The following is a 144,179-nucleotide window of genomic DNA, read 5'->3' on the forward strand; positions in this document are numbered from 1 at the left end:
TTTTTGCGCGTTTCGCACTTTTGCCTATAGGCTGGAGGTTTTTGACGCAGTTGCGTCCGTCTGTTGGTATCTCCTGCCTCAATAAAGTGTGCCCCTGTTCACAACTCTCTACCTGACAGTAACTGACGCAAGCAATAAAGTTAGAATAAAAACAGATTTAAAAAAAAAACACACCTTATGGAACAGTTGGCACTGTGGAGCAACAAACATTGGCACAGACACATGCATACACACACACACACGATAACATACTCACTATACATACACATGGATTTAGTACTGTAGATATGTGGTAGTGGTGGAGTAGGGGCCTGAGGGCACACAGTGTGTTGTGAAATCTGTGAATGTATTGAAATGTTTTAAAATTGTATAAACTGCCTTAATTTTGCTGGATCCCAGGAAGAATAGCTGCTGCTTTGGGGATCCATAAAAAAATACAAAAACAACCACAAATCGGTTCAACATGTCTCAGAACACATCATTGACCAAGGCCTGGAACACTGCAGGAGCGTTTGTCAATCCGAATGGCATCACCAGGTACTTGTAGTGCCCGTTAACCATGTTAAAGGCATTCTTCCACTCATCTCCTTCCCGTATCCAAACCAGATGTTAGGCGTTCCGAAGGTTTAACTTGGAGAAGATGATCGCCCCCTGGAGAGCCTCAAATGCTGAGGAGGTGAGTGGTAGCAGGAAACTTTAGACTTAAACAGACAAGACATCCTAACCTCTAATACAGGACATATTCCATGAAATAGAGGGGTAAACACCTGACAGGTGTTTCTGATCGATAAAAAAAAGAAGAGTTTATCTGTCACATCACTGGCAACAGAGTGAGGGTTTGTTTGCTTGACCTCTCTTGCCGTTGCATGTGGATCAAAATCAACATTTGTTTGCAAGTAAAGGCAGAGCAAACTACCACAATCTCTGGCCACTTTTGAGTGAGCAGCACAGCAAGAAGCAGACCACCTATATGAAGGGGCTGTCTGCACATGAGTTGACTGAACTAAGTCATGGAATGATGAGATCAAAATACAGTGAAGTGTATCAAGTAAACCCAAAATGAATGAAAATACCCGCACATTAAAAGCTGACAGTCTGCACTTTAGCCTCACAGTCATTGTATCATTTCATATCCAAAGTGCTGGAGTACAAAGCCAAAACAACAAAAAATGTCAATGTCCCAATACTTTCGGACTTCACTGTATTGTGATCTCATCATTCCATGACTTAGTTCAAAGTCAACTCATGTGCAGACAGCCACTTCATATAGGTGGTCTGCTTTTTGCGGTGCTGCCTACTCAAATGTGTCCGGAGATAGTGGTGGAATTAAATTGTAATAGGATGGGGTGCTACAGTGGGAAAAATAGGGGTGCTCATATATAAGAGTGAGGCATACAATAATCTGCCAGGTCATGTGACCCCAACATGACACAGCAAAAGCCTTACTACTGAACATAGACACCTCAGCCAGCTGACAACAGCAGCCCACTTGTGGGATCAGGTCAGATGTTTTTAGCTCTTCAATAGGGCCAGGTCAATTCTTTACCCCTCTGACTTAACCATAAATAGATCAAAATAGATGAGGGATGCCAACCGTGACCACACAACACAAAAGTAACTGCTGAGTGTGAGGTTTGTGTCCTGTACACCCCACACAATGAGACTAAGCAGCCAACTTGTTACTTGTGGTCAAAGAGGTAACCAAGTGTTTGACCATAAATACCTTATATTGAATACCTGAAGCTTGCTGAAAAAAAGTGTTAATGTTTCTCATGTTACTAAATTTGATTAAACCAAGTATGTTATTATGCATAGTATGGAAAGAGAGATAGAGGTCATCTTTTGTTGAGAGGACGATATAGAATGCTGTGTCATTATGGGATCACATTACCCGGAGGTAAGCCTCACAGAGCACTTCTCCCAGGCTAGCAGTGGAACAACATCTCGTTTACACCTAAATGTACACCCCTAGTAAGAACATGCACAAAGGATGACTTGTCAAAAAGTCTTCAATCATTCTGCTTCGTGCTTCACAATATACTCAGAGCAGATTATTATTGGAGTAACTTTTATTGTATATAAGTGTAGAATATGTCTCTAAACACTTCTACATTCATGTGGATACTACACCATGATAACGGATTGAATCGTGAATAATGAAGATTAGCATTTGTTTGGAGGGGTGGTATGATATTTATGCCTCTAACTCTCTCGCTCTCATTATTCACGATTCATGTAAATGAATTTGTCCCATTACTTTTGGTCCCCTAAAATGTGGGGACTATGTACACATTTTTTTGTAATTTCTAAACGGTTCACCCGATATGGATGAAAATGACATCAAATTAAAGCTGACAGTCTGCACTTTAACCTCTGTCAGCAAATTCCTTGCCTTTTCTGGCCATGATGAGTACATGTTCCCAAAGTAGCCATACAACAAATTACCATGTGCATCTGTAATTTACTTGGGGTTATTATATAGGCTATTATTGCTTTTGTATTGAATTCAAACGATCAGTTTACAGATCCACAACAATTTGCAAATGTTTTTGTCTTTCAGAAACCGTCAGATGCAGCAAATGTCACTGCAAGAGAAAACATTCTGCCAACAACTCCAAAGACATTTGATCAAGTTCGCCATTTATATTTCCTTTAGACACCGTCTTGGCATAATTCCAATATTTCCAAAGCATAGAGTAAATAAAAGCATTGTTATCACGTGCGCACCGTTTTACAACAGGTCTGATTTATAATGAGAAATGTGTATATATGGCGTGCGCCAAGTGTATAAATATTAATATTTTTGTGCATGCAGTCTTTTCAGAAATGGTGCACGCAGATATTTATTGCAAAATTTACGCAACGGTTATAAATGGAGGCCCCAGCTGACAGACGGCAATGGCATATGGTTTACATCATTGTCATGCTCATCAAACCATTCCGGTCACTCGTGCCCTGTGGATGGGGGCATTGCCATCCTATGGGGGCATAGCCATGGTAGCCAAAATAATGGCCTGCCCAGCATTTTTATACGTGATCGTAAGCATGATTGGATGTTAATTGCATAATTAAATCAGGAACTACACCTGTGTGGAGATACCTGCTTTCAATACACTTTGTATCCCTCCTTTACTCAAGTGTTTCCATTATTTTGGCAGTTACCCGTATTTAATTGATGACATATCAGCGGCCTTTGTTCCAAATATCTTTGTGGTGATGCATTGTCACACCAAAACAACAATATGACCAAGAATTATTCCACATTTTTGGACATTGTATGTCAGTGATATTACACAATGGCTTGACAGATACAATGTTTCTGCTTTTGCCAACTCTCTTGTTGCTGTCTTGACAAAAGGTTTGGCAAATTAAAAGTGATGCGTTGTTGAATGCCGAAGCAGTCCACCCAATCATGCAGAAATGTGCAGTAATTACACTAGTAGTACATACTTTTACAGTATGCCTGTTACAACTGTTCAATCAGATTATAATGGTATTCGGATTTAGGTGGAGATAAACCGTTTTGAGATGACTTATTTTCTAAGTAGTAAAACGATCATAAATCAGAAGTCTGTGGTGCAACAGGTCTGCCACAGGTCTGCGTATTTCTGAACTCTACGCTGTGATTGGTTAGTGCTTATCACGATTGCAGTTTCCATGAAATCTTTGAAAATATAATTTGTTTGACCACAGACTGCAGAATAACCCCACAGAATATGCAATCTTGACTATAATCATCAATTTGTGACTGAGGTTGCCTGAACAAAACGTGATAGTGTTATTGGTGTTAATGTGGGTTCTGTTTAGGCCACTCAGGGCATTTGTCAGCAGAACAAATGGTGAAACGCATAAGAAATACAGTATCTTGCTGAGTTTTGTAAACACAGCTCTACAGTGCATTCAAAAAGTATTCAGACCCCTTGACCATTTCCACATGTTGCTATATTACAGCCTTATCCTAAAATTGATTCAATTGTTTTTTCCCCCTCATCAATATACACATAATACCCCATAATGACAAAGCAAAAACAGGGTGTTAGGCATTTTTGCAAAAAATAATAATACTGAAATAGCACATTTCAATAAGTATTCAGACCCTTTACTCTGTACTTTTTGAAACACATTTGGTAGCGATTGCAGCCTCAAGTCTTCTTGGGTATGACACTGCAAGCTTGGCACACCTGTATTTGGGGAGTTTCTCCCATTCTTCTTTGCAGATCTTCTCAAGCTCTGTCAGGTGAGATGGGGATTGTCGGTGCACAGCTATTTTCAGGTCTCTCCAGAGATGTTCGAGCAGGTTCAAGTACAGGCTCTGGCTGGGCCACTCAAGGACATTCAGAGACTTGTCCCGAAACCACTCCTAAGATGTCTTGGCTGTGTGTTTAAGTTTGTTGTCCTGTTAGACTGGGGCAAAGGTTCACCTTCTGAGGTCCTGGAGATAGGTTTCCATCAAGGATATTTCTGTACGTTGCTCTGTTCATCTTTCCCTCGATCCTGACTAGTCTCCCAGTCCCTGCCGCTGAAAAACATCCCCACAACATAATGCTGCCACCACCATGCTTCACCGTAGGGATGGTGCCAGGTTTCCTCCAGACGTGATGCTTTTCATTCATACCAAAGAGTTAAATCTTGGTTTCATCAGACCAGAGAATCTTGCTTCTTATGGTCTGAGATTCCTTTAGTTGCCAAAAGGCAGACTCCAAGCGGGCTGTCATGTGCCTTTTACTGAAGAGTGGCTTCCGTCTGGCCACTACCATAAAGGCCTGATTGGTGGAGTGCTGCAGAGATGGTTGTCCTTCTGGAAGGTTGTCCCATTTCCACAGAGGAACTCTAGAGCTCTGTCAGAGTGACCATTAGGCTCTTGGTCACCTCCCCGACAAAGGCCCTTCTTCCCCAATTGCTCAGTTTGGCCGGGCGGCAAGCTCTAGGAGCTCTAGAGTCGTGGTGGTTCCAAACTTCTTCCATTTAAGAATGTTAGAGGCCATTGTGTTCTTGGGGACCTTCAATGCAGCAGAATGTTTTTCTACCCTTCTCCAGATCTGCACCTCGACACAATCCTGTCTTGGACCTCTACCGACATTTCATTCGATCTCATGGCTTGGTTTTTTCTCTGACATGCACTGTCAACTATGGGACTTTATTTACACATGTATGCCTTTCGAAATCATGTCCAATTAATTTAATTTACCACATGTGGACTCCAATCAAGTTGTAGAAACATCTCAAGGATGACCAATGGAAAAAGAATGCATCTGAGCTCAATTTTGAGTCTCATAGCAAAGGGTCTGAATACTTATGTAAATAAGGTATTTGTTATTTTTTCTTAAAATCCTGTTTTCGCTTTCTCATTATGGGGTATTATGTGTAGATTGATGAGGAAAACAATTAATTTAATACATTTTATAATAAGGCTGTAACTAAAAAAAATGTGGAAAAAGTGAAGGGGTCTGAATACTTCCCGAATGTGCTGTATAATGCTTCTTAATGTAATTTCTGCTTGGCATCAGACTAATTTTGTGCTTCAGTTGCACTTCTCCACTTTGGATGAAAATTCATGAAAAGGCATTCTATCAACAGACAGTGCTCTGACTGATGTGTAGCTACTTTTCTCTGGTACTTTTCTCAGTGTAGCCAGCCTCTGGTAAAATGCAAGGTTAACTTCAAGCAAAACATTAGGAAATGTAGCTGGCACCATTCTTTCTATCATAAACATATGTTGGACCATTCATAGTTATTTGCAAAAAAGGCCTTGCTTTTTCACTCTAAGAATTGGCTTGTGTTGCACTTCTGTTGTCAGCTGATGAAAATGAAGCTATTTTCTTCCGAATATGTTGCACTAATGTATTTTCTGTGAAGGAAAACTATAGTTGCATGCCCCTGATCACTCTAGTTAAGCAACAAAAAAAAATACGGTTGACATTCTATATAAAACACAGGTGAAATGGTTTAAAAACGCAGATTTTTTGATGATCTGCGTTTTGAAAATACGACCCCTGCGATATAGCCAACTGATAGGGGAAGCTGGTTTAATGACTGATATTAGATTATGTAACAGAGACAGTAATATTATTATCTCCTATCCCCCTTCCTTGCGCATATACATTTGTAGGTTTAGACCCAAATAGACTGACCAACTTTATGCACACATGCACAGAAAATAAACACGCAGTGCTGCTTCAAGCATTGCCCTCCATATAGCCTGCTTGCATATGCTACACAAAATGATAATTTGTGTTAGTTATGCCACAAGCAATGGATTATCCATCATTTATTATCTTAGTGTTTTTATATGTATTTTTCACTTTTCTTCCTGACAGGTAAGCAAATAGATAGGCTACTGTGCATTTATTTATCTGGGGTAGTCCACATCTGTAACACTTGCCACTGTTTTCTAGTGAGTCCTGGGATACATAAAAGCAATAAAAAATAGTCACTATATATGTCACTAACTATCTGCAACTATATATATATATATTTCTTTATCCCTCTCCCAATATATGCAGTTATTATAAGCTGGGTGGTTTGAGCCCTGAATTCTGATTGGCTGAAAGCCATGGTATATCAGACCGTATACCACCGGGTATGACAAAACATTTAGTTGTACTGTTCTAATTACATTGGGGTTTGTGATATATGGCCGATATACCACGGCTACGGGCTTTGTCCAGGCACTCCGAGTTGCGTGTTATGAACAGCCCTTGGCCAATATACCACGGCTATATACCAAACCTCCTCCGGCCTTATTGCTTAATTATATAATTCATATTGTTGTAACAACCACCTAAATCATGGAACCTGTCAGATCTTTTGCAACAATGTATCAATAAGGCCTTTGTTTTGAATGCATTTACATTTATTATTTATATATGCATCATCACGCTGTGCTCGAGTCGTCGACTGGACTGTGCCCTGTGCTTCTGGTTGCTCACTGTCTGCAGAGATACTTTTGAGGAGATGGTAAACTCCATTGGAATCGTATTACCGCCTATAGTGTACGTTGCCCAACTATGGCAATGCGCGATGCATTCTGGACGCTATCTCCAAAAAAATCTAGCATTTCATGAATTTCGTCAACAAGAATTACAACATTACAAGTATTTTCCAAGACGTTAGATACGTTACTTGGTATCTGTAATATTGTATAGCTTTGGAATCGTGACATTGCGTACTTCCGCGGAAAATAGGCACGTTTCTCGTCTCATACCCCGACTTTGAGAAGGAATGTGTGCCGATTAGTTTAGCAACCATGTGACGCAACATGACAACGTGAACACGATTGGTCGGCAGTCTGCTGGGGTCCATTCATTCCCAAATGGTATTCATATCTCCACCTTTCTGTAATATCTCTGCTGTAGATATATTGACAGGGGACCGCGGGGACAAAAACACTGTTGGCAGTGCAGAAAGGACGAGAGAAGGCTGCTGGAGCCGTCCAGGAGATTTTATTGTTTTGCATTTTAACTAACAAGGCTTTTCGGCAAATATATATCTTTCCAACTTCAGCTACAGTGATAGCTAAGTTTGGAAAGGAGAAAGGGGAGCTTTGGAGTGCGTTTATCGAAAATTCAATGAACCGAGTATCGCCTGCATCGAAAGCCTGTACAAAGGGAAATAAATATTGACTAAATTATTTTGAGAAAAAAAATTACAAATGGATAACGCGGGACCTAAGAAACGTTATTGTGGTAGGTCAATTTGATATTTTCAGTGCTTTTAAAAGGACTCATTCAAATGGAATATTTGATTAAGTATTGATAACTGCCGATCTATTGACCACAGTTGTTCCGTTATCAACAAAGAATCTCAAACATAATTTCCCTTGCAGAATCTGTCCAATCTTTCTTCACATCGCCAAAGTTCCTTATTTACCTTGGACATGCCCTCTCCACATGGGTAAGTGAATCAAACGTAGCTAATACAAAATGTCACAACCATTGTAAACCATTAATTTAAAATAATATTTAGGTAGGCTATCACCCTAATTACTCATCATAGGTGGAGGGTCATTTGACAAAATCTTATAGCTTATTTATGTTTTAGAATAGGTACATACGTAGGGAATATATATAGGCTATTTCCCATCTCTTTGGGTACATTTTGCTTGAAAAAACAAAAACCATTGATCAAGTCCAATGGCACATCAGTAGACACATGGATGTTTCCTTATAATGTGCGATGGTCTATACAATATTTATTATGTCATGGTATTTCTAAATTGGGTAATTGCATTATTAAGGTCATGTTTATTTTGTGTACAGCCCTTGACAGTAGACCATTATTAATTTATATAGGAAAGCTTTATATAGGCTCGATAGTAGGCTAGGATCATGTTTCTGCAAGCATTATCCATATACTGTAGCCCTACTGTGCAGTACATTTTAACAGCTGGTTGCAACCTGGTCTCAGAGCATTTCTTGTTATTCTGTACATAAATCCAAGACACTCCATTTAGTATAATATGTTACGTTTCGTATGGTGTGTATTAATTTCTGGCGGTCCAGCACCCATTTCATATGATATGTTGCAAATTACAATTCGTATTATATGTTACGGATTAGAAAAATGTACAATGTTACAAATTTGCCAAACATACTATATGGTATGAATTTGGAAAACGTATGATATGTTACGTATTCTAGATAGATGGCTAACGTTAGCTAGGCTAGGGGTTAAGGTTAGAGTTAAGTTTAGGAGTTAGGTTAAAGGGTTATCTAAAAGTGTTAGGGTTAGCTAACATGGTAAGTAGTTACAAAGTAACAAAAAAAGTAGTAGGTAGTTGAAAAGTTGCCTGTGATGAGATTCTAACTCACAACCTTTGGGTTGCTAAACGTTCACATTATACACCCACCCATCCAACTTTTTGGGGGGCCTTAAGTAACCATCTGTCTGATGTAACCATACCAAACATAACATATCATAATAACTTTAGTGTGCCAGATTTTCATTTTCTATGTTACGTCTAAGCTATGAAACCAGGTTGCTGGTTGAAACAACAATGTAACATGCATGTATTTGTAGGGAGATCGTATGTGGAATTTCGCTGTAGCTGTATTTCTGGTGGGGCTGTATGGCAATAGCCTCCTGCTCACGGCTGTGTACGGACTGGTGGTGGCAGGGTCAGTCCTGCTGCTCGGAGCCATTATCGGTGACTGGGTGGATAAAAACCCCAGACTCAAAGGTATGCAGCCATAAGTAGGCCTACTCTACAGTCAGTGTTTCTGAACAGAACTGAATACACAAAACATGAATAAGCAATATACAGTCTCAAAGCATTAGTAAATCGTTAATTTTGTTTTGGATTAGAACTTTTGGGGAATGTGTTGATTTAGATGGAAATTGGAATAATTCTCTATTCGAGACCATTAAAATAACTTGATGCGTCTTGGTGATTTCTTCAGAAATCAATTGTTTATGACCAACCCTACATCTCTAATGCTTGTCCTCTAATTTGATAGTGGCCCAGACTTCACTGGTTGTCCAGAACTGTGCCGTCATACTGTGTGGGATCCTCTTGATGGTGGTTTTCCAGTTCAAAGAACAGCTCTCAGAGTTATATAATGGATGGGTTCTGGTAAGATTCCATTGCCTCAACTCTCTCATACTGTCATTTTAAACTTAGAATTGAATGGTTATTTGCAGCAGAAGCATTTACCCATTTGATAAGTACAACGTGACCTTCGTCTAATATGATCTGTAATTTAAAACAACCTTTACACATCAGTTCAGCCTCTGGACAGTAGCCTAGGCTACACATTGAATAATGTCTGAAAGCTTTCTTCACTATGCCTTTGAAATGAGCTACATCAGTATTTTACACTCAGACCTCGAGTTCACTCAATTACCTCCCATTTGAAACAGAAAGCCATGTCTTGCCTGAGTTGCGATCAAGAGAAAATTGTTTGATTCTTAAGATTACACAAAGATTTGCCAGGAAACATGTTTGGCTTCTTGAAGGGGCTCGTTCTTTTGGTTGAATGTGTAGATCGGGTCCAAATGAGAAGATTTCATTTACATTGTTCAGCAAGACTTTGTCCCAAGGAAGAAATGCTGTGCCTTGTTTTTTGTTAATAAAATAAGACTGTTGCAATAGCGAATTTTACAATCTGCTGGCTGCTACACTATCAGGATCATGAAAGTGTCTCTCACGTGGTGCATTGTGGGACAAATCGTGTTTTTGTGAAGGGGCCCTTGGTTTTTGAGAGAGGGGGTTGCTGTAAGTTCTCTGGTATGTGTGTTTCTGGAGATGGGGGAGAAACAGGAGATTGAGTGTCTTGTTCATGACTGTGTAGTCAGCGGGTTCTTCTAGGGCTGTCATGTGAAGTCTAGAAATGCTGCCTAACCAGTTGAGCCAATCCATCTGTATTCCTCTGGCCAGAACAGCTGCAACCATAATATACACAACAAAAAACAGCAGGCCTGTTTGTTTCACTCTTACACTGGCTGATAATATGCTAAGCTGAACAATAGTAGTTTTTTCTCGTTGTTGTCGTGTAAGTGCTAGCTATAGAGGTCGACCGATGATTATTTTAATTTAATATAATATAATACATATGGGCTTTTGGATGGGTGTTCTTAAGGTGATTCCACAGGTTGGTGGTATTTTTTTATTTCGCCGTTGCTGACCCCATGCTTACATCTTTATCACAAATAAGACACCTTGCTTTCCCTGGTGCCAATTCCATGTAATAGTCCCACACTGGTGCTCTGCTTTTCTCTGCCATCTGTAAAACACACACACAGCTCTGAAGTGACAATGATACTGAAGAGTCTGCTTAGGAGACAAATACTCTCAACTGTTTGAATAAAAATAGAGTTTAAGTTACCTGTGATGAATGTTGAAATCAAAAACTGTAATTTCTATATGCAGGAAATCCTATTTTAACAATGGTCATGGTAAGAATTGACTACCAAAGTGCGAGTCATAATTCCCATGACACCTTCTAGCAAAATCTGAAAAGCGTTTTCTTCATTCATTTATTCCACAGGATATTTTTAGATTCACTTAAAATAAAGTCTGTGTTTCGTGTAGGCTTACACCACCTTGCCAATGTTATAACTGTAGATATCCATAGGACAAGGTAACTGATCAATATTGGCTAAATATAAGCGAAGATCATTTTTTTTGTAGAGTGGATTTATGAAAATACTTTGACAAACGTTACCTTATCCTAGTGAGATTTACACGGGTATCAAAACGCCGAGGCGGTTTAAGCCTGCACGAAACACAGACCTTACTCGAAGTAGATCAAGACATTCAAGACATGAACGGTAAAATAACGAAGCAACCCCTTTCAAGTTCAGCCGCAAGTTACTACAGGAATTATAACGCGTTGACTATTTCTCTCTAAACCATATACAGTACCTTTGACTATTACAAGCCTGCTGCTGCCTACCATCCCTCAGTCAGACTGCTCTATCAAATCATAGACTTAATTATAATAAACACACAGAAATACGAGCCTTAGGTCAAATCCGGAAACTATTACCTCGAAAACAAAACGTTTATTCCGTTCTGTATTTTATCTAACGGATGGCATCCATGAGTCTAAATATTTCTGTTACATTGCACAACCTTCAATGTTATGTCATAATTACGTAAAATTCTGGCAAATTAGTTCGCAATGAGCCAGGCGGCCTATACCCTGTTGCATATACCCTGATTCTGCGTGCAATGAATGCAAGAGAAGTGACAATTTCACCCGGTTAATATTGCCTGCTAACCTGGATTTCTTTTAGCTAAATATGCAGGTTTAAAAATATATACTTGTGTATTGATTTTAAGAAAGGCATCGATGTTTATGGTTCAGTACACAATTGGAGCAACGGTCGTTGATTGATTGTTTTTTATAAGATAAGTTTAATACTAGTTAGCAACTTACCTTGGCTTACTGCATTCGCGTAACAGGCAGGCTCCAGGTGGTTAGAACGTTGGACTATTTAACAGCAAGACTGGATCCCCCGAGCTGACAAGGTAAAAACCTGTCATTCTGCCCCTGAACAGGCAGTTAACCCACCGTTCCTAGGCAGTCATTGAAAATAAGAATGGGTTCTTAACTGACTTGCCTAGTTAAATAAAGATTAAATAAAAGGTGTAAAAAATAAATAAATAAATAGGCAAAATCGACGCCCAAAAATACAGATTTCCGATTGTTATGAAAACTTGAAATCAGCCCCAATTACTAGAGGTCGACCTCTAGTTCGAAACCATGCTGTATCACATCCTGCCGTGATTGGGAGTCCCATAGGGTGGCGCACAATTGGCTCAGCGTTGTCCGGGGTAGGCCGTCATTGTAAATAAGAATTTGTTCTTAACGGACTTGCCTAGTTAAATAAAAAAAGAGAAATAGAGCATGTGTAGTCTTTTGATAATAGAAAGGAAGTTGTCTAGGCCATTTACTGTATGTCTGTTTTAGATTACGGTGATATAATCTACATGCACGCAGCAGCTTCCACACTTTAACCTCTAGATGCTGTTTTCTATTGGGGCGGCAGTGTAGTGGTTAGAGCATTGGACTAGTAACCGAAAGGTTGCAAGTTCAAATCCCCGAGCTGACAAGGTACAAAATCTGTCGTTCTGCCCTTGAACAGGCAGTTAACCCACTGTTCCTAGGCCGTCATTGAAAATAAGAATTTGTTCTTAACTGACTTGCCTAGTAAAATAAAGGTAAAATAAAATAAAAAATTGTACCCTTGGAGTCATCAAAAGGTGGGTTGGGCCTTTGTATGTAAGAGAGCAGCATTCTCTTTCTGTTTATTTGCAAAGTGCTCCTGTAGAAACTTTTGATGTATCTGACACTCGTACTGCATTTTATTGTTTTGACCTTGACAAGAGCACAGGATTGCATAGTGCTAGAGGGTCCAAAGGTGGCTTCTGATTTAGGTAGAGAGCCCTGCACAATACAAAATACACACTTGAATACAAAATATGATAATTAAAAAAAAATATATATATATAAAACTAGCTTGTAGTTTTTATGCTCCACAGATGTGGAATATGTTGCAAGGGAGGCTTGAATGCCCTTTAGGGACTTTAGAGTAATAGTGGGGGATTATATATATATTTTTTTTTATTATCATATTTTGTATTCAAGTGTGTGTTTTGTACTGTGCAGGGCTCATTTGAAAGAGACTTGGTCTCCATGACACCCTGTTAAAATAAAGATGAACACATTTAAAAAAAGAAAGTAAGATCACATGTTGAGGCCAAAAATATCACACTGGAAACTTTATTCATGTTTCGATTTTTCAAAAGTAAATTTATAAAGTTAACTTGTTTTGATTTTTACCTAAGCGATCAATAATGGTTTTGTTTTCATGGTTTTCAGACATGCTGCTATATCTTGGTCATCTCCATAGCCAACATTGCTAACTTGGCCAGTACTGCCATGTCCATTACCATCCAGAGAGACTGGGTGGTGGTTGTGGCTGGACAGGACAGCAGCAAGCTGGCAGGTCAGGGAAACCATCACCAATCGATTGGCCTCGTGACCGGGCATTTATCTCCTTGCAGTGGCGTGACTTTGAACCCAACCAAAGCAAATCACTAATTGTTATTTTATAACTTCCCCAGTTTCACCTTGGTTTACAAACGCTATCAAACAGATTAACACAGTAAAAATGCAACACTTCCGAACATCTAATCTCAAAGGAATTTTTTCACAAGCCATAAAGACCCACAGTTCACAAATAACCAGAGCTATGTGCTACAGTTTGCTTATCTGCACCATTGAAGTAAATTGACCTTCAGGAAATCTATAAAAATCCCTGTCATACGAATTTGCTTTTCCTGTGGTTAATGGACAATAAAATAATTCTGCGCTTCTTCAATAGACATGAATGCCACAGTACGGATCATCGACCAGCTAACAAACATCCTGGCGCCTATGTTGGTGGGCCAGATCATGGCTTTCTGCTCCAACTTTATTGGCTGCGGCTTCATCGCCGGCTGGAACCTGTGCTCTATGTGCTTGGAGTACTGTCTGCTGTGGAAAGTCTACCAGAAAACTCCAGCACTGGCCATGAAGGCTGTCAAGAAAGAAGACTACCAGGAACTGAAACGACTGAACTCCCCAAAAGGTATGTTCTAGCCCTCCAGTTCTCTGAAACATCACTGATAGATATCATGTCTTAACATCAGTGTTCTTGTGAAATATTGTAACAAGAAAATGTAAACCAAATAGAAATCTGTTTTTGAAAGAAAGACTAAATGCTGAGATCTGGGCCCGTATCAACAAAGTGTCTCAGTGTAGGAGTGCTGAGCTAGGATCAGTTTTGCCTTATAGATCACAATGAATTAGTCTTGATTAAAGCTCAATATTAAATTAAAATCTCCCTACGATCATATCTAAGCCAATGTAATACCAATGTCTATGAAACTTTGCAAATCAACTTGGCAATACAAAACAACCCCCACCTCATCATAAGCAGTCCGGCCGTTACCGAGAATCACATAGCAGATAACAGGGTCGTTAGCATTAGGAAAAAAAAAAACATTTCTTGCCCCGACCTAGCTCAATATCTATTTAGGCATCAGATAAGAACGAGATTAGTGTCCATAAAGTGATCATTAGACTTGATCATGATCATCACCTTCTGGACTGAATATGTTTGTAGGGGTAACAGTTTTGATTACATTTATAATTTAAAAATTGCTCTCACATGCTCATTTCTGTCCATTAAGTCATAGGTTAACAGGTTAAGTCAGTTCCACATTAAATGCTTGATTTGTTCGATAATGCCCATTAATTATGTCCAAAGAGCTACTTTTGTTAGCACGTTTGGTAAACAAATCCAAAGTCATGAAGCGCGTTCCCTAGTTAAAGACGACATGTCAAGAAGTTCCGTTACTGTCCATAGAAACATGTCAAACAATATATGGAATCAATCTTTAGGATGTGTTTAATATACAACTTCAATAATATTCCAACTGGAGAACTCCTTTGTCTTCAGAAAAGCAATTGAACGCAGCTACCTCATGTGAAATGCGCATGACCAGCGCGTGACTGCTGGCAGACCTCTGACTCATTTCTCTCTCATTCGGTCCCATTTCACAGTAGAATCCTCAAACAAGTTTCTAAAGAAGCCTTAGGAAGTGCAACATAACCAATATCCCACGGTGTATTCAATAGGGGCTGGGTTGAAAATCGACCAACCTCAGATTTCCCACTTCCGGTTTGGATTTCTTCTCAGCTTTTTGCCTGCCATATGAGTTCTGTTATACTCACAGACATCATTCAAACAGTTTTAGAAACTGCAGAGTGTCTTCTATCCAATACTAATAATAATATGCATATTTTAGCAACTGGGACTGAGGAGCAGGCAGTTTACGCTGGGCACCTTTCATCCAAGCTACTCAATACTGCTCCTGCAGTCATAAGAAGTTTTTAAACCACTCAAGTGTTGCTTTAGCAGTATGCGTCGGGTCATTGTCCTGCTGGAAGGTGAACCTCCGTCCCAGTCTCAAATCGCAGGAAGACTAAAACAGGTTTCCCTCAAGAATTTCCCTGTATTTAGCGCCATCCATCATTCCTTCAATTCTGGCCTGTTTCCCAGTCCCTGCCGATGGAAAACCATCCCCAGAGCATGATGCTGCCACCACCATTCTTCACTGTGGGGATGGTATTCTCGGGGTGATGGGAGGTGTTGGGTTTGCACCAGACATAGCACCTCTCTGATTAATGCCCTCCTTGCCTGGTCTGTGAGTTTTGGTGGGTGGCCCTCTCTTGGCAGGTTTGTTCTGGTGTCATATTCTTTAAATTTTTTAAGAATGGATTTAACGGTACCCTATGGGATGTTCAAAGTTTCAGATATTTTTTAATAACCCAACCCTGATCTGTACTTCTCCACAACGTTGTCCCTGACCGGTTTGGAGAGCTCCTGTCTTCATGGTGCCACTTGCTTGGTGATGCCCCTTGCTTAGTGGTGTTGCAGACATCGCGTCAAGTGGTCACATGAGTTTTGCTTGCACAACAGAATTGACAGCCATTGTTTTCCCCTCTCCTACTGTGAGACGTTTGCGGTTGATATATTATCGATGATATATTTTAAAAACAACCTGAGAATTGATTATAAAAAACATTTGACATGTTTCTGTGGACATAATGGAAACTATTTGGAATTTTCGCCTGCGTTGTCGTGACTGCTCTTTTCTGAACATAACGCGACAAACAAAGAGGTATTTTGGATATAAAAATCATCTTTATGGAACAAACGGAACATTTGTTGTAACTGGGAGTCTCGTGAGTGAAAACATCCGAAGATCAAAGGTAAACGATTAATTTTTATTGCTTTTCTGATTTTCGTGACCGAGCTACCTGATGCTGTGTGTACTTAATGTTTTATCATGCGATCGATAAACTTACACAAACGCTTGGATTGCTTTCGCTGTAAAGCATCATTTCAAAATCTGACACGACAGGTGGATTAACAAAAGGCTAAGCTGTGTTTTCCTATATTGCACTTGTGATTTCATAAATATTACCATAAATATTTACATTTATTGTATGTAGTGCTATGCTATTCAGCGGTATTTGATGACTCTTATCCCGTTAGGGGGATTGCAGCCATAACAGGTTAAATGGAGTGTTTTCAACAAATCAACTGTTTTAAACTGTCTTTTTACAAAGCAAGATAAATAAACTTTCAATCAGTCCTGAATGAATTAACAAAATAATTTTGGAACAAACGATTCCCGACTGTCCATTTTTAAAATGGTCTGTCGATGTCAATATGTTAAGACTAGGGTTCATAGTGTAATGGTTAGAGCTACCACCTGTGGATCAACTTTTTCGTAGCAGTAGGTTAGGATAATTAGGTTAAGGGTTAGCGAAAAATGCTCTCCTAACCTGCTATAAAAAGTAACTTGTATCGAAGTGCCGTGTTTTTAGGGAGTCCTGTCCGTGGACGATGAAATCAAGGCCAGTGCAGACCGCACCAAAAAAAGACGTTGGTGTAGGTTCCCTTTGTGGGAAGTAGCCTTCAACAAGTAAAACAACTGGAGGGGGGTCTGGAAGGCTCTCCTTCAGTCATCCAATTTATTCAGTACTTTGAGAGTGACTTACAGGTACTTGTATGTGCTTATAATGTAAAGCAGCTGTCGATATTCACCACCCTCCCTTTTTAAAAGGGAGAATCCATGTGTTTTGCATAAATGCAAATAGACAATAGCCAGGGCCTGGTTTCCCGATATTGATGGAACTTAAGCTTAAGAGTGTTATAACAATCCATCGTTTCTATAAACGGCCAAAGAACTTGCATGCGTTTCCCAAAACACCACGTAGGGAGAACTTTCAATACGTGTTAGAGCATGTCAATATCCTAATAGGATCGAAAGAAAGGCTGTGCTGCTCTCGGATCAGCGTTCTCCATTCAAATCGTACCTTATAAATTAGGTACTGACAATAGATCAGCTCCTAGAGAGAAATGATCATCTAAGGCTGCAAATAATTAGGTGGCTTATTCCTAAATATTTAGGCTATGCACATGAATGACACATTGTGCACGTTAAGCCTGCAAATCCATGAAATTGAGACAAAAAGTAGACGGCTTACAATTAGCAAAATAGAACTCAATTGAACATGAAATTGATTTAAATATATAGGCCTATACTCTACTTACTTACTTACTCTACTCATTTTAAGGCAGTCATGGATTATTTTATATGCTTTGCTGGTTTATAACAATTGCAAAGACATTGGCAACTTTGTACTGTAGTAAGCTTCGTTCAGAAGTTATTGTGGTCATAGAGATAGAATCAATGTGTTTATCTATGTTTAGCTGAGAATCTTGTGTGTATAAAGTGACACAAGGGCAAAAAAAAGCATCCAACAACCCAGTTAGCTGTTCAATGAGTGGTCAGAGGCCATCTGTAAATAAGTGTTTAAGTGCAATTTCAGTAACGATTTGAGATTTAACGATGCACCTACATTCTGATGATGAACTTAGCCTTAAGATGCTTTTGGGAAACCGGGCCCTTTTTTAACCTTTATTTAACTAGGCAAGTCAGTTAAGAACAAATTCTTATTTTCAATGACGGCCTAGGAACAGTGGGTTAACTGCCTGTTCGGGGGCAGAACGACAGATTTGTACCTTGTCAGCTCGGGGATTTAAACTTGCAACCTTCCGGTTACTAGTCCAACGCTCTACCCTGCCGCCCTAAATTGAGACACATTTGATTTGACATTTTAAGCACAAATGAACCATGGGAAAAAGAGTTAAGTGAGAGAAGTAGGGATTGGTCTGAAAGAAATTCATGAGCAGCACAATGCCTACTCCACCTGTGCTCTACCAAGGTTTTCCAGCCCGCAGCTTTGACCTATTACAGTAGCTATGCTGCTCTATTGTACTTTAAATAATGCGTATGCAGGTTGCTTAAGATTCAAATGGACAGATCCTAGGTCAGCACTCCTGCTGAGACACTGTGGATACGGGCCTTGATCTGTGTACAGTTGTGTGGCCCAAAACTCATGTCTATCTGCTCTTCTTCCTGTGGTCTGCAGAGCTAGAGAACGGCCAGGGCCCAGTGGAGGGCTCCCAGCTCATGAACGAGACTGCTGTCGTCAAGGCCGACTCTCCCAGGAAGACTGGCTGCTGCTACCAGATGGCGGAGCCCCTGCGCACCATCCGCGATGGCTGGGTGGCCTACTACAACCAGTCCATCTTCTTCGCTGGCATGTCCCTGGCTTTCCTCTACATGACAGTGCTGGGCTTTGACTGCATTACCACAGGCTATGCCTACATGCAGGGCCTCAACGGCTCTGTGCTCAGCCTGCTGATGGGCGCCTCAGCCGTGTCGGGCATCTGTGGCACGGTGGCCTTTACCTGGGTTCGCAAGAGCTGTGGCCTGATCCGCACAGGCTTCATCTCGGGTGTGGTGCAGCTCTCCTGCCTAATGCTGTGCGTGGCGTCCGTCTTCGCACCGGGCAGCCCCTTTGACCTCAGTGTCTCGCCTTTCCAGGACATCTATAGCCACCTGACTGGGAAGAGCAGCGCCCTCCCGGAGGCCGCCTACCCAACTAGCGTGCTAACCATCGATGGTCAGGGTCTGCTGGTTAATAGTTCGACCGTGCCGCCCACCGAGGAACTGCCGCCTCTGCAGTCCTACATCTCAGTCAGCCTGCTGTTTTCTGGGGTCATTGCTGCTAGAATTGGTGAGTTACTCGAAAGTCCACATTGGGAAAAGCGCTCAATGAGTGCTACTATGTTAAGTTACGCTGGCACAGAAGTCTAAAACAATGCGTCACATCATTCCGTAGCGCATGAACTTTGTTGTATAAGGCAGGGGTTCCCAAACGTTATGGAGGCGGGGACCCCTTTTGTGATAGAAAATTCATCAGGGACCCCCTCAAAATCAGAACACAACTCCCAACTTTAGAATGCGATAAAAATAGCATACAAAGAGTTTTACTATGACTGCTGCAGTGCATGCATGGCTAGACTAACCAAGTCTCGGGCCCTGGGAAATAACATTTGAAAGACTCCCTCTTCCCAGCGGAGAAAATGGTGCAATTTAGCAGCTAATTTCCTCTCCGTCTCATTCGTAGCCAATTTTGAGGCTAATTTCCTGCAACTCTACACATTTTGCCATGGGGTAGAAAGAACATTTTGCAGTTTTAAAGCTTAAAATTAGGAAGGAAATACAGGAAGTACTGAGTTGAAAATGGAGTGACTGGATCCCTGTGAGCCTCCCAGACCATCCCTCTAAGGGTAAATTGTAGATTAATATGACATTGTATTGCACCCTCTAAACTTTTTCCACAGACCCCACATTTGGTTATTCTGTTTTGGCTAGAAATATTTATTTATTTAAAAATAAAAATATTGAGATCAGACCTCTCCAGTTTAGGAACCACTGGTATAAGGCAGCAGCCACCACTTCGCGGGAAGTCGGCTCCAGTCGGTGTTAATGTCACCATAGAGAAATATTGCCAGCCTTTGATGCCAATATAGTAGATAGATTATTAAATCATTCTGATTATTTTTCTATTGCTTTTATGTGGCCGTAAAAATGCCATTCTGAATGACTGCTGTGCCGTCATCCCCTCTGCAGGTCTATGGTCTTTTGACTTAACCGTGACCCAGCTCATCCAAGAGAATGTGATCGAGTCGGAGAGGGGACTGATCAACGGCGTCCAGAACTCCATGAACTACCTCCTAGACCTTCTGCATTTCATCATGGTGATTCTGGCGCCCAACCCAGAGGCCTTCGGCCTGCTCGTCATCCTCTCCGTCTCATTCGTGGCTATGGGCCACATAATGTACTTCAGGTTTGCCTTTAAGAGCCTCGGGCAGCGCCTCTTCCTCTGCTGCTCCCCAGAGCAGCAGACTCAGGCCCTCCCCGGCTCTCCCTCCTTGCTTCCCACCACGGTGTAACCCATTAAAGAGACTCTTTCCCTGCTTACAGCTCTGCCTGCAGTACAAATACCCCCTTCTCCTCCAGCCCCCTAGTCATCAACCTAAACATGCTTGTAGCCCCGGCAGAACTAATGTATTTACTTTTGCGCCTTACCCTAGCAGGTGCTGTCCTTTGTCATTGTAGATAGCATTTACCGTTCGCTGAGGGAGGGTAGTGCGGCCGCAGACAGAGAAGGAGTCTCTCTCAGACAAACAACCCAGATCATGAGGTCATAAGTGTAACAAAATACCACTTCCCTACTTCCAATATTTAACATGTAGCAGTCTTGTCATGCATTCAGCTTAAAAGCTAAATTCAAATGTGGAAAATTGCAGGTATTGCCACTTGCAGTTACTACGGTTACAGCTGGGTACTGCTCAAGTATGTGCTAGTGCTGTTTGCATCTCATTACAGCTCTGCATCAGCCGTGGGATTCCCATTCCCACTTGTTTCTCAGTAGTTTATTGGTGCTATAAATAATTTGTGTTAGCATTTGTTATTTCAGCTTTAGTAATTAATGCTTTAGATGATCAGTTCTTGCTCATTTCTCTTTAATACATGGTTATAAGGGTTATGCAAATGTATTTATTCAAGGAGCGCAAATACTTATGTTTATCTATACATGGAGTGTACAAAATATTAGGAACACCTGCTCTTTCTATGACGGACTGACCAGGTGAACGTTACAATCCTTATTGGTGATACCTAAATCCACTTCAAAGACAGGTTAAAGAAGGATTTTAAGCCATGAGATAGACATGGATTGTGTGTGCGCCATGGAGGGTGAATAGGCAAGACAAAATATTGAAGTTCCTTTGAATGGGGTATTATAGTAGATGCCAGGTGCACCGGTTTGAGTGTGTCAAGAACTGCAATGCTGCTGGGTTTTTCACGCTCAACAATTTCCCGTGTGTATCAAGAATAGTCCACCACCCAAAGGACAGCCAGCCAACTTGACAACTGTGGGAAGCACTGGAGGAGCAGCATCCCTGTGGAACGCTTGACACATTGTAGAGTCCATGCACCAACTGATTGAGGCTGTTCTGAGGGCAAAAGGGGGTGCGACTCAATATTAGGCAGGTATTCCTAATGTTTTGTACACTCAGGTGTATATTCTCAATGTGTCACCACTATTGTCTTTCTCACCCAACATTGGTGCTAATGTACTAGCTATAGCAAACAGCTGGAAAACTGTGCAAAAAAACATTAAAAAAAACATTAACAACGAACTCAATGACCAAAGTGGACCTTCTTATATAGCTTAAAGGAAGTGAGGGGAAAACCGGTTTGTTACATTTTGTTTGAGCATTCCAAATATTTTTTGATGTGAAGTGACAGTGAAACTTGTATAAGCTCATTAACGCTATTGTAGACACTTGTGTACACTTAAGATCTCGACCCCCTCCCCGCAATTCTCTTAACTATAGTATAACAATGTAAACTACTATTTATTTGTCATAATTGATTTCTACACAGGTATTCACACGCCTTGTCTTTTTCCACATTGTGTGTTACAGCCTGATTTCAAATTGAGATTGTGTTTCTAGCCTACACACAATACCCCATATTGTCAGTGGAATTGTTTCACATTTTCAAATTAAAAATGAAAAGCTGAAATGTCGAGTCAATAAGAATTCAACCCCTTTGTTATGGCAAGCCTAAATAAGTTCAGGAGTAAAAATGTGTTTAACAAGTCACATGGACTCACTGTGTACAATGAGTTTAACATTATTTTTTAAATGACTAACTCACCTCTGTACCCCACACATCCAAATAATTTTAAGGTCCCTCAGTCGAGCAGTGAATATCAAACAGATTCAATCACAAAGACCAGCAAAGTTTTCCAATGCCTCACAAAGAAGGGCACCTACTGGTAGATGGGCGCAGATGTTGAATATCCCTTTGAGCATGGTGAAGTTATTAATACACGCAGTCACTACAAAGATACAGGCATCCTTCCTAACTCAGTTGCCGGAATGGAAGGAAACCGCTCTGGGATTTCAGCATGAGGCCAATGGTGACTTTAAAACCACTAGTTTAAAGGCTGTGAAAGGATAAAACTGAGGATGGATCAACAGCAATACGAACAAAATTTACAAAGTGAAAAGGAAGCCTGTACTGAATAAAACATAGTTGTGTTGTTTGTGGTAAATCCAATACATTAAAGTACCAATCTCCATATTTTCAAGCATAGTAGTGGCTGCATCATGTGCTTGTAATGTGCTTGTATGCTTGTAATAGTTAAGCACTGGACAGTACAACAACAAAAAAGAAACAGAATGAAGACAAACAGGCAAAATCAGTGGAAAACCTGGTTGTCCGCTTTCCAACATACACTGGGAGATTAATTCACCTTTCAGCAGGACAATAACCAAAAACACAAGGCCAAATCTACAATGTAATTGCTTACCAAGAAGAGGGTGAATGTGACCGAGTTACAGTTGACATATCTAATTGAAAATCAAATAGCAAGACCTGAAAATGGTTGTCTTGCAATGATCAACAACCAATTTGTAAAAGCTTGAAGAATTTTGAAAATAATAAAAATGGGCAAATGTTGCACAATCCAGACGTGGAAAGCTTAGACTTACCAAGAAAAGCTCACAGCTGTAATCATTGGCAAAAGGTACAGGGGTATGAATACTTACGGAAACTATATATATATATATTTTTTTTTAAAAGGTTTTCATTTTGTCATTGTGGGGTATTGTGTAGATGGCGAAGAGAAAATAAGTAATACATTTTGAATTCAGGCTGTAACAATGTGGAATAAGTCAAGGGGTATGAATACTTTAAGTGATTGTACTATGTCCATAATAATGGCTGAGCTCCTGCCTCCCCACTTTGAGGTTAACTGAAGGACTTTTTGTTTCCTGGCGGGCCCATGATACCGAGCCATCATTACGCGAAGCTCTGCCACAAATGCGTACACAGCGCAATCGTAAACCCAGACACAAGGTGAGCATGAAAAACCGTACCACCTTTTTCCTGTGGGCGGCTTTCAAAATCCCTCCCAAGTGTACCTGTGATTTTCCTCTCTTCCCCCCCTAAGTCAAGCAGACCTCCCCACCTCGTGTTCACTTGCCAGAGTAGAATGTCAGCATCTTCAGGTTGTCTCAGCTGGCCAAGGACTGCCATTACACCAACCAGGTGGTTGCCAGGCAGAACTGTACGTTTGTAGCTCTTGGAGCTCTCCAACACCACTAAAATGTTTTCAGAAGCCTTTTTTTAAACATTTTTTAAAATGTGGTTTGACTCACTAATACTCACATGTTCACAATAGACTATGGTTATTACCTCTGCCCATGAAAACCATGGCTGAGATTTTGTAATGAAAATATTAGGATTGGTGCAGAGAATAGCCACAGCACTTTAAGAGAACAGTGAGGCCTTTCTTTACATCTGCCTACAAGAGCCTTTTAATACACTGCCCAGAGCTAGAGTCAGACAGGACTGCAGGTTTGTGGAACTGCAGCTGGTGTTCTGTAGAGAAATGGCAGTCAGCTCTATGTTTATGTTTGACATGGGTTACCCCTCAAATGTAAAGTAAGCACATTCTCCAGAAAATAACAGCGCATTTGTTCTTAACATTTATTCAGGAATACTTCATACAAGGCAATTTTATATTTTTCATATAACAATTGCCGTCAATTGATAGACTATTTGATACACTGTACTGGATGTAATTTTTTTTGTAGTTGAATTGTCAGATTGTCGTCTTTAAATGTTGGTCTGGTTTTTAAATGTTTTTATATAAGTGTTAACTTCTCAATTAGCAAATGTTTTCTGAACGATTTGTGAAATTTCTCTGCCTCGTGTTTACAAAGCAATGCTCTCATGCATAATAGTAATGGGATTTTGTTGTTGATTGTTACAGATCAATATTTTTTATTTTTTTGCTACTGTATGTAGTGTACACTAATGCTGGTCGGCTGTACCTGCATCAAAACCCCGGTATTTTTCATCCTATAGCATCTTTTTAAAACAGCGAGCCAACATATTTTCAGGACTTATTAACCTGACAGATCAAAACTAGTTGTTTTCTCATGCTCTCGTCTCTCTGCAGCAGACATAGTGAGCTAACTGTTTGGAACATCAAATCGCAATACATATAGAATCATGAGAACCGCAATACATATCGTATCGGCACATCGTAAGTTCCCTAGCAATTCCCAGCCCTAAATGCATAAACCAAGAAAATCACGAGTACACTGTTCCAATGGACCATAATGTACTGTCCATAATCTCCCATCATTGTTAAATACAGAAAAAGCATTGTTAGATAATCTGTTTAAAACAAAATATTGAATCATTGTGAAATCATTATGTAATCACGGCTTGCAACATAAATTGAGTTGTTTGAATGCAAGAACTACATTCACTTCAAATGAGTGGAGGACAGTTATACAGCTTGTATTGCATGAGCTCTGAAATAAATAAAAAGTCTTCACACTGTCTCGTTGGTGTTTTATGTTATCACAGGAACCAAATCATTGTACTGTATAAGAAGACTGCAGCCATTTTAAGAGGCCCTCTCAGTCAGTTCCTAGTCCCCAGTTCTCTAGCTCTGGCCAGGCCGCCACTGTGCAGGTTCAAATTCCACAGGGGTTAGTCCCTAATTTGCCCCAGAAGCCCCTTTGACAGCCCGTGTTAAATGGACTGACTGGCTAAGCTGAGCTGTATGATCTAGACCTGTGTGCTTGCAGGCGAAAGACAAAGAGTGACCTGGTTTCCCACAACATGAGTGACAGATTGGGCAGAACAGACCCGTGTGACCAGTAGGTCGACTGGCTTTTCTGGATTTGCATCAGCGCCGCCTGTCCCCCAATTGCTCACAAGCTCTCTAAGAGGCCCAGTGCATTATATTGACACACTACCCAACAGTTACAAACGCTCCTCCTGGCCTTGAGGGTTTAAGGGGAAAAGTGCACTTTAAGAAGTCCAATGTCTACTTAAATTAACTAAGACTCCAGATAAAACAAACACGCAGAATATTTGAGTTTGTTTCCTCAGATAATGTCACACGGATCTTAAGAAACATCAACATACAAAATAGAATCTTAATAGTTCTGATTTTTTTCATATTTCCTGCTAAATTAATCCCTTCTTTAAAAATTAGGAGCACAGTGACCTATGGCCGGCCTGACATTGCCGATAGCACCTTAAGAACACAACTGGCTTTCTACCCTCAGTGATTTCTATTCTGGTTAAATGGGATCAGGTTTACAGTCCTAGGTGATATTGGGTCACTAACAGGCTAAACATACCTCACTGACTAAACATATCCTTTTGGGCCAATAGGGAAACCAACTGAGCGTGACCCAGTTTCTGCTGAGGCAGACCTACGCACGCTTTGTCAACTTGAGGAACAGAAAAATGTGACTTGGTCAGTTTTAAGTGCCTTGTCAGGGCTTGGAGCTCATTCTACCTCTAGGAACTACAATTACAACCATGATGCCAGCAACCTTGACACATATAGTGTATGAATAACATTGATTGCATTAGCTGGACTTTGATAAGTGAGTCAATCTGCATAATAAACAATACTGCATGGTAGGCATGGGCAGTATACTGGGGTATTTGGAAATAGCCAGGGGATGGTTTTTCCAATACCATTTAAAATAATTTGAAGTTTTTTGCTACATTTTTATTTTTGTAGCTACTTTAGGCAAATTACCTGCAGTCAACTTGTGCAATTACGTTAGGAGATAAAGCAGGTCGCGTTCTTTATTCCACCTGTCGCATTATGAAGCATACAGTAGTTCCCCAGAACAGTTGAGCCTGTTTGTTTGTAAATAGCGCAACCGTAGAAAGCGGGAGCAGGTGAGTCCAGCTGTGGTATTGACAGGGATCGCATTTTCTATTGAAAGTCAAGAGTTTTTTTGCTTCACAGAAAATACATTAGTGCCACACATTTGTCTGAAAATAAATAAACTTTCAGATGACAACACAAGCGCAATGCTATTTGGCAGGCAGCCATACAAGTAAATGAGCTTACAATGACAAAGCATTTTGTATAAAAACAACAACAATGCATGACCATCATATTTCTAAATGTTAATCATAGAAAGAATGTAGCCAGCTACATTTCCTAATGTTTTGCTTAAAGTTAATCTTTCATTTTACCAGAGAAAAGTAGGCTGGCTACACTGAGAAAAGTACCAGAGAAAGTAGCTACACTGTCAGAGCGTTGACTATCAGTGTTAGAATTCATGAATGGGCATTTTGAATGGAGAAGTGCAACTGAAGCACAAAATGTCTGACACTGAGCAGAAATTACAATAAGAAGCATTTTAGATCTGACTTTAGAAAACACGGCAATATTTGACTTTTTCCTGTGTGAAGAACGCAGAATCTCACGACCCCTACATTTAATTAGCTAGTTATCTAAGTTAAGTGGCTGAATTAATAAGGTGAGGGTGAATCATAGTGTTTGCTTTCTGCGGTGTTTGAGAAGTCAAAGCCCTTTGGATGACTTATCTGTAGGCTAGAGGGCCAGTGCTGTCTAGATTTCCTTGTGTTTTTCTCTTCTCATTTCTCAGCCTGTCTGCTCCTCCTCCCCCACTCTTTTTCGAGCAGGCAGGCTCGTTGCCGTAGCGACCAGTACTGTTCTTGCTTCAGACAAGTAATGTCTTTCGTTTACATTCGCTTGTAAAAGTCCAAACTCACAAAAGGACATTAAGTAAGTCCTACCTATACACGTATAACTTTATGAGCTGGATTGCCTGTCTTTGCTATTTCATTTATTATTTTTTGTTTGCGCTTGTTAGCATATTTAGTTAGCAGCCCCTATGGAAATGCACTATTACTTGTGCTAATTGTCTTTTTTGGCGCCAACCCTACTGCATGGAGACAGACATACTACACATATATATGTATATATATACACACACACACACACACACACACACACACACATATATATATATACACACATACATACATATATATACACACACACACACACATATATATATACACACATACATACATATATATACACACACACACACACACACACACACACATACACACACACACATTTTTTTAAGTATAGCAAAACTATTGATCTTGGGAGGGTGATGCCAAAAATGATAAGCATGATACGGCACATTTGAAAATTGAAATATTTTATTACATCAAAATACAGCCATAGGAAAACTATGACTGGTTAAAGTGTGTGTGTATGTGTGTTTGGGCTTGGTAAAAGGTTAACATTCCAGGACGCTACTGAGCCAGCTGTGGTCAAAATGTTTCACTCTCCTCAGTTCCCGCTCCTGGGCTTTCGTGAGAGCTGGTGCCCCCAACTCCTCACCTGGGCCCCATGCTGCCGACCCCCCCAGATCCTGCCTGGCGTCTCGGAGCTCTGCTTCCCCTTCAGAGTCCTCTTCCTCACTCTCCATTTCCTCTTCTACAGGTTCCTTTTCCTCACTTCAGCAATTATAAAAACAACAAAACACTTGTATAAGGGAGTTGAAAGTCCCGGTCGTGAGGCCAACTAAGCAACTATTCCTAACAGTCAGCATAAAATGAAACTTGACAATGCTATGGAAAATTATCTGCTGAACCGAGGTGTGTCAGCCCGTTTTCATGTCAAATAGTCAAGTAGCCATGTAACCTTATGTTTACGATCATTTAAAAACAACCACCTGGAGGAATCCAAGAACTAGCCTGAATACAAATCATGGGACATTATTTTGGATCTTTTCGGTCAGCATTTTAAAAGTTCTGATAGTGTTTTCAGTCTCACTGCCAAGACTGGAGCCATCTCTCTGATCTCCCAGGCCTTTAGCAGAGTGACCCTGAGCAATGTCAACACAGACATCATGCCAAGTCGGAGTGCTGCAGACAACAACCATCCAAATAATGACTTTGAAGTATGCACATGCCTCTTCATGTCATTTTTCAGTCCACATCGACCTCTCAATGAAAACAGACAGTTAACACTTCACAACCTTCCAAAGGAAGTCAATGGCAGTGTCCGAATACCCATACTTGCTTTCTAAATAGTAGACAGTTTTCAATTTCAAGTTTAATAGTATGTGACATTTCGAAAAATCAACTATACTTTAAATGCCCGGATGGCATACTCATTTCGGCTTTGACAACAGCTGATCAATAAGATATGGGGATGTGCTACAGAAGTGAACAAATAGCGGGAAACAATGAAAATCAAGTATGATCTAAATGCTAGGATGTTATACTAATTTCAGATCTAGTAGAATTTGATGCAGACGTTTCCACAATGCATTGGAAGAGGTGGGCTGCAAGTGACAGGCCCTAGTTCTCTTCAAGTAGCCAAACTACAAAACGGGAAGATGCCAAAAGCTTCTGCGGTGGAGTAAAAAAAAAAGTAGGCTAAGTAGTTTTTGTTCTCCTAAAAATTAGTATTGCATCATAGGCTGCATATTTGAAAACAGAAGTATTTTTATTTCACCCATAGTGAATCTATTTTCTCACTGAAAAGTCTGTTCTCTTGGCCTTCGTCAGAGCTTTTAAACTAAATACTAAACCATCTTGATTTCTGAATGTGTCGATACTGCATTATTGATGGCATGTTACTCAAGCCTTTTGATTTGAACATATGTATTGTTTAAGTTTTGTAGGCTACCTATTTAATTAATGGATCAAGCCTGAGCAGTCATTCTGATCTCGTTCCCAATGATCAGTGGTTTGGTTTATCACGTTGCTGTCCAGCAGTTCTGAATATGCGATGCACCTGACCGTCCATGTTTTTCTGTGCAATAGCATTTTGATTTGAACATCTGAAAAGTTTGTGTACTAGGCTATTTGATTGAATTTATATTACACCGTTAAAAAGTCGAGTCACTTAGAAATATCCTTGTTTTTGAAAGAAAGGCAAATTTTTTGTCCATTAAAATAACATGAAATTGAACAGAAACACAGTGTAGACATTGTTATAGTTGTAAATTACTATTGTAGCTGGAAACGGCTGATTGTTTAATGTAATATCTACATATGCATTATCAGCAACCATCACTCCTGTGTTTCAAATGGCATGTTGTGTTAGCTAATCCAAGTTTATCATTTTAAAAAGGATAATTGATCATTATAAAACCATTTTGCAATTATGTAAGCACAGCTGAAAACTGTTGATTAACTGCTGATTAAAGAAGCAATACAACTGGCCTTCTTTAGAGTAGTTGAGTATCTGGAGCATCAGAATTTGTGGGTTCGATTACAGGCTCAAAAATCGCTAGAAACAAAGACCTTTTTTCTGAAACTCGTCAGTCTATTCTTGTTCTGAGAAATGAAGGCTATTCCATGCGAGAAATTGCCAAGAAACTGAAGATCTCATACAACGCTGTGTACTACTCCCTTCACAGAACAGTGCAAACAGGCTCTAACCAGAATAGAAAGAGGAGTGGGAGGCCCCGGTGTACAACTGAGCAAGAGGACAAGTACATTAGTGTCTAGTTTGAGAAACAGACACCTCACAAGTCCTCAACTGGCAGCTTCATTAAATAGTACCCGCAAAACACCAGTCTCAATGTCAAAAGTGAAGAGGCGACTCTGGGATGCTGGCCTTCTAGGCAGAGTTGCAAAGGAAAAGCCATATCTCAGACCGGCCAATAAAAAGAAAAGATTGAGATGGGCAAAAGAACAGACACTGGACAGAGGAAGAGAATTATTATTATTTTTTACAAAGTGTTATGGACAGACAAATCTAAGTTTGAGATGTTCGGATCACAAAGAAGAACATTCGTGAGATGCAGAAAAAAATGAGAATGCTGGAGGAGTGCTTGACGCCATCTGTCAAGCATGATGGAGGCAGCGTGATGGTCTGGGGATGCTTTGGTGGTGGTAAAGTGGGAAATTTGTACAGGGTAAAAGGTATCTTAAAGGCTATCACCTCATTTTGGAGTGGTCAGCACAGTCACCGGATCTCAACCCTATTGAGCTGTTGTGGGAGTAGCTTGACTATATGGTACACAAGAAGTGCCCATCAAGCCAATCCAACTTGTGGTAGGTGCTTTAGGAAGCATAGGGTGAAATCTTCAGATTACCTCAACAAATTGACAACTAGAATGCCAAAGGTCTGCAAGGCTGTAATTGCTGCAAATGGAGGGTTCCTTGACAAAAACCAATTTTGAAGGACACAATAATTGAATTAAAAATCATTATTTATAACCTTATCAACGTCTTGACTATATTTCCTATTAATTTTGCAACTAATTTCATGGAAAACAAGGACATTTCTAAGTGACCCCAAACTTTTGAATGGTAGTGTATGTTACAGCACTTTGGTTTCGCTAATAAATATGTTGAAATGGAATCAAAATAATATTTTTCTGTCTTCAGTCCTAGGATAGATCTAATTATAAGCAGCCTGAGTAGGCCTATAACGCAATTCCTATACTATTCAGAGTTTAAAGAAATTAATCAAGTTGGAAATGAGCTATTTTCATGCTGGTTAATGCGATGCATGTCTGTCCCACCCCACCTACTCAACCAATCAGGAGCCGCTACTGTGTTGCACCCGGGGCATACTTTTTACTAACCGGTACGTGCTAAATAGTATGTTTGCGAAGAGCAAATGGTGCAGTCTGTAGTACACTAGTATGGGTATTCGGACACGGCCAGTGTGTGGTGGCCTGCACAACTCCAGTTCTTGAACCGGATGCGCTGGATTCAATTCTGGCCTTGTAGTTGGGATTAAGACAAACCAGGTGGTCAAATTTCATTTGATGTGGCTTCCTCGCCTTGTCTCCATCTGCACTGATGTGTCAGAGCAAGACTGGTGAAAGAGTCCTAGGGTGCAAGGCCATCATCACAATACTGCTTTGACCTTAATCGTTTTCAGGCCAATATAGCTTAACCTATTTATTGTGAGTCTATGTCAATTGTAATGTATAATTTAATAAAATATCAGAATTCAGACCTCAATAGTAGAGGCATAGACAGAGGGTGGCCAAAATCTATATGTGGTCCTGAGTCGGAAGCCACGACCACTACACCAGACTGGCACAATGTCTTTTTTCATTTTCTTGTCTGGGACAATTAAGTAACTACTAGTTACTGGACTCACCTGGCAGAAGAGCTGGAGATGAGCAGGGAGCGTACGAACATAGAGCAGAGGAACGAGGCTGAAGGCAGGACGTGGGCTGGGGTGTATAGCAGCTGAGGGGGAGAGAGGAATGAGTTATGAGGAGCTCCTGATGCTTATTTCACCCCCCTCCCCTAGGAACCTGGTCTAACTTTCTAATACAATCTAGAAATATTTGTAGACCAATGTCTTAGCTAGCATCTAAAGTGAACTCAGTATATTTAGTAGTTCACAACATGGAAGTATACAAGTACTTGGCATATGCACTATTTAAGCTAAACATGAACTTTGAGGGCCAACACTACAGAACGTAGAAACACTAGCTTATTTACAAGTCCACAAATAAATGGTCAGTGGCCCTTGCATGAATGCGCGTGCGCACATACACACCTCCTTGATGGCAATGGAACCCTGTGGTAGTTGAATCCTTTCTGCCATGGGATTGGTCAGCGCTTCTTGCTGCTGCCTGTGTTTCCCTAGCAACAGATAGAACGGCGTCACGGCAACACTGTCGTCCACCATGAGCTGAAAAACACCCCAAAAACAAATACAGTCAGGACTTCAATAGAGAATGCTATAGATGTAATCTATTCCTGTAACACTTTGGCAACTGCTTTGTAACAAAGTGAGATGGTACCCGTTTACTAGACGCCAACAGTCTGTCCTCCTCAGTCTTCGTGCTAAACGTCATCAAATCCTACAATGGAGAGAGGATGTCAGACAGAACTCTGTGGTTAGTTACCTGCCAGTGGAATAAGAAGTAAAACCCACACATGCGCCATCACCTCAGATGAACAGGTTCTTTACTTTCAATGTAATTTAGTAGTTTGGGGGATCTTGTATTCAAGGTTTGAATTGGAACAGAACATGTGGTGTGTCCAGTCCTTTAACCTATTAGGGGTGACAAAGGAAAGGAGACGAGGAAGCCATGAGTCTGGAGACAGTCTGTGTATTATATATTCACCATGTGTTGGGTGAAGAAGTAGAGCTGGGATCTGTTGAGCCACTGAGCGTGCTCCTCACAGCTCTCCAGCATCTGGTCGCGCGGGGCAAAGACGGCACGCTGTACCTTGCCCGTGCACAAGGCCTTCTGGGAGTAGAGGGGCCGCGGCTCGCCGGGCTTGAACACAAACACTGGTGGGAGGAGAGGGCATTGATGAGTGAAGCCCATATTACCTATTTTATGTTTAGTTGGTGTTGCCATACCACACAGCCCAAGGACCCAAAGTTTAGCTAGTTGCACACATGTAACATGGCAGGTTCCCCTAGGTATTCTATAATATGTACTTTAGTCTTGTCATATGGTAGACCCAGCCAAGTCTAAATCTAAATGAGCAAAGACAAAGAGTCCTGTTGGAGCTAGGAGCTAGAACCAGGAAGCACTCACAGTCGGAGCAGCCAGACTGACTGCAGAAGGCAGCCATGTTCTCAGACAGTGGGTCAGCCTGGAGCAGGCTCACATCCACGGGGGTACTCCACTCCACTGATTGAGAGAAGGGAAGAGAGAGAGAAACGAAAGTAGGAAAACAAACGTCAGGGCTATGGATTGAACAGATTATATTTTAGGTTGTGGTCATGTTGCTTATAGGACAATTGCACATAGGCCCACGCACGTCAGAGACGTCTGTCTTACGTGAGCAGGTGAGGAGGTTCCAGCAACAGAGTTGGTTCTTGGTGCTGGTCCCCAACAGGTACTTGGAACAGCTTAACCTTCCAAAACAAAGGTCCCTGGTGGATCATAAAAAGTCTCATTTTTCAAACCCATTCACCATTCATGACCATACCACAACCCACTCACAGGATTAGTGGCAAGGACCTTTTCCACACCAGAGCTACAACAACAAATACAGTCATCTGAAATCATTTCTGTTCAGAGCACAAGCAGACGTCAAAGAGAAAATCTATAGGAGGCGGTTACATAAGGGGGTGTGGGCAGCTGGAATAACAGTGCGGAGGCCCAGTGCTCGACTTCCAAAGCCATTTCTGTACCAGCAAGTGTCTACATTACTCAGAACACATATGAGGCAGAGCTAGCCCTATACATTACATCCTCATTTAGGTGGAGGAAGTAAAGGGATGAAGAGTTGACTCTTGGGACCATTTTGAATAACAGCACTAAAAACAGGGCATGCAAATGGAAGTAAAAAGGAACACATTTAAATTGGGAATCGTAAATGACACAGCACTGCAACAGTTAACATTGATCACGAGATCATAGGCAGCAGCTAGGCAGCTCTGGCATGCAATTGAGTAAGACTCAACACCAAATACTAGTTCTCTGCACCCGCTGACCTAAGGAAGGGGGGAGTTGACTTCGCAAATATTGTTGTAGAGGCTCCCTCAATGTTGCGGAGCAGGTTCTGTCTCCCAAGTTGATGTGGCTGGCCAATATCACTTGTTTTTTTTGTATGTTCCCAATCTGTTGCCATAAAGTACACTCGCTTTGTGCCAGTGAAGTTAAATATTACAGACTTATCTACCACGGAGGGTTTTACACACAAGTAAACAATGTCAAGTGTGAATCTAAGTTCATATTATGAGTCATAGCTGCTAGTTTAAAAAGCCATCTTGTTTGTTGATAGACAGCCATATCTGCTAACATACACTTTTTTTGTTAGGAAAGTTGTTGAAATGTCTGCTCGTTTGAATGGTCATGCATGTTTGTGTATACTTGTATAAGTGTGTGAAGTTGTTTAAGTGTGTCTGTCTGTTTATAGGTGTGTGCGAGTGAGCTCTAACCTGATGGCCCCTGGGGGCTGGGACAGGGTGGTAAGCAGCTCCCAGGAAGGGCTCCATACAGTCACCACTTCCTGGAAACCGACAGCCAATAGGGAGCCGTCGGCCGAGAAGCAGCAGCAGCCAGGCTTAAGGTGGTGGTACCCGCCCACAAAGTCACATGACCAGCAGGCGCCCTCTGCTGGTAGTCAGCGGCATAGAGAGAAAGGAAAAGCCGAGGAAAATATTAGAGTGTCAATGTGATTAAGCTCATCATCAATACCTTGATTAGCCGAATCATGTGTCAGTGAACAATAACTAGCAGGTCTCCAGGACCAAAATGGAAGGCCCTCAGGCTCAGTGCTAGAAAATAACCATTTACCCTTGGTGTCCGAGTGGTCTGCCAGCAGCCAGGCTTTGAAGTGGCCGTCGAAGCTGATGGTCACCAGCATGGTGGTCTCTGGTGAGGGGCTGAAGCACATGGCTGTAATCTGGTCCTCGTGGGGGGCTGTGACTGTAGTGTTCAGCATAAAACTACAGAGGGGGGAGGAGGAAGGGTGGAGATTGGACAAAAGATGGAAACCACATTTGTGTATATATAGTGTATGCTTAAGTATGTGGACACCCCTTCAAATTAGTGGATTTGGCCATTTCAGCCACACCCGTTGCTGACAGGTGAATACAATCGAGATATGAAGACATGTACAACAACATGGAACCAGGCTGGCTATGGTGTGCAAACAAATAGTACCTCTGAGTTTGCTCATCGTACGCCCACAGCTTCAAATTGATTTCTAACTCAGAGCCTTTTTGCGTCCTCTCCTCCACCGTAGCAAGCCAGTTGCCTCGGGTGTCAAACGCCGCCTTGACCACTTCAAACTGGTCCAGACCCTCTTCGTGGATGTACTCCTGCTGTACTATGTCCAACTGAAGGTAGAAGATAAATTGTCAATCCATTTTCATCAGCTTGATTGGTCAATAAGAGTTCATTCAGTTATCAAACAGTTTATTGACAAAAGAGCAAAGCCAGACCTCCAAGACTCAGGCCATCCATTCTAGTCATTCTATGTCTAATAGTCACATGACATCAAAGTTCAAGAACCTTCCTCGGTAGCTCCCTGGGCCAAGTTAACAAGGACAGTGTTTGGTGTTCTTCATTGTCAGCTCCAGGCAATAAAAGCTGTGCTTACATTGTAGAGCAGCTTGTCGCGATGGAGAGAGTAGAACTGCAAGTGGCCTGGTTTCCCGTTGAGCACCAAGGCTTTACTACGCGGGTCGATCGTCAGGTCTGTCCGCACACCCTCGCCCTTGACCAGCCCCTGGATGATGGCCGACACTTTAACACAGCTCTGGATGATAGTGATTTCTTGACAGGGAAAATAGGGAGAAAAAAAGATGGATCAGGCCTACAGATTAAACTCTGTGACAACGTCCAAAAGCCCTTAGTTGTTTGACACAACATACAGTGTGGTCCAAAATGATTGGATCCCTTGATAAAGATTAGCAAAAAAAATAGAAAAATAAATAATACAAATACTGAGCTATATTGTATGTGCAAATTTTTGTTGTTGAAATTATATTATTTAATACTAACACAATTGCTCAGAGAAAGATTTTGTTTAACAAGTAATTTAATTTATTTTTTATTATTCTTTACCCCAGCACTCTCCCCTGACGAAGACAACGAGACAGATTTGTTCAAAAACACATTGGGGGGGATCTTAGACCAATCTGCCATTCAGAATCCTTCCAGATCCTCGATATGTTTTGTCTGCTCTTATAAACTTCCCTTGTGAATTCAAACCACAGGTTTTCAATGAGGTTCTGTCTGAGACTGAGATGGCCATTGCAAAATGTTGATTTTGTGGTCAATTAACCATTTCTTTGTGGATTTTGGGATGTGCTCGTGGTTATTGTCTTGCTGAAAGATCCACGTCTGGCCAAGTTTCAGCCTTCTGGACAAAATGTTCTGGTACTTGGTAAAGTTCATGATGCTGTTTGACCTTAACTCATTTGATACCAGAAATCCTCCAGTGAAAAAGCTGAAATTCTGATGATTCACCATCATATTTTACAGTAGGTATGTGGTTCTTCTCTGATTATGCATCTTTCTTTCAATGCAAAACCCACCAGAGGTGTGCGTGGCCAAAGAGCTCTATTTTCATGTCATCTGACCATAGCACTGGTTCCAAATCCAAGTACCAATGCTGTTTACAATGTGTTCTTCTCATAAAACGTTTTAGAAAAAGTCTGGGTCGTTATCCTTGCAAGGGGAATATTGAACAGGGGATCCAATCATTTTGACCCTTATCTTTGAGATGTATTTATTCATTACTTGTTAAACAAAATCTCTTTCTCTGAGCAATTGTATTGGTATAAAATAATAAAAACAATGGTGCATACAATATAGCTCAGAATTACTTTGGAACACAAGCATTTTGCTACACCCGCAATAATAAGTTGTGACCAATACAATACGATTTGATTTATATACAGTATTTTTTTTGTTGGACCCCACTGTACATGGTGATGTCAGCACCAGCCATTGCTAAGATAAAATACTATATGCTACTTGGGAATCTGCTGTCCCTTTCAAGAGTGATACTGAGGACCCTGAACAGTTTTAAGCATCTTTCCTTAAAGTAATCACTGAAATCCGCTACATAGCAGTTACCATTCCAGTCATGTCAGATCAATGATTACTTCAAGGGAGGGAGGCAAGATGGAGGAACGAACCATGAAATTATTGTAACAGGTTGCAACAGTCCTTACTGTTGTCAGAGTGGGAGGTGCAGAACAATGAACCGTCAGGTGACACGGCAATGTGTGTGATTGCGCCGCCCAGGCGCGGCAGGAAGTCCTTCTGGTTCTCTTGTGTGTAATGCCACTGGACCAGCACCGATTCTATCCCCCCGCTTAGCAGGTTGGTGCCTACAGAAAAGAAGCGGAGACAAAGGCCTGGTCAGAATGCTTCTATCATGAACCAGGAAAACAGTTGGCATAGAGCAGGGGTGGCATTAGCTTTTAGAAATGTGTATTTTCACAACGCAGACAATCAGAAAATCAGAGTTTCAAACCATTTCACCTGCATTTTATATTGAAAGTCAACTGTGTTTATTTGCCTAAATAGAATGATCAGTGGCATGCAATTATAGTTTCTCTTCACATTAATGCAACACATTCTGCAAAAAATAGCTGGGTTTTCATCAGATAACAGAAGTGCAAAATTATTTGGCCAAGTAAATTAGCTTATAATGAAAAAACAAGGTATTTTTTCCAAAAATACTGCATTGCCATCAGATTTCTCATGTTTATCATAGAAAGAATGTAGCCAGCTAAATGTCCTAATGTTTTTCTTGAAGTTCATCGAGGATCATTTTGATAAAGAAGGACTGAGAAGCTCAGTTCTGGTGACTTTTATAAAAAGGACATTTTACTCCAAAATGAAAAAAAATAAAGTTATGCTGACAACATCTAAAATATAATTTCCACTTTCAGAAATGAGCCCAATAACATATTGGCAAAAATGTTTAAATAATTTTGACATATTGGACCATGCATGGTCTATCAGATGTGCCATTAGCAATAAGCATTACCACCTGTAGCCCAATTGATGCAGCATAATGGCTATAACATTTACATAGGCTGAAGCATGGGGTTTGTCCATCTGCATTTACCCCATTGGACACAACATCCTGATTGTTGTTGTTATTCATAATTAATATTTTATTATAAATAATTGTTCACTTTCAGGCATTTCTATTACAAAGTTCATCATTGCCCTTTAAGATGCCATTGTCCACTTTGAGCTGTTGCGCAGCTGCTCCTAAACCATGATTGAAAACTTCAGTTGTAACTGCATCTGTAAAACGATGTCACTCGTGCCACCGGAGTAAAGAAATAAAATGGTAGCAATTGAATGTATTTATTTTTTATTTTTAACAAAGGTCAAATACGCTTTCACAATACATTTACCAAAACGGCTTCGCATCAACAATTTATGTGAACTGATTCCTTGTCAGAACACATGTTTCCCTCCCCATGGCTCTCGCAACTTGAATGCGCCTCAAGAGGAATATTTATCTTACAGAACACATGGCAAGCCGACTAGGTAAATAGGTAAAACTATTCTGATTTTGTTTTAATAAGATTACATGGCAAAAATAATAGCACTGGAAAGTTGCATCCCGACCCGAGTGACAAAGTAGAGGCTTTGAATTACTTTGTCAGCAGTAGGCTACCACTGCTTGAGTTGAGTGCCACAGTAGTGCGCATTATAGCCTATTTAATTCCCTTCATCTGGACAATCAGTGTCAGCAACAATCAGTGTCAGTTCAGTGCACACAGCTTAACAGAGAAAATAATAAAATATTTGGGAATATATTTCATATAACAGACATGCTTCTCTACACGATAAATGTAGTGTGATCAAAGATTATTTGTATAGGTATAATTCAAAAGTTATAGGGTCAGGGGTTATAGGTTACCTTCAGGGGTGAATTGCAGTGTGTTGACTGCCCCGTGGTGCCAGTGTAGGGTGGAGTATGTGTACTCCTTCTTCTGGTTGAAGTTTCTCCTATGAAGACAGAGAAAGAACATTGATTGAGTGATGCCAATCCAGTGTTTCCCCTAAATGTGGTCTTAACTTCTTATGGCTGGGGGGTAGTATTGAGTAGCTTGGATGAATAAGTTGCCCAAAGTAAACGGCCTGCTCCTCAGTCTCAGTTACTAATATATGCATATTATTATTCATATTGGATAGAAAACTCTCTAAAGTTTCTAAAACTGTTTGAATGACATCTGTGAGTATAACAGAAGTCATATGGCAGGCAAAATCCTGAGGAGAAATCAAAACAGGAAGTGAGAAATCTGAGCTTTGTATGTATTCAGAGTCTCCAATGAAATCCCCTTGAGATATTAATGATGTTGCTTCTATGATGACACTTCTACGGTGTTGTGGGAGTGAATGAGTACAGAATCTGTCAGGTGTCTAGCAGTCAGCCATTTTCTGATCACACTTATTTTTCATGGTATCCACTTGCGTTCCATTGCTCATGAAGACACAAATTAATACTCCGGTTGGAACTGTATTGAAGCTATATGTTAAAAACATCCTAATGACTGATTCTGTACTTAGTTTGAAATGTTTCTTTGACCTGTAATATAACTTTGAAGTTTTTGTCCGATGTATCACTGACCAGAATGAGCGTTTGGATATGTATACCAAACGCACTAACAAAATAAGGTATTTGGACATAAATAACGGACATTATCGAACAAAACAAACATTTATTGTGGACCTGGGATTCCTGAAGTGCTTTCTGTTGTAGATCAAAGGTAAGGGAATATTTATCATGTCATTTCTTGTTTATGTTGACCCCATCATTGCGGCTATTGTGACTTTTACTTCTGAGCGCCGTCTCAGATTATTGCATGGGTTTCTTTTTCTGTAAGGTTTTTTTGAAATCTGACACAGCGGTTGCATTAAGGAGATGTATATCTATAATTCCATGTGTATAACTTGTATTATCATCGACATTTATGATGAGTATTTCTGTTGAATGATGTGGCTATGCAAAATCACTGGATGTTTTTGGAACTAGTGAATGTAACCCGCCAATGTAAACTCATATTTTGATAAATATGAACTTTATCAAACAAAACATACATGTATTGTGTAACATGAAGTCCTATGAGTGTCATCTGAAGATGATCAAAGGTTAGTGATTAATTGTATCTCTATTTGTGGTTTTTGTGACTCTGGCTGGAAAATCTTTTGCTGGAAAAATGGCTGTGTTTTTCTGTGGCTATGTGGTGACCTAACATCGTTTGTGGTGCTTTTGCTGTAAAGCATATTTGAAATCGGACACTGGGGTGGGATTAACAACAAGATTAGCTTTAAAATGGTATGAGATATTTGTTTGAGGAATTTTAATTATGACAATATTGATGTTTTGAAATTGGCGCCCTGCACTTTCACTGGCAGTTGTCATATCGATCCCGTTAACAGGATTGCAGCCATAAGAAGTTTTAAGTGAGGCCATGTATGGTCATGGCTGCAATGTTCTTCCGGCATCACTCACCACAGGCGAATTTTGCCATCCTCGTGACCTGTGGCGATACAGTCCTCTTTAGGGTGGCACGAGACACAGGTGAAGGCATTCTTAGCCCCTTTCTTATTCCCCGACTTGAGGAAAAACCTGTGAGGCACAGAAACAGACAATACAGTTGAATGAGTGCTATGACTGGTGATGACCAATGTTTAGTTGGGCAATGTCAAATCCCCATAAAATACTGTAATGTAATCAACCCTGTTTCCAGATGAGGGTGTTGCTCAAAACAATCGAGAGGGCTGGCTGGCTGAACTCCCCCACTCCTGACCACAGACAAGCAGAAAGGCCACTCATCCAACAGACAGGACCTCCGTTCATCGTGTTTGGACTTGTATTGCACAAACACTAGCCAGAAAGACATTAACATTCATGCTTACAGTCCTTGAAGGGGACAGCCTCCTGACAGAAAAGAATGTTGTTTACCTGTGAGACTTCTGCTTCTTGAAGAAAAACACCTCAAGCTGTAAACCTTTGACGGCAGCAATGTATTCACCCTGTTAGATTGGAGGAATAAACAAGCTTTTCACGAAGAGCTGGCGTCCATATTGGAGGTGGCAATAAATTTAAAAAACTCAAACCTCTCGCTAAACAATGCAATGGCAAACTATGACAAGTGACCCAAGAGTAAGTTGTTTGCTGCCAGAGACTTGTTTGCTACTGAAGTTCCAGGTAGGCCTACTACACGTACCTTTCTGCCAAAGGAGGCAGCCCCAGAGGGGCTGACATCACACAGGACGGCCGAGAGCTCTCGCGCCTCCACTTCCTGGTCCCCACTTAAGGGCAGATGAACAGCCACCAGCTGGAACAGCTCTAAAGACACACACACACACACCACATCAGAGATCACCCTCCTCCACATTCTGCACTATTATGTTGACCAATTACAAAATAAATCACTTGTGACTTGAAAGAACACTGACTGACTGCAAAAAGGCCCTATATAGGCATTTAAGGACAATTGATGTGCAAATGCCAACCTCTGATTTGTACTTACCAGAGCTTTTGTCATTTGCCATTGGGACGACGACAAACACAACTCCTCCATGATTTTCAGAGATGTATATGGAGTAGATGGGGTACCCAATAATGAAGGTCTGAAAAGTATTATAGTAAAGTGATTTATAAATACAGAACCAATCAAAAGTTGACAAACCTACTCATTCCGGGGTTTCTTTAATTGTACTATTTTCTACATTGTAGAAAAATGGTGAAGATATCAAAACTAGGAAATAAACACATGGAATCTTGTAGTAAACAAGTGTTAAATTCAAATATATTTTTACATTTGATTCTTCAAAGTAGCCACCCTTTGCCTTGACAGCTTTGCACACTTGGCATTCTCGCAAACATTCTAGTCAACTGGAATGCATTTAAAATTACAGGTGTGCCTTGTTAAAAGTTGATTTGTGGAATTTCTTTCCTTCTTAATGTGTTTGACCCAATCAGTTGTGTTGTGACATGGTAGGGGTGGTATACAGATATTGGCCCTATTTGGTAAAAGACCAAGTCCATATTATGACAAGAACAGCTCAAATAAGCAAAGAGTTCAACGTCAAACGACAGTCCGTCATTACTTTAAAGACATGAAGGTCAGTCAATCCGGAAAATTAAGAACTTTGAACGTTTCTTCAACTGCAGTCGCAAAAAACATCAATTGCCACGATGAAACTGGCTCTCATGAGGACGGCCACAGGAAAGGAAGACCAAGAGTTACCTCTGCTGCAGAGGATAAGTTCATTAGTTACCAGCCTCAGAAATCACAGCCCAAATAAATGCTTCAGAGTTCAAGCAACAGACACATCAACATCAACTGTTCAGAGGAGACTGCGTAAATCAGGCCTTCATGGTCAAATTGCTACAAAGAAACCACTACTGAAGGACACCAATAAGAAGATACTTTATTGGGCAAAGAAATGTGAGCAATGCACATTAGACTGGTGGAAATCTGTCCTTTGGTCTGGTGTCCAAATTGGAGATTTTTGGTTCCATCCGCCTTATCTTTGTGAGACGAAGAGTACGTGAACGGATGATCTCCGTATATGTGGTTCTCATCGTGAATCATGGAGGTGTGATGTGTGGGGGTGCTTTGCTGATGATACGGTCTGTGATTTATTTAGAATTCAAGGCACACTTAACCAGCATGGCTACCACAGCATACTGCAACAATACACCATCCCATCTGATTTGCGCTTAGTGGGACTATCATTTATTTTTCAACAGGACAATGACGCAACACACATCCAGGCTGTGTAAGGGCTATTTGATGGAGTGCTGCATCAGATGACCTGACCTCCATAATCACCCGAGCTCAACCCAATTGAGATGTTTTGGGATGAATTACACCTTTCCAGGGAAGCTGGTTGAGAGAATGCCAAGTCTGTGCAAAGCCGTCACCAAGGCAGCTTATTGGTTATTACATGATTCCATGTGTGTTATTTCATAGTTTTGATATCTTTACTCTTATTTTTCAAAGTAGAAAATAGTGAAAATGAAGAAAAAGTGTGCTTTGACGAGTACTGTACATAAAGCAAAAAAGGAAGCAGCGATCGCAAATGATCTTGGCAAAGAGTGCGGCTGTACCTTGATGAGGATGCCATCTGTGAAGTCCCACAATCGGACAGTGCCATCTGCTGAGCACGAGTATACCTGCAGGAGAGTGCAACAATGTCACGTCTACACACAAAACACTGCAATGAACAAACATTCCTCAGAGACACCAAACCATAGGAGCAACAACAAACCATTATTTCGACAAACATGCTGATTGCAGACGCGTATGTAGCTACTGTATTTATGGCTACCAGATATCTGATAACTATGTCTCCATACTGGGCAGTACAGGAAAGCCCTATACAAGATGTTGCCATACATTTGTCAACTTAACTATTCTTGGTGATACTTTTTTGACCGAATCGAGAACAAAGAAAGTATCTTAGAAGTGTGTGTGTCAGTTGCAGGTCATTCTACAAAAACAAAGAAAGATATTAAATCTAAGGTTTGCACCAAGTGAGGTGTTCTCTTGCCATTTTAGCTGCCAGACATCTTGCATTTTCCAACATCTTTGCAAGAACTGTAGAAGTAGATGAGTGTCACACTGCGCAGCCAAAACAAAGATCTACACACATGCTAGAGGGACTTCTCACTCGGTAAAAAAAACAAGATGACATTGCAAAAATAGTAGCACTGCTTTTGCCATGCGTTTTCGCTGTTTTTTTGTAGAACCACCTGCAACTGGACACAGACATTAAAAGATACTTTCTTCGTTCTTGAGTCAGTGAAAAAAGTATTGCCAAGGACGGCTAGTTAAAGTCTATGGCTTTCCTGTAACGCCCAGTATGGAAAGTTCACACATACTGGTAGCTACTGCATTTACAAACCTGCAGGTGGTTTGAAGGGTTGCGGACAATGCCTGACACCAGGTCTGTGTGTCCCTGCAAATCATGGACGCATTCCTCGGAGCTGGAACTGTACACTTTAACTGACTCCCCCGAGGCACACAAGAGGAACCTGGTGAAAAGGACCGGAAAGACATCAGTTTACAGACTACGGTTATTCCCGATTCAACGTAGACACCCGACTGTTTATTATGATTAGCTAACTAGCTAGCTAAATACCAAAAACAGGTCTAGCTAGCTTACGATACCGGTTAGGTGCTTTTAGCAACTCAGGTGTATTTACATACAATTGTAGCAACGCTAGTGTATTGGGTTGCACAAAAACAGAAATACAATTCTGGGAAGCCAGAAGTTAAAAACAGTTCCATTTCAACCTACTATGTCCGGTGGCATGGCGGGTTGGTCATTATGACGGGAGGGAATTTGAGACACATTATCTAAAAGATCGTATTATTAAACAGACTTTCCAAACGTGGGTCTGTTGTAGACCCACTTGCTCTCTGCTCATGTGCAGGACTTTTATTTTGACGTGTGCCATATGTAGACAAAAAGGGATAACTTTTGGGGAACTTTTATTTTGACATGAGGTAAGCAGAGAGGAAGTGGGTCCCTTAAGTGTTTTCAAACGCGGGCCCTTTCAGACAATTTTTGTGAACTCAGTGAGGTTAGCTAAATTTTTGTGCAGTGTGAACACTCCAAGGGAACCCAGACCCCTCAAAAGAGCCCCGAAGCGAACCAAAACAATCAAGAGGTGGTCTAAGTTCGAGTCGCTTGAAATCTGTGTTCGGTTCCCTTTTTTAGGGCAATGTGAACCCAAATCTCGCCATGTTTGCTTGTCATTATTCCCGCACCATACACTAGACTACTGCAATACAGTTTCCCCTTCCATAACCTCAAACATTGGTGCCACAAAAAAGATAAGATGATGTTCAGGTTCACGGAAAAAACATGTGCTGTTTTTGGACACTGGCTAGAGATTGTCAAGGATGCACATACAAAACTAAATACTTATATTTGCATGTATTGACACGATGTTCAGATGATTTGTTTGCAATATGATCTATAAGCTAAGAGCTTCATAAGCCATTTATTCGATTGTGGGGTTTGAATAGTGTAAGATGACAACATATTTGGTAAATCTTAAAAGGGGCAGTAGCCTTCATCGGGTGTATAATTTACAATTACATTATGTATTCTAGTTATCCTTTTGCCATTTATTCTGTTACCAATAATATTTACATGTTAATATTATCTTCAGATTATAATTATTATGTCTCATAGTTTAACAAAATGCAAATGTATTAGCTTCCAAAATGTGATTAGGTATATCTAGCTGTCCGAAAATACATTCTGATAAAATGTCTCGTCCTGCACTTTGTAAAAACCCAGACTGTGGGCCAGCCAGAGTGCATTGAGTGAATGTTGCAAAAATACCTTGGTTCCTTTCTAAACATAGCAATGTGAATGCAGAAGGGTTTCGGACCACAAAATAGGTAGAGTGAACTGGCAAAAAAATTAATTAAATAAACAGAGTGTAGTCCCCATTCAAAGGGAACAGTTATTCTCCTTTCTTTTCTTCACCGGAGCTCACTTTAAAGAGGACTGAGATGACTGAAAACACCATAAGTTGAAATGGAATTGTATTTCAATTCTGGCTTCCCATGGACTGTTTTTGTGCAACCCAATACAATTGAAAGCAATGCCAGTGTATTTAAATAAACGTTAACGTTGCACCCTTGTTGCTTAAAGCACCTAGCTAGTTACCGGTATGTGTAACATTACATTTTGGATCAGTGGACTGCCTAGTTAGTTAATATATACTGAACAAAAACATAAGAACGCACCATGTAAAGTGTTGGTCCCATGTTTCATGAGCTGAAATAAAAGAACCCAGCAATTTTCCCATACGCACAAAAAGCTTCTCATTTTGTGCACAAATTTGCTTCCATCCCTTTTAGTGATAATTTCTCCTTTGCCAAGATAATCAATCCACCTGACAGGTGTGGCATATCAAAAAGCGGATTAAACAGCATAATCATTAATTACACAGGTGCACCTTGTGCTGGGGACAATAAAATGCCACTAAAATTTGCAGTTGTCACAACACAATGACACATATTTCTGAAGTTGAGGGAGTGTGCAATTGGCATGCTGACTGCAGGAATGTCCACCAGAGCTTTTGCCAGAGAATTGAATGTTCCTTTCTCTACCATAAGCTGCCTACAACGTTGTTTTAGAGAATTTGGCAGTACGTCCAATCAGTCTCACAACCGCAGACCAAGTATAACCATGCCAGCCCAGGAACTCCACATCCGGCTTCTTCACCTGCGGGATCGTTTGAGACCAGCCATCCGGACAGCTGATGAAACTGTGGGTTTGCACAACCAAATAATTTCTGCAGAAACTGTCAGAAACCGTCTCAAGGAAGCTTCTCTGTGTGCCTGTCGTCCTCACCAGGGTCTTGACCTGACTGCAGTTCGGCATCCTAAACGACTTCAGTGGGCCAATGCTTACCTTCGATGGCACTGGCATTCTGGAGAAGTGTGCTCTTCAAAGATGAATCCGAGTTTGAACTGAACTGGGCAAATGGCAGACAGCGTGTAATGGAATCGTGTGGGCGAGTGGTTCGCCCAATGTGGGAAGTGGGCTTATGGTATGGGCAGGCATAAGCTATGGACAATGAATACTATTGCATTTTATTGATGGCAATTTGAATGCAGAAATAACGTGACGAGATCCTGAGGCCCACTGTCGTGCCACTCATCCTCCACCATCACCTCATGTTTTAGCATGATAATGCACTGCCCCATGTCGCAAGGATCTGTACACAATTCCTGGAAGCTGAAAATGTCCCAGTTCTTCCATGGCCTGGAAACTTATCAGACATGTCACCCATTGAGCACAATTGGGATGCTCTGGATCAATGTGTATGACAGCGTGTTCCAGTTCCTGACAATATTCAGCAACTTCACACAGCCATTGAAGAGGGGGACAACAATCCACAACCAAGAGCCTGATCAACTCTATGCAAAGGCGATGTGGGGTGCTGCATAAGGCAAATAGTGGTCACACCAGAAACGGACTGGTTTTGTGATCCGTGCCCCTACCAGGTAAGGTATCTGTGACCAACAGATGCATATCTGTATTCCCAGTTATGTGAAATCCATAGATTAGGGCCTAATGTATTTATTTAAGTATATTTTATCCAATTACATTTTTGATACTTAAGTATATTTAAAACCAAATACTTTTAGACTATTACTCTAGTATTTTACTGGGTGACTTTAACTTGAGTAAAAGTAAAGATACCTTAATAGAAAATGACTCAGTCATGTATGACAATTGGGTACTTTTCCCACCACTGCACTGGTTCTGTGTATAAGCCATTTAGTAATAACTTTTACCCAAAGCGACTTTGCTAAGATCATGCTTGCTTCGTCCCGCAAAGTATTGTTCCTAGAGACACTGAATATGTCGCTGTTAAGTGGAAACGTTATTTTCGTTTGAGTTGGTTGATCAAGGACACGTACGGAAGCTTCTGCAAAGAGTCGTCTGTATCAACAATAGTTCGTTGCGGGACAAAGCAATGGCCATGCACGTATACATTTTACGTATGGGTGCTCCCGGGAATCGAACCCATAATTCTTGCAGGACCACAGACAACAATAGTCAACGTTACGTTTCTCTCAAGATTAGAATACTTGTGTTGTAGCTACACAGTAACACGTTAGCTAACGTGCTAGCCACAGTAGCTAGCCAGGGCTACAGTTTGCATCCATGACATACTTGTGTCATACAGTTAATTCAGGTTTAGCTGATGTCAGCTACAATGTAGTTGGAATCATTTGTAATAACTGTCTCTCTGAAGTTTATTTTGTTGCCACCACGGTGAACCACGTGTATTTCTCCGTGCGCCACCATTTTTTCTCATTTCAACTATGACCCTTCGCCTCTGACCCAACAACACATGGCATGTTTCTGTCCTCGTTTATTCAAAACTGGTTCGTAGTCGCCCTCAAGCGTTCTTCTCAAATTACTGCATTTTATTTTTATTTTTATTTTTTAAATGATTTAACCTTATTTAACGAGGCAAGTCAGTTAAGAACGCATTCTTATTTACAATGTTATGTATTGCTCATCATTGGTGACGGCTGTTGTTTACTTATTTATTTGTTGTCTCATCACATTATTGTACAAAAAAACGGAAACGTAGCTAATACACCAGTATTTATTGTTTCGAGTGGTCTTTTTAGTGGTATGGGGATCCAGTATTGCGTCGCTGATTGCATTGATTGACAGATCATCCCTGAAGTTGTTTTATTACGTCAAAGTGCATTCACATTATGACGTTGGCTGAGTTACCGTATAAAATGCGATAGTTTATCTCTTTGGTAATCACTTGGTAAAGTTTTACATGATGGGAACATAGGCTCCAGCCATAGACTTTAACCATGGAGGATAATAAGGTAAGCCTATGAATTGCTAACAGAGAAGCCCTATGCAAGTGGTGCAGGAACCGCTCCACCGTCTTTTTTTTATGCTGCGTCAGGAACCACAGGGTTTACAGGACATGACGGTAGGGGTGCCGCAAGTAGTGGCAGCTGGGTGGCGGTGTGGGCTAACGTTAATGTGCCGCTAATATTATCATTTTTAATATTGTAAAAAAATGTATGCATTATAATAACCTATGGGACTTGTTATACATCAAATATGATCCTTGCAAAGATAACAGTAGTAGGCTATCATAATTCTACCTAAATTATAATAATAATAGGTGACTCCAGAACGCATTAATTACGAATCTTGAAATCAGGCAATAGAATCTATGTGTATTTATAGCGAAAACCTGTTCTGTTAAAAAGTATATATTGGCCATTATAAACTATATATTGGCCATTATAAACTGGGTGTTTTGAGCCCTGAATGCTGATTGGCTGAAAATGGTATATCAGAGCGTAAAACATTTATTTGTCCTCTTCTAATTAAGTTGGTAACCAGTTTATAATAACTGTGCGTTGTGTCACGTGTAAGAACAGCTCTTAGCTGTGGTATATTGTCCATATCCATGAGCATTTAAAGAATGGTCTAATTTCTTCCAATCAGAGTTTAAATGAAGATGATCCACATGATCATCAAAGTTTGGAAGGTCAAGTCCAGAAAATGAAGAATGATATCCTGGGTTTCAACTATCCAGAAGATAGTGAAGTGAAGGATCCCCTGCCTCAGATCGAGCTGAAGGCTGTGACAAGGAGAAAAGTTAAGGTGAGAGAATAGACTGAGGAGAGAAAGGGAAATCTGGGGTCTTACATGTCCACACTTTAAACCTGTCCAATATGCCATATAACATGTTGTTGTGAGGTTGGAGGGTAAATTGTCCTTACAACAGACTTCCATCTCTTAATATTCAATCACCAATTGTTTACTGTAGCTCTCTCTCAAAGCCTGTATGCGTTCTTGGGCTCAAAGGCCTGTAGCAGCAACGGCAACATACAGTATGTCATTGACTGTATTGTCTTTTTAGACCAGAGGAGGACCAGTGCCAACAGGTCCACAGTTGAACAGAGCACTGATAGTGATGCGGCTGAGAGAGATTTTGTTGATAATCAGAATGATGAAGATGAGGAAAAGGTGAAGAAGGATCCCCTGCCTCAGATGCAGCAGGATGCCGTGAAAAGAAATAAAGTCAAGGTAAGGGAATAGATTGAGCAGAGATGTGGATATTTGTGATATCTTTCATATCTATAACCTGCCCCTACAGCAAGTTGTTCCGAGGAAGGTAAATTGCCCATGCAATACCCTTTTATCTCCTAATAGTAAATCTAGGGCTGACCCCATTTGGTCGACAGTTTGGTCGATAGGCTGTTGGTTGACTGGGATTTCTTAAGTCGAGCAGCCGCAAAAGTTTGTTTTCTTCATGGTGCACATGGACACCTGATCTGCCTGCCTGTCCAGTTGACTAATCCATTGCCGAGGCCACTAAGTCCATTCACGAACAGTCCATCACGCTAAGACGTGATACTGACATTGTATATGGTTATATTATGTAAAAATAATGGTGCAACACTAATAAATCAAATATTATTTTATAACAAATGCGCTTTCTCCTGCATTGGATACGGTCGCTGTCCATGGTTCTGAAACATAATCTTCAGTGCTCCGTAGAATTGCCGCCCTTTCCTATGTTGCTATGTGCATAATAACAAAGTTAACCAGCATATTGGGATTGAGAACAATGCTGCAGAGGCAGCAGCAGTAGCAGAGATGGGGAAACAGCCCTGGCCTTAGCCTAATTGTCTAAGAAAATTGAGGAGAGAGGAAAACCCAACTAAATTAGGTCTATAATCAAAAGCCTAATTGTTAAATGTGCCTGGCTTTGTAAATCATCCATATACACTGCTCAAATAAAGGGAACACTTAAACAACACAATGTAACTCCAAGTCAATCACACTTCTGTGAAATCAAACTGTCCACTTAGGAAGCAACACTGATTGACAATAAATTTCACATGCTGTTGTGCAAATGGAATAGACAACAGGCAATTAGCAAGAAACCCCCTGTTCACCATGCTATCCAAAAAGTGAAACCCTCAATAAAGAGTGGTTCTGCAGGTGGGGACCACAGACCACTTCTCAGTTCCTATGCTTCCTGGCTGATGTTTTGGTCACTTTTGAATGCTGGCGGTGGTGCTTTCACTCTAGTGGTAGCATGAGACGGAGTCTACAACCCACACAAGTGGCTCAGGTAGTGCAGCTCATCCAGGATGGCACATCAATGCGAGCTGTGGCAAGAAGGTTTGCTGTGTCTGTCAGCGTAGTGTCCAGAGCATGGAGGCGCTACCAGGAGACAGGCCAGTACATCAGGAGACGTGGAGGAGGCCGTAGGAGGGCAACAACCCAGCAGCAGGACCGCTACCTCCGCCTTTGTGCAAGGAGTAGCAGGAGGAGCACTGCCAGAGCACTGCAAAATGACCACCAGCAGGCCACAAATGTGCATGTGTCTGCTCAAACGGTCAGAAACAGACTCCATGAGGGTGGTATGAGGGCCCGACGTCCACAGGTGGGGGTTGTGCTTACAGCCCAACACCGTGCAGGACATTTTTCATTTGCCAGAGAACACCAAGATTGGCAAATTCGCCACTGGCGCCCTGTGCTCTTCACAGATGAAAGCAGGTTCACACTGAGCACATGTGACAGACGTGACAGTCTGGAGACGCCGTGGAGAACGTTCTGCTGCTGCTGCAACACAGTGACGCTTCAGGTGGGGGTTGTTGCAACATGAGAACACCAGCATGCCGGTTTGGCGGAGGGTCAGTTATGGTGTGGGGTGGCATTTCTTTGGGGGCACATGTGACAGCCCTCCATGTGCTGGAGCCAGAGGTAGCCTGACTGCCATTAGGTACTGAGATGAGATCCTCAGACCCCTTGTGAGACCATATGCTGGTGCGGTTGGCCCTGGGTTCCTCCTAATGGACAATGCTAGACCTCATGTGGCTGGGGGTGTGTCAGCAGTTCCTGCAAGCCAGGCATTGCTGCTATGGACTGGCCGCCCGTTCCCCAGACCTGAATCCAATTGAGCCCCTTCTGGGACATCATGCTGGTGCGGTCCATCCACCAACGCCACGTTGCACCACAGACTGTCCAGGAGTTGGAGGATGCTTTAGTCAAGGTCTGGGAGAGATCCCTCAGCAGTTCCGCCATCAGGAAGCATGCCCAGGCGTTGTATGGTAGGTCATACAGGCACGTGGAGGCCACACACACTACTGAGCCTCATTTTGACTTGTTTTAAGGACATGACATCAAAGTTGGATCAGCCTGTTGTGTGGTTTTCAGACTTTAATAGACGGTGAGCCTCATTTTGACTTGTTTTAAGGGACATCAGTTGGATCAGCCTGTTGTGTGGTCCATCCAGTGTGACTCCAAATCCAGACCTCCATGGGTTGATAAATTTGATTTCCATTGATAATTTTTGTGTGATTTTGTTGTCAGCACATTCAACTATGTAAAGAAAAAAGTATTTAATAAGAATATTTCATTCATTCAGATCTAGGAGCCTGTTTTTAGTGTTCCCTTTTTTTTTTTGAGCAGTGTATATATTGGACCAGCCTGAAAGGGTTTTCTTTATTTTTACTATTTTCTCCACATTGTAGAATAATCCAGTGTTGACATCAAAACTATGATTTAACACATATGGAATTTGTAGGTATCAAAAAAATGTTAAACAAATCAAAAATATTTTACATTTGAGATATTTTCAAAGTAGCCCTTTGCCTTGATGACAGCTTTGCACACGCTAGTGGCATTCTCTCAACCAGCTTCATGAGGTAGTCACCTGGAATGCATTTCCAATTAACATGTGTGCCTTGTTAAAAATTAAGTAAAGGAATTTTCTTTCCTTCTTAATGCATTTGAGCCAATCAGTTGTGTTGTGACAAGGTAGGTTATTTTACATTTGATGAATAAGTAGCCCTTTGCCTTGGTGACACATAATGATAGCCCTATTTAATGCATTTGAGCCAATCAGTTGTGTTGTAAAAGACCAAGTCCATATTATGACAAGAACAGCTCAAATAAGCAAAGAGAAACAGCAGTCCGTCATTACTTTTAGACATGAAGTTCAGTCAATCCGGAAAATTTAAAGAACTTTGAACTTTTCATCAAGTGCAAAAACCATCAAGCACAATGATGAAACTGGCTCTCATGAGGACCGCCACAGGAAAGGAAGACAGAGTTAACTCGGCTGCAGAGGATACGTTCTTTAGAGTTAACTGCACCTCACATTGCAGCCCAAATAAATGCTTCACAGAGTTCAAGTCACAGACACATCTCAACATCAACTGTTCAGTGGAGACTGCGTGAATCAGGCCTTCGTGGTCAAATTTCTGCGACGAAAGCACTACTAAAGGACACCAATAAGAAGAGACTTGCTTGGTTAAAAACTGCAATGGACATTCAATGGAAATCTGTCATTTCTGATAACAAATTCAACAATGTCTTTTGACTGGTGTAAATGATCGAAACATAATCTTCAGGGCCTTTAGCAAGTTTTCCCTTTAGACTTATCTGTCCTTTGGTCATGATACAGCCAAATTCCAACAATGTCTTTGTGGAGTAGGCGTACAGATGATCTCCGCATGTGTGGTTCCGACCATGAAGCATGGAGAGGGTGAAATGTGGGGGCACTTTGTTGGTGACACTGTCTGTGATTTATTTAGAATTCAAGGCACACTTAACCAGCATGGCTATCATAGTATTCTGCAGTGATACGCCATCCCATCTGGTTTGCGTTTCCAGGCTGTGTAAGGGCTATTTGACAACGAAGGAGAGTGATGGAGGGCTGCATCAGATGACCTGACATCTACAATCACCCAACCTCAACCCAATTGAGATGTTTTGGGATGAATTGGACCACAGAGTGAAGGAACAACAACCAATAAGTTCTCAGCATATGTGGGAACTCCTTCAAGACTGTTGGAAAAGCATTCCAGGTGAAGCTGGTTGAGAGAATGCCAAGAGTGTGCAAAGCTGCCATCAAGGCAAAGGATGGCTACTTTGAAGAATCTCAAATATAAAATATATTTTGATTTGTTTAACACTTTTTGGTACCTAAATGATTCCATATGTGTTATTTCATAGTTTTGATGTCTTCACTACTATTCTACAATGTAGAAAATAGTACAAATAAAGAAAAGCCTTGAATGAGTAGGTGTGTCCAAACTTTTGACTGGTACTGTATACATATATACAGGAGTAAGACAGATATAGCTTCTATTGCCTGTTTGAGTATTTGTTTAATAGCCTACTGATTCTGTGAGCACCAAGCCTCATGCATCGGCAAAATGTTGAATTAAGCAATTTCACAGATTCGGCTGTTTTTAATATTTGCTATGCTGTAATAATGGCTTTATAATTTTTAGTCGTTAGAACAGACTGGTATTGCTTAACATTTGCTTAACCTTTTGCGCGTAGGGGGCAGTATTTTCATTTTTGGCTAAAAAACATACCCATTTGTAAAAACTAATGAATTAAGCAATTTCACAGATTCATCAGCCCCAGAAACTAGAATATGCATATAATTTTAATTCTCAGCCCCAGAAACTAGAATATGCATATAATTGTCAGATTAGGATAGAAAACACTCTAAAGTTTCCAGAACTGTAAAGAAGAAGTTTCCAGAACTGTAAGGAAGAAACTAAATGGCTGAAATGATATTGCGTCTTCAGCATGGACAGCACAATAAACAGTTGCTGTTATGTGGTGCCTTTTCGCTGCAGTAGGGAGGAGAGCGAGACAACGTGCACCTGTCACACAGGCACTCGCTGTCATTTCTTTTAATACAGTGTCACCATCGGGCTCTTTCTTGAGTCATTTGTGTGTCTTAATTATTTAATTAAACAGTGTTCTTAAAGCATCAGCCAAGCTCAGTGCCTATGTAGGTGATTGTATTCAAACACAGGCTGTGTCTGATATGGAAAAATACATTTTAACATTAGAACAGGATGACTCTCGGTCGACAAATTTTTTTTTTTGTCGGGGACAGCCCTGCAATCAGTCTTACCCTTGCTCTACTCAAAGGGCTGTATTGGAATGGCTTCATACAGTATCTACGTGTATATCATTGACTGTATTGTATTTTTAGGCCAAGAGGACCAAGAGAAACAAAGTGGAGCAGATCACTGATGCAGGTCATAAATGAAACTCTAATTTCACTGAATGTAATCCTTTTGCATGTAAATGTAATTTAGTATGGACATCTATTGAGCAGAGGACTAATAGCAGAGTGCACATGTTATACTTTCTTGGCTACTTAACTTCACAAAGTACACAAAGTTGGCTAATACATATTTGCCTCAGAAGGTTACATGTTTTCTGACTTCTTTACCTTGGTGAATGCTGCTTTGCACACAGGTCCCTCTACATCTGTGGAATTCTCTGGGATGGCAGTTCAGGGGACATCTCACCAGGGACAATCTAATGAGAAGATCCTAAGTGAGTGTGTCTCCAGGGCCTGTCAGACCAGGGCTCTTGACCTCCCGCCAATCGATCCGGATGCTTTCAACCCGATTATCATCCGGTTTCTGGAAAAACTTACTGAGGAGTATGTCCAAACTTCTATTGTAGTATTTGAATGCAATGTCATCTGGAGGATTTTATAAATTGTATGTGTGTTGGTGTGCTTTTTGGTGCTAAAAACATCTAATTATCTCCTATAGGCAATGGAGGCAGTTAAGCATTGGCAGGATGGACCCTGTAAGTCCCTTAACCCTGAAAATTATTCATAGATATATTAATAGATGTTTCGAGAATATTAGATACAAACCTTTTATCTATCTACAGTATCATCCACATTATCACAAACAGTTTCATTCAAAGAGCTTTTTAGTAGCCTACTGCTTTTCATGCTTTCCAATGTATGCCACTTTCATGATTCTCATGAACATATGTGAGATTGTTGGTATCTCTTCGAGGAGCTTGGTTTCAGAGCCCGGCTATGAGTAATCTACCTACACTGTTTCGGTCCTACAGGTGATGAGGGCATTGCTTGCAGAGATGTGCCTGGAGATTGTGCGGTTTGTATCTGAGGCCATCCTGGAGGTCATCATCCCTGCAATTTTCCGTTTTGTACGGATATACAGCCATGTGTCTCCAGTATCCAGCAAGTCTCTGACAGAATCAGAGAGATCCTCTAGCACAAACCTGAAGGTTCGCAAGAGAGGCAGCAGCAAATCCTCAAGGTCTTGCACGGCCAAATCAAGCTCCTCTCGTAATGGGTATGTTCAGTCATTCCTAAAGAAACCGGTTTCACCTAACTATTCATAACCCATTTTGTGAAAATATGTTTTGTTATCTGTATAACAGTTTACTCTTAATGACCAGTTTAACTGATTGATTACTGATGTATTAATGTGACTACAGTGTCTACTATTGAATATGGAATGCTGTATTGTTTGCTTTGTATTCTCAAAGGTCTCAGACAGTGTTGCCAAATACTCAGGGAGATGGTGAGTCTATATCATCTGAGCCACTCAGGGACTTTTTTGGGATCACTGAGGACAGTCTCCTCACTGGTGTCCAGGATTCCTTCAAAGAGTCGCTGAACAATGTCCTCTGTATCCAAAGAGAGGACCAGGTAGACACTCAAAGTCTATCCCGGGTTATTGTTGGAGAAGTGTCAAAGAAGGTCAATTCCATAATCTCTGTGGCCATCCAAACTCCCATCTCTGGCCGAATGTCCCCTGTTATTTTTGCCAGTGGTGGTGTCTCCAGAACCAAGGTTGTTGAGGAGATGGTGTCTGGCGTTTCCAACATACTTCAGATGTATATTAATGGGAAGAGTGTTGAGCAGATTGTTGTTCTCAGAGAGGATGGTGTTGAGGTGGATATGACACATTTAACAGGACAGGTCATGACAGCCCTCAGTGGCACTGTTTTGAACTTCAGCAATAAGGAAGAAAATGACCCCGACAAGAGGGAACTGCTTTGTGTTGTTGCTGACCATATGAAGATGCTTGAAGCTTGTAAAAGTCCTGAGGAGATGCTAAAACAAGGAGAGAGCAACCTCAATATCAAAGGTGCCAAATCTAGTCTTCGTCTGTCAACACAAAGTATGGATAGACTACTCACTGAGGAGTTTCAGACCAAGGCCACTGAATCGATCCGGGAGATTGTTAAAAGATTCAGGGGTTGTACATCATGTTGTTCTGGCACTACATCATCTTGTCCAACTCCTAGGATAGGTGAGATCAGAGACCTTATGATTGACCCTGAGGCCTCTGAGTTGGTAAGTACCTTTGTTTCAGACATGGACAATCTTACCCAGTCTATCAGGGCATCCTGCTCTCCTGCACAGAGTGAGCAGATCCTTCTTGAAAACCATCAGAGTAAGATCTGGTCTTACACTGTTGGCTGTTACTACGACATGAAAAATACGCTGAAGAGGATTCTTACCTGTCCAGAAAAAGGGTATCTCGCAAGTACATTTGTGGAGAGCACAAAAGATTATTTCACAATGGTTCCAACTTTGTGCCTAGACATCGGTCATTCCAGTAATGGTGAGGCTGACACATCGGACTCCATTTCTTGTAAACCACTTTTAATAACCCCCTCATCTATGAATGAACAAAAAGGACAAAGTGAGACCCCAAAACCTCTCTTGGCTCTCAAAAGTATTTGCAAGACCAAGTCCTCCTTGACACCACAAAAGCGATTGCCAGCCAGGTTCTTGTCTTGTATAAGACTGAGGTGATGGAGAAGTTCTCATATTCTGTTGGAGAGTGTGATTCTGAAGAGTCTCTGGAGGCCATTCTATTTGTGGATGGCATCATGTCTGACTTGAATGATTTCACCAGTTCGTGTTCCCCCTCACCATCTGAGTTGTTAGACAGTGAACAATGTCTCTCCCATCTCACTTTTCCACTTGGTCTGCAGGACAGCACCACCAACAGTGAATCTACCCTGAGTCTTCCAGTTATAAATATGAAGAAACTCTCCAGTGTGTCTTTCCAGACAAAGGCTAGAAAGGCAGTGAGCGAAGCTCTGAGATCTGTCAACCCCTTTACAAACAGCTTACTGGGAGACTCTGAAGCATCTAAATTGCTGGACACTTTTGTAACAGATGTGGAGACTGTTGTTCAGTCCATGCAGGCACATGACTCTGAAAATGTCAGAATTTCAAAAGTGAGCACCCTTCATGCTGCTCGTATTATATATCATAGATTTAGAGAAATGCTGAGGCGTTTTCTCACTCCCTGCCAAGACTCTGTAAAGGTCATCGATGGTGTTACACCAATACATGATGAGACTCTCAAACAGGCTCCTAGTGAAAGTTTAGATTCTCAGGTGACTTGTAATAGTGATTCTCTTGAAATCCAAGCAGACCTTCAAACCTGTACCAAGGAGGTCATTAGTCAGATCCTCACTGTGTATCACTCTGAGGAATCCATGGAGGAATGCCTCTCTAGCCTAAAAGGAGATACAGAAGACCTGTCCAAGCTTTTGGATGCCGTTGTTTCTCAGATTGACGTCCTTGCCCCTTCCAAATCATATTTATCTGTTGATGACTATGCTGTCAATACACAGGACAATTTGCATGGTGAGATCAACAATGATGAGGAGGAGGCATCCTCTAGAAGTCTTAAATCCACAGCCTTTGTCAAACTATGTACTGAGGAGTTTCAAACTAAAGCCTCACATATGGCTGGTGGGATCCTTCAATCAGGGTTGATTGGCATTGTAAATACCAGCCTTGATGGTAGAAGTGCAGACATTTGTGCAGAGTCCAGTAATGATGGTGATGATAGAGATGTCAAAATCCTTCAGAAGAGTGGAACTCCACCTTTGTTCACCTCTTCTCTGCACACCAATTCTGCAGCATCCAACATCGTCATAAGCATCACTAAAGACCTTAATAGCTTCACCCAGATGACTAAAATGTCTGATGCTTCAGTGTCTGGCCAGTTAGAGAGATCCCTGTCAGCTTCAACCCTTCCTGTCAGTGTTCACAACGGGGCCAATGTGAAAGGAAAGATCATTTGGCCAGGCACTGTTAACCTGTTCAACAATGTGTTCACCAAGGTCAAGGATTTTTTTGCCCAGCAACAACCGGTCCTCCTAGACAATGTGGTTGAGGCCCCCAAACATGCCGAATCCATATGCAGAACAGCTACTTCTACACAAATGACTTACAGTGAACATGAAGGCAGCCAGACCAGCATGGTAAATTATTCCAAAGCCTTAATTAGTCAGACTCTGATGACAATCCAGAGGAGAGTGTCTATGTCAGAGAGGATGAGCACCTCAGAGAAAGGCCTCTTGACTCGTTCCATCGTGGGCTCCATGTTGGAGGATGTTGACATGGTGAGAACTGATGGACACGAGATACACCGGCCATCCTCCTCAAAGTCCTCCCTGTCCATCACCTCTGCCATGACCAGAGGGTCCCAGAGTGATTTTACAAATTCTCTTCCAGGCACTCCAGTCCCCAATGAGTGGCCTGTTGAAATCTATTGTCCTATCATTAGGAGTTCAGTCATTGATATGAGTGACTCCTCAACTCATTCACAAGGGTCAACAAATTACACAAGGCAAACCATCTCTGCCGTAGTTGACACTGTTATGGAGGTCATTCCAAGAGAAGATACGGAACACATAGCCACTGCAGATGATGTCACTTCTTTTACAAGAAGACTTGCGAGACTCAGCCCCAGGGACGGTGTTCAGAACTTCTCACATGAGCTCACTGACAAAGTTTATGAGCTCATAAAAAGTCACAACACCCCCCAGGCTCTTTTTGTGCCAGCTGGCAAGAGCGTGTCTGACTCTATTCTTTTGAAGCTGAAGACAGGATTGAATGCTTCTGAAGAATCCAGGGAGTTTCCATCTGACCTTGTATACTCCTTTGCTACGGAGTCAATAAAACGTCTGCTACAGCAGATTGTCTTCTGGCTTCCTCCACCATCACAAGGATCCGATTTCTGCCAAACTATCATCTCTGATGATTCTCTGCAGGAAACAAGTTGGCTTATGCCGAGCTCTTCTGCCATCTCCGTTAGTTCCTCACAGGTTTACTGGGACACAAAGAGCCTTTTCACCAATATAATGGTCAATTAGGTCATGGATACCTGTTCTGTGGCCTCCAATTCATCAGAAGAATTATCAGAGTTGATGAACATAATCAATGGGTTGTCCCCAACTGATGCTGGAACACTTGACTCTGACAGACCGGCTCTCATGAACACTAACCGTCAGTCTAGTTCCAAATCATTGCCTAGACCCTCTCTGTCTGGCAGCAGCACACACAACGGTGGAACTGTGGATATTCAAGTTTTAGGAGAGGTGGAATCCAAGATGGACAACAAAGATCTGGAGATGTCTAGTGTCTCTGTGCATCCATCAACTCCATCAGCCATGGACTCTGATACACATGCATCATTTGACTCCACTAGCAATGACTACACCTCTTTGGTACTTTTACTGATTGTTAGATTGCTGTCAATGATCACCCCTTTCACATTACTGGAATCCTCTGACATTGGTGAAACATCAAGAGTTCTCACAAAGAGGATTCTGTCTGAGTTCTGTGGCACCTCAGGCCTTGAACCAACTCAAGCCTACCCCCAGAATCTGAAAATCAAAAAGATTTTCAAGGCTGTCTACACGGGGCTTCTTCAAGAATTCAGGTCAGAGAAGATGCTCCAGGTTGCAATGAAGTCAACGGATTATGCATTTGACGATGCCCTGGTCAAATCATTAACTAGGGAACTACTAGCTAAATGCAATGAGGCTAGCTTTTCACCTCCCTCCATGACCCAGTTGTCATCACACAATGTACTTGGCAGTGACGAGGTAGGTAATTCTGGGCTTCCAACAACTGGTAGAAAGGAAAACAAGAGAGGAAGATTCAGCACTCTCTGTGGACTCAACCCAAAGGTACATATGTCATCAAAATACAAATTGTAAAGAATTTTTTTATTCATAACATACAGTATGATGGTAAACACTGATACCCTTTGTGTGCAATTTCTCCTACTGTATAAATGACTGTTTGTTACCCAGTGTACAAAGAAGGTCAACAAGAAGAACCACTGCACTCCAACACCTTCCCAGAACCAGACCCCTGCCGTCAGTGAAACAGGTAAGTCAATACACTCAAATGTGTACTGAACAAAAATATGCAACATGCAACAATTTCAAAGATTTTATTGAGTTACAGTTCATATATGGAAATCAGTCAATTGAAATACGTTCATTAGGCCCTTATCTATGGATTTCACATGACTGGGAATACAGATATGCATCTGTTTGTCACAGATACCTTAAAAAAAGGTAGGGGCGTGGATCAGAAAACCAGTCAGTATCTGGTGTGACCACCATTTTCCTCATGCAGCGTGACACTTCTCCTTCGCATAGAGTTGATCAGGCTGTTGATTGTGGCCTATGGAATGTTGTCCCACTCCTCTTCAATAGCTGTGCGAAGTTGTTGAATATTGGTGGGAACTGGAACACGCTGTTGTACACGTCAATCCAGAGCATCACAAACATGCTAAATGGGTGACATGTCTGGTGAGTATGCAGGCCTTTTTACCATGCACATGAGGTGATGGCGGCGGATGAATGGAACGACAATGGGCCTAAGGATCTCATGACTGTATCTCTGTGCATTCAAATTGCCATTGATAAAATGCAATTGTCTTCATTGTCCGTAGATTATGCCTGCCCACACCATAACCCTACAGCCAACACGACGCCATATACTTGGTCTGTGGTTGTGAGGCCGGTTGGACATACTGCCAAATTCTCTAAAACGACATTGAAGGCAGCTTATGGTAAAGAAATAAACATTCAATTCTCTGGCCACAGCTCTGGTGGACATTCCTGCAGTCAGCATGCCAATTGCACGCTCCCTCAAAAGAAGTCAACCAGCGTTTTTCCTTGCTCCTATTTTTCTCAGTCTCTGTCTCTGAGACATCTGTGGTGTTGTGTGGTGTGACAAAACTGCACATTTTAGCGTGGCCTTTTATTGTCTCCAGCACGAGTTGCACCTTTGTAATGATCATGCTTTTTAATCCACAAGAGTCTAAGCCCTGTCTAGGCCGAGGGGTTTGTATCGGCCTTACTGCTATTTGCCCAGACAAACGCATTGAATAACAGATTCAGTACATTGAACTGAAGTGTCTGTCCTAAATCTGAGAGATATAATAAGAAAGTTGACGAAATATATATATATATATTTATTTATATGTATTTATATTTTTTCATGTTTTTATCCCCTTCTTTTTGGCACTCAACAGTCTAAGCCCTGGGGGGGCCTATGTAACACTTCTGCGTTAAATAGGCGGATTGAGACTGCTAGGCTACCTGCCGCCCTACATTTGTAAATTATGTAGAATATTACAATTGAAATAATAATAATGCAATACTAATTCTTCACACTAACTAGGGTCAGTTAAAGAAAATGTTATGTTTACATTTTTTCCCCCAGCAATTGTCAATGATCAACAATCCTGCCGAACAGAGAGTGTATGCTCCACCAAGAAGAAACCAAGGAAGCGTTCGCTCATTTCCAGGATGTTTTCAGCTATAGGCAAAGCCTTGTCCAGTCCCTTTACTTCCTGCTATAAAAAGAAGAGCACCTAATCTATATTTCAAAATAAATATTTGAAATTAACATAATTGCATTAATTCTTCATGTTGAGTGTTTTTCATTATATATTATTGGATGATATAAAGTGTAGTAGTAGTAGAAGTTGTATAGTTGACTATATTACTTTTACTTTTAAGATACATTAAACAAAATAATAAGAATAGTGTGCACTTCTAGGTACAGTTAAAGTCTGATGTTTACATAAACCTTAGCCAAATACATTTAAACTCAGTTTTTCACAATTCCTGACATTTAATCCTAGTAAAAATTCCCTGTCTTAGGTCAGTTAGAATCATCACTTTATTTTAAGAATGTGAAATGTCAGAATAATAGTAGAGAGAATGATTTATATCAGCTTTTATTTCTTTCATCACTTTCCCAGTGGGTCAGAAGTTTACATATACTAATTGAGTGTATGGCAGCATTGCCTTTAAATTGTTTAACTTGGGTCAAACGTTTCGGTTGGTCTTCCACAAGCTTCTCACAATAATTTGACTGAATTTTGGCCCATTCCTCCTAACAGAGTTGGTGGAACTGAGTCAGGTTTGTAGGCCTCCTTGCTCGCACACACTTTTTCAGTTCTATAGGATTGAGGTCAGGGCTTTGTGATAGCCACTCCAATACCTTGACTTTGTTGTCCTTAAGTCATTTTGCCACAACTTTGGAAGTATACTTGGGGTTATTGTCCATTTAGAATACCCACTTGCGACCAAGCTTTAACTTCCTGACTGATGTCTTGAGCTGTTGCTTCAATATATATACACTGCTAAAAAAATCACAATGTAACTCCAAGTCAATCACACTTCTGTGAAATCAAACTGTCCACTTACGAAGCAACACCGATTGACAATAAATTTCACATGCTGTTGTGTAAATGGAAAAGACAACAGGTGAAAATTATAGGCAATTAGCAAGACACCCCCAATAAAGGAGTGGTTCTGCAGGTGGTGACCACAGACCACTTCTCAGTTCCTATGCTTCCTGGCTGATGTTCTGGTCACTTTTGAATGCTGGCGGTGCTTTCACTCTAGTGGTAGCATGAGACGGAGTCTACTACAACCCACACAAGTGGCTCAGTTAGTGCAGCTCATCCAGGATGGAACATCAATGCGAGCTGTGGCAAGAAGGTTTGCTGTGTTTGTCAGCGTAGTGTCCAGAGCATGGAAGCGCTACCAGGAGACAGACCAGTACATCAGGAGACGTGGAGGAGGCCAACAACACAGCAGCAGGAATGCTACCTCCGCCTTTGTGCAAGGAGGAGCAGGAGGAGCACTGCCAGAGCCCTGCAAAATGACCTCCAGTAGGCCATTTTGTGCATGTGTCTGCTCAAACGGTCAGAAACGGACTCCATGAGGGTGGTATGAGGGCCCGACGTCCACAGGTGGGGGTTGTGCTTACAGCCCAACACCGTGCAGGACGTTTGGCATTTGCCAGAGAACACCAAGATTGGCAAATTCGCCACTGGCGCCCTGTGCTCTTCACAGATGAAAGCAGGTTCACACTGAGCACATGTGACAGACGTGACAGAGTCTGGAGACGCGGTGGAGAACGTTCTGCTGCCTGCAACATCCTCCAGCATGACCGGTTTGGCGGTGGGTCAGTCATGGTGTGGGGTGGCATTTCTTTGGGGGGCTGCACAGCCCTCCATGTGCTCGCCAGAGGTAGCCTGACTGCCATTAGGTACCGAGATGAGATCCTCAGACCCCTTGTGAGACCATATGCTGGTGCGGTTGGCCCTGGGTTCCTCCTAATGCAAGACAATGCTAGACCTCATGTGGCTGGAGTGTGTCAGCAATTCCTGCAAGAGGAAGGCATTGATGCTATGGACTGTCCCGCCCGTTCCCCAGACCTGAATCCAATTGAGCACATCTGGAACATCATGTCTCGCTCCATCCACCAACGCCACGTTACACTACAGACTGTCCAGGAGTTGGCAGATGCTTTAGTCCAGGTCTGGGAGGAGAACCCTCAGGAGACCATCCGCCACCTCATCAGGAGCATGCCCAGGCATTGTAGGGAGGTCATACAGGCACGTGGAGGCCACACACACTACCGAACCTCATTTTGACTTGTTTTAAGGACATTACATCAAAGTTGATCAGCCTGTAGTGTGGTTTTCCACTTTCATTTTGAGTGTGACTCCATAATCCAGACCTCCATGGGTTGATACATTTGATTTCCATTGATAATTTTTGTGTGATTTTGTTGTCAGCACATTCAACTATGTAAAAAAGTAAAAAAGTATTAATTAAGAATATTTAATTCATTCAGATCTAGGATGTGTTATTTTAGTGTTCCCTTTATTTTTTTGAGCAGTGTATATTCAATCGATCACTGCCCGCACCTGCTCGCCCGTCCAGCATCACTCCTCTGGACGGCTCTGACAACTACAAATACCTGGGGGTCTGGTTAGACTGTAAACTCTCCTTCCAGACTCACATTAAGCATCTCCAATCCAAAATTAAATCTAGAATCGGCTTCCTATATCGCAACAAAGCATCCTTCACTCATGCTGCCAAACATACCCTCGTAAAACTGACCATCCTACCGATCCTCGACTTCGGTGATGTCATCTATAAAATAGCCTCCAACACTCTACTCAACAAACTGGATGCATTCTATCACAGTGCCATCCGTTTTGTCACCAAAGCCCCATACACTACCCACCATTGCGACCTGTACGCTCTCGTTGACTGGCCCTCGCTTCATACTCGTCGCCAAACCCACTGGCTACAGGTTATCTACAAGTCTCTGCTAGGTAAAGCCCCGCCTTATCTCAGCTCACTGGTCACCATAGCAGCACCCACTCGTAGCACGCGCTCCAGCAGGTATATCTCACTGGTCACCCCCAAAGCCAATTCCTCCTTTGGTCGTCTTTCCTTCCAGTTCTCTGCTGCCCATGACTGGAATGAATTGCAAAAATCTCTGAAGCTGGAGACTCATATCTCCCTCACTATCTTTAAGCACCAGCTGTCAGAGCAGCTTACAGATCACTGCACCTGTACATAGCCCATCTGTAAACAGCCCATCTACCTACCTCATCCCCATACTGGTATTTATTTATTTATTTTGCTCCTTTGCACCCCAGTATCTCTACCTGCATATTCATCTTCTGCTGATCTACCTTTCCAGTGTTTAATTGCTATATTGTAATTACTTCGCCACCATGGCCTATTTATTTCCTTAACTCACCTCATTTGCACTCACTGTATATAGACTTTTTGTTTTCTTTTGTTCTACTGTATTATTGACTGTATGTTTTGTTTATTCCATGTGTAACTCTGTGTTGTTGTATGTGTCGAATTGCTACGCTTTATCTTGGCCAGGTCGCAGTTGCAAATGAGAACTTGTTCTCAACTAGCCTACCTGGTTAAATAAAGGTGAAATAAATCAAATTAAAATAAAACATATCCACATCATTTTCTCATTTCCTCATGATGCCATCTATTTTGTGAAGTGAACCAGTCCCTCCTGCAGCAAAGCACCCCCACAACATGATGCTGCCACCCCTGTGCTTCACGGTTGGGATGGTGTTCTTCGACTTGCAAGCCATTACGGCCAAACAACTCTATTTTTGTTTCATCAGACCAGAGGATATTTCTCCAAAAAGTATGATCTTTGTCCCCATGTGCAGTTGCAAACCGTAGTCTCTCTTTTTTATGGCAGTTTTGGAGCAGTGGCTTCTTCCTTGCTGAGCGGCCTTTCAGGTTATGTCGATATAGGACTTGTTTAACTGTGGATATAGATACTTTTGTACCTGTTTCCTCCAGCATCTTCACAAGGTCCTTTGCTGTTGTTCTGGGATTGATTTTCACTTTTCGCACCAAAGTACGTTCATCTCTAGGAGACAGAACGTGTCTCCTTCCTGAGCAGTATGACGGCTGCGTGGTCCAATGGTGTTTATACTTGTGTACTATTGTTTGTACAAATGAACGTGGTACCTTCAGGCATTTAGAAATTGCTCCCAAGGATGAACCAGTCTTACAAAAAAAATTCTGAGGTCCTGGCTGATTTCCCCATGATGTCAAGCAAAGAGGCACTGAGTTTGAAGGTAGGCCTTGAAATACATCCACAGGTACACCTCCAATTGACTCAAATGATGTCAATTAGCCTATATCAGAAGCTTTTAATGCCATGACATTTTCTGGAATTTTCCAAGCTGTTTAAAGGCACAGTCAACTTAGTGTATGTAAACTTCTGACCCACCTGAATTGTGATACAGTGAATTAATCTGTCTGTAAACAATTGTTGGGAAAATTAGAAAAAGAGATTACATACAGCCAGAAATAACTTTTGGATGTCAGAGCGGCGGTAACTCAACAGCATTACGACCAGGAATTTAATTTATTCCCGAGGCTGCTCCAAAACACAACTGGCGGGGAAGAGGTATTCAGAGTGGACTTCTAGTCCGAGTCAGGAGGCGTGCACACCATCCACCGCTTCCAAGTATATTATTCGCAAATGTTCAGTGTCTGGATAATAAAGTAGACGAGCTCAGGGCGAGGATCTCCTAGAGAGACATCAGGGATTGTAACATACTCTGTTTCACGGAAACATGGCTCTCTTGGGATATACTGTCCCCGTCCATACAGCCAGCTGAGTTCTCACTACCAGGGTTGGGTAGGTTACTTTCTAAATGTAATCCGTTAGTTACTAGTTTCCTGTCCAAATTTGTAATCAATAACGTATCTCTTGGATTACCCAAACTCAGGCAGGCAGGGGTCAATAATCCTGAGTAGTGGCAACGTATGGTATGGCAGGCAGGGGCGGGCAGAATGGTCTAGCAGGCAGGCTCAAAGTCCGGACAGGCAAGGGTCAAATCTTGGAGGTTCGGAAAAGAGAGAATGGGGAAAAGCAGGAGCACAGACAAAACGCTTGTTGACTTGACAAACAAGACGAAATGGCAACACACAAACAGAGAACACGGGTATAAGTACCCAGGGGAAAATGGGGAAGATGGGCGACACCTGGAAGGGGGTGGAGACAAGCACAAGGACAGGTGAAACAGATCAGGGCATGACAGATGGTCATATATGGATGTTAGTTATGTAGGCTTCTTGTAACCCATTGCTTTCTACTACATATAATAATACAATTAAATTATATCTTTACATTAAAAAACAAAGTCTATCAGAATTCCAGTCATTACAATAAATGTTATACCCCTTGACATTCAAGAATAGACTTGGAAATATGGAAGTATGGATTATCCAAATTGTTTTACCTGAGCATAACCCCAAAACGAAGGACTTATTAGCCAGCTATACTCTGTTGTTTATGATTTTGTTGTCATAGAGGACTGATTGGGCTCATTGATTCGAGTTGAAAAATCAATGCTGTGCTCATTTAATTGCATGCTTTGAGCACTACTGAAAAGTGCAATTTACATATGAAAAATGAATACCATATGCTGCATTTGCTACAGGGTTATTGTTTACCTTTCTGTTGGTGACACTTGCGTCAGAGGCATCCAGGCAACACAGAATGGCACTTGATCCAGACAAACTCAGCTACTGTTCTGTTCAATCGTTAGGCATCTTTTTAGTACAATATACACTACCGGTCAAAAGTTTTAAAACACCTACTCATTAATGGGTTTTTCTTTATTTGTATTATTTTATACATAGTACAATATTAATGAGCACATCAAAACTATGAAATAACACATGGAATCATGTATAGTAACCAAAAAAGTGTTAAACAAATCAAAATATATTTTATATTTGAGATTCTTCTACACTCTTGGCATTCTCTCAACCAGCTTCATGAGGTAGTCACCTGGGTCCTCAGATCCTCAAAAGGTTCTACAGCTGCAACATTGAGAGCATCCTGACTGGTTTTATCACTGCCTGGTACGGCAACTGTTCGGCCTCCGACCGCAAGGTACCAGAGGGTAGTCTGTACGGCCCAGTACATCACTGGGGTGAAACTGCCTGCCACACAGGACCTCTTCACCAGGTGGTGTCAGAGGAAGGCCTGAAAATTTACGAAAGACTCTAGCCACCCAAACCATAGACTGTTCACTCTGAATTTGGCAGTACATCCAAGCAGCCTCACAATCGCAGACCATGTGTAACCACGCCAGCCAAGGACATCCACATCCAGCTTTTTTACCTGCAGGATGGGCTGAGACAGCTGATGAAACTGTGGGTTTGCATAACCGAAGAAATTCTGTGACCAACAGATGCATATCTGAATTCATGTAAAATATATATATTAGGGCATTATGTATTTATTTCAATTGACTGATTTGCAATTGACTGATTTGCAATTGACTGATTTTCAATTGACTGATTTACTTTTATGAACTGAAACTCAGTTTTATCTTTGAAATTGTTGTGTAAATATTTTTGTTCAGTGTAACTTTTCATTTATTCTTTAAATGTATTTTATTTTATTTGTATTATTTTTTTTTTAACTCTGCGTCATTGGGAAGGGCTCATAAGCAAACATTTCACAGTTGTATTTAGAGCATTTCTGTATACTTCTGGCCCTTCTTTGGACACTGCGTTAACTAACCTCCAAACGAGCTTCAATGCCATATCACACTCATTCCGTGGCCTCCAACTGCTCTTAAACGCTAGTAAAACCAAATGCATGCTTTTCAAACGTTCACTGCCCGCACCCGCCAGCCCACCAGACTAGCATCACTACTCTGGATGGTTTTGACTTAGAATATGTGGACAACTACAAATACCTAGGTGTCTGGCTAGACTGTAAACTCTCCTTCCAGACTCATATTAAACATCTCCAATCCAAAATTAAATCTAGAATTTGCTTCCTGTTTCGTGACAAAGCCTCCTTCACTCACGCTGCCAAACATACCCTCGTAAAACTGACTATCCTACCAATCCTCAACTTCGGCGATGTCATTTATAAAATAACTTCCAATAATCTATTCAGCAAACTGGATGCAGTCTATCACAGTGCCATCCGTTTTGTCACCAAAGCCCCTTAAACCACCCACCACTGTGAACGGTATGCTCTAGTTTGCTGGCCCTCGCTACATATTCGTCGCCAGACCCACTGGCTCCAGGTCATCTATAAGTCTATGCTAGGTAAAGCTCCGCCTTATGTCAGCACAATGGTCACAATAACAACACCCACCCATAGCACGCGCTCCAGCAGGTATATCTCACTGGTCATCCCCCAAGTCAACACCTCCTTTGGCCGCCTTTCCTTCCTGTTCTCTGCTGCCAATGACTGGAAAAAATTGCAAAAATCGCTGAAGCTGGAGACTTATATTTTCCTCACTAACTTTAAACATCAGCTATCTGAGCAGCTAACCGATCTCTGCAGCTGTACATATCCCATCTGTAAATAGCCCATCCAATCTACCTACCTCATCCCCATAGTGTTTTTATTTACTTTTCTGCTCTTTTGCACACCAGTATTTCTACTTGCACATCACTATCTGCTCATCTATCACTCCAGTGTTCATTTGGTACATTTGAATTACTTCGCTACTATGGCCTATTTATTGCCTTACCTTCTCACGTCATTTGCTCCTTAATAACAGAGTGGTTAGATCTCAGGTCTGGAAAACAATTCCAGGAATCTCTGTCAGCATGTTGTCCAAGGAAGCAATGTTCTTTAACTCTATTGACTCCTGACCTGGGCTTGGCTTCAGCACATCACATGTACGCCCCTGTTTGTGTGGGATCGAATCCCAGTCCCTCTGCTATTCTGGTACACACTTTCTGTCTGTCTCACTCTCTGTGTCTCTGACCCACTCTTTCCCTCTATTTCTCTCTGTATCCCTCCCTCCGTTTGACGAAATGCCTTTCTCATTCTATGCGTTTCAGGACCTGGTGTCTCTCTTTAACTTCCACAACTCCGACAAACTGAGGCACTTTGCCAAGAAGCACTGGGAACGTGATGAAAGAAATAAAAGCTGAAAGAAATCATTCTCTCTACTATTATTCTGACATTTCACATTCTTAAAATAAAGTGATGATCCTAACTGACCTAAGACAGGGCATTTTTACTAGGATTAAAAGTCAGAAATTGTGAAAAACTGAGTTTAAATGTATTTGGCTAAGGTGTATGTAAACATCAGACTTCAACTGTACCTATTATTATTATTTTTTATGTATCTTGAAGGTAAATGTAATATAGTCAACTATAGTACAACTTCTACTACTACTACTACTACACTTTATATCATCCAATAATATATAATGAAAAACACTCAACATGAAGATTATTGCAAATATGTTTATTTAAAATATTTATTTTGAAATATAGATTAGGTGCTCTTCCTTTTATAGCAGGAAGTAAAGGGACTGGACAAGGCTTTGCCTATAGCTGAAAACATCCTGGAAATGAGCGAACGCTTCCTTGGTTTCTTCTTGATGGAGCATACACTCTGTTCGGCAGGATTCTTGATCATTGACAATTGCTGGAAAATTAAAAATGTAAACATAACATTTTCTTTAACTGACCCTAGTTAGTTGTTAAGAATTAGTATTGCATTATTATTATTTAAATTGTAATATTCTACATAATTTACAAATGTAGGGCAGCAGGTAGCCTAGCAGTCTCAATCCGCCTATTTAACGCAGAAGTGTTACATAGGCCCCCCCCAGGGCTTAGACTGTTTAGTGCCAAAAAGAAGGGGATAAAAACATGCAAAAAATATATATACATATAAATATATATATTTATTCGTCAACTTTCTTATATCTCTCAGATTTAGGACAGACACTTCAGTTCCATGTAGTGAAACTGTTATTCAATGTGTTTGTATGGGCTAATAGCAGTAAGGCCGATACAAACCCCTCGGCCTAGACAGGGCTTAGACTCTTGTGGGTTAAAAATCATGATCATTACAAAGGTACAACTCGTCCTGGAGACAGTAAAAGGCCACGCTAAAATGTGCTGTTTTGTCACACAACACAATGCCACAGATGTCTCAGAGACAGAGACTGGGAAAAATAGGAGTAAGGAAAAACGCTGGTTGACTAGTTTTGAGGGAGTGTGCATTTGGCATGCTGACTGCAGGAATGTCCACCAAAGCTGTGGCCAGAGAATTGAACGTTTATTTCTTTACCATAAGCCGCCTTCAATGTTGTTTTAGAGAATTTGGCAGTATGTCCAACCGGCCTCACAACCACAGACCACGTATATGGCGTTGTGTTGGCTGTAGGGTTATGGTGTGGGCAGGCATAAGCTACGGACAACGAACACAATTGCATTTTATCAATGGCAATTTGAATGCACAGAGATACCGTCATGAGATCCTTAGGCCCATTGTCGTGCCATTCATCCGCCGCCATCACCTCATGTCTCAGCATGATAATGCATGGCCCCATGTCGAAGGCTTGCATACTCACCAGACATGTCACCCATTTAGCATGTTTGTGATGCTCAGGATTGACGTGTACAACAGCGTGTTCCAGTTCCAACCAATATCAACAACTTCACACAGCTATTGAAGAGCAGTGCGACAACATTCCATAGGCCACAATCAACAGCCTAATCAACTCTATGCGAAGGAGAATTATCACGCTGCATGAGGCAAATGGTCATCACACCAGATACTGACTGGTTTTCTGATCCACGCCCCTACCTTTTTTTAAGGTATCTGTGATGAACAGACGCATATCTGTATTCCCAGTCATGTGAAATCCACAGATAAGGGCCTAATGAACGTATTTCAGTACACATTTGAGTGTATTGACTTACCTGTTTCACTGATAGCAGGGGTCTGGTTCTGGGAAGGTGTTGGAGTGCAGTGGGTCTTCTTGTTGACCTTCTGTGTACACTGGAAAACAAACAGTCATTTGTACAGTAGGAGAAATAGCACACAAAAGTTATCAGTGTTTACCATCATACTGTACGTAAATGAATAAAAATAATCTTTATAATTTGTATTTTGATGACATATGTACCTTTGGGTTGGATCGATTCAGTGGCCTTGGTCTGAAACTCCTCAGTGAGTAGTCTGTCCATACTTTGTGTTGACAGACGAAGACTAGATTTGGCACCTTTGATATTGAGGTTGCTCTCTCCTTGTTTTAGCATCTCCTCAGAACTTTTACAAGATTCAAACATCTTCATATGGTCAGCAACAACACAAAGCAGTTCCCTCTTGTTGGGATCATTTTCCTCCTTATTGCTGAAGTTCAAAACAGTGCCACTGAGGGCTGTCATGACCTGTCCTGTTAAATGTGTCATATCCACCTCAACACCATCCTCTCTGAGAACAACACTCTGCTCAACACTCTTCCCATTAATGTACATCTGAAGTATGTTGGAAACGCCAGACACCATCTCCTCAACCACCTTGGTGCTGGAGACACCACCACTGGCAAAAATGACAGGGGACATTCGCCCAGAGATGGGAGTTTGGATGGCCACAGAGATTATGGAATTGACCTTCTTTGACACTTCTCCAACAATAACCCGGGATAGACTTTGAGTGTCTACCTGGTCCTCTCTTTGGATACAGAGGACATTGTTCAGCGACTCTTTGAAGGAATCCTGGACACTAGTGAGGAGACTGTCCTCAGTGATCCCAAAAAAGTCACTGAGTGGCTCAGATGATATAGACTCACCATCTCCCTGAGTATTTGGCAACACTGTCTGAGACCTTTGAGAATACAAAGCAAACAATACAGCATTCCATATTCAATAGTAGACACTGTAGTCACATTAATACATCATTCAGTAATCAGTTAAACTGGTCATTAAGAGTAAACTGTTATACAGATAACAAAACATATTTTCACAAAATGGGTTATGAATAGTTAGGTGAAACCGGTTTCTTTAGGAATGACTGAACATACCCATTACGAGAGGAGCTTGATTTGGCCGTGCAAGACCTTGAGGATTTGCTGCTGCCTCTCTTGCGAACCTTCAGGTTTGTGCTAGAGGATCTCTCTGATTCTGTCAGAGACTTGCTGGATACTGGAGACACATGGCTGTATATCCGTACAAAACGGAAAATTGCAGGGATGATGACCTCCAGGATGGCCTCAGATACAAACCGCACAATCTCCAGGCACATCTCTGCAAGCAATGCCCTCATCACCTGTAGGACCGAAACAGTGTAGGTAGATTACTCATAGCCGGGCTCTGAAACCAAGCTCCTCGAAGAGATACCAACAATCTCACATATGTTCATGAGAATCATGAAAGTGGCATTACATGAAAATTAGGCTACTAAAAAAATGAAATGATAAATGCTGTAGATAGATAAAACTCACGAAACATCTATTAATATATCTTGAATCATTTTCAGGGTTAGGGACTTGTCCATCCTGCCAATGCTTAACTGCCTCCATTGATGTCCCCTGATACTGCCATCCCAGAGAATTCCACAGATGTAGAGGGAGCCCCTGTGTCCAAAGCAGCATTCACCAAGGTAAGAAGTCAGAAAACATGTAACCTCCTGAGGCAAGTCTATGTATTAGCCAACTTTGTGTACAGAGAATTTGTGAGGGAGTTAAGCAGCACACCAAGAAAGGATACCTCCTGACAAATATGTGCACTCTGCAAGAAAGTATTAGTCCTCTGCTCAATAGATGTCCATACTAAATTACATTTACATGCAAAAGGATTACATTCAGTGAAATTAGAGTTCATTTATGACCTGCATCAGTGATCTGCTCCACTTTGTTTCTCTTGGTCCTCTTGGCCTAAAACGACAATACAGTCAATGATATACACGTAGATACTGTATGAAGCCATTCCAATACAGCCCTTTGAGTAGAGCAAGGGTAAGACTGATTGCAGGGCTGTCCCCGACAAAAAAAAATCTTTGTCGACCGAGAGTCATCCTGTTCTAATGTTAAAATGTATTTTTCCATATCAGACACAGCCTATGTGTTTGAATACAATCACCTACATAGGCACTGAGCTTGGCTGATGCTTTAAGCACACTGTTTAATTAAATAATTAAGACACACAAATGACTCAAGAAAGAGCCCGATGGTGACACTGTATTAAAAGAAATGACAGTGAGTGCCTGTGTAACAGGTGCACGTTGTCTCGCTCTCCTCCCTACTGCAGCGAAAAGGCACCACATAACAGCAACTGTTTATTGTGCTGTCCATGCTGAAGACGCAATATCATTTCAGCCATTTAGTTTCTTCCTTACAGTTCTGGAAACGTCTTCTTTACAGTTCTGGAAACTTCTTCTTTACAGTTCTGGAAACTTTAGAGTGTTTTCTATCCTAATCTGAGAATTATATGCATATTCTAGTTTCTGGGGCTGAGAAATAGGCCGTTTCAAATGGGTATGTTTTTTAGCCAAAAATGAAAATACTGCCCCCTACGCGCAAAAGGTTAAGCAAATGTTAAGCAATACCAGTCTGTTCTAACGACTAAAAATTATAAAGCCATTATTACAGCATAGCAAATATTAAAAACAGCCGAATCTGTGAAATTGCTTAATTCAACATTTTGCCGATGCATGAGGCTTGGTGCTCACAGAATCAGTAGGCTATTAAACAAATACTCAAACAGGCAAAAATATATGTCTTACTCCTGTATATATGTATACAGTACCAGTCAAAAGTTTGGACACAAGCATTCAAGGCTTTTCTTTATTTGGTTTGATTGGGAAAGTAGGGAAGTCAAATCTATGAAATAAGACATTTGAACATTTAGTTGTTGGAAACTATTTGAGTGATCAAAGTAAAAAGCCTTGAGCAGTATTGAAGCAAGCATTCGTCAACCATTCATGGAATGCTTTTCAAACACTTATGTGTGCCAAACACATTCACTCTGCACTCTGTGGTCCAATTCATCCCAAAACATCTCAATTGGGTTGAGGTTGGGTGATTGTGGATGTCAGGTCATCTGATGCAGCCCTCCATCACTCTTCTTCTTGGTCAAATAGCCCTTACACAGCCTGGAGCAATTCTTTTGGCGTATCATTGTCCTACTTGAAAATGCTGGTTAAGTGTGATATTCTAAATAAATCACAGACCAGATGGGCTGGCCCCCACATTATCACACCTCCTCCATGGCTTCATGCTGGAACCACACATGCGGAGACATCTGGGTACTGCCTACTTCATTTTTGGAAAAAACTTATCAGACCAAAACAGATGGGATTTTGTCACACAAGATCTAATGTCCATTGCTTGTGTTTCTTGACAAGCTTCTAAATAGAAAACTTTAGTAGTGTTTCCAAAACAGGCAAAGATATTGTCTGTGAACAGTTGATGTGAGATGTCAGAACTGATGTTGAAGCATTGAAACTATCAGACCAAAAAATCCAGGTCAGGAAGTGCCAAATATTTTGTTTCTTGTGGCGCTGCAAGCCAATCTCATCTTATTTGTGCTTTCTGTGAATGGGATACGAATGAGCCTTACACATTTCTTGACGTATTCTGAACATTTGATGGTGTCTTACACATTGTAAAAGTATTTTTTACTGCATTGAGGAATGATTGAAGAACTTATGCCGAAAGGGACTAACTCTGTGAGGACTGTGGTCCTCATGATGGCTTATTTCAGAAAATCTTGCCATAATATGGTTTTTGGTCTTATGAAAATTCAAATGTTTAAATAATTGTCCAACTGATTGGCTATAACATTAGTAGTGAAAAGACATTCCTTGACTTAATTTTAAACAAGTTCTTGCCACATGTTAATTGGTGAAATGCATTAGGGAGCTAATTTGTATAAAACCCTGTTGAGTGACAACACAACGATTGTCAGCCAAATGTCATGAAAACAAAGGGCTATTTCCTTTAGAATCTAAAATAAAATATATTTTAAAAGGAACATGTTTTTTGCTATACATATTCCATATGTGGATCTCATGAAGTTTTGAAAACTTCCTAATTCTTCAAAGGTAAAAATAAATTGAATTTAAAATGAAAATGAAATATTTGCTTTTTTTTATTTTCGTGAAAATGTTGCCTGCAACAAAATCATAATTCCTTCAATGCTAGAAATGATAAAATACTCAAATGCTTGTCTAGGTTGGGTGGATACATTTTGAAAATCTAACAGGGTCACTAACAAAACAGGCTAATCAACTTTGATTTCCTTAAAATTTTCAAATAGGAATATTTTCTTATTTAGCCCGACGTGCCTGTATGACAAACCAAAAATGTCATGGCGCATGCTCCCTGATGGCGGGATGGGGATCACTCCCAGACCTTGACTAAAGCATCCTCCAACTCCTGGACAGTGTGCCTTGGTGGATTCTAAAACAAATCACAGACAGTGTCACCAGCAAACCGGGCCCCACACCATCACACCTCCTCCATGCTTCATGGTGGGAACACACTCCAGCCACGGAGATCATCTGTGCAGGAGGAACCCAGGGCCAACACCAGACATTGTTGGAACCAAAAATCTGAAATTTGGACTCATCAGACCAAAGGACAGATTTCCACGGGTCTAATGTCCATTGCTCGTGTTTCTTGGCCCAAGCAAGTATCTTCTTATTATTGGTGTCCTTTAGTAGTGCTTTCTTTGCAGCAATTTGACCATGAAGGCCTGATTCACGCAGTCTTCTCTGAACAGTTGATGTTGAGATGTGTCTGTTACTAGAACTCTGTGAAGCATTTATTTGGGCTGCAATGTGAGGTGCAGTTAACTCTAATGAACTTATCCTCTGCAGCCGAGGTAACTCTGGGTCTTCCTTTCCTGTGGCGGTCACATGTGCTCAGTGTGAACCAGTTTCATCTGTGAAGAGCACAGGGCTTGATGGGTTTGCCAATCTTGGTGTTCTCTGGCAAATGAAACGTTCACGGTGTTGGGCTTAAGCACAACCCCCACCTTTTCCGGGCCCTTGACTGACCCTTCATGGAGTCTTGAAAGTTTGAGCAATGATGGACTTTGTTTGCTGGTGGTCATTTTGCAGTGCTTTATTTGCTCCTCCTGTTCTTGCACAAATATGGACTTGGCTGGGTTTTACCAAATACGGCCTCCTCCATCTTCTGATGTACTGGCAACTGTCTACCTTGTCACAACACAATGCTCTGACACTCAAACGCATTAAGAAGGAAAGAAAATCCATCCTTATGACAGACACACTGCACTTTTATCCAAGGCACACCTGTTGGGTTGTAGAAATGCCGTCTCATGCTACCACTAGATGAAGCACCGCCAGCATTCAAAAGTGACCAAAACATCAGCCAGGAAGCATAGGAACTGAGAAGTGGTCTGTGGTCCCCACCTGCAGAACCACTCCTTTATTGGGGGTTTCTTGCTAATTGCCTATAATTTCCAACTGTTGTCTATTCCATTTGCACAACAGCATGTGAAATTTATTGTCAATCAGTGTTGCTTCCTAAGTGGACAGTTTGATTTCACAGAAGTGTGATTGACTTGGAGTTACATTGTGTTGTTTAAGTGTTCCCTTTATTTGAGCAGTGTATATGGATGATTTACAAAGCCAGGCACATTTAACAATTAGGCTTTTGATTATAGACCTAATTTAGTTGGGTTTTCCTCTCTCCTCAATTTTCTTAGACAATTAGGCTAAGGCCAGGGCTGTTTCCCTGTCTCTGCTACTGCTGCTGCCTCTGCAGCATTGTTCTCAATCCCAATATGCTGGTTAACTTTGTTATTATGCACATAGCAACATAGGAAAGGGCGGCAATTCTACGGAGCACTGAAGATTATGTTTCAGAACCATGGACAGCGACCGTATCCAATGCAGGAGAAAGCGCATTTGTTATAAAATAATATTTGATTTATTAGTGTTGCACCATTATTTTTACATAATATAACCATATACAATTTCAGTATCACGTCTTAGCGTGATGGACTGTGCCATCCCTGTGGCCTCGGCAATGGATTAGTCAACTGAGACAGGCGCGAATCAGACAGGTGTCCATGTGCACCATGAAGAAAAAAAACTTTTGCGACTGCTCGACTTAAGAAATCCCAGTCAACCAACAGCCTATCGACCAAACAATAGACCAGTCGGCCAAATGGGGTCAGCCCTAGATTTACTATTAGGAGATGAAAGGGTATTGTATGGGCAATTTACCTTTCTCAGAACAACATGCTGTAGGGGCAGGTTATAGACATGAAAGATATCACAAATATCCACATCTCTGCTCAATCTATTCCCTTACCTTGACTTTATTTCTCTTCATGGCATCCTGCTCCATCTGAGGCAGGGGATCCTTCTTCACCTCTTCCTCATCTTCATCATTCTGATTATCAACAAAATCTCTCTCAGCTGCATCAGTATCAGTGCTCTGTTCAACTGTGGACCTGTTGGCACTGGTCCTCCTCTTGGTCTAAAAAGACAATACAGTCAATGACATACTGTATGTTGCCGTTGCTATACAGGCCTTTGAGAAGAGCTACAGTAAACAATTGGTGATTGAATATTAAGAGATGGAAGTCTGTTGTAAGGACAATTTACCCTCCAACCTCACAACATGTTATATGGCATATTGGACAGGTTTGGAGTACCTATTTCTTTGTTAACTGCTAAACACAGAATAGCCACATGTGCGCACTCCCTCAAATCGTTTGGAGAAAACATTTTATTTTATTCAGCTATGTTCAATTGTATTCTTCATACTATAAAATAATATAAAATAATGCGATGGAATTCTAACGAAGTATCGTCTGCTAAATGAACTAGCGTAGCTAGCGTATGTTATTCTGTTCTTCTGAAATAGACTACATTTTAGACTGAATTTATTGTGATGGTGTAGGCTATGTTACATGGATTTATTAGACTTTTTAATATGTAGATGTTCCAAAGGTCTGCATCAGTGGTTTGTAGGCTATGCCGTGGAGGCCAGGATATGCTAAATGTGTTTATGTTAATTAACGGTCAATTACTGTGAGACCAGCAGTTATTTTCTTGACAATCACTTGCTGACAAAATTTCATGACTGCCACAGCCCTAGGCATGGGTCCTCAAATCCTCAAAAAGTTTTACAGCTGTACAATTAGGAGCATCTTGACTGGCTGCATCATTGGTTGGTATGGTAATAGCACCGCCCACGATTGCATGGTGCTACAGAGGGTTGTGCGGACAGCCTAGTAAATCAGGCCAACCAACGCATCACCGGGGGCAAACTACCTGCCCTCCAGGACACCTACACCACCCGATGTCACAGGAAGGCCAAAAAGATCATCAAGGGCAACAACCACCCGAGCCACTGGCTGTTCACACCGCTACCATCCAGAAGGCGGTGGTCAGTACAGGTGCATCAAAGCTGGGACTGAGAGAATGAAACAATGCTATCTCAAGGCCATCAGACTGTTAAACAGCCATCACTAGCACAGAGAGGCTACTGCCTCCATACAGACCCAAAATCATTGGCCACTTTAATTAATGTATCACTAGTCACTTTAATAATGCCACTTTAATAATGTTTATATATCTTGCATTACTCATCTCATATGTATATACTGTATTTTATACCATCTATTGCATCTTGCTTATGCTGCTCTATCATTATTCATCCATTTATTTATATGTATATATTCTTATTCCATTCCTTTACTTACATTTGTGTGTATTAGGTAGTTGTTGTGGAACTGTTAGATTCCATGTTAGATATTGCTGCACTGTCGGAACTAGAAGCACAAGCATTTCGCTACACTCGCAATAAAATGTGCTAACCATGTGTATGTGACCAATTTTTTTGTCTTTGATTTGAACTCCCTGACCCCGTGTGAACAAAGTGTTTCAGATATTCTCAGCCCCACATTGGGTGTGTTTGCATGTGTTTTATCCTAACTAGCCTACATAGCCCATGTATGTTTATGACTGTGTGTCTGTGGGTTGATAAAGGTTGCTCCCTTTTTGTTTTGCTTTAGTTTCTCTGCCCTTAGGCTGTACCACACCATGTGGACTCACTCTCTTTGAGAAGCAGTCGCTACCTCTCTCTGTCAATACCTCTCTCTGTCACTACCTTTCTCAGTCAGTACCTCTCTCAGTCAATACCTCTCTGTCACTACCTCTCTCAGTCACTACCTCTCTCAGTCAATACCTCTCTGTCACTACCTCTCTCAGTCAATACCTCTCTCAGTCAATACCTCTCTCAGTCGCTACCTCTCTCTGTCAATACCTCTCTCTGTCAATACCTCTCAGTCACTACCTCTCTCAGTCAATACCTCTCTGTCACTACCTCTCTCAGTCAATACCTCTCTCAGTCAATACAGCTCTCTGTCACTACCTCTCTCAGTCACTACCTCTCTCAGTCACTACCTCTCAATCAGTCAATACCTCTCTGTCACTACCTCTCTGTCAATACCTCTCCCAGTCACTACCTCTCTCAGTCACTACCTCTCTCAGTCAATACCTCTCTCTGTCTCTCTTCTCTCCTAGTCTTTTTTTAAAGATGGGGATTGGGGATGAGGATTCAGGAGATAGCAGAAAGGAGACACACAGTGGGGGCTTAATCCACAGCAAAAATCTCGGAGATGGAACTGGGTGTGAGATTCACTGCAGTATTACTCAATGCTCTTTCATCCAGAACGGTTCGATCCAAATCGGACTGGTATATTATACAACATCCCCTCATCTTACACCAACATGTATCTAGACGTGAAGATGTGAGCACAACACCACTGTGTTAATTTGATCACAGATGTGGAAAGATTATTTAAAGACATCATGACAACATTGGTATATAGAGCAGAGCCATTTTCTGTAGGAACAGAGCTGACATGATTTCTTACATGTCAGAGTGGCATATTTGTTCTACACAATATATTCCTACCTGAACATTTCACAATGTTGTGCCCTGCTGAATGCAGCCCAGTGATGGTTAAGAGCTGTAGGTGAGTGTTTCATGTGGTGCTCCCGGACCTCTCTGCTCTACTGCTATCTCCTTTCGTATATGTTATTTTCTGATCTAGCTAGTTCTGTCCTGCTCCCGAGTTGTGTGCAACTGATCTGCTAAATGCCTGTGCTCTACTCTATTCTACTGTGTTCAGTTCTGCTCTATGCAACTTAGGTCTATGCTGAGTTTTGCCCTGCTTCATTCTGTTCTGATTGGTGTTCTACTGTGATGTGGAGCTCCTTTATTTTCTATTCTGGGCAGTTGTGTCTCTGCATTGGAAAGCATTGTGCAGCCTCATCAAAATGCATCAGATATGTTATACTGCAGAACTGTTCTTCCCCAAGTAAAACATTTCTCAACTGGTAATAACTCCATATTGTCATTAATTGAGAAATGTATTAATTGATTCGTTTTTACTGGTTTGTTGTGAATGTGAAGCAAGGGTTTTATGCTTTTGATTCCACAGCACTGTTTACTGTTTTTGTTTTTAATTCACTATTTTCATTAGCTCCAGTACAGTTGATATATAAAGCATCTAATTCCAGTCCAACCAGAGGTTCACATAACAATGTCTTTGAAGCTTTTGAGCTCTACCCACAATAGCACCACCAACACCCAATTGGAAAAACAGAGAATTTACTCAAGGCAATGTCACTATCCCTTCAGTAATGTTTCAGCACCCCCTAGTGGTTAATTGTCAGATTAGATTGGAGAAGGTTACTGCAGACCAATAACTTTGCAATAGTATTTGGTAGTATTTGGTCTGTAATCGATACTGGTAGCTCCTCAAACATGACTGTGCGCACTTTAAAATAGAAAACATTGGCTAACGAAACTGGCAATATCCCCTGCTTAGACATTATAAAGGGGTAATAAGAACTTCTGGGAAGTTTTACAATGCACTACAACTGCATTCTTAGCATTATTCCTTTCGGCTCTAGTTAGGGATGCCAATATTTTTTTAACTGTCGTTTTCTTACTTTTTCTCATTTAGTTTCCTAGTTATTGCTGACTTCATGAGTGGCTCGCGGTAGCATTTTACTTCAAGTCATTACAGTAAACGAGAAATCCCACAATATGCCGTATATTTTTCAGATTCACATAATTAAAGTAATACTGCCATTGCCTAGGGGTTTTGCTAGGAATTTATTGGTATCCAGAAGTCCTGATTTGACAGGTTTGACTCTGCTTCTCCTTTAGCTGGCACATGTCCCCCCACACACCCCCTGGCTGCCTGTGTGTGTTGCCTGGTTCCACAAACGGCTTTCTTTTTTCACTCCAGGTCAAGTCTGTCATCAACCTCCTGTTTGCTGCCTACACCGGAGACGTCTCAGCACTAAGGAGGTCAAGTATGCAACTCTTACACACTCTCTTCCTTAACACACACGCACATACACGCACACACAAATTCACAGAAACTCACCAAACATAATGACTGTCCCTCAGTGTGTACAACGGCACTAAAGTCCTGCTGTCCATGATATGCAAATTATAACATTTTTTAATCATGTTAATTTCATGACAATGGAATGATTAGATCTTCATTCATAGTGATAAATCATCTTTTGCATCTCTGACTTACTTCCGTCTTCTTTCTTTGGCCGTTATCGTCCATCTCGTGACACTGCTGACCTGTTTCTGTATGTCTGCAGATTTGCTCTGTCCTCCATGGACATGGAGCAGAGGGACTATGACTCCAGGACGGCTTTACATGTGGCAGCAGCAGAAGGTACTTCTCACAGCCTCCTTTTCCTGTCACACGCAGGGACAGATTGCGTGTGTGTGTCAGGGTCATCTGGGAGTGTTTGGCAGACCCCCTCTGTGTCGTAGGGTTCATTTGTTGTCCCTCGGTTACTGCACCGTGTAGTGTTTGACGTCTTTGCTGCAGTGTGTGAGAGAGAAAGTGCGTAGGAGTGTGTGTTTGTTTCTTGGTGCGCTTCCTCTTGGAGGCGTGCAAAGTGAACCCTGTTCCCATTGATAGGTATGGCCACTTTGTCTGTCCGCCTGTCTGTCTTATCTGTGTTTGTGTTTTGGGTGGGAAGGTAGGTGTGGGTGGGTGGATGAGAGACTGTATCATATACTTGTGTGAGAGTCCACAATGTAGTCCCACTCAAAAGAACACTTATGGTCGACCATGAGGGATTTATTTGAACTGTACCCTTTAGCATTTTCACACCTGAAGAGTCGTGTTAGTTCCCAAAAGGAATACCTTTGTAGGCCAGTCCAACCTCAGTCAGTCACACTGCTCATTATCTTTCCAGTAGGTGGGATAAGACCCCAATGGAAGAGGTCTTGCATTTTGGCCATCACGACATGGTCACCATCCTCCAGGACTATCAAAACAAGTACAACCCACAAGAGGCCCCCAAGAAGGACAAGGAGACAGCAGAGAACAACCTGGGCGGCCTGCTGTAGTGTAGACATCCAAGCCAGTTGATGGCGCCACGCTGCTTTTGTATCCTCTCTAATAGACTGCTGTTTCTTTGGTGGGATAAACACTTTTTGGAGTGACTTTTGTCAACTATGTATGATGACTTTATTTCTGAACTGTGTGTTTGATTAAATGTGTTTTACATTTTTTATACTCCTTTGTATTGCTTTACCTTTTGTTGTGCGCTTTGGTGACGGTGTTGCTTATTTTTGCTGTATCTTTCCTCTTTCGTCCTCTAACCTTTCCCTCACCAAGTGTGTGTGTGTGTGTGTGTGTGTGTGTGTGTGTGTGTGTGTGTGTGGTGAGAGTGAGTCCCATATCGAAGTGCAGAATCTGATTGAATCTTTGCGACATTGGTGTGCAATATAAAGTGATATTATTATACATATGCTGCTACATGTAAATTGTATATTTATGTACTGTATAAAGTAAATATATTTCATGATATCAAGTATGAATACTTAATATAATTCAATGTAATAGTTTAGCAGTTTGGTATTTTTCCTGGAGGGCCACAATGTGTAGTAATCTTTGGCCAAACCAGGCACACTAGAGTCTATGGTGAATCTGAAATTCAGTTTATGTTGGCACTAATATCACTCCATAACATTCTAGCTATATGTATTGGTTAATGCCTGGTTGGAAAAAATGAAAAAGACTGTTGCTCCTAAAGACATGATGGGCCACCACTTGGGTAGAAGCACTATATGGTCCTGTAGCCTACTTTGTCAAATGTAAACAAGTTTAGGATGTCAAATGTTACCAAACATCCTATGCTTCCACGAGTCCCAGTCAAACTTATCTTGACCTTTATCAACCCTACTGCATATGCCCTTTAGCTTTCATTTCAATTTCATTTTATTGTACTTTGTTTGGGATGGCACAAGACACTTAAAAAAAAAGTATGTATATTTCTGGTCTAGTGTTCTTTTTTTGTATTATGATTTTCTCATAACAATGGAATTTTCCTTCTCTATTGCTCAATACTGTATGCTATGTGCACACAGTTGTCTGTTGTAGATCTGGAACCACTGACAGAATAGGGGAGTATCTGTGGCCACATGATAAAACACTAGTCTGGCATCAGTAGTCTGAAAATAGGAGGAAACCAGTTGGACATGTACATAAACATATGGCAGTTGACATTAATATTGTCAAAAACTCATCCTAGATGCCTCACACTTTTTGAATGAACTTGTGCCTTTGGCCAGGATCCAATTTTCCCATGGAGCTGGTGTGTAAAGTACCAATACTGATCAAATTAGAAATCAAAGCAGTTGTAGGTTTTATGGGGAAAACATGAAATCAAATCAAATTTTATTGGTCACATACACATGGTTAGTAGATGTTAACCTTTCTAGCGCCGGGAACACGCTAGCGGAACCCCTTGACAACATTCCGCTGAAAAGGCAGCGAGCAAAATTCAAAAATATTTTCATTCACAACAGTGTCTCACAAATGAATTTGAGCGTAGCGAAATGCTTGTGCTTCTAGTTCCGACCGTGCAGTAATATCTAACAAGTAATCTAACAATTTCACAACAACTACCTTAAACACAGAAGTGTAAAGGAATGAATAAGAATATGTACACATAAATATATGGATGAGCGATGGCCAAACGACATAGGCAAGATGCAGTAGATGGTATAGAGTATGAGATGAGTAATGTAGGGTATGTAAAGATTATATAAAGTAGCATGGTTTAAAGTGACTAGTGATACATTTATTACATCCAATTTTTTATTATTAAAGTGGCTAGAGATTGAGTCAGTATGTTGGCAGCAGCCACTCAATGTTAGTGATGGCTGTTTAACAGTCTGATGGCCTTGAGATAGAAGCTGTTTTTCAGTCTCTCGGCCCCAGCTTTGACCATCACGACATGGTCACCATCCTGTACTGACCTCGCCTTCTGGATGATAGCAGGGTGAATAGGCAGTGGCTCGGGTGGTTGTTGTCCTTGATCTTTTTTTGCCTTCCCGTGACATCGGGTGGTGTAAGTGTCCTGGAGGGCAGGTAGTTTTCCCCCGGTGTGCAGTTGCAGTAACAGGCGGTGATACAGCGAGATAGGATGCTCTCGATTTTGCATCTGTAAAAGTTTGTGAGCGTTTTTGGTGACAAGCCAAATTTCTTCAGCCTCCTGAGGTTGAAGAGGCGCTGTTGTGCCTTCTTCACCAGGTGGTCTGTGTGGGTGGACCATTTCAGTTGGTCCGTGATGTGTACGCCGAGGAACTTAAAACTTTCCACTTCTCCACTACTGTCCCGTCGATGTGGATAGGGGGGTGATCCCTCTGCTGTTTCCGGAAGTCCACGATCATCTCCTTTGTTTTGTTGACGTTGAGTGTGAGGTTATTTTCCTGACACCACACTCCGAGGGTGTAGCATAAGAACAGCTTCATTGGCACAATGGACAATAACATTGCACAATGTTCAAATCTAACATTCTAATCTATATCTGGAGAACCCTGTCCTCTCTGTACATTCCATTTCTATCTCTACCATTACTTTTTCATTTGTGTAATGCACTGTTACCGTTTTGCAGCAACACTGAGATGGTGACATTGTGTATAGAGATATAGAACATGTTAAAATGATATCCAAAGAATGAGAAAGATAATGGAACATGTTGCCACAGACATTTAACCTCATTCACCACTCCTCTAAAAGTCAGGGAAACACCTGACTTGAACCCTCCAACCAATCACCACCCTAACACATAGATAGAGGAACAGGTCTCAAAATCTCACATTGCTTTTGTCCTTGTTATAACATGTCTGTTGTATTGGAGGTGGTTCGAAGAAGGGTAACCTTGCCTGAGCCCTGATAACTTGTGTTAGCTGCCTAGGCTTTAGCTCAGAGGAGTTAGAATCCCTGGCGGTCATATGGACAGATGGTTTAAGTCAGATGTCACCAATAGTCGCAGACCAATCTGACATTACAACTAAAGACAGTTCTGAGTGTATTGCTGTACAATACATGGATGTCCTTTTCTGCTATTTTAAGACATACATGATCAAGTTCATTTGTTTAGAGGTGTGCAAGAGTGTGATTGCTCCTTGCAGTGGAATATGTACACATATATAAATATATTTGAATAAACAAGTTAAACAAAGCAAAGCTTTTCAGGCATGTGAGAGAGCTCTGATTTTTAATGAATTGAAACAATGAAGTCCAGGCAGTCGTGAGTACAGTTTAGAAGTACTTTCCATATAAGGGTCATTCCACAAATTCTGTATAACTTGTTACAACCTGGCTCAAGATTGTAACAAACAATGGGAAACCACACACTGAGTAAAGGAATAACAAAATTAATTTATACCATAAATAAACACTCACAAAAATAATCAGATGAGACATGAAGGTCAGTAAATTAGGTGTCAACTGCCAAAGCCACAACACCACAACCAAAGGTATGCACGGAGAGAGGAATCTCTTGCTGAATGGTGGGGGTAAACAGTGGCTTTATGCCACAGCTGAGCTTTCACAGGTGTGCCCCAATCAGCACTGACAACCCTCCCAGCTCCGCCCACCTCTCCTACTCCACCCACCAATCTCCTGCAGAAAGTAAGCACAGCAAAACCCATAAACCAGAGCAGGGAGGGGCCGTCACACTTGGTCAAAGAAAACATTTGATATCACCAAATTTTCACATTCTGTCATAAAGAGCACATGTTCAACTTCATAAACATGTTTTCCCATCTCAAAACTATCAGTGCCAAATAAAGTATCAGGGTTGACCGTAACAGGGTTGATGATTTCTTAAATCAGCCATAAATCCCCTTGTGACAGGGGAAATGACAGCTTGTTGTGTGCTACAGGGAGTGGCAATTGCATGCAAGCTTCACCCCAAAAATGTCATTGTTAAAACGAGAGCTCAGTTTACGTAACAGGGTTGACCTTAAAATGAGGGACTGATGCAAATGAATCACTACTCACATGAAATAAAAAAATATTCTTCAGAAATGACTTTGTCAAAGCAACAAAATAACTAGGGCTTGGAGAAACTTGGAGAAATGTTGGGACGTGATGTCCTTGTCCCATCGCGCTCTAGCGACTCCTGTGGTGGTCGCCAGTTGTGCGGTGTTTCCTTCGACACATTGGTGCAGCTGGCTTCTGGGTAAATCGAGCAATGTGTCAAGAATGTGTCAAGAAGCAGGGTCATGTTTCGGCGGACGCATGGCTCTTGACCTTCGCCTCTCCCGAGTTCGAACAGGAGTTGCAGCGATGGGACAAGACTACCAATTGGACATCACTAAATTGGGCAGAAAAATGGGTAAAAAGTACACAAAACAATATAGATATATTTGATGAATTTTGGCACTTTAGCAAGCCTTTATCCATATTAAACATCTGATTTATTGAAGTCTCCATGTGGTCTATATAAAAGGCCACTTAATTTAATATAACAGCCTTTTAAAATTCAATATTGGTGCAACATTTCTGACTAAAATATCAAAGGGCACTCATTTTGTGGAATGATCTGAACCATTTTCCTTATTATAAGTTGCTACAAAATCGTATCTATTTACAAAGTGAAGAGCAGCTTTCTGCATCCCTTTTTTGTTGTTCACATTACATATGCATACACAAAATATTACACTGTCCCACAAGTAGCGTAGAGTAACATTCCTTATTACAAACAGCTGGACTCAAAGCCCCAAAACCTCATGCGTGTATATAAAACGATAACGTAGGACTACACATATATATATATATATATATATATATATACAGTTTCAGTTGTGCTTTCAAATCTATTGCAAACGTCATCCTTTTTGTGTGGTGTCTTTGGTACTCGGCTCGGGAGCTTACACAAATTTTTCCTGGGCACCACCTGAAGAGGGCAGATTAGTTTGGGAAGGGAGTGCACATCTGAAGGGAGAGGGACAACATAGGATCAGTCACATAGTAAATAAAAAAATGCATGAATTATCCCGACCCTCGCATGAAAGATTTGGAAATTAATGCTTCAGTTATGACAGCGGTACAGCTGATTTGCCAGGACCATACATTCTAATTTTACCCCAGGGCTGTCTTGTCTTCTCAAATGTTCACATCTTTTCCACATTTTGTGTTTTATGATGATTAGATATGTGTTGTCTCATCTCTGTGTGCGGCTGGCGCTGTCTGTCTCTAACCTACCACACTGTGGGTTACGTTCCTCTGCCCAGTTTTTGCTGATGCATGCCAGATCTTACTACACCCGGATAATTATTTTACGTATCAGCTAACCACATATGTTATAGGAATCTGGTGCCGGGCGGCACAGTTAATGATGTTGCACGCAACCATTGGTTGATGCATGGAACGGCAGGGGAACACGACACCACTGTGTGTGGCTACTGCTGGCTGACTAACATACAACAGTGTCTCTACTCTGTGTGCGGCTGGTGCTGTCTGGCTAAAACCTACCACAGTGTCTCTAATCTGTGTGTGTGGCAGGTGCTGTCTGGCTGTAACCTACCACATTTTCAATCTCATCAGGGTTAATAATCCTGGTCAGCACTCCATACACTTCGGGACTCATGGGCAGCATGGCGTCCTGTAGTCTGGAGGGGTGGCTGAGGAGAAACAGAAACCAACAAACAGTTACATAACCAGGAGAAAATAAATGTTTGCAGTATTTAATATGAGAGTGACAATCAATCAATGGGGGCCCCCCCGGTCAGTAATTCAACCGTGTTTACTACCAGTGAAATATTTAGCTAGACTAATTTACCAAACATGTTAGCTGACATGGGTGAGTGACTGTCAGTGACTGCCATAACAAGAGACGTACACTTTTCATTTGACCTTTTCTTGTACTTTGGGCTGTGTGTGTTGTCTGTTGTGTGTATCTTAAACCAATGAAAATGATTTAAAAACAGTAAAAGGTGTTTCATAACAAGTATCACACTTACACTTCAGACACAGAGATGAGCTCCGTCTTAATGTAGCCAGCCTCAGAGGCACTCTCCAACTCCATTGGCTCAGCAGCTGAGAAGGTCAAAGGTTATAGACGTCTAGAGGTTATCATTAGAACAAAACACAGGTGGCTGGTGGCCCCTAAATTGGGGAGGACGGATTCATAGTAATGGCTGGAATGGAGTAAATGGAATGGTATCAAACACATCACACACTCCATTCCAGACATTATTTTGAGCCTTCCTCCCCTCACCAACCTCCTGTAGCAAGGCATTACCAGTGGTCAATATTTCAATGGGGGAAAAGGGTGTGGCACAACAAAATATGAAAAGTATGCTATGCAGTGAATATTGTGTATAATAGCTTAGACTGGAATTGAATTCAACACCATTTGTACTGTTTTCAACTACTCAATCTTTCCTCAACATACATACATTTCTAACAGCTTGTTAGTTACCTTCTGTGGGGCGGCTGTAGTAGCGTGTGAAGGCGCTCTCTTTGGGGATGTTGGGGTAGAGGTAGAGCAGAGGGTTCTCAGGGATGTTCTCGGCAGCCATCACCTTGTAGTTGCGGAGGATGTCAGGAAAAGTGACGGCGGCCAGCTCCTTCTTAGTGTAGGGCTCCACCGTGTGGAAATGGACATCTATACAGTGGGGGCAAAAAAGTATTTAGTCAGCCACCAATTGTGCAAGTTCTCCCACTTAAAAAGATGAGAGAGGCCTGTAATTTTCATCACAGGTACACTTCTACTATGACAGACAAAATGAGGGGGAAAAAAATCCAGAAAATCACATTGTAGGATTTTTTATAAATTATGGTGGAAAAAACTGGCTAGGCCACTCCAGGACCTTGAAATGCTTCTTACGAAGCCACTCCTTCGTTGCCCAGGCGGTGTGTTTGGGATCATTGTCATGCTAAAAGACCCAGCCACGTTTCATCTTCAATGCCCTTGCTGATGAAGGAGGTTTTCACTCAAAATCTCACGATACATGGCGCCATTCATTCTTTCCTTTACATGGATCAGTCGTCCTGGTCCCTTTGCAGAAAAACAGCCCCAAAGCTTGATGTTTCCACCCCCATGCTTCACAGTAGGTATGGTGTTCTTTGGATGCAACTCAGCATTCTTTGTCCTCCAAACACGACGAGTTGAGTTTTTACCAAAAAGTTATATTTTGGTTTCATCTGACCATATGACATTCTCCCAATCTTCTTCTGGATCATCCAAATGCTCTCTAGCAAACTTCAGACGGCCCTGGACATGTACTGGCTTAAGCAGGGGGACACGTCTGACACTGCAGGATTTGAGTCCCTGGCGGCGTAGTGTGTTACTGATGGTAGGCTTTGTTACTTTGGTCCCAGCTCTCTTCAGGTCCTTCACTAGGTCCCCCCGTGTGGTTCTGGGATTTTTGCTCACCGTTCTTGTGATCATTTTGACCCCACGGGGTGAGATCTTGCGTGGAGCCCCAGATCGAGGGAGATTATCAGTGGTCTTGTATGTCTTCCATTTCCTAATAATTGCTCCCACAGTTGATGTCTTCAAACCAAGCTGCTTAGCTATTGCAGATTCAGTCTTCCCAGCCTGGTGCAGGTCTACAATTTTGATTCTGGTGTCCTTTGGCAGCTCTTTGGTCTTGGCCATAGTGGAGTTTGGAGTGTGACTGTTTGAGGTTGTGGACAGGTGTCTTTTATACTGATAACAAGTTCAAACAGGTTCCATTAATACAGGTAATGAGTGGAGGACAGAGGAGCCTCTTAAAGAAGAAGTTACAGGTCTGTGAGAGCCAGAAATCTTGCTTGTTTGTAGGTGACCAAATACTTATTTGTATGTTCATAGATATACAGTTGTCGGAAAAGTCGGAAGTTTACATATACCTTAGCCAAATACATTTAAACTACAGTTTTTCAAAATTCCTGACATTTAATCCCAGTAAAAATTCCCTGTCTTAGGTCAGTTAGGATCACCACTTTATTTTAAGAATGTGAAATGTCAGAATAATAGTAGAGAGAATGATTTATTTCAGCTTTTATTTTTTTTTCATCACATTTCCAGTGGGTCAGAAGTTCACATACACTCAATTAGTATTTGATAGCATTGCCTTTAAATTGTTTAACTTGGGTCAAACGTTTCGAGTGGCCTTCCACATGCTTCCCACAACAAGTTGGGTGAATTTTGGCCCATTCCTCCTGACAGAGCTGGTGTAACTGAGTCAGGTTTGTAGGCCTCCTTGCTCGCACATGCTTTTTCAATTCTGCCCACAAAATTTCTATAGGATTGAGGTGAGGGCTTTGTGACGGCCACTCCAATACCTTGACTTTGTTGTCCTTAAGCCATTTTGCCACAACTTTGGAAGTATGCTTGGGGTTATTGTCCATTTGGAAGACCCATTTGCGACCAAGCTTTAACTTCCAGACTGATGTCTTGAGATGTTGCTTCAATATATCCACCAAATTGTCCTTCTCATGATGTCATCTATTTTGTGAAGTGCACCAGTCCCTCCTGCAGCAAAGCACACCCACAACATGATGCTGCCACCCCGTGCTTCACGGTTGGGATGGTGTTCTTCGGCTTGCAAGCCTCCCCCTTCTTCCTCCAAACAAAATGATGGTCATTATGGCCAAACAGTTCTATTTTTGTTTCCTCAGACCAGAGGAAGAAAAAAAAGTACGATCTTTGTCCCCATGTGCAGTTGCAAACCGTAGTCTGACTTTTTTATGGCGGTTTTGGAGCAGTGGCTTCTTCCTTGCTGAGCGGCCTTTCAGGTTATGTTGATATAGGACTCGTTTTACTGTGGATATAGATACTTTTGTACCTGTTTCCTCCAGCATCTTCACATGGTCCTTTGCTGTTGTTCTGGGATTGATTTGCACTTTTCACATCAAAGTATGTTCATATCTAGGAGACAGAACGTGTCTCCTTCCTGAGCGGCATGATGGCTGCGTGGTCCCATGGTGTTTATACTTGCGTACTATTGTTTGTACAGATGAACGTGGTACCTTCAGGCGTTTGGAAATTGCTCCCAAGGATGAAACAGACTTGTGGAGGTCCACCATTTCTTTGGCTGATTTCTTTTGATTTTCCCATGATGTCAAGCAAAGAGGCACTTGGTTTGAAGGTTGGCCTTGAAATAGATCCACAGGTACACCTCCAATTGACTCAAATGATGTCAATTAGACTATCAGAAGCTTCTAAAGACATGACATTTTCTTGGTGTATGTAAACTTCTGACCCACTGGAATTGTGATACAGTGAATTAAAAGTGAAATAATCTGTCGGTAAACAATTGTTGGAAAAATTACTTGTGTCATGCACAAAACTATAGTTTGTTAAAACAAGGAATTTGTGCAGTGGTTGAAAAACGAGTTTTAATGACTCCAACCTAAGTGTATGTAAACTTCTGACTTCAACTGTACATAAATGCACACACACAATGTGATATGAGAATGTGTTCTCAGTCAGTTTACCTGGTAAAATAATACAAACAGAAACACATATACCTGATACAAATGTACAGACACATACTCATAATGTGTAAAAACAATTAAAATACATATATTTTTGTCTGTCCATAGGTATGTACACGGAGTAAATATACCACATATTAGGAACACCTTCCTAATATTGAGTTACACCCTCCCCCCCACAGCCTCAATTTGTCAGGGCATGGACTCTACAAGGTGTTGAAAGTGTTCCACAAGGATGCTGGCCCATGTTGACTCCAATGCTTCCCACAGTTGTGTCAAGTTGGCTGGATATCCTTTGGGTGATGGACCATTCTTGATACACACGGGAAACTGTTGAGCATGAAAATCCCAGCAGTGTTGCAGTTCTTGACTCAATCCGATGCACCTGGCACCTACTACTATATCCCATTCAAAGGCACTTAAATCTTTTGTCTTGCCCATTCACCCTCTGAATGGCACACATACACAATCCACGTCCCAATTGTCTCAAGGCTTAAAAATCCTTCTTTAACCCATCTCCTCCCCTTCATCTACAGCTACAAAGCTACAAAAACACATGCACACAAAAAGACACACACACCATTATTGGAGCCCTCCACCCAGGTGAAGGTAATGGCTCCCTCTCGGCTGCTCTCACTGAAGCGCAGCAGGAAAGTTCCAGGCTCCTTGTCCTTCAGCAGGGCCTTCTCTCTCTCCTTGCTAACAAAGCCCATGATACACCTATAGACCATAGATATGTAGTTGATTATAGCACAATAAAGTAACTTTTCAAAAACGTAATGTAGACCTAGTCTTCAGAAAGGCATACTGAAGTAATGTGAGTTGGAGAGATGTTTTACCCATCATTCCACAGACACAGCAGGTGTCTCTTGATCAGGTCCAGTATTCCCTCGATCCACAGCCAGAAGGGAAAGCTCTTCTCATTCACATTCTGCTCAGGCAAAGACACAATCAATACACAGCCCATAGTAAACACACAGGGGTTGGCTAAAACACTGAACTTCCAGTGAGATGCTCACCTTGCAGAACTTGGTCCAGGGGATGAGCCCATTAGGGTTTCCGGCTGCTTCTCCACCTGTCACAGGAGTTTGGTATTATTATTGGTTCACTTTAATGGAACGACCTTAGCTGACACCGTTATAAGCAACACATAACAGAGGTCATAAGCTTTTTATGCACCTTTTTATACGGTGAATAGATTTTAAGCAACATTTGCATTGTTAGCCTTTATCTGGGATTAGTTGGCCAAATTAGTTGGTCACCTTGACTCTCTTGCCAGATATCTGTGTTGAGAAAAACTAATAGCCACCTCACACACTGGATGTATGGCCACCTTTTATGGCCAACTAGCGCACCTTAATATCACAGATGGGTTTGCTGTGGCTGTGCCGTTTCACAAAACCACGCCAAGTCACAATAAGACTCACCCAGGAGCTTGTCTCCCAGCATGCTCAGCTGCTCGTCATTGAGGCCTCGCTTGGTTATGGAGGAGAACTGCCAGCTCAGCACGTTTGACAACTGGTTCCAGGTGGCCTGAGGAGGGCTCAGGAAGAACGACAGATTCTGAGGAGGAAGAGAGAGAGGGATGGAGATGATAAGCTGATCGTTTGGAAGAGGAGTGTTAGTGCCGGGGTGGAACAAAAGCCTGCACACCACCTGGCTCTTCAGGACCAGGAGTTCGACCCCCTAGATTAAACCTGTCCAGTCTGGATCACATGACATGGCAGTTAAGAGAACAAAAGTTACTGTAGTTCTCAGAGGGTAAAATCTCAGTAAGTAGATAGATAGATAGATAGATAGATAGATAGATAGATAGATAGATAGATAGATAGATAGATAGATAGATAGATAGATAGATAGATAGATAGATAGATAGATAGATAGATAGATAGATAGATAGATAGATAGATAGATAGATAGATAGATAGATAGATAGATAGATAGATACTGTAGCTATGAGGATTTAGTCTTGAATGAGAAGGGTAGGTGAGAGGGGTTGTACCTTGGACTCACAGGTCAGCATGTTGTACCACATGACAGAGGCCCAGGCACTGGGCAGCTGGCTAATGTTGGAGATGACCACAATGGGCAGGGACATTGTCTGGATACATGCATGCACACACACACACACACACACACACACACACACGAGAAGTCAGATAGGAACATCAGTACAGAGAGTCAGGCTCCTTGGTGTGTATTACTAACAAATATTTCAGTCATGACAATAGTGTATTCCATGTCTTTTTAAAAGCTCTACAGATTGGTTACTGTTGTTCTGACCTCTAGTTCGACCTGGAGTCCTGGCTGACAGAGTTGAGTCTCAAAGCTAATAGAGTGGAGCTCCTCCGTCACTATGAGAGGACCCTGAGTTGACACACAGACATACATCATTAAAAAAATATATATGTATAACTATGACATTGCATAGTAATAGTTTTATACATCACAATCACCCTCACACTTGAGGTGCTTTGTTTACCTCATTTGATCTGTTGCCTGTAATTTTCTGTTCCTTTAGTTGCTGGGGAAGAAAATAGTTGTAAATAATTTAAAGTAACCAAAAGAAGAAGAACAATATCAACAAAACATAAAAACATGGTTCTGAACAGCACACATGATATACTGTTACAGCAATCGGCAGGAGACTTGAACCCTGGTCGCCTGACCTAAGGCAAGAATGCTAACATCAAACCACTTTTGTAATGCTCTTATGAAGGCTAGGGTCATTACTAGGGTTACAAAGGGACAGTATATTACAGAAAACCATGGGTTGGAACCTAAATTATTTTCCAATGGCCATTTAGAAGCAGAATCCATATTTATTTTAGTTCTGAACCTGTTAGAACCAAAAAAAAGTAAAGGTTCATATAGTTCCTTTTTGTTCCTTTATTCTTTCTGTGAAGTCAACATTGTTTTTACATTTAGTTCATTAATTTAATTATCGCCAATAGAGCAGCTTGTTGTGGAATATTTGTTTACATGTTTAATTGGTCAGATAAGTGCAGGCATGAGATACGACTGAAATTACATGGGTGGGTCGAGAGCAAGAGAGGGGTGGACATGGAGGAAGCTTGGCTTGAAGCGCTGAACATCATGACATGATGTGAATTGGAATGTGTTTATAGGCTATTACTAGCATTATAACTTAACTGAATTACAGAACTATACAGTATAATAGACATTAGGAATATTTTTCTAACTTAAAAATAACATTTTTAAACGATTCTCAAGACTTGAAAATAACTATTCTGTTCCAGAAAACTAGAGATCACTTTCGTTCCAGGTTCTTTTTCCGTTCCTCAGAAAATTTGGAACTTATTCGGTTTATGGGATTTATACCCTGAACCGGTTCCAACCCCAGCTGGAAACTTTTGAAGTTTACCAGTAATTACCAGAATTTGGTAACTTTCAAGGTTTTATTTTCTAAGATGACATTTATTTGTCATGTTTAAAAAATATATACATGATTTTTTTTGTCGGGTGGCTCTCTGGAATGGTTTTAGCCATTTAGCAATTTTAGGAAGCTAGCTTTCGCTAGCCCAGATAGGTTCCCAATCTCCAAACCTCATTGCTAGCTACCAAGAAGCCAGTTCAGGCAATCAATCAAGTTTGAGTAACTAGCTTGTCTAACTATCTTAGCTGGCATGCCTGCTGGCAAGGTTGGTCGACTTTAGAAAAGCAAGCCATAACTAGATGAATAGAAGCATATTGTTTATTTAAAAAAATAGTCATCAGTCAGGAGGATACAGACAGCTCAAGAGTTATGCTTAGATATGCAGAAAACCTTTTACATAGAATTAAGCATATTGATTATGATTCAGGAAAAAGCTGTTTAAGGGGTTTGAAAAATGATCTAACTTACAGACAGGGGGCATAATTTGTGGTGCTTGATGCCCATGTAAGTCAATATGTCATTGTTGTAAATGTTTTGGCGCCAAACAGGTGGCAGTTGTGAAAAAGTAAATAACTGAGAAAGTTGCAGAGTTAATTGAAAATACTGAAAAATATGGGGGCGCCTATTGGGGAACTCTGATGTACAGTACAGTATATCATATGTACAATGTACAGTATAACATCTGAATGTGCCAGTTCATACCAGGTGTCTGAATTCTGCTGCCAAGCTTCCATTGGACTCCTCCATGTTCATAACCTTAGTGTTGGTTCCCAAGATGTTGAATTTCCGGACCCTGGAAATGACGTAAAATCAGAGGAAATGTAATGACTATTAAGTAGGCTTCTTCAGGTTTAAGTAGGATAACAGAGACCAAAACATTTCCTACCCTCTCACTGTGCTCTTCTCAGTGACGTTCCTAAAGAAATACAATACATCAGTGACTGAAGCTTTGACTCCTGCCATTGATAAAATATAACAATGTAATACAATTGATTAAATATAACATCAAGCAGTTCCCAAAGACATATGTGTACACATGTGTGTATGTATATGGCTATGGTACGTACTTCTCATTCACTTACTTGTCAAACACAGCTTTGACTTTGAGCTGGTAGTTGAACTCCTGGAGCTTCACCAGGAGTCTGGGGATATTATCGGGTGCAAGAGCATTATGATACCAATTAAGTAAATCACAATGCAAGTCAAATGACAACCAGGAACTAAAGTGGCTAGAAGAGTGTAGTGTTAAGGTGTGGGTCTTAATTGAGGAGTTACAGCATGGATGGCTAAACAACCCTCCTCTGGGTTTGCAGGCTTCTTCTAGCTACTAGTCAACAGAGTATTGCACATTGTGTTTGGAGTGTGTAGCACTGGCACAATCACCTGATTTTGACAGTGAACTGCACCCCAGTCTTCAGCACCATGGGTCTTTGAGGGTGAGTGGGCATACAGGGCTGTCTCTCCACCACGATAGAACTAAAAGACAGACGCCACAAAAACATCAAACATCCGGTAATGACACTCCTAGGGCACTCCACTAAAGCCTAGAGCAGGGATCATCAACTTCAGCTCCATTTTTTTCTTGAGTGGACAGTCGGGGGGCCCGTAACATAATTACAAATAATTTGTACACTGCTAATTGACAGCAAGAAGCCCAAAGGGATATAATATTTGACCAAAAGTATAATGTGGAAGGACCACCAGAGGGCAGGCTGCTCCCACAGACAGTAGCCCAGCCCGGCATGTGAGTCAAGTTGGTCAGAGGCAATTAAGCACAGCTGATGGTACTAATGAGCTATTCTCTTTCCCCTACAATAGAGAGGAGGGAACCGGCAGAGAGGGGAGAAAGAAAAGAGTGTTTGATTCTACAGAGGAGAGGACGTACCTTTTGAAAAGGTGAAGAATGGTCACCACCTGAAGGGAGCTCTCCACGGAAGGATCGTGAAGGCTGTGACACACCCGTGATTTATGTTAGAATTTAAAGATACTCACCTTGTGTTTCTTATTCTTGTGAAGAAGAAGATGTGTGTTTCCTTGGGATATCATCATTGATTGTGTTGGAGTGTTTGAGAAGGAAAAATTACCTCAATAGAGAACTTTGTACAATTAATAAAACCTGCTCCTGACTCGTTTATTCCACTTTGTTTATTCTGCTTTACAGCAACCTCCAAGTACTTGGTCCGCTCATTGGTGGAGAATGCGGGCACTTGGAGGACGGGTGACACAAGGATAAGTGAGGAAAACTAAAATCTACCTGTAGACACAGGGGAACCATTCAAGAAGGATGGATAACACTCTACTACAACAGTTGATCACAGCCCAGCAGGCAACCATAGAACTCATGCAACAACAGCTGAGCCGGCGAGAAGAACCAAGAGTGAAGCCGAGAGCGGCTGCTCACGCCATCTTACCTCGCCTCTCAAAGGAGGACGATATTGAGGCTTTCATCATGACGTTCGAAGGATGGCCACCTTGGAAGAGTGCCCCCCAACAGAATGAGTAAGTGCGTTAACTCCCCTTTTGACTGGGATAGCCCAGGAAGTCTACTATGACCTGGACCCCCGTGAAGCTGCTGACTATGGGCGACTAAAAAATTTGATTCTGTCCCGGTACCAGCTGACCGCCCGAGATAGAGCCGTAAAGTTCCATCAATGGACATATATGGCCGTCCAACGAAACAGTGGCTGGAGCCCGGGAAGGGAGTAGGACATGTCGTAGAGACGCTCATAGTGGACAAGATTGTGAGGGAATTACCCAGGGTCATGGGGCAAGCAAACCCATCGTCAGCCGATGACATAGCCCAGGCTGTGGAAACGTCCGATCTACATGGGAGTTGTTAAAAGGGGAAAAGGAGGACTGAAAGGACTCTGCCAAGCCTGTTCCCCGACTAACCCCAGGACGTCCGCCACCGAAACAACCGAACCCACTCTGGACGTGGAAGAAGTCATCACCCACACAACAGAGTCGGTGCTATAAATGCAAGTTTCCGGACCATTACACCCCACAATGTCCCAGAAAGGACGAATCCATTTCCACCGAGTCATTGCTGCCCGTCCCCACGCATCCCGGTCCGAGAGGGCAGGATCACCTGTTGGTTAGCAGGAATGGCCCCAGAGATTCCGGTTCGAATAGAAGGACGAGATGTGGTAGCCATTCTCGACTCGGGAAGTATGGTTACGTCAGTGGGGGAGCAGATGGTGACCTCCGCAACACTGCTACCAGACAAAGTAGCCGTGTCCTGTGTCCATGGAGGCACCCACTATTATACACTGTGAGTCTGTCCATTCTCAACCCGAAAGGAAGGTGTACAGTCAGGGCGGGGAAAGTACCCCAGCTGAAGGTGCCATTATTGATCGGGAGAGACTGTCCTCTATATAAGGACTTCGGCAGATGACGTTACGCACTGGACAAAGGGGATCAGATCTCTCTATCACACGCCAAGAGCCGGGCCACCGTAGGGGGGCTGAAAAGCAGAGGGAAAAAAAGACCAAGTCCGAGGCCGAGGTAGTAGCCCTACAAGGAAACAAAGCCTCAGCCTCTGGAGCAACCTCCGTTGAAGACACCTGCGAAGGGTTAGACACGACGGAAGAAGGAAGGAGCCACCAGAGGCTAAGGGCTATATTTGAAGCCCCATCAGAGGAGGGAACATGGAAGGGATTCTCCTCGGGCACCCCAGACGGGGATGGCGAACAACCTCCACACCCCTCTATCGAGGTCGACCTGCCCCAAGAATTAAAGGGACAGTTCGGTACCTCTCAGCATAGAGCCGCAGGCCTATGCGATGCCATGTGGACGGGAGGAATGTTGACGGTTCAGGTGAGCCCTCTCTTCCCTACTGTGCAATCAGGCGGGGCCTCTTGTATTGGGTTGTGCAACGAAGGGGTGAAAAACAGGAATTACTAATGGTGCCTAGACCATACAGGGATACTGTTCTACAACTAGCCCATTCCCACGTCCTAGGAGGACACCTGGCACGGGACAAAACGATCGACAGAATCATGCAGAGATTCCATTGGACCCGTGTCACCCGAGATGTAGCCAGGTATTGTAGGACGTGTGATCAATGTCAGCGTACGGCCCCACAACCACACCTGCGTAATCCTTTGATTCCTCTCCCCATTATAGAGACTCCCTTCGAACGCATAGCTATGGACCTCATGGGACCTTCTTCTCTAGGATAGGGGGCAGCATTCGGAATTTTGGATGAAAAGCGTGCCCAAATTAAACTGCCTGCTACTCATGCCCAGAAGCTAAGCTATGCATATTATTAGTTGATTTGGATAGAAAACACTCTGATGTTTCTAAAACGTTTTGAATCATGTCTGTGACTATAACAGAACTTATTTGGCAGGTGAAACCCCGAGGACAAACGTTCAGATTTTTTTTGTTGAGGTCACTCTCTTTTCAATGGGTTTTAATTGGGAATCCAGATTTCTAAGGGACCTTCTTGCAGTTCCTATCGCTTCCACTGGATGTCAACCATCTTTAGAAGTTGGTTGAGGTTTTTCCTTTGATAAATGAAGAAGTAGCCATGCTCAGAATGAGGCTCGAGGGAAGTGTACTCTTTGTTAGAGGCGCATGATCTGAAAGCATGCTACACATTGTTTTCCTCCTGTATTGAACGCTGATCATCCCATCTTCAATTTTATCGATTATTTATGTTAAAAAATACCTAAAGTTGTATTACAAAAGTAGTTTGAAATGTTTGGACAAAGCTTACAGGTAACTTTTGTAGTCATTTTGTTTTTCTGGATCAAACGCGCCAAATAAATGGACATTTTGGATATATATCGACGGAATTAATCGAACAAAAGGACCATTTGTGATGTTTATGGGACATATTGGAGTTCCAACAGAAGCTCGTCAAAGGTAAGGCATGAATTATATCTTTATTTCTGCATTTTGTGTTGCGCCTGGAGGGTTGAAATATGATGGTCTGTGTTTGTTTGCTTGGGTGCTATCCTCAGATAATAGCATTGTTTGCTTTCGCCGTAAAGCATTTTAAAAAATCTGACACGTTGGCTGGATTCACAACAAGTGTAGCTTTAATTTGGTATATTGAATGTGTGACTTCATGAAAGTTGAATTTTTAAAGTAATTTATTTGAATTTGGCGCTCTGCATTGTCACTGGATGTTGGCCAGTTGGGACGCTACCGTCCCACATATCCCAGAGAGGTTAAAAGCATGTTGAGAAGAGTGGTGTCCGGAGATGGGAAAAACTGGGACATGCTTCTGCCCCACTTAATGTTTGTCCTGTGAGAAGTACCCCAGGCGTCCACTGGGTTCTCCCCCTTGGAATTGCTCTACGGCAGGTATGTGGAGGGATCCTTGACTTAGCCATGTTATCCTGATGAGGGACCGCCTGTCCACAGTTTGGCCCTACGAGGAAATGGAAAGTGTCTCACCAGTCAATTACCTCATCAAGCAACCAGACAGGAAGAAGAAGGTCCAACTCTATCATATCAACCTGCTGAAGAAGTACCATGGAAGAGAGGAGGGTGTGGCTTTGATGGCGGTGGAGGACAAGGAACAAGAGGAGGCCCTGCTACAGGTGCGCAGTGGTCGAACTCTCCTGCCGGAGCAGTCGAGACAACTAGACAAGGTGATTATGCAATTTGGCAGGGTATTCTCGCCCTTCCCAGGACAGATAGATGTCCTGTTTCATCATATCCACACTCAACCCGGCAAGAAGGTGCATACCCGTCCTTACAGGATTCCTGAGGCCTGCCAAGTCATCGCAAAGAACAAGTTAAGGGAGATGCTGAGGATGAGGGTGAACGAGCCATCTACGAGTGAGTGGTCCATAGTCCTGGTCCACAAACGTGACGGTAGTATGAGGCTCTGCAAGAACTTTAGGGGTGAAAACGTCATCTCTACATTCGATGCGTATCCCATGCCCCACGTGGATGAACTCCTGGAGCACTTAGGAAAGGCCAAGTTCATCACCACCCTGGATTTGACAAAGGGATATTGGCAAGTGCCGGTGGCTCTGGAGGACCGTCCAAATACTGCCTTCGTCACACCGGAAGGGCTTTTTCAGTATGTGAGGATGCCCTTTGGACTGCATGGGGCTTTAGAAACTTTCCAACGCCTCATGGATGCCATTCTACGCCCCCATCAAGAGTATGCAGCGGCGTACATAGACGATGTGGTTATCCACAGCGAGGACTGGGATAGCCACCTCTTGCGACTATGGCCGGTGCTCGTGAGCCTGGAAGCTACAGGGCTGACTACCAATCCAAAAAATGCTGCCTGGATCTCTCCAACGCGGAATACCTGGGATACACCGTTGGGAACGGAAAAATACGTCAACAGGCAGAAAAGACCAGGGCTATTCAGGACTGGCCCCGGCCTCAGTCAAAGCGGGACGTCTGAGCCTTCTTGGGGACAACGGGATATTATCATCGTTTCATCCCTGGGTATGCAACCATTGCCAACTCCCTCACAAACCTCATCAAAAAAAACGTGCCAAACCGTGTAGTGTGGAAGGACAAGATCGAAGACGCCTCCCAGTTGCTAAAAGAGCCTGTGCTCTGATCCCATCCTGCAGGCTCCTGACCTCTCCCAAGAGCTCCTTGTGCAGGTAGACGCCTCAGATACGGGGCTCGGAGACGTCCTAGCTCAGGGTGAAGGCGAAGCGGAGAGGCCTATTCTCTTTATAATTAGGAAGCTCAGTGATCGGGAACAGAGATATGCTACCACAGAGAAAGAGGCCTTAGCCCTTAAGTGGGCCCTCGATTATCTCCGGTACTACCTACCGGACATAGGTAGTACCGGTACTACCTCGTTACTGACCATGCTCCCCACATGTGGATGGCCGGTAAGAGAAACAATAACAACAGAATAGCTAAATAGTTTCTTGCTTTACAACCATTCTCGCTCCATGTCATCTACAGGGCTGGATCGATCGAGGAACGGGAATGTGGATGCACTGTCCCGATGTGACCAAGACGGCACGTCTGGCGCCCGGCTCTCCGGTCCGGTCCCAAGGGGGAGGTATGTGGAAGGACCACCAGGGGGCAGGCTGCTCCCACGGTCAGTAGCCCAGCCCGGTATGTGAGTCGAGATGGTCAGAGGCAATTTAGCACATAAGCTATTCTAATGAGCTATTCTCTTTCCCCTCAAGAGAGAGGAGGGAACCGGAAAAGAGGGGAGAAAGAAGAGTGTTTGCTTCTACAGAGGAGAGGACGTACCTTTCGGAAGGGAGAAGAAGGGGACACTCCACCTCTTGGGAATGGTCACCACGGATCCGGACAACCGCCTGAAGGGAGCTCTCCACGGGAGGATCATGAAGGCAGTGACATACCCGTGATTTATGTTATAGTTTAAAGATACTCACCTTGTGTTCCTTGTTCTTGTGAAGATGAAGATTCAATTAAGAAAACCTGCTCCTGACTCATTTGTTCCACCTTGACTTTTTAGAGCAACCTCTAAGTACTTGGTCCGCTCACAATAATCATTTCAAACCTTGCTTACATTTGTATATGATCACGTGTCTCTCTATTATGTGTGGGAATACTTGGGAACAGATGAACAAAATAAAAATCAGTTGGAGCTGATTTCATGGTGTTTTTACAGTCTTCTGTATGTCCAACAATGACAATTTTGTATTTTTTTTAAAACCGAATAATAATACTTTTTTTGCTTAGAAAACTTGCAGGAGCAAAAAAAAAACACCTGCGGCTGCCATTTGGGGAACAGAGGCTAGAGTCGAGACATTAACACTGGGAGCTGACTCAAGTCTTCAGGTCTCAGGCAAGGTTACCTACCATTCAGTGAGTGAATACATGTTTAGCATGTGTATGTGATCCCTACAGGAAACATAGACACATAGTAGGTGTCATAGAGCGGGTCTCACTTGACAATGAGGTACTTGAATAGGGCGAGAGCGCGTTCCTCCAGAGCGCTTTTGCCCTGAGTGACGGGGTCATTCTCGTACGTGTACTTCTGTTCTAGCTCCTGGAGCATCTTCAGCTGCTGACGCACCTGCTGTAAGCCCTCTGCCACAGCAGTGAACCTGCATACAGACAAACACACACACACACACACAAACACACACAGTGAATGCGGGTTGAAAATATTTCTTCTGAAATTATTTGAACAAGGTTTAATATAAGGGTTAGGATATGAACTGGGCCTAGGGGCTAAAGCTAACATGGACTAGAGGCAGGGCTGACCAGATTTGTAGCTGGTCCAAACAGGCGTTAGGCGGACCACCGATGCAAGCTATCTGCTGTCTGTGCTTCCACTCAGGTACCTCCACTGTCACCAGGTTGAACTGGATCTGCTCGGCCAAGCACAAGATGTCAGAAATCTGATTCACCACCACCTATAGGTTGGGAGAAACAAACATCAGTCTAACCATACAGCGTACAGACTCATGCAAGAACACACGCACACACACACACACATTCCTACCTCTCTGGTTATGTTGAGTTTGATGAACATCTTTCTGATTACAATCTCCTCTTCGCGGAGCTCTTTCCATACTGCCTGTGACTGTGCCATCCCATTCACCTCTTGTTCCACTGACAATGACAGAATCAACATTTACATAGCGGTAAGCATTCACAATACGATAGTAGAAGAAACACCTGGAATTTCACAGCACAGTTGTTTCAGCCTGGAAATTAGTTTTAGTACAGTAGGAGTGAGATATGTTTTACAGTGCCTTCACATTGGCTAAAGCATATACAGATATGGCACCAATCTAGTTTTGTGTCCCAGACCCAGGCTATTGAAAGAGACTAGGACCAGGCTAACCCCTACAGTACCTCGGCTCTGCAGTGTCTTCTTCTTGAAGTCATGTTCATCCTGTTGGTCCTCCAGTGACTTAATCTCATGCTCTGAAACCTGAAGAGGGCAGAAGTCACACATTTTAATGGTCATGACTCATGATGGTGTTTGTGAAAAACATTTTCTACCCCTTTCATAGGCTGTTCAACTGGTTATTGTTCATGTAGAATGACAAGACAATGGGCAGTGTTGTGGTAGGGTGCATGATAATATATCCACATAACCAATGACACATGGTATTGTCCAAATGACCGCACCTGAACTCGGTTCCTCAGGTCTTTAACGTTGTTGTCCAGCTCCTTCTGTTTCTCCAACACCATGTTGTTTGGTGTGGACCCCACATTATCCTGACAAAAAAATTCACAAACATTTGGTCTGGTTTCACACTCAGGTCACACTGAAATGCTCCTTCTGTTGCAGCAATAATTTAACTTCTTGGTGACAGGGGGCAGTATTTTCACGTCCGGATGAAATGCATGCCCAAATTCAACTGCCTGCTACTCATCCCCAGAAGATAAGATATGCACATTATTATTATAGAAAACACTCTGAAGTTTCTAAAACTCTTTGAATCATGTCTGTGAGTATAACATAACTTATTTAGCAGACAAAACCCCGAGGACAAACCATTCAGATTTTTTTTTTAGGTCACTCTTTTCTCAATGTGTTTTGACACAAATCTGACATGTTGGCTGGATTAACAACAAGTGCAACTTTAATTTGCTATCTTGCATGTGTGATTTAATGAAAGTTGGATTTTATAGTAATTTATTTGAATTTGGCACTCTGCATTTTCCCTGGCTTTTGGCCAGGTGGGATTCTAGCATCCCATATATCCCAGAGAGGTTAACATACAAATACAATATCAAAGGCAGTTTAACCCATTTTTCATATCTATGTTGCTAAGAAATGTGCTGAAATATTAATTCTCCATGCAATAGCAACGTTTCTAAGAAAATGCATCATAATCACAATTCAGAACATGCACACACACACTACAACAGAAATACTCACAGAGTTCTATTAAGCAGTATGCAAAAGACAAGATCGGTGTCTCACCTCTTTTTTGATGATGGAGGCCAGGATCTTCTTCTCCTCTTTGAGACAGTTACAGATTATCATGGCCATCTGCAAAGGGTCTTCCTGGAAGTGGTCCTGGGAAGAGTTTCTCAACTTTACATTTTACAATTTAAAGTAGACTTTTTGGTGTTCCTCAAGGATGCGTTCCAGGACCACTGTTCTTTCCTGCTCATAAACTCAAACAATTAAATGGTTACTTATTGGCTTAAAGAACCTAAGATTGTCTAACCTTATTCTGATTAGGACGGCTGACTCATTACATTAGCTTGAAACATTGTTGAAGCCCTTAGTCCTTATTGGCCCTGATCTGACATTAAAACAAATCTTCAGAGTACCATTCTTTCTTATAAGAATCAAAACACCAGTCTATAGAACAATACTCAATACTCAGCGCCTGAGTGTTTCCCTTATAAATTAATTCAGAGTTCGACCCTGGCCTTACCTGCAGGTTGCGTTTAATCTTGCGTATATTGTGTTGCAACAGGAAGTTGTTCTCCAGGGCGAAGCGGCTGTACTGAACATCCAACTGGGCCAGGAGGTCATGGAAACGGACCACTGCAAGAGAATCGCTGGTGGCCACCATGTCCCTGAAAGGGGTCAACCAAAAAGACTTTAAGATTATTGTCATCCTTCGAAATGAAAGCAACCAGCTCACGGAACACAGTAATTGCAAAAATGACTAGCTGGAGTCATCTGAGCAGTTGGCTTCTGAGCCTTCACCCGCTAGTGACTGAATGCTGATATACTTGGTTCTGACTCGCTACAGGCTGTCCGGCAAGAATGGTACGGATGCATCTCAGTCGAGGAATTGTATTAATCTTTATCACCACCACACATAGTAATCACACACACAATCTTATTTTACACTAGGAATGAACTTGCGGTTATTGTGGATGCACTGCCAAACACTTCTAGTAAAACACACTGGTAACTTGGTCGGCAGCCAAATTTGCTATAACCACTCTGAGCCAGAGTCCAAATGCGGGCACTTTGATTGGCTCAAAGGAATTACTTTCTTTTTTGCAGTACTTTGTGAGGTGAAAGTTGTGAGGTGAAAAAGGTCAACAACCTTACACCAACGACAACAAACATTTCAAGTAGTCCACAACCTTTACAAGCATGTTACTTTTACTTTCTGTTTTCTTATTACAGTAGTTGGCGCAGGCTTTCTAATATCTAGATTAACAAGGCCAAATAAAGCACAATACATCATGAGAGCAGTTACACCACAGCCTTCAAATGCATCCACACATGCTGACTGTGTAAACTGCACACCCCTTGGCAGTCTGTTGCTTACTGCAGCTCACTCACCAGTCATGGCTCTCTATCCAGGCACTGAGGTACTGGCGGATCTCCATAGGGAAATTATCATCATACAGCTGGTCCACCTGCTCCAGGTACTTGGAGTCTAGCTGCTGCAGCTGGAACCACTGGGCCATCTAGAAACCAGGGACAGGGAATGGCAATCAGTGTTTTCCTGTATCATTCCATAGGCACCTCAGTATGGAGGTCAGAGGATAACCAGTATAGTGGGAAACACAGTACAATTCGTAGCCTACTAACTGTTGCATGCCATATTTAGCGCCAACTACAGGCTGCATTGTAATCCTTTGCACAGGTCAAACTGTGCTTACTTTCGGATGCTGTGATCAAATCGTTACCACGTCCACGTATAACTACAGCCATGTACACCAGGGTTGGGCGCAGTTCAGTTTTCATGTCTGAAAATTCAGGAAGCGAATTGAAATATTGTCACAGAAAACAGTGGATAATTTTGTATTAATTAATTGAATTTCAATATACTTCCTGAATTGAAAACTGAATTGAGAACTCGGTCTAAGCTTCTTTAGTCTTTGGAGGGTTGAGGAAGAGAGGCAGCTACTCTATAGTAGGCTACTGCTGGGTAAGACCAAAGTTACTTAATAGGATCCTGCCCAAATAGGTTTTTATGTGACATTCTCTTTGTATTACATTCTGTGTAACTCAGTGAATGGGTATAGTTTAATTAAACTAGGGTATGTAGGCTGAAATCAAATTGAAGTGCATTTCACATTTCCTGAAATATCACATATTGATTTGATTTGTACAGCAGCATGTCCCGTGTAGACTGATGGTGTAGGAATGTGATCTAAAAAGCAGCATGGCAGTGTGCCTTATGATGGTGAACCAGGCTGAGAAATGAATTAGTGGAGCTGTTGCCATCTTGGGGATTTCATACAGAGGTAAAGTAGGTTTTATATCAGACATTCAACAAACATTCACCATTTGCCTATTTAAACGTTGACAACAATATCCATTCCTCTCAGACTACTACACTGAATAAAAATATAAACGCAACATGTAAAGTGTTGATCCCATGTTTCATGAGCTGAAATAAAAGATCCCAAAAATGTTCCATATGCACAAAAAGCTTATTTCTCTCAAATGCTATGCACAAATGTGTTTATTTTGCTGCTGTTAGTAAGCATTTCTCCTTTGCCAAGATAATCCTTCCACCTGACAATTGTGGCATATTAAGAAGCTGATTAAACAGCATGATCACTATCACAATGCACTAACAATACCAGGGACAATAAAAGGCCACTCTAAATAAAAGGCCACTCTACAATGCCACAGATGTCTCAAGTTTTGAGGGAGCATGGAATTGGCATGCTGACTGCAGGAATGTCCACCAGAGCTGTTGCCAGAGAATTTTATGTTCATTTCTCTACCATGAGCCGTCTCCAACGTCCTGTCCTACAGCTCAGATCAGAAGGATGACTGTATCTTTGACAAAGCAGGATTATTAACTTGACCATGCTTAAAGACACAGTATATTCAATGTCTGATTTCTTATTGTTACCCATCTACCAATCACTGCCCTTCTTTATGAGGCTTTCAAAAAGCTCCCTGGTCTTTCTTTATACTTGAATCTGTGCTTGAAATTCAAGACTTGACTAAGGAACCTTACATATGGTGTTTATATGAAGGACAAAGGAAGGTGTAGAGATTCAAAAATGATGTCAACCCCTATTATTTCATACAGAGTGATTCCATATAATGTACTATTTGTAAGAATATTCTAAGACAAATATGCTTGTCTGTATTTTTTTTCCATTTCAAAATGTTAATTTCACATGTTGAAGATCTAGATCATGAATATTCAGCTTTCAAATACACAACGCAGTGGACTAGAGGTCAAGAGGGCCAGAGAGCAATGGAACGAGTGTTTTTCAGTTCAACATCTGTTTCAGATCTGTGTAGGAATTACAGTCTGGGACTCATAGCTACATGTGGCAAGTTCTCATTGGTCCAAATTGTCTATACATTGAGCCTGAAATGGTATACTTGGTATTTGGCCAGTGGCCCAATTTTATTGCAATGAATTCTAATTGGTCAACCACAGGCTAGGCTTGGGCTAGGCTTTGTTCAGTGGAGAAAACACTGAGGACAGGGAAAAATAAACATGTACCATCTACTTTCCAGCATAACAACTATGATTTGTTCTCTTTGAATACATATATTTTTCTCCCTCTGATTTGCTTTGAGGTCTGTGTTATTGAAAAAGTGTTACTGAAAAATAACATCAACTGCTAACAGTTTCACAACAAAACTTGCTTCATTCTATAGCTGGAGGACTCCTTATATCGCCAGAAGTGAAAAGTATAACACATTTTTTTGTCTTCATCTGTTGTGGTCTAGTACTGACTTTTTGCTAACTAGGGCTATCTATTTTAAGTGCTGCCCGATTTCCCAGTGGCCTACTTGGTGTGTGAACTGCTGACTGCTCAACATTTGCAGATACCTGTTAACACATCAACAAGGATCAAGGGGCAGGGCAATTTGTGACTTGTTTTGGTAATCAGTGGTTTTATTGGAGGGGGAGTGGTTTAATCTGTTTTCTGAGTGTATATAACCAGCTTCTCAGTGTCCATCTCAATGTGCTTCATTCTATAGCTAGAGGACTCCTGTTATCTCTCGGAGTGGTAAAAAAATAAGTGTAAAAAAAAATGTCTTCATCTGTTGTGGTCTAGTACTGTCTTTTTGCTAGCTAGGGCCATCTACTTTAAGTGCTGCCTGTTTTCCCTGCTGATTGCTCATAATTTGCAGATAGTTGTTGACACATCAACCAGGATCAAGGGGCAGGGCATTTTGTGACTTGTTTTGGTAATCAGTGGCTGCATGGGGGGGGCTGTTGCGATGACCGTATTACTGCCACACCGGCGGTCACAAGTCATGAAGGCAGTCAAATTCCACCTGACTGTTTAGTCATGGTAATTAGGCTTCTCCAAGCTCTGATGCTGCTGATGGTTATTAGCAGCCTACCAAACTTGCTAACTGCCTGGTACTCAGCACTCTATTGTCCCTCTATTCACTTGGACATCAATGCAAAAGTAATTGAAAATCAAATCAAACACTTCATGAGAGCCCATGAGCTCATGTTGCGCAACATTTCTATAGGCTATGAAATTTCGAAAGATGGCCTCTATTTAAAAGAAGAAGTCACATCAGCTTTCCTACTACATTTAAAAAAAAACTTTCCTAATATTATGCAAATATTAAGCTCATTGCTTATCTTTATAACAGGAGTATAGCCTACATGGCTGGCATGAAAATTAACCACAGGAAAAGCGTCCTCCATTCGCTATTTGAGTGCAGAGATTACATACTTTTTCCCCATGACCGTTTCGAGACAGGTGCATGATAATGGTCCATTCTAAATCAAAATTAATTTCACACATACAGTGGGTTCCAAAATTACTGGCACCCCTGACTGGCAATGCACTAACTATGCTTTAAAAAATATTAACAATGTAATTATAGAGAAACTCAAAATACCAACATGAGAGAAATACTGTACTTTATTAATGATTCAAATCATTTATTGATGTAATAAAAAATCAATGTCCTCCAAATCAAGGTTTCACAATTAATGGCACTCTTAAAGATAATGATGATTGTAATTAAAAATACGCATGCAATATCCCATGAAGAAAACAAAAGAACTGGCAGTTCAAAAGAGACAGATGGTCGTAGACCTTCATAAATCTGGTTATGGTTACAAGATGATCTACAAACGATTGAATATACCACTGAGCACTGTCAGGGCAATTATTATTTTTTTTTCTAAAAAAATATGGAACAGTTGAAAAGTTCATGGGTAGAGGATGCAAATGCATTTTGCTCCCCAGGATAGGGAGGAGGATGGTGAGAGAAGCAACAAAATCCCCAAGAATCACTGTGAAAGAATTGCAGGCCTGGTGGCATCTTGGGGTCACCAGGTTTCAAAAAGCATCATCAGACGCCACCTCCACAACGACAGGCTCTTTGGAAGGGTTGCCAGAAGAAAGCCCTTTCTGACCCCAAGACACAGATGCAAGCGCTTGGAGTTTGCAAAACGTCATTTAAATTATGACTGGATGAAGGTGATCTGATCAGATAAGACCAAAATTGAACGTTTTGGTCAGATACAGCATCGGCATGTTTGGCGTAGAAACAGAGATGCATACAAGGAGAGGCACCTCATACCCACGGTGAAATATGATGGTGGGTCAGTGATGTATTGGGGCTGTTTTAATTCCAGAGGTCCAAGGGCACTGGTTAAGATTGACGGCATAATGAATTCCACCAAGTATCAGGCAATTATGGCTAACAATCTGGTTGTCTCTGCCAGAAGGCTGGGACTTGGCCGTAGGTGGACTTTCCAACAAGACAATGACCCAAAACATACCTCAAGATCCACACAGAAATGGTTCTGTGACAACAAAATCAATGTTCTGCCATGGCCATCTCAGTCGCCGAACCTCAATCCAATCGAAAACCTGTGGCCTGAAGAGGGCAGTTGATAAGCGCACACCCAAGAATGTGAAGGATCTTGAAAGGATCTGCATAGAGGACTGGTCCAAAATCCCTCCAAATGTGTTCCTTAACCTTGTCAAACATTACAGGAAAATACTCCATGCTGTTATCCTAGCCAGAGGTGGTTGCACTAAGTTCTACATAGGAATGCCAATAATTATGAAACCTTGATTTTGGTGAAATTTATTTTGTATAAAATAATTGTATGATTTTGGTTGGTTCCATTGAAACATTAAAAGTACAGTATTTCTCACATGTTGGTATTTTGAGTTTATCTCTATAATTATATTGTTTATATATTTAAAGTATTGTTAGTGAATTGCCAGTCAGGGGTGCCAGTCATTTTGGAGCCCACTGTATATTATTTAGTATATGTAAAGACAAGATTAAATCAAGACTAGTCTGATGGGGGACAATATTAGTTTATCACTTGTGAATTAGATACTATCACTTGATGCCCAGCTTAAGGCAAGGAACAATGCCTTATTTAAAATAAAATAAAATAGAATCATAGTTGCACACCTCATGTAGCCTAGTTGCGTCCCTGATGTGTATGTCTTCCCTTGTAGCCTGTGAGAAAGAGATCACGTGATGGAGAGCTGTGTGAGTGAGAAGTGCTTCGGAGCAGGCAGCACTCAGGGAGAAGTGCTGCAAAAGACATGGATTTTTTAGGGTGATTTTTTAGGGTGGCCACACAAAGGGGATTCCGCCGGGAAATTCGAAGCAATATCAAGTGCTTCTCAAATTGTGAATGAGAGACTGATGAAGTGTGTACAGCCTGCGCAAAAAAAGCAGAGCTCATGCCTTTCAAGCTACTTTTTTAAAATAATCATTAGTCGCATCAGGCAGCCTTACAATGTATTAAAAATGAAGCATACAGCCCAAATTAACGATATAGGTGTACCCATTTCTTTGTTAACCGCTCAACACAGAATAGTGCGCACTCCCTCAAATCGTTTGGAGAAAATATCCTTTCTATTTTATAAAATAAAATAATATAAAATAATGCCATGGAATTCTAAGCAAATCCTGTCTGCTAAATGAACTAATGTAGACCACAGCCATATGGCATAGCCAGATCAGAACAACTCAGAGTATGCTATTCCGTTCTTCTGAAATAAACTAAGTTTTCTTAATATCATGTTTCTTTAGACCTGTCTAAAATGAATAATATGTTTATTGTGAAGGTGTAGGCTATATTACATGGATTTATTAGACTATTTAAAATTTAGATGTTCCAAAGGTTTGCATGACTGTGGAAGCCAGGAGATACTGAATGTGTTTACAATGAGACTGACAGTTATTTGCTTGACAATCACTGGCTGACGAAATTTCATGACCGCCACAGCCCTTGTTTCACCTCTCTTAGGCAATCAAATCAAATTGTATTTGTCATATGCGCCGAATACGGGTGTAGACCTTACAGTGAAATGCTTACTTACGAGCCCTTAATATCCATACTTTGTGATTATTTATTTGAATTTTGTGATTATTTATTTGAATCCAGTTTCACGGAAAGTAAGGCCTAGCCTTAAGAAAATATATTTCGATGGCTCACCACTCTTCGTACTTGGCGCCTTCAACCTCCTGACATCTGCCTTTGATTCATTTCTTCCAACTATCTCTTTCCCCTCCTCGCCTCTTTTGACCTCACCCTTTCCCAATACCTTCCAACTCACAAGGCAGGCAATATGCTTGACCTCATCTTTACTAGAGGCTGCTCACCTACTGATCTTACCGCAACCCCCCTCCAGGTCTCTGATTATTACCTTGTTTCATTTTCTGTCTCCCTTTCCTCCAACCCTAATCACTCAGCCCCTACTCAGAAGGTCATACGCCATAGCAATCTTCGCTATCTCTCTCCCACTACTCTCCTCTTCTATCCTATCATCTCTTCCTTCTGCTAAATCCTTCTCCCTTTGGTCTCCAGATTCTGTCTCTTCGACCCTACTCTCCTCCCTGTTTGCTTCCTATGACTCGCACTGTCCCCTTTCCTCCTGGCAGGCTCAGCCCTCCCCTCCTGCTCTGTGGCTGAGTGACTCATTGTGAGCTTACAAAACAGGGCTCCAGACAGCTGAGCGAAAAGGGAGGAAAACAAAACTTCTGGAGGACCTTTCATCATTTCACTCCCTCCTCTATACCTTCTCTTTCTCTGTATCCTCTGCTTAAGCCACTTTCTTACCCTAGGAAACTATTTTACACTTTCTCCCCCCTCCTTAATCCTCCACGTCCCTCTCTGCGGACAACTTTGTCAACCACTTTGAAAAAAAAGTTGACGACATCCACTACTCATTCACTCAGCCTATTGAGTCCACTGGTCTCACTCACACAGAACTACCCTATGCCTCTCTCCTTTATTCTCATCCTCTATCCGCTGCCTTTGACACCGTGAACCATCAAATACTCCTCTCCACCTTCTCAAGGCTGGGCATCTCAGGCTATGCACTATTGGATTGCATCATACCTGGCAGGCCGCTCCTACCAGGTGACGTGGAGAGGATCTGTGTCTGCCCCACGTACTCTTACTACTGGTGTCCCCCATGAGTCGGTTCTAGGCCCTCTCCTCTTCTCTCTATACAACAAGTCACTCGGCTCCATCATATCCTCAAATGGTCTCTCCAATCATTGCTTTGTGGATGACATTCAACTACTTCCCCCCACTTCTGACACCCAGGTGGCGACATCTCTGCGTGCCTGGCAAATATCGAATCTTGGATGTCGGCCCACCACTTCAAGCTCAACCTAGACAAGACGGAATCTGCTCTCCCTCCCGGGGAAGGCCTGCCCGCTCAAAAACCTCTCCATCATGGTTGACAACTCCGCAGTGTCACCCTTCCAGAGTGCAAAGAACCTTAGTGTGACCCTGGACAACACCCTGTTGTTCTCTGCAAACATCAAAGCACTGACCCGCTCCTGCAGGTTCATGCTCTACAACATCCATAGAGTACGACCCTACCTCACACAGGAAGCAGCGCAGGTCCTAATCCAGGCACTTGTCCTCTCCAGTCAGGACTACTGCAACTCACTGTTGGCTGGGCTTCCCCCTTGTGCCATCAAACCGCTGCAACATAACCAGAACGCAGCAGCCCTCCTGGTTCTCAAACTTCCCAAGTTCTCTCATGTCACCCCGCTCCTCCGTACACTCCACTGGCTTCCAGTTGAAGCTAACATTCAAGAGGAACTGCCCCTCCCTACCTTCAAGCTACACTCCACCCCGCTCAGCCCAGGCCAAGCATTTCGCTGTCCTGGCACCCCAATAGCGGAACCAGCTTCCCCCTGAATCAAAGACAGCAGCGTCCCTGCCCATCTTCCGAAAGCATCTGAAAGCCTACCTTATACTTTTTTGCCCCACTGTATGTTCATAGATATACAGTTGAAGTCGGAAGTTTACATACACCTTAGCCAAATACATTTAAACTCCAGTTTTTCAAAATTCCTGACATTTAATCCCATTTAATCCCTGTTTTAGGTCAGTTAGGATCACCACTTTATTTTAAGAATGTGAAATGTCAGAAAAATAGTAGAGAGAATGATTTATTTCAGCTTTTATTTCTTTCAGAAATGTGGGTCAGAAATTATATACACTCAATTAGTATTTGGTAGCATTGCCTTTAAATTGTTTAACTTGGATCAAACTTTTTGGGTAGCCTTCCACAAGCTTCCCACAATAAGTTGGGTGAATTTTGGCCCATTCCTCCTGACAGAGCTGGTGTAACTGAGTCAGGTTGGTAGGCCTCCTTGCTCGCATGCGCTTTTTCAGTTCTGCCCACAAACTTTCTATTGGATTGAGGTCAGGGCTTTGTGATGGCCACTCCAATACCTTGTTTGTTGTCCTTAAGCCATTTTTCCACAACTTCGGCTTGCAAGCCGCCCCCTTTTTCCTCCATACATAACAATGGTCATTATGGCCAAACAGTTCTATTTTTGTTTCATCAGACCAGAGGACATTTCTCCAAAAAGTATGATCTTTGTCCCCATGTGCAGTTGCAAACCGTAGTCTGGTTTTTTTATGGCGGTTTTGGAGCAATGGCTTCTTCCTTGCTGAGCGGCCTTTCAGGTTATGTCGATATAGGACTCGTTTTACTGTGGATATAGATACTTTCGTACCTGTTTCCTCCAGCATCTTCACAATGTCCTTTGCTGTTGTTCTGGGATTGATTTGCACTTTTCACACCAAAATACGTTCATCTCTAGGAGACAGAACGCGTCTCCCTCCTGAGTGGTATGACGGCTGTGTGGTCCCATGGTGTTTATACTTGCATACTATTGTTTGTACAGATGAACGTGGTACCTTTAGTTGTTTGGAAATTGCTCCCAAGGATGAACCAGACTTGTTTATTTCTGAGGTCTTGGCTGATTCTTTTGATTTTCCCATGATGTCATGCAAAGAGGCACTGAGTTTGAAGGTAGATCTTGAAATACATCCACAGGTACACCTCAAATTGGCTCAGTTGATGTCAGAAACCTCTAAAGCCATGACATCATTTTCTGGAATTTTCCAAGCCGTTTAAAGGCACAGTCAATTTAGTGTATGTAAACTTCTGACACACTGGAATTGTGATACAGTGAATTATAAGTGAAATAATATGTCTGTAAACAATTGCTGGAAAATGACTTGTGTCATGCACAAAGTAGATGTCCTAAACGACTTGCCAAATCTATAGTTTGTTAACAAGACATTTGTGGAGTGGTTGAAAAACGAGTTTTAATGACTCCAACCTAAGTGTATGTAACCTTCCGACTTCAACTGTGTGTGTACATACGTACGTACATACATACATACATACATACATATACACACACTACCGTTCAAAAGTTTGGGGTCACTTAGAAATGTCCTTGTTTTTGAAAGAAAAGCACATTTTTTGTCCATTAAATTACTATTGTGGCTGGAAACGGCTACAATTGGCATATTATCAGCAACTATCAATCCTGTGTTCCAATGGCATGTTGTGTTAGCTAATTCAAGTTTATAATTTTAAAGGCTAATTGATCATTAGAAAACCCTTTTGCAACTGTTAGCACAGCTGAAATTGTGCTGATTAAAGAAGCAATAAACTGTCCTTCTTTAGACTAGTTGAGTATCTGGAGCATCAGCATTTGTAGGTTCGATTACAGGCTCAAAATGGCCAGAAACAAATCTTTCTTCTGAAACTCGTCAGTCTATTCTTGTTCTGAGAAATGGATATTCCATGTGAGAAATTGCCAAGAAACTGAAAATCTCGTAAAATGCAGAGTACTACTCCCTTCACAGCACAGCGCAAACTGGTTCTAACCAGTGTCTGTGTTCTTTTGCCCATCTTAATATTTACTTTTTATTGGCCAGTATGAGATATGTCTTTTTCTTTGCAACTCTGCCTAGAAGGCCAGCATCTCGGAGTTGCCTCTTCACTGTTGACGTTGAGACTGGTGTTTTACGGGTACTATTTAATGAAGCTTCCAGTTGAGGACTTGTGAGGTGTCTGTTTCTCAAACTAGACACTCTAACGTTCTTGTCCTCTTGCTCAGTTGTGCACCAGGGCCTCCCACTCCTGGATAAGAGTGTCTGCTAAATGACTAAAATAAATGTAATGAAAGACATTATGTGAATAACTGCAATTGTGTTGAGCAGGGCAGAGGTGTAGGCGGTTGATGCTCTCTCTGCAACTACTTGAAGAAGACAACAGAGGATTTGGTGATCTGAAAAGTCAGCAACCTTCACGCTAGCCATGATGAGCTGAGATAATGAGTGGGCTGGACATGTTGAGAGATGAGTTCGGATTGGTCTGCCATATAGCACGCTTCTGCCTATTTGAGCTGGTTAGTATGTATAGGCAATCCTGTCTAACGTGGCTTTAAAAAAATATTGCTTAGTAGAACTGCATAAGTGTTGCTCTCAACTTTCTGGACGACCGAGTTTTGAAATCAGTGGAATTAGAGAATGGAGAAAACACCTGTCTCTGGATTACATCTTCAAACTAAGGGCAACCATGGCATCCGTGACAGGGAGAAGCATCCAACCATGATGTATAGGGTAAGATAGTGTAGCTAGCTACATTTTCAGTTATTACATGTGTCTAATTTTGACAAAGTTGTTTTCATTTGAAGTTTAAGTGTACTGTTAGCTAGCTAGCTAGCTAACAATAGCTAGCTGGCTTGCTAACTAACATTACGTGTATGATCTTATTAGTCGTATCTCAGAGCCATTTGTTTTGCTTAATGTTAGCTAGCTAACATTGAACCTGGTTGATTAGCTACCTGCAGATTCATTCAGGGTAGGAACGTCATGAGTTGTAATTATGGTTTATTGTTTAGCTAGCTAGCTACATGTCTTAACAAAAGACTCAAAAGACTGTTAGCGGGGGGATCACGTTGACCCTTGGACGAGATGGCTGCATGAACTAAGAGCTCCGCACAAGTAGTTTCCAATTCCTAATCTTACCTCCACTCCAAGTTCAAACTCATTTAGCTTTAGTAAGAAAAAGTCATGGCGGCTACAAAAGGCGACACTACAGGTGACATTTTTACCCGGACTCGAGTATTAGCGACGGAAAAAGCCTCCAAGAAGAAGCTAGCTTCAGAAAAAACTAGCGCCATTAGCCAGGAGCAAGAGAACCCGCTCCCCCGATAGGGGGCAAGGTGACAATCCTGGAAAACGCTTTGCCTGACATCAACAACAAGATGACCATAAACGCGGGGCGCCTGGACGAGGCAGAGGGGCGAATCCTATCCATGGAAAACTTATTGACAGATGCCATGGAAACAATAGCATATGCTAAAAAGAAAATCGAGCATCTGGAAGAGAAAACAGAGGACCTGGAAAACAGGGGGCGAAGGAATAATTGTGTTCTATTCAATCTGGGCGAAAAAGAAGAGGGAAACATGCCACTGATCCGCTACCTGCAAGACAAACTTCCCAAGTGTCTCCACCTGTCCGTCGACAGGCCCATAGAACTCGAGAGAGCTCACCGAGCACTGAGGCCCCCACCAGCAGCCAGACAACCACCACGCCCAATCACCATACATTTCCTGAGATTCACCGACAAGGAACGAGTCCTACAGGCGGCGAAAAACAACACCATCACAGTGGGAAACGCCAAACTCGCTTTACACCAGGACCTGTCAGCTGGAATACGCCGAAAGCGGCGAGAATTTGACGAAGTGAAGAAATACTCCATTGACCGAGGCATCTTCAGGGGATTCAAATACCCAAACGAGCTCAGGATTCTTCACCAAGGAGCCTTGCGACACTTCAAAACTCCTGAAGAGGCAAAACGTTTTTTGAAAGACAATCCTGGCCAATGAGAAACAGACCAATGACTAAATGCGATTAATGCCATTACTAAAGGAGGTAAGACGACATATAGCCGATATCCAGAGACCCACCCCCTAAATGTCATTATAGCCATCCAATTTATATTTATTTTCCTTTAACTGAGAGGGATGGGCTGTATAGCCTAACCTAGGCCTACTAATGTTTCAGCCTACTTTTATTTCCCTGTTTTTTTTTGTTTTTTTGTTGCTATTATTACTTGGGGTTCCCTAGGTCCCTTGGGGGAGGTATATGTAGGCTGGGCTATTGATTTTATTTTTCTCCCCTCTTTTACTGTGGTCTGGACGAGGGCAACTGTGTTATTTACTCAATGCGGGGTGGAGAGGATGAGGCATTTCTTTGGTGGGGAGAGGGAGACGTTGTGCGTTGCTAACTGTTCCCGGTTTTTGTTTTATTCGGAACACAGAATTGAGACTGAGCGGGGGGGGTAATAGATCCAACGGGATGTGTCGAGTTGTTTGGGAACTCGGCTGGGGTGTTCAGAGATTATTATTTTATGTACACCATTTATTTTCCTTTTATGTGAACGCAGCTGTAACTACTATCCACTTTTACCCAGAGATGACTTGCACTAAAGTTCGATTACTGCTCGATGACGATGACTAGTACCTTAAAATCTATTGACATGGAACTGCCATGGTCTAGGTCATGCAATAAAACGAAAAAAGATACTATGTGCTCTAAAAAAGGAAAAAGCAGACATCGCGCTATTACAAGAGACACACCTCTGTGATGCTGAACATGCCAAACTCCGCAGAGCTTGGGTGGGACAGGTGTATTTCTCATCTTTCAAATCAAACAGTAGAGGCACAGCCATACTTATCCATAAAAATGTTCCATTCATAATTGACAAAAACATATCTGATCTGGAGGGGAGATTTATTTTGATAACTGGGTCACTATATGGTCAACCAATTACTATATTAAACATATACGCCCCTAACACAGATACTCCTGCCTTCATGTCAAAAATGATAACCCTGTTCAATGAGCATTGTGTCTCCTTTGGCGTGGTGGCCGGAGATTTTAATTGTACCCTTAACCCAACCCTAGACAAATCATCTCAAGTCCCCACCACAAATCCTATATCTGCAAAGATGTTGAACTCTCTTACTAAAGAGATGGGACTGATAGATATCTGGAGAGAGACTAATAGCTCATCTATGGACTATACATACTACTCTAATGTCCATAACACCTACTCCCGTATAGATTACATTTTTATCCCAAAGAGTTTCATAAATTCAGCCACTTGTACAATCGGACCCATAGCACTTTCAGATCACGCCTTTGTCCACCTCCGCTTTGACCTCTGCAAAAACATCCCGAGGTCAAAGAGCTGGAAATTCAACACCTCCATCTATCAAACGAAGCGTTCCATACATTGGTAACTACATGGATAGACAACTACACACAAGACAATAAAGATTCTCCTGTTTCTCCGGCCACAATGTGGGACGCTGCTAAAGCCACACTAAGAGGTCATCTAATTGCATATGCTTCCTCTAAGAAAAAAGCAATGGAAGCACACAGGTTGGATCTTGAGAGGGAGCTGGAATGCTGTGAAAAAATACATAAACAATCCCTAGACAGCACCTCCTGGAGTCAACTTAAAGCAGCCAAAGCCAAACTGAATTTGGACTACACTCGGGAGATAAAAAAAGAAGTTCTTTACTAAACAGAAATACCATGAGTATAGCAATAGGCCCAGTAGATTGCTTGCTTACCAATTTAAAAAGGAGCAGTCAGAGCGTACAATCATGGCTATCCGAACAGCAGAGGACGAGGTCACATATGACCCAAAAAATATCAATTTAACTTTTCATGATTTTTACTGCAAACTATATACCTCTGAGAGGAAACACACAGAGGCAGAACTCCACTCTTTCCTAGAGGGAATCTCGCTACCTAAACTATCAGAGACCGACCAAGAAGATCTCAACTCCCCCTTCACTCCTGAGGAGATCCTGGAGGCAATTACCTCCATGCCACCTAATAAGTCCCCAGGCCCAGATGGATTCCCCAGAGTTCTACAAAGCTTTTTGGCCCCAGCTCAGCCCTATCTTCATGCCAATGCTGGAGGATTTTTGCAAAAACGGAGTTCTCCCAGACTCAATGCACACAGCTCGCATTACAGTGTTGCTAAAAAGGACAAGGACCCCTATCCTGCTCGTCCTTCCGGCCCATAAGCTTGTTGGATTTCGACTATAAAATAATGACCAAATTGCTCGCCAAAAGACTAAACACTCTTCTTCCCAAAATAATAAAAGCGGACCAAACTGGATTTATTAGAGACAGATACTCTTCTGATAACATTCGCCGTCTTTTTGATATTATCAAGTAAACGCACAGAAGACCCCTGTCCTGCTGGCTTCACTGGATGCTGAGAAGGCGTTTGACAGGATGGAGTGGAGCTTTCTGTTTTCAGTCTTAGAAAAGTTCAATATGGGCCCAAATTTTATTAAATGGATCAAATCACTATACTCTCATCCAAATGCCATGGTGACTACTAATGTACTGAACTCTGACAGATTCCCTCTGGAACGGGGCACAAGACAAGGGTGCTCGCTGTCCCCGCTGCTCTACTTGTTGGGGGCGGAGCCTCTGGCAGAGCTGATAAGGAGCGATTCAAGTATTATGGGTGTTTCTGCAGGCGGCCTGCAGCACAAGATTTCGCTTTACGTGGATAATGTCTTGCTCTACATATCCAACCCTGAGAAATCCCTCCCTCTCATTTTAGACACAATTGCTCAGTATGGCAAGTTTTCAGGTTATAAGATCAATTTTAACAAATCCACTGTCTGCCCTCTCAATATTACACTCACCAGCTCTATGAAGACACTTTGTCCTTTCCAATGGAAAACACAGGGGTTTCAATACCTCGGGATCTTCATAACACCAGATCTGAATAGCCTTTTTAAGGAAAATTATCTTCCACTCCTGGATCGAATCAAGAACGATCTCCAAACCTGGATCTCCCTCCCAATTAGCTTAGTAGGAAGAATTAATGTAATCCGTATGAACGTCCTCCCTAGACTGAACTACTTATTTCAGATGCTCCCATGCCATCTCCCAGTTTCCTTCTTCAAAACAACTAACCAAAGCATCACCAAATTTATATGGGGCAATAAAAAACCTAGGATCAAGTTTTCCACTCTATCGAAACCTGAATCTAAGGGTGGTCTTGCCCTTCCCTCCCTTCAATTGTACTACTGGTCTGCCCAAATCTGCAACATGCTAACATGGATCACAAACAGACAAGAGTCAACGTGGATTCAGATAGAAGCCCAATCCTGTGGTTCATTGCCCTTAAGCTCAATTATATTCATTAATAACTTTAGTGAAGTGGGAAACATAGCAAAAACCTTTGTGATTTACAGCACCCTACTAGCGTGGAGGGACTGTAAGAAATACCTGGGCATTTCCTCCCAAATATGTTCTCACTCGCCTATAGTAGGCAACCCAGACTTGCCAAAAGCCCTGAGGGATGCCAACTTTAATCTTTGGCATACTCTAGGAATCAGGACTTTTTCAGACCTATTTCATCAGAAAACCACTACACTGAAATCCTTTCAAGAGCTCTGCAGTGAATTCGATGTACCAAGTTCCCATTTTTTTTAAAATATCTTCAAATTAGACATGTAATTTCCTCATTTACCTCCAAGAGGAGGTTTAGAACTCAGTTGAATGAAGTTGAAACCCTTCTTGTCACAGCACAATCCATTAAAGGCAAAATATCTTATATCTATAGACTCCTTTCTGAGAAAGGAAGCTCCTCCTTTACTCCTTTGAAAATAATCTGGGAAAAGGACCTTGGTCTGACTATCAGTGATGAGTTATGGGCGGAGGTTTGCGACAGGGTATACTGCTCCTCTACCAGTGTAAAAATGAAAGAATCTAATTACAAATTTTTGTACAAATTTTATTATACTCCTTTGAGACTCCATAGAATGAAAACAGATATGTCTCCTAACTGTAAAAGATGTACCTCTGAAAGTGGAATCTATATGCATGTATTTTGGAGCTGTAGAGAGATTGCCAGATTCTGGCAATCTGTACATACTGCTGCACAGAAAATACTAGAGGTACAGTTTGATATGACCCCATGTATCTATCTTCTTAATGCCCAGCAGGACTTTGTTCTTGATCCTGACAGAGAAAATTTGCTTATGACTATTACATACAGTGCCTTGCGAAAGTATTCGGCCCCCTTGAACTTTGCGATCTTTTGCCACATTTCAGGCTTCAAACATAAAGATATAAAACTGTATTTTTTTGTGAAGAATCAACAAGTGGGACACAATCATGAAGTGGAACGACATTTATTGGATATTTGAAACTTTTTTAACAAATCAAAAACTGAAAATTGGGCGTGCAAAATTATTCAGCCCCTTTACTTTCTGTGCAGCAAACTCTCTCCAGAAGTTCAGTGAGGATCTCTGAATGATCCAATGTTGACCTAAATGACTAATGATGATAAATACAATCCACCTGTGTGTAATCAAGTCTCCGTATAAATGCACCTGCACTGTGATAGTCTCAGAGATCCGTTAAAAGCGCAGAGAGCATCATGAAGAACAAGGAACACACCAGGCATGTCTGAGATACTGTTGTGAAGAAGTTTTAAGCCGGATTTGGATACAAAAAGATTTCCCAAGCTTTAAACATCCCAAGGAGCACTGTGCAAGCAATAATATTGAAATGGAAGGAGTATCAGACCACTGCAAATCTACCAAGACCTGGCCGTCCCTCTAAACTTTCAGCTCATACAAGGAGAAGACTGATCAGAGATGCAGCCAAGAGGCCCATGATCACTCTGGATGAACTGCAGAGATCTACAGCTGAGGTGGGAGACTCTGTCCATAGGACAACAATCAGTCGTATATTGCACAAATCTGGCCTTTATGGAAGAGTGGCAAGAAGAAAGCCATTTCTTAAAGATATCCATAAAAAGTGTTGTTTAAAGTTTGCCACAAGCCACCTGGGAGACACACCAAACATGTGGAAGAAGGTGCTCTGGTCAGATGAAACCAAAATTTAACTTTTTGGCAACAATGCAAAACGTTATGTTTGGCGTAAAAGCAACACAGCTCATCACCCTGAACACACTATCCCCACTGTCAAACATGGTGGTGGCAGCATCATGATTTGGGCCTGCTTTTCTTCAGCAGGGACAGGGAAGATGGTTAAAATTGATGGGAAGATGGATGGAGCCAAATACAGGACCATTCTGGAAGAAAACCTGATGGAGTCTGCAAAAGACCTGAGACTGGGACGGAGATTTGTCTTCCAACAAGACAATGATCCAAAACATAAAGCAAAATCTACAATGGAATGGTTCAAAAATAAACATATCCAGGTGTTAGAATGGCCAAGTCAAAGTCCAGACCTGAATCCAATTGAGAATCTGTGGAAAGAACTGAAAACTGCTGTTCACAAATGCTCTCCATCCAACCTCACTGAGCTCGAGCTGTTTTGCAAGGAGGAATGGGAAAAAATGTCAGTCTCTCGATGTGCAAAATTGATAGAGACATACCCCAAGCGACTTACAGCTGTAATCGCAGCAAAAGGTGGCTCTACAAAGTATTAACTTAAGGGGGCTGAATAATTTTGCACGCCCAATATTTCAGTTTTTGATTTGTTAAAAAAGTTTGAAATATCCAATAAATGTCGTTCCACTTCATGATTGCGTCCCACTTGTTGTTGATTCTTCACAAAAAAATACAGTTTTATATCTTTATGTTTGAAGCCTGAAATGTGGCAAAAGGTCGCAAAGTTCAAGGGGGCCGAATACTTTCGCAAGGCACTGTACTTTGCTAAGAAATGTATTCTTCTATTGTGGGCCTCTAATACCCCTCCTACATTTAAAATGTGGATTGACCAGATTGTTGACTTTCTTCCTCTTGAAAAGCTCACTTACGACCTCCACAAGAGACAGCCCAAGTTTGATAGACTCTGGTCTCCACTATTCAACTATATTTCAAACTGGACAGAGTGAACGGGGTGACTAGGGAAATGCGCAGATACATGTTGTGTACGGTACTGTAATACCTAAAAACGAATTATTGGCCCGTTGTCTCAGCGATTGCTTGAAATAGCTGATAAGAACCTTGATAGTGCTGCTGCAAGTGTTATATGTTTTTTTTTGTGTTTTTATTTTAATTTAGTTTTTGTGTGCGTATGTGTGTGTATATATATATGTGTGTATGTATGTACGTATGTATGTATGTAGATATATATATATATGCACCAAGGAAAACAAATAGATTAAGAAAAATAAATGCTTTTATTTGACTTTATCATTCATTTTAATTGTATTTTTATTTTTTCAAATGTATTATTATTTTTTTACTTTTTCTTTTTTTAAAGCCTGTCACATCTGTGAATGTGGAATGTGTTTTGTTGGTTGTTTGAAAAACAAGAAAACTTAATAAAACCTTAAATTGAAAAAAAAGACTGTTAGCCAGTATGCAAGTGTCCATTTTAATAGAATGTCACTGTGACAACTGTTAGCCAGTTAGCTTGGGTGCTTGACTGCTGTTGTTAGGACAGAATGCTCGGATCAACCCTTAAAGAGATTGGTGGAACTAAAGCTTAACCTTTCTAGCGCCGCTGAAAAGGCAGTGCGCGAAATTCAAAAATATATTTTTTAGAAATATGTAACTTTAACACATTAACAAGTACAATACAGCAAATGAAAGATAAACATCTTGTTAATCTACCCATCATGTCCGATTTCAAAAATGCTTTACAGCTAAAGCACAACATATGATTATGTTAGTTCAGAGCCAAGTCGAAAAAACACACAGCCATTTTCCCAGCCAAAGATAGGAGTCACAAAAAGCAGAAATATAGATCAAATTAATCAGTAACCTTTGATGATCTTCATCAGATGACACTCATAGGACATCATGTTACACAATACATGTATGTTTTATTCGATAATGTGTATATTTATATCCAAAAATCTCAGTTTACATTGGCGCCTTACGTGCAGTAATGTTTTGATTCCAAAACATCCAGTGATTTTGCAGAAATACTCATAATAAACATTGATAAAAGATACTAGTGTTATTCACAGAATTAAAGTTACACTTCTCCTTAATGCAACCGCTGTGTCAGATTTCAAAAAAACTTTACAGAAAAAGCATAATCTGAGAACGGCGCTCAGAACCCAAAACAGCCAGAGGAATATCCGCCATTTTGGAATCAACAAAGTTAGAAACAACACCATAAATATTCACTTACCTTTGATGATCTTCATCAGAAGGCACTCCCAGGAATCCCAGTTCGACAATAAATGACAACGTTCCATCATTCATGTCCAAATAGCCACTTGTTGTTAGCGTGTTCAGCCCAGTAATCCATCTTCATGACGTGCAGGCACTTCATCCAGACAAAAACTCGAAATGTTCCGTTCTAGTCATTTAGAAACATGTCAAACGATGTATGGAATCAATCGTTAGGATGTTTTTAACATAGAACATTATTGATGTTTTAACCGGAGAATTCATTTGTCTTCATAAAAGCACTGGTACGAGAGGTAACTCTGTCGGGAGCGCGCGTCATGAGACCAAGGCTCTCTGCCAGACCACTGACTCAGAGGTCTCATGAGCCCCTCCTTTATAGTAGAATCCTCAAACCAGTTTCCAAAGACGGTTGACATCTAGTGGAAGCCGTATGAAGTGCAACCTCATCCATATCTCAATGTGTATTCGGTAGGCCAAGCTTTGAAAAACTACAAACCTCAGATGTTCCACTTCCTGGTTGGATTTTTCTCAGGATTTCACCTGCCATGTGAGTTCTGTTATACTTACAGACATCATTCAAACAGTTTTAGAAACTTCAGAGTGTTTTCTATCCAATACTACTACTAATATGCATATATTAGCATCTGGGACAGAGTAGGAGGCAGTTCACTCTGGGCACGCTATTCATCCAAAAGTGAAAATGCTGCCCCCTATCCCAAAAAGGTTAGAGTGTGTGAACAATGCTGAATGAGTGAAGACAAAGTGAAGATAAAGAAGAGCTCTCCAGCAGGTACTAAAACATTCAAAGGCCATTTTCTCAAAAGTGAGGTTACAAGTTTATCAACTTTCAAAGCAGAATTACTTTCCCATTGTTCCTCAAATTCAGTGAATGCTATACCATTTTGTAGCTCTGTGTCTCTGCTTTTATCCAATGTAAAAAAACATAATATCAAATTTTAATACATAAGACCGAATCAAGGCCACATTTGGTCACATTTGTACAGACGAAACTTGTATGGCGGTGATGGCTTGCGTCAGTTCCATTGAGGGTTTTGTTTGAATAATTTGGATTTAGTTTTATGTTTCTATGACAATCCATGAAAACGTTATAGTGGACAAGAGATTTAAATGCAATTTTATATGATTTGATTATTTATACCAAACAACACTTATTTTTATGCAAATCAAAGGTTGTAAAAGTAGGCCAGACTTTTTTTGACTAATTTCACATTTTATTTGAGGTTTCTGTAAGAATGATCAAAACAGTTATTGCAGTTAAAAGGTAAACATTTTTTAACCACATCACTTAGACACTCAAGGGCAGTTTCACCGCAGTCCCGAACTAAAAAATTACCTCCTGAAAGATCCTTTGTAGTAATCAGAGAGGAATGGACACTGATGTCAATGTTTAAATAGGCTAACCACGAATGTCTTTTGAAAATCTGTTGAATGTCTGAGATATTACAACCTACTTTACCTCGTGGATTAAATTTCATGGTGAACTCCCTCCATGTCATGCTGCTGTAATTCACATGCACAGAACATTTCTATGCACTTCACTTGAATTCCAGTCTGCCAGAACAGGCTGCCAGTCAATTATTTAGTCAAACTTTAGTCACGGACAGTGGAGCTGAATCAACAGGCTTAGTAAAAGTCAGCCAGTCATGGACAGAAACTCCTGTCAAAACAGAAAAATATGTCTTTACAAGAAAAACACTGAGAGGAGATACTGCAGCGTTTCCTGCACTGATGAACAGGACTGTTTTGATTAGTACATTAGATTACGCATTGAACCATTGAGTGTACTGTCTCCTATTAAGAGAAAATCTATTAGAGTTACCTGTTCCAAATCAAGGATTTACAATCATTATCACATACTGACTGATTGGACTACTGCAACTCACTGTTGGCTGGGCTCCCTGCTTGTGCCATCAAACCCCTGCAATTTATCCAGAACGCTGCAGCTTTCTTGGTGTTCAACCTTCCCAAATTCTCCTGTGTCACCAAATTCACCCGCTCCTCCGCGCATTCCACTGGCTTCCCAGTCGAAGCCACATCCACTACAAAACTATGGTACTTGCCTCCAGAGCAGCCTCAGAGCAACCTTCCGGGTCTGCTCAAAACCTAAACGCCAATGCTAGGGTGGCAGGTAGCCTAGCGATTATAGCATTGGGCCACTAATCAAAAGGTTGCTGGTTTGAAAACCTGAGCCAACAATGTAAAAAATCTGGCGATGTGCTCTAATTTGCTCCAGGAGCGCCATGCTACTATGGCTGACTCTGTAAAAACAACACGTTCCACTGCACCCATATAGTGTATGTGACCATAAAACCTGAGTATTCTGTTCTGGTCTCTTGGTTCTCCCACACCTACGCAGTCCAAGCTCTTATCTGGCCTGGCACCCCAATGGCAGAACCAGCTTCTCTCTGAAGCTAGGACTACTTTATTGAAGAATAATCAGTGGTGGAAAAAGTACCCAATTGTCATACTTGAGTAAAAGTATAGTTACCTTAATAGAAAGTTACTCAAGTAAAAGTGGAAGTCATCCAGTAAAATACTACCGGAGTAAAAGTCTAAAAGGATGTGGTTCTAAATATACTTAAGTATCAAAAATAAAAGTATAAATCATTTCAAATTCATTATATTAAGCAAAGCAGACGGCACCATTTTTTCTGCTTTAATTTACGGATAGCGAGGGGCACACTCCAACACTCAGACATAATTTATAAAAAAATGCATTTGCGTTTAGTAAGTCCGCCAGATCAGAGGCAGTAGGGATGACCAGGAATGGTCTATTGACGTGTGTGTGAATTGGACCATTTTCCTGTCCTGTTAAGCACTCAAAATGTAACTTCTGGGTGTCATCAAAAATGTAGGGAGTAAAAAGTACATTATTTTCTTTAGGAATGTAGTGAAATAAAAGTTGCCCAAAATATAAATCGTAAAGTACAGATACTCCAAAAAACGACTTTAAAATATTTTTACTTTAGCACTTTACACCACTGGAAATAACGTACTTACTATGACTGTGATAGTGCATTCATCTTAAGACAGCTAAGCGGGACTAACTGGATAAGAGTGTCTGTTAAATGACTAAAATGTAAATATATTCAGTCAACAGCTATGATTACAATTGTGGTGGTGTGTAAGCCTTCAGCTTAGCATAAACTTTTTCTAAACCTTTGAAGCATTGCAAGATCAACTTTAAACAGCTGAAGTGTCTTCTTTATACAATTATGCTGAGGGTTCAACCAAATGCATTCTGAAAACAGCATTTTAAAACTAAAACAAAGATAATACAAATGTAATTAAGATAATAAAAAGATGGTAATCTACCACACTTGCAGTTATTACACATGTATTTACTGAGTATTTAAAAAATTAGATATCATTTGTCAAAAGTGATTAGGCTATAAAATATTTTTATAGAACGTTAGCCAGTAGCCAGTAGAACGTTGGGCCAGTAACCGAAAGGTTGCTAGATCGAATCCCCGAGCTGACAATGTAATAATCTATTGTTCTGTCCCTGAAAATGGCAGTTAACCCAGTATTCCTAAGCCGTCATTGTAAATAAGAATTTGTTCTTAACTGACTTGCCTAGTTAAATAAAGGTTTAAAAAAATAAAAAAATAAAGCCCAATACAATTTACAAAGAAAATACATTAAAAAAGCATAATAACAAATCCAAGCAATTTGCAACTTCAATTGCAGAAATTGAAGTTGCAAATTATTGTCTCTTTTGTGACAAATTAATTGAAAAAAGGTACACTTTCAATATCACCATATCAATAATATAAGAAAATGTAAGTGTAATTATTAGCAAGTATACTTTCAGTTTCACTCTTTCCTTGATTTAGTTTCCTTTGACACTCTGTTTTGGTCAAAATTCCCTGCATGCCAATGCTTTTTTTGGCGGGGGAGGGGGTGTTTTACCTAGGTAATGATTGCTGTAAGAACCAGGTAAATTCAGTAACCTGCACCTACCTTGAATAACGTTGAAAACGGTACGAAAAGGTGAAGTCAAGATAAATGGGAAAGGTCCCTCCACTTCAGCAGCCTGGTGGCTCAGACAACATATGATATTAACATTTGTATTGTCAATAAAATTATTCTGAAAATACCAACTTTTATATGAACAGCTGTTCAATGGCACAGCCCATATGCGATAAAGCCTGTCATAGCTAAGCTTTTGCAAAGGTTGACGCCCATAGTAGTAGAGGACCAATCAAAGTACATATGCGTTTTAGCACTGTTCTTTGTATTCGGCAACCTCCCTCGTCAGACTGAAATCAGAAACTTCAAATTAAAAACGCAACTTATTCAGAGCGTAAATAGAAACCTAACATATTATTGAACACATAAGCTTTGGAAGTAATTCCATAGCTATTTGCTGGGTAGTTCATCCTGTACTCCAATGGCATGTTAAAAATTAACCATAGTCCATTTATTACAATTGCTCGGCAACGTTCAAGAGTCGGTATAGTCACAAATAAGCTTTGCAAACGCTCTGCAGTTTCTGTCGGAGGGAGTAGCCGGAGATTATGGAATGGCTGTGTACAAACCACGTGGTTTCCAAGAAGGCGAAAGTAGAAGGAGCCACTGATAGGAAACATACTATACAAAGGCAATGACTAGATGGGATACAGCTGCTGTCATATATGACGTGAATTATTTAATTGTTTCATTATTATTTTTCGCAATCCCAAATCCTTTATCTAACCTTAACCTAATTATACTTGCCTGCTACGTTAATAACCTAATCTGCTATGTACCTTCTAAACCTCCTACGAAAATGTGTGTCCCTTCTTGACAAAAGCCTATAGAACGAAATGTACTAAAATTCTGCTTTTTTTCTCCAGCTTCCACAGTGCAGTAATAATGCCTAGAAACAACAAAAAACACAATACACACATAATCCAAAAAGTAAAAAGAAAGAAATTAAGAAATATCAATAACAGAGAACCAAGCAATAACAGAGACCGGAATAGAACCAGCAATAACAGAGACCGGAATATAGACACTGAGTGTTCACATCATTATGAACACCTGCTCTTTCAATGACATAGACTGACTAGGTGAAAGCTATTATCCCTTATTGCCACTTGTTAAATAGTGTCACTTGTTAGATCTACTTCAATCAGTGTAGATGGAGGGAGGAGACAGGTTAAGGAAAGATTTTTAATCCTTGAGAAAATTGAGACATGGATTGTGTATGTGTGCCACTCAGAGGGTGAATGGGCCAGACAAAATATTTAAGTGCTGTTGAACAGGGTATGGTAGTAGGTGCCAGGCACACCGGTCTGTGTCAAGTACTGCAACGCTACTGGATTTTTCACGCTCAACAGTTTCCCGTGTGTATTGAACATCTAATTCCAAAATCATGGGCATTAATATGGAGTTGGTCCCCCCCTTTGCTGTTATAACAGCCTCCAATCTTCTGGGAAAGCTTTCCACTTGATGTTCTAACATTACTGCGGGGACTTGCTTCCATTAGGCCTGGCTTGAAGGTTGGTGTTCCAATTCATCCCAAAGGTGTTTGATGGGGTTGAGGTCAGGGCTCTGTGGAAGCCAATCAAGTTCTTCCATACAGATCTCGCCAAACAATTACTGTATGGACCTCGCTTTGTGCACGGGGCATTGTCATAATGAAACAAGAAAGGGCCTTCCCCAAACGGTTGCCACTAAAATGGACGCACAGAATCGTCTAGAATGTCATTGTATGATGTAGCATTAAGATTTCCCTTCACTGGAACTAAGGGGCCTAGCCCAAACCATGAAAAACAGCCCGAGATCATTATTCCTTCTCCACCAAACTTTTCAGTTGGCACTATGCATTCGGTCAGGTAGCGTTCTCCTGGCATCCGCCAAACCCAGATTCGTCCGCCGGACTGCCAGATGATGAAGCGTGATTCATCACTTCAGAGTGATGGCATTGCGCATGGTGATCTTAGGCTTGTGTGTGGCTGCTCGGCCATGGAGTCCCATTTCATGAAGCTCCCGATGAACAGTTCTTGTGCTGACAGTTTGGAATTCGGTAGTGTGTGGGGCAGAAATTTTACGAACTGACTTGTTGGAAAGGTGGCATCGTATGACGGTGAACTCGGGATCTGCCCCTCCGGGTAGAGTCCTGTAAACGTTCCCCTTGATTTTATTAGCCCTTTCCCCATTTCCAAGATCCTTAGCCCCTCTGCTGTTCATCTTCTGCTGCCCCGCACCCTCCGTATATATCCCACATTTCATGTATGAAATGAACTTGTTCTCAACTTGCCTACCTGGTTAAATAAAGGTAAAATAAAATAAATAAATACATGTATCAAGATTAAATCTCTGTCTCACAGCCCTCTGTCTCCTCCTTTTACCCGTACTCCTGTTTTTCTCTCTAGTCCCTGTTTTCTAGTTTTCCCGGTTTTGACCATTATGCCTGCCCTGACCCTGAGCCTGCATGCCGTTCTGTACCTTTCGGAGGCTGCTCTGGATTACTGACCTCTGCCTGCCCTCTGTTTTTGTAATAAACGTTTGTTACTTCGAACTGTCTGCATCTGGGTCTTATCCTGAGCTCTGATATTTCTCCCATTCTTCTTTGCAAATCCTCTCAAGCTCTATCAGGCTGGATGGGGAGCGTCACTGCACAGCGATTTTTCAGGTCTCTCCAGAAATGTTAGATCGGCTTCAAGTCCGGGCTCTGGCTGGGCCACTCAAGGACATTCAGAGACTTGTCCCGAAACCAGTCCTGCCCTGTCTTGGCTGTGTGCTTAGGGTCATTGTCCTGTTGGAAGCTGAACTTTTGCCCCAGTCTGAGGTCCTGAGCGCTCTGGAGCAGGTTTTCATCAATGAACTCTGTACTTTTCTCCGTTAATCTTTCCCTTGATCCTGACTAGTCTCCCAGTCCCTGCCGCTGAAAAACATCCCCACAGCATGCTGCCACCACCATGCTTCACTTTAGGGAAGACGATTGACATTCAGGCCAAAGAGTGCAATCTTGGTTTCATCAGACCAGAGAATTTAGTTTCTCATAGTCTGAGAGTCCTTTATGTGCCTTTTGGCAAACTCCAAGTGGGCTGTCATGTGCCTTTTAATGAGGAGTGGCTTCTGTCTGTTCACTCTACCATAAAGGCCTGATTGGTGGAGTGCTGCAGAGATTGTTGTCCTTCTGTAAGGTTCTCCCATCTCCACAGAGGAACTCTGGAGCTCAGCGTGACCATCTAGTTGCTCAGTTTGGCCAGGTGTCCAGCTCTAGAAAGAGTCTTGGTGGTTCCAAACTTCCTCCTTTTAAGAATGATAGAGGCCACTGTGTTCATGGGAACTTCAATGCTGCGGAAATGTTTGGATACCCTTCCCCAGATCTGTGCCTCAACACAATCCTGTCTCGGAGCTCTAAGGACAATTCCTTCAACCTCATGGCTTGGTTTTTGCTCTGTCAAGTAGACCATAATCTATGGATTTCCATTAACTGGGAATACAGATATGCATCTGTTGGTTACAGATATTGTACCTTAAAAAAAAGTAGGGGCATGGATCAGAAAACTAGTCAGTATATGGTGTGACTACCATTTGCCTCCTGCAGCGTGACCCATCTCCTTCGCATAGAGTTGATCAGGCTGTTGATTGTGGTCTGTGGAATGTTGTCCCACTCCTATTCATTGGCTCGGAAAGGTTGCTGTATATTTTTGTGAACTAGCATACGCTGTCATACACATAGAAACTGCTTTGCCCTATGTATCAAAGGTGCAGGGTAGAGTACCGGGTGGTAGCCATCTAGTAACAGTGACTAAGGTTCAAGGAAGAGTACTGGGCGGAGGCCGGCTAGTGATGACTGTTTAAAAACGTATTCAGGATCGGAGGGTCCCCCACGGGATGGTTGAGCTAACATAGGAAAATGCGATTAGCATGAGGTTGTACGTAACAAGAAAATTTCCCAGGACATAGATATATCTGATATTGGCAGAAAGCTTAATTACAAGAATCTAACTACACTTTGTAAATTGTAGAGGAATGCAAATACCTGGGTGTCCTGTTGGACAATAAGCTTCAGTGGAGTAAATGTGCAGACCTGATCGACAAAAAGAGCCAACAGAGAATGTACTTTCTCAAAAAGCTGGGATCTTTTAATGTAGACTGTACTATACTGACTCTGCAAATCTTTCAATGAGAATATTTAAACTTTTTGTATTGTTGTTGGTTTGGCAATGCCACTGTCAGCTAGAGAAATATGATGAGAAGGATTATCACCACAGCAAGCAAGGTACTTGGAGTCAGGCAGGCCTGGATGAGATCTTTAAGGTCAGGGCCCACTGCAAGGCTCACAAATTATTTTAGACCCAAGCCACCCCCTGTACCTGGACTTTGAACTACTTCCCTCTGGGTGCAGGTATAGGGCACCCATCAGCAGGAAAAACAGAACTAGACAATAATTTGTGCCAGGTGTGACATCACTCCTAAATAGCTTGGGCTAATGTTCCTATCGACTCCATAAGGCCAGCAGGCTAGTCTTTTTAAATGTTTTATAGGTATGTAACTGTTATGAAAGTTGTATTGTCAATTTTGTTTTGTATTTAAACGCCACTTTAAACGTGTGCATGACACTGCAACAAAATTTCCCCATGGGGACAATAAAGTCAGTGAGTAAGTACACTGTCCAATTTACAGTAGCTATTACAGTGAAAAAATACCATGCTATTGTTTGAGGAGAGTGCACAGTTATGAACTTGAAAAGTTATTAATAAACCAATTTGGCACATTTGGACTGTCTTGATACAAAATTTGGATCAGAAGTGCAATAGTTCATTGGATCAGTCTAAAACTTTGCACATACACTGCTGCCTTCTAGTAGCCAAGATCTAAATTGCGTCTGGGCTGGAATAATACATTATGGCCTTTCTCTTGCATTTCAACGATGATGGTACAAAAAAATACAATAAAACGTTTTTTTTCTTTGTATCTTCTTTTACCAGATCTAATGTGTTATATTGTTCTACATTAATTTCACATTTCCACAAACTTCAAAGTGTTTCCTTTCAAATGGTATTAAGAATATGCATATCCTTGCTTCAATGCCTGAGCTACAGGCAGTTAGATTTCTCTGGAGAGCCATACTGTTGCGGACTGTGAAATTGCCGTACCAAGCTGTGATACAGCCCGACAGGATGTTCTCAATGGTGCATCTGTAGCAGTTCGTCAGGGTCTTCTGCGGTTGAAAGGACCATTTCAGGTCGTCAGTGATGTGCACGTCGAGGAACTTCAAGCTTTTGACCCTCTCCACTGATGCCTCGTCAATGTGCATGGGGGCATGCTCTCTCTGCTGTCTCCTGTAGTCCACAATCAGCTCCTTCCTTCCTTTTGTTGAAGTTGAGGGAGAGGTTGTTTTCCTGGCTCTCACTTTCTTCCTGTAGGCTGTCTCGTCATTGTTGGTAATCAGGCCTACCACTGTGATGTCAGCAAACTTGATGATTGAGTTGGAGACCTGCATTGCCACACAGTCATGGGTGAACAGGGAGTACAGGAGAGGCTAAGCTGTAATCGATGAACAGCATTTTTTCATAGGTGTTTATTTTGTCCATGTGGGATAGGGCAGTGTACAGTGCAATGGCGATTGCGTCATCCGTGGATCTGTTGGGGCGGTATACTAATTGTAGTGGGTCTAGGTTGTCGAGTAAGGTGGAGGTGTTGTGGTCTTTAAATAGTCTCTCAAAGCACTTCATGATGACAGAAGGGGCGATAGTCATTTAGTTCAGTTACCTTTTTTGGGGTGTAGAGGAACAATGGTGGACATTTTGAAACAAGTGGGGACAACAGACTGGAATATGGAGAAATTGAATATGCCCGTAAACACACCAGCCAGCTGATCTGCACATACTCTGAGGATGCGACTTGGGATGTCATCTGGGCCAGCAACCTTGCCAGGGTTAACACGCTTAAATGACTTATTCAAGTCGAAGATGACCGAATAAAATTATCTTGGGAGGTAATGTGGTTGGCATTTGATGGTGTGGTATTCCATATCAGGAGAAGAAAATGACTTGAGTTCCTGTACGTTACCACAATCACACCATTAGTTGTTAATCATTAAACAAACCCTTCTGCCTTTCTTTTTTCAAGAGAGTTCTTTCTTCCTGTCATCATGATGGATGGAGAACCCTGATGGGTGAATGGACAGGGTAATATATCCGGAGAGAAAAAGTATTCTGTAAAACAGAGTATGTTTACAGTCCCTGATGTCTCTCCGGAAGGAGATCCTCGCCCTGAGCTCGTCTACTTTATTGTCCAGGGACTGAATATTAACGAGTATACAAGTACAATCAGAAACGGTGGATGGTATGCATGCCGCCTGATTCTGACTAGGGCCCCACTCCTTCCTCTTTGCCGGCGCCTGCATTTTGGTGCAGTCCCCGGGATTAATAGACCTCCCTTAGGATGTTCAAACAAAGGTTCCAGGTCAGGGAATTTCTGCTCAAATTTCTAGTGTGTGACCGGCAAACTAATGTCCAAAAATTATTTTAGGTTGTAGTTAATAATACAAGAAACATTCTGACAAATAACACACAAAAAATAAATAATACTCCGTGACATAATAACTGTGTGACATAAGCAGCCATGTCAAATGTGACATAACCCATTATGTCGAATATGATATAAGAATGTGCTTTATAAAGGGTCACATGTTGGGCTGAGGGATGGCATACACTCTAAAGTGATATCATGTTAGTTACACTACACCTAGTCTCTTTCCCAGACACTTCTGCCAAATGCGTGAAAGGTTTGGTGAACCAACACATCAAACTTGGCCTTCATTAGTTTAGGTTTAAAATCACATTTAAAAAAATTAATTGTGGAAATGGGTAGGGTTTAGCAATAATTATGACTTTTTGACTGTGTTAAGTAGTGACGATGACAAATACTTAACTCAGTAAGGTTACTCCTATAGAATTCTATGGTCAATCCCATTAAAGCCAACTTTGAATGGTTGATATCCCAGGCTTATATGTGTTGTGTGTGCAATAGCCTGGGGACGACGTTACACCAAGAAACACTTACCTTGATGAAAGCCCCCAACCTACATAAATTGAAAGTGTCTTTCTTCTGGAACCAAGTGACATGTTCCTCAGTACACAAACAAGCACACAACAAAAACGAGCCATAATGAGCATGGTACTGAGCCCAGTCAAGCAAGTTTTTGACACATTCACCCACTACCCCGCTGAAAGATAAGCCACAAAATGTTGGCATCATTGTGACAGGTTGTAACCAAGCCCTGGTCGCCAGCATGGGAACAGAAGAGGAATAACTGGTGCAGTAGTCTCCGGTTGGACAACTCCAAATCCTCTTAGTTATGACAAACACACACACACACACACACAAACTCAAGCTTTGTAAGTCCCTCAACCCACTTAAATACCTCTCACACCCTACAGTAACCTGTGAGTAATGAGAGAATCTTCATAAATCAGCAGAACCTTAATAGCCTATTTATTGACACTTTATGGAGTGTGCTGTAATACTTAGTTTGAAGTGAGACATCTTCTGTCATTCATAACACGTCTATTTAGGCTCTACATCGCATTGCGATGAATGCTCACTGAATTAAAGGGCAACTACACTCAAAAATCCAAGTTTCTTAGATTTTTCACAGAACTCAAAAGTAATTCCCTGATGTAGTTTAAGCCATCCATTTATTTTTCTTCTATTAAACAATTGTGAAAACACTGGGGTGAACCAGAAACAAATGGGGGGAGACACGACACCTGGAAAAAACAAACAAGGAAACGTAATTTAGAGAAAATAATAATAATTTAAAAGCCCTACCAAGGTTTTTAGCTGTGCATGACTGCACTTTAGAGTGTGTCATCTTTCAGCACAGCATTTTGGGGGAAGTTCAGATCAAATCCAATATTAACTATGCTCCGAAGAGGTAAAGAGGTTGGGCCATCCTAGAAATGTTTTAGTGAAATATAATATATAACATTTAGCAGACACTTTTATCTAAAGCGACTTAGTCATGTGTGAATATATTTTTTACATATGGGTGGTCGAAACCAATATCCTGGCATTGCAATGCTCTACCAAGATGCAGGACAGGGTTATGATTTATAATGCCTTTATTAAGAGGTGCTTATTCCATCCTTTATAAAGCACAGATTTGTCATATTTGACATAGTGGGTTATCGACAGTAAAATACTCTGAAACGTTTTACTGCTGTAACGGTTTTCTTGAGTTGAAGGAGAGGCGGACCAAAATGCAGCATGGTTACTTGTATACATCTTTAATAAAGATGAAAACACGAACAGTATACAAAAAACGTGAAAAACCTAAACAGCCTATCTGGTGCAAACAAACACAGAGACAGGAACAATCACCCACAAAACCCAACACCAAACAGGCTACCTAAATATGGTTCCCAATCAGAGACAATGACTAACACCTGCCTCTGATTGAGAACCATATCAGGCCTGTCACGCCCTGGTCTTAGTATTTTGTGTTTTCTATATTTATTTGGTCAGGCCAGGGTGTGACATGGGTTTATTTTGTGTTGTGTTTATGTATGGGGGTTTTTTCGTAGGTTTTGGGATTGTGGCTTAGTGGGGTTTTCTAGTAGAGTCTATGGCTGCCTGAGGCGGTTCTCAATCAGAGTCAGGTGATTCTCGTTGTCTCTGATTGGGAACCATATTTAGGTAGCCCGGGTTTCACTGTGTGTTTGTGGGTGATTGTTCCTGTCTCAGTGTGTTTGTATTCACCAGATAGGCTGTATAGGTTTTCACGTTCTGTTTCTTGTTTTTGTATTTTGTTGTGTTTATTCATTTCATTAAACATGTATCGAACTAACCACTCTGCATTTTGGTCCGACTCTCCTTCGACGGAAGAAAGCCGTAACAGAATCACCCACCACAACTGGACCAAGCAGCGTGGTGACAGGCAGCGACAGCAGAAGCAACAAAGAGAGGAATGGACATGGGATGATGAATTGTTCGGAGAAGGACCCTGGGATCAGCCTGGAGAATATAGCCGCCCCAAAGAAGAACTGGAGGCGGCGAGAGCTGAGAGGCGCTGGTATGAGAAGAAGCAACAGCGGCAGCAGGAGCAACAATATCGGGACTACACTACTTGGGAGGAAATAGACAGGTGGGCTGTCGACACAGAGAAAGTGCCAGAGCCCGCCTGGGATTCGCTGGAGCAGTGCGAAGCAGGTTATCGGAGAATGGAGTTGGCGAAGCAAGCATGGCGGCGCGGACGGAAGATCGAGAGTCAGCCCCAAAAATTGATTGGGGGGGGGCTCAGGGAGAGAGTGGCAGAGTCAGGAGTCAGACCTGAGCCAACTCTCCCTGTTTATAGTGAGGAGCCAAGGAGGAGACCAGAACCAGAGCCGGTGTTAGAGGTGAGCAAAGCAGAGACTGTGAAGGAGTTAATGGGGAAATTGGAGGAGAGAGTAATGAGGGAGTTGCTAGTTTGGTGCTTTAGGTACGATATTCGTCCGACGGAGCGAGTCGGGGATTTGATGGCACCTGGGTCAGCGCTCCATACTCGTCCTGTGGTACGTGTTAGTCGGCTGGTGAAAATTGTGCCAGCCTCACGCACTAGGCCTCCTGTGTACCTACCTAGCCTTGCACGTCCTGTGCCAGCCCTGCTCTCAGGCTCTCCAGTACACCTTCACGGTCCGGTCCATCCTGTGCCACCTTCACACACCAGTCCTCCGGTGGCAGCTCCCCGCACCAGGCTTCCTGTGCGTGTCCTCGGTCCAGTACCACCAGTTCCAGCACCACGCACCAGGTCTTCAGTGCGCCTCGCCCGTTCAGCGCAGCCAGAGCCTTTCTCCTCTCCAGTGCTGTCGGAGTCTCCCACCTGTTTAGCGCTGCCGGAGCCTCCCGCCTGTTCAGCGCAGCCAGAGCTTTCCTCCTCTCCTGCGCTGCTGGAGTCTCCCGCCTGTTCAGCACTGCCAGAGCCTTCCTCCTCTACAGCGCTGCTGGAGTCTCCCGCCTGTTTAGCGCAGCCAGAGCCTTCCTCCTCTACAGCGCTGCTGGAGTCTCCCGCCTGTTTAGCGCAGCCAGAGCCTTCCTCCTCTCCTGCGCTGCCGGAGTCTCCCGCATGTTCAGCGCTGCCAGAGCCTTCCTCCTCTACAGCGCTGCTGGAGTCTCCTGCCTGTTCAGCGCAGCCAGAGCTGCCAGCCTGCATGGAGCATCCTGGGCTGCCAGCCTGCATGGAGCAGCCAGAGCTGCCAGTCTGCATGGAGCAGCCAGAGCTGCCAGTCTGCATGGAGCAGCCAGAGCTGCCAGTCTGCATGGAGCAGCCAGAGATGCCAGTCTGCATGGAGCAGCCAGAGCTGCCAGTCTGCATGGAGCAGCCAGAGCTGCCAGTCTGCATGGAGCAGCCAGATCCGCCAGTCAGCCAGGATCTTCCAGATCCACCAGTCAGCCAGGATCCGCCAGTCAGCCAGGATCTGCCAGAACCACCAGCTAGCCAGGATCTGCCAGAGCCTACTACCTGCCTGAGTTTCCTCTTAGTACTGGGCTTCCTCTCGGTACTAGGCATCCTCTCAGTGCTGAGCTTCCCCTCAGTGCTGAGCTTCCCCTCAGTGCTGAGCTTCCCCTCAGTGCTGAGATTCCCCTCTGTGCTGAGCTTCCCCTCTGTGCTGAGCTTCCCCTCAGTGCTGAGCTTCCCCTCAGTGCTGAGCTTCCCACCAATGCTGAGCTTCCCCTCAGTGCTGAGCTACCCCTCAGTCCCGAGCTACCCCTCAGTCCCGAGCTTCCCCTCAGTCCCGAGCTTCCCCTCAGTCCCGAGCTTCCACCTCAGTCCCGAGCTACCCCTCAGTCCCGAGCTACCCCTCAGTCCCGAGCTTCCCCTCAGTCCCGAGCTTCCACCTCAGTCCCGAGCTGCCCCTCAGTCCAGTGGGGTCCTTGGTGAGGGTTATTAGGCCAAGGTCGGCGGCGAGGGTCGCCAATCAAAGGACGCGTTACAGGGGGACTAAGACTTGGTTGGAGTTGGGTCCACGTCCCGAGCCGGAGCTGCCACCGTGGACAGACGCCCACCCGGACCCTCCCCTATGGGTTTTAGTGTCCGCACCTTGGGGGGGGTTCTGTCACGCCCTGGTCTTAGTATTTTGTGTTTTCTATATTTATTTGGTCAGGCCAGGGTGTGACATGGGTTTATTTTGTGTTGTGTTTATGTATGGGTTTTTTTTTCGTAGGTTTTGGGATTGTGGCTTAGTGGGGTTTTCTAGTAGAGTCTATGGCTGCCTGAGGCGGTTCTCAATCAGAGTCAGGTGATTCTCGTTGTCTCTGATTGGGAACCATATTTAGGTAGCCCGGGTTTCACTGTGTGTTTGTGGGTGATTGTTCCTGTCTCAGTGTGTTTGTATTCACCAGATAGGCTGTATAGGTTTTCACGTTCCGTTTCTTGTTTTTGTATTTTGTCGTGTTTATTCATTTCATTAAACATGTATCGAACTAACCACGCTGCATTTTGGTCCGACTCTCCTTCGACGGAAGAAAGCCGCAACAAGGCCTAAACACAGAAACAGACAAACAAGACATCCAACATAGAATGCCCATTCAGATCACACCCTGACCAAACAAAACATAGAACATACAAAGCAAACTATGGTCAGGATGTGACAACTGCAGCATACTGTAAATGATGAAAAATGTTGTGGGCGGGGAAAGAATTGCTATATTTCGAATGGTACTGTCATACTGTATCCTTGAAGCGCCAAAAACCTTTTGACTACTAGTGGTGCATGATATTGTTGTCTCTGGTTCATCAACATGCCTTGTAAGAGGCTAAATAGGAGGTTATATTTGTTGCACCCGTGAGTGAGAATGCTGTACCAATTTAACTCCTACAGTGCCTTGCGAAAGTATTTGGCCCCCTTGAACTTTGCGACCTTTTGCCACATTTCAGGCTTCCAACATAAAGATATAAAACTGTATTTTTTTGTGAAGAATCAACAACAAGTGGGACACAATCATGAAGTGGAACGACATTTATTGGATATTTTAAACTTTCTTAACAAATCAAAAACTGAAAAATTGGGCGTGCAAAATTATTCAGCCCCTTTACTTTCAGTGCAGCAAACTCTCTCCAGAAGTTCAGTGAGGATCTCTGAATGATCCAATGTTGACCTAAATGACTAATGATGATAAATACAATCCACCTGTGTGTAATCAAGTCTCCGTATAAATGCACCTGCACTGTGATAGTCTCAAAGGTCCGTTAAAAGCGCAGAGAGCATCATGAAGAACAAGGAACACACCAGGCATGTCCGAGATACTGTTGTGAAGAAGTTTAAAGCCGGATTTGGATACAAAAAGATTTCCCAAGCTTTAAACATCCCAAGGAGCACTGTGCAAGCGATAATATTGAAATGGAAGGAGTATCAGACCACTGCAAATCTACCAAGACCTGGCCGTCCCTCTAAACTTTCAGCTCATACAAGGAGAAGACTGATCAGAGATGCAGCCAAGAGGCCCATGATCACTCTGGATGAACTGCAGAGATCTACAGCTGAGGTGGGAGACTCTGTCCATAGGACAACAACCAGTCGTATATTGCACAAATCTGGCCTTTATGGAAGAGTGGCAAGAAGAAAGCCATTTCTTAAAGATTTCCATAAAAAGTGTCGTTTAAAGTTTGCCACAAGCCACCTGGGAGACACACCAAACATGTGGAAGAAGGTGCTCTGGTCAGATGAAACCAAAATTGAACTTTTTGGCAACAATGCAAAACGTTATGTTTGGCGTAAAAGCAACACAGCTCATCACCTGAACACACCATCCCCACTGTCAAACATGGTGGTGGCAGCATCATGGTTTGGGCCTGCTTTTCTTCAGCAGGGACAGGGAAGATGGTTAAAATTGATGGGAAGATGGATGGAGCCAAATACAGGACCATTCTGGAAGAAAACCTGATGGAGTCTGCAAAAGACCTGAGACTGGGACGGAGATTTGTCTTCCAACAAGACAATGATCCAAAACATAAAGCAAAATCTACAATGGAATGGTTCAAAAATAAACATATCCAGGTGTTAGAATGGCCAAGTCAAAGTCCAGACCTGAATCCAATCGAGAATCTGTGGAAAGAACTGAAAACTGCTGTTCACAAATGCTCTCCATCCAACCTCACTGAGCTCGAGCTGTTTTGCAAGGAGGAATGGGAAAAAATTTCAGTCTCTCGATGTGCAAAACTGATAGAGACAGACCCCAAGCGACTTACAGCTGTAATCGCAGCAAAAGGTGGTGCTAGTTTTTGATTTGTTAAAAAAGTTTGAAATATCCAATAAATGTCGTTCCACTTCATGATTGCGTCCCACATGTTGTTGATTCTTCACAAAAAAATACAGTTTTATATCTTTATGTTTGAAGCCTGAAATGTGGCAAAAGGTCGCAAAGTTCAAGGGGGCCGAATACTTTCGCAAGGCACTGTATGTGGTTATAGTGCCCCATCCATTTCAAAATGTATTTAAAATGATTGAAGTCAGCAAGTCTTAAACCTTAAATGGTTGAGCATTTTGCCATATCCTTTTTGCCCTACAATCGCTGACAGTTTGGAATCTGATGTCCTCCAGCAATTTTTTACTTTTACTGTTGGAAAGCGATATCCCAAATATAAATACATGTCATGCCCTGACCTTAGTTATCTTTGTTTTCTTTATTATTTTGGTCAGGTCAGGGTGTGTCTAGGGTGGATATGTTAGTTTTATAGGTTTTTGTAAGTCTAGGTGTTTATATTGTCTATGGTTGCCTGAATTGGTTCTCAATCAGAGGCAGCTGTTTATCGTTGTCTCTGATTGGGGACCATATTTAGGTAGCCATATTCCTTGGGTATTTTGTGGGTTCTTATTCTATGTTTAGTTGCCTGTCTGCACTACTCAGATTTGCATCACTGTTCGTTTTGTTGTTTTGTTAGTTTCTTTAATGTTCTTTCTTTAATAAATTAAGAATGTACGCTTATCACGCTGCGCCTTGGTCTCCTCCGTACGACGACCGTGACAATACATTAATTAAAGTACACACACTAAATGGTAAATGTTTGCAAAATTTAAGCAAACTTCTGTTATTTTAGACACAACTGCAAACTTCAAGGAGTTAGTCTGATGGGAATCAGTGATGTCATCGGCCTCCCCCTTGCTTGAGGAACAATGGAGGAGCAATAGAGAACAAAAGAGGAATTACAT

At 41.9% G+C, this 144,179-nt stretch overlaps 6 protein-coding genes across 10 annotated transcripts; 3 read left to right on the top strand and 3 right to left on the bottom strand.

Moving 5' to 3' along the window:
• Positions 1 to 7,346: 7,346 nt before the first annotated feature.
• Positions 7,347 to 21,626, top strand: slc40a1 (solute carrier family 40 member 1). 2 transcript variants are annotated; one of them, XM_042306331.1, is made up of 8 exons: positions 7,349 to 7,685; positions 7,826 to 7,893; positions 9,019 to 9,178; positions 9,456 to 9,571; positions 13,326 to 13,452; positions 13,831 to 14,076; positions 18,498 to 19,148; positions 20,048 to 21,626. In XM_042306331.1, the coding sequence occupies exons 1-8, from the start codon at positions 7,652 to 7,654 to the stop codon at positions 20,368 to 20,370; spliced, it is 1,725 nt and encodes a 574-aa protein (XP_042162265.1). In that variant the 5' UTR covers positions 7,349 to 7,651; the 3' UTR covers positions 20,371 to 21,626. The 2 variants fall into 2 exon arrangements, with proteins under 2 accessions (XP_042162266.1, XP_042162265.1); XM_042306332.1 differs by lacking the exons at positions 9,019 to 9,178; positions 9,456 to 9,571 and having other exon boundaries at positions 7,347 to 7,685.
• Positions 21,627 to 27,505: 5,879 nt separating this feature from the next.
• On the bottom strand, positions 27,506 to 47,619 carry wdr75 (WD repeat domain 75). Of its 2 annotated transcripts, none has more exons than XM_042306359.1 (20): positions 47,523 to 47,619; positions 43,666 to 43,799; positions 42,869 to 42,934; positions 41,283 to 41,382; positions 40,977 to 41,098; positions 40,712 to 40,782; positions 40,259 to 40,375; positions 38,663 to 38,751; positions 36,948 to 37,106; positions 35,366 to 35,541; positions 34,927 to 35,102; positions 34,558 to 34,709; positions 34,200 to 34,374; positions 33,094 to 33,188; positions 32,848 to 32,943; positions 32,425 to 32,594; positions 32,098 to 32,157; positions 31,851 to 31,985; positions 31,443 to 31,534; positions 27,506 to 27,823 (listed from the first exon to the last, which is right to left on the bottom strand). In XM_042306359.1, the coding sequence occupies exons 1-20, from the start codon at positions 47,602 to 47,604 to the stop codon at positions 27,604 to 27,606; spliced, it is 2,487 nt and encodes an 828-aa protein (XP_042162293.1). In that variant the 5' UTR covers positions 47,605 to 47,619; the 3' UTR covers positions 27,506 to 27,603. The 2 variants fall into 2 exon arrangements, with proteins under 2 accessions (XP_042162293.1, XP_042162292.1); XM_042306358.1 differs by having other exon boundaries at positions 34,200 to 34,377.
• Positions 47,620 to 49,213: 1,594 nt separating this feature from the next.
• On the top strand, positions 49,214 to 55,557 carry LOC121840966. Its single transcript, XM_042306362.1, has 5 exons — positions 49,214 to 49,371; positions 54,320 to 54,365; positions 54,589 to 54,778; positions 54,894 to 54,930; positions 55,207 to 55,557. The coding sequence occupies exons 1-5, from the start codon at positions 49,336 to 49,338 to the stop codon at positions 55,498 to 55,500; spliced, it is 603 nt and encodes a 200-aa protein (XP_042162296.1). The 5' UTR covers positions 49,214 to 49,335; the 3' UTR covers positions 55,501 to 55,557.
• Positions 55,558 to 57,012: 1,455 nt separating this feature from the next.
• On the top strand, positions 57,013 to 62,109 carry LOC121840965. 2 transcript variants are annotated; one of them, XM_042306360.1, is made up of 3 exons: positions 57,013 to 60,108; positions 60,235 to 60,313; positions 60,885 to 62,109. In XM_042306360.1, the coding sequence occupies exons 1-3, from the start codon at positions 59,293 to 59,295 to the stop codon at positions 61,166 to 61,168; spliced, it is 1,179 nt and encodes a 392-aa protein (XP_042162294.1). In that variant the 5' UTR covers positions 57,013 to 59,292; the 3' UTR covers positions 61,169 to 62,109. The 2 variants fall into 2 exon arrangements, with proteins under 2 accessions (XP_042162294.1, XP_042162295.1); XM_042306361.1 differs by having other exon boundaries at positions 61,661 to 62,109.
• Positions 62,110 to 70,037: 7,928 nt separating this feature from the next.
• LOC112244576 lies at positions 70,038 to 72,965 on the bottom strand. The gene is made up of 4 exons (XM_042306325.1): positions 72,613 to 72,965; positions 71,716 to 72,416; positions 71,510 to 71,588; positions 70,038 to 70,223 (listed from the first exon to the last, which is right to left on the bottom strand). Exons 1-3 carry the CDS (start codon positions 72,852 to 72,854, stop codon positions 71,515 to 71,517), a joined length of 1,017 nt encoding a protein of 338 aa, XP_042162259.1. The 5' UTR covers positions 72,855 to 72,965; the 3' UTR covers positions 70,038 to 70,223; positions 71,510 to 71,514.
• Positions 72,966 to 86,112: 13,147 nt separating this feature from the next.
• On the bottom strand, positions 86,113 to 130,223 carry stat1b (signal transducer and activator of transcription 1b). 2 transcript variants are annotated; one of them, XM_042306330.1, is made up of 25 exons: positions 130,006 to 130,223; positions 106,933 to 107,060; positions 106,064 to 106,208; positions 105,601 to 105,696; positions 104,799 to 104,888; positions 104,520 to 104,598; positions 104,164 to 104,273; positions 103,923 to 104,074; positions 103,604 to 103,762; positions 97,128 to 97,220; positions 96,827 to 96,886; positions 96,631 to 96,660; positions 96,447 to 96,537; positions 94,830 to 94,871; positions 94,631 to 94,714; positions 94,350 to 94,448; positions 93,775 to 93,910; positions 93,367 to 93,422; positions 93,187 to 93,278; positions 92,928 to 93,067; positions 89,343 to 89,528; positions 88,882 to 88,957; positions 88,446 to 88,542; positions 87,794 to 87,853; positions 86,113 to 87,233 (listed from the first exon to the last, which is right to left on the bottom strand). In XM_042306330.1, exons 2-24 carry the CDS (start codon positions 107,058 to 107,060, stop codon positions 87,830 to 87,832), a joined length of 2,265 nt encoding a protein of 754 aa, XP_042162264.1. In that variant the 5' UTR covers positions 130,006 to 130,223; the 3' UTR covers positions 86,113 to 87,233; positions 87,794 to 87,829. The 2 variants fall into 2 exon arrangements, with proteins under 2 accessions (XP_042162264.1, XP_042162263.1); XM_042306329.1 differs by having other exon boundaries at positions 86,113 to 87,853.
• Between the last annotated feature and the right edge of the window lie 13,956 nt (positions 130,224 to 144,179).

This window comes from Oncorhynchus tshawytscha, linkage group LG26 (genome assembly GCF_018296145.1).
Source record: "Oncorhynchus tshawytscha isolate Ot180627B linkage group LG26, Otsh_v2.0, whole genome shotgun sequence".
NCBI classification, from domain to species: Eukaryota; Metazoa; Chordata; class Actinopteri; order Salmoniformes; family Salmonidae; genus Oncorhynchus; species Oncorhynchus tshawytscha.

Excerpts from the sequence above, each read along its gene's own strand:
- slc40a1 (XM_042306331.1), top strand. The coding sequence starts at position 7,652 with ATGGATAACGCGGGACCTAAGAAACGTTATTGTG. Across the intron at positions 9,179-9,455 it reads TAAAAACCCCAGACTCAAAG|TGGCCCAGACTTCACTGGTT; the intron begins GTATGCAGCCAT and ends CTAATTTGATAG. Across the intron at positions 13,453-13,830 it reads GGACAGCAGCAAGCTGGCAG|ACATGAATGCCACAGTACGG; the intron begins GTCAGGGAAACC and ends CTTCTTCAATAG.
- wdr75 (XM_042306358.1), bottom strand. The coding sequence starts at position 47,604 with ATGGTGGCGCACGGAGAAATACACGTGGTTCACCGTGGTGGCAACAAA. Across the intron at positions 34,378-34,557 it reads AGACCACTCGGACACCAAGG|CAGAGGGCGCCTGCTGGTCA; the intron begins GTAAATGGTTAT and ends GCTGACTACCAG. Across the intron at positions 32,158-32,424 it reads ACTTCTTCACCCAACACATG|GATTTGATGACGTTTAGCAC; the intron begins GTGAATATATAA and ends TCTCCATTGTAG.
- LOC121840966 (XM_042306362.1), top strand. The coding sequence starts at position 49,336 with ATGCAGCAGGATGCCGTGAAAAGAAATAAAGTCAAG. Across the intron at positions 49,372-54,319 it reads TGAAAAGAAATAAAGTCAAG|GCCAAGAGGACCAAGAGAAA; the intron begins GTAAGGGAATAG and ends TTGTATTTTTAG. Across the intron at positions 54,366-54,588 it reads GGAGCAGATCACTGATGCAG|GTCCCTCTACATCTGTGGAA; the intron begins GTCATAAATGAA and ends CTTTGCACACAG.
- LOC121840965 (XM_042306360.1), top strand. The coding sequence starts at position 59,293 with ATGGATACCTGTTCTGTGGCCTCCAATTCATCAGAAGAATTATCAGAG. Across the intron at positions 60,109-60,234 it reads TCTGTGGACTCAACCCAAAG|TGTACAAAGAAGGTCAACAA; the intron begins GTACATATGTCA and ends TTTGTTACCCAG. Across the intron at positions 60,314-60,884 it reads CCCTGCCGTCAGTGAAACAG|ATTATGCCTGCCCACACCAT; the intron begins GTAAGTCAATAC and ends CATTGTCCGTAG.
- LOC112244576 (XM_042306325.1), bottom strand. The coding sequence starts at position 72,854 with ATGAGGGCATTGCTTGCAGAGATGTGCCTGGAGATTGTGCGGTTTGTA. Across the intron at positions 72,417-72,612 it reads TCAAGCTCCTCTCGTAATGG|GTCTCAGACAGTGTTGCCAA; the intron begins GTATGTTCAGTC and ends GTATTCTCAAAG. Across the intron at positions 71,589-71,715 it reads TGAATCGATCCAACCCAAAG|TGTACACAGAAGGTCAACAA; the intron begins GTACATATGTCA and ends TTTGTTTTCCAG.
- stat1b (XM_042306330.1), bottom strand. The coding sequence starts at position 107,060 with ATGGCCCAGTGGTTCCAGCTGCAGCAGCTAGACTCCAAGTACCTGGAG. Across the intron at positions 93,279-93,366 it reads CCTGGACCAAGTTCTGCAAG|AATGTGAATGAGAAGAGCTT; the intron begins GTGAGCATCTCA and ends TTGCCTGAGCAG. Across the intron at positions 88,958-89,342 it reads CTACAGCCGCCCCACAGAAG|CTGCTGAGCCAATGGAGTTG; the intron begins GTAACTAACAAG and ends TGACCTTCTCAG.